This window comes from Osmerus mordax, chromosome 1 (genome assembly GCF_038355195.1).
Source record: "Osmerus mordax isolate fOsmMor3 chromosome 1, fOsmMor3.pri, whole genome shotgun sequence".
Lineage (NCBI taxonomy): Eukaryota > Metazoa > Chordata > Actinopteri > Osmeriformes > Osmeridae > Osmerus > Osmerus mordax.
The window spans coordinates 17,233,083-17,353,296 of NC_090050.1; the positions used below are offsets into that span (position 1 = coordinate 17,233,083).

At 47.4% G+C, this 120,214-nt stretch overlaps 8 protein-coding genes across 22 annotated transcripts; 6 read left to right on the forward strand and 2 right to left on the reverse strand.

Moving 5' to 3' along the window:
• Positions 1-9,309: 9,309 nt before the first annotated feature.
• On the forward strand, positions 9,310-11,546 carry LOC136950115 (carcinoembryonic antigen-related cell adhesion molecule 3-like). Its single transcript, XM_067244223.1, has 5 exons — positions 9,310-9,364; positions 9,485-9,775; positions 10,332-10,649; positions 10,790-11,080; positions 11,358-11,546. Exons 1-5 carry the CDS (start codon positions 9,313-9,315, stop codon positions 11,531-11,533), a joined length of 1,128 nt encoding a protein of 375 aa, XP_067100324.1. The 5' UTR covers positions 9,310-9,312; the 3' UTR covers positions 11,534-11,546.
• A 1,130-nt stretch (positions 11,547-12,676) lies between these two features.
• Positions 12,677-19,747, reverse strand: si:dkey-28n18.9 (sorting nexin-5). Its single transcript, XM_067243748.1, has 14 exons — positions 19,624-19,747; positions 19,174-19,287; positions 18,796-18,903; positions 18,595-18,655; positions 18,319-18,446; positions 14,757-14,840; positions 14,593-14,667; positions 14,439-14,469; positions 14,078-14,165; positions 13,925-13,964; positions 13,758-13,844; positions 13,550-13,639; positions 13,298-13,363; positions 12,677-13,180 (listed from the first exon to the last, which is right to left on the reverse strand). The coding sequence occupies exons 1-14, from the start codon at positions 19,627-19,629 to the stop codon at positions 13,040-13,042; spliced, it is 1,119 nt and encodes a 372-aa protein (XP_067099849.1). The 5' UTR covers positions 19,630-19,747; the 3' UTR covers positions 12,677-13,039.
• Positions 15,108-16,283, forward strand: LOC136945647 (carcinoembryonic antigen-related cell adhesion molecule 3-like). The gene is made up of 3 exons (XM_067239603.1): positions 15,108-15,159; positions 15,391-15,681; positions 15,949-16,283. Exons 1-3 carry the CDS (start codon positions 15,108-15,110, stop codon positions 16,281-16,283), a joined length of 678 nt encoding a protein of 225 aa, XP_067095704.1.
• Positions 19,748-21,616: 1,869 nt separating the features above from the next.
• zc3h10 (zinc finger CCCH-type containing 10) lies at positions 21,617-24,422 on the forward strand. Its single transcript, XM_067242501.1, has 3 exons — positions 21,617-21,756; positions 22,334-23,580; positions 23,686-24,422. The coding sequence occupies exons 2-3, from the start codon at positions 22,462-22,464 to the stop codon at positions 24,196-24,198; spliced, it is 1,632 nt and encodes a 543-aa protein (XP_067098602.1). The 5' UTR covers positions 21,617-21,756; positions 22,334-22,461; the 3' UTR covers positions 24,199-24,422.
• Positions 24,423-25,518: 1,096 nt separating this feature from the next.
• Positions 25,519-40,559, forward strand: esyt1b (extended synaptotagmin-like protein 1b). Its single transcript, XM_067231734.1, has 52 exons — positions 25,519-26,178; positions 26,905-26,946; positions 27,887-28,021; positions 28,156-28,229; positions 28,375-28,447; positions 28,561-28,650; positions 28,797-28,852; positions 28,943-29,063; positions 29,161-29,337; positions 29,559-29,641; positions 29,828-29,876; positions 29,989-30,078; positions 30,293-30,394; positions 30,629-30,700; positions 30,816-30,902; positions 31,032-31,181; positions 31,264-31,389; positions 31,545-31,721; positions 31,970-32,055; positions 32,172-32,220; positions 32,306-32,395; positions 32,487-32,582; positions 32,875-32,946; positions 33,061-33,147; positions 33,258-33,404; positions 33,650-33,756; positions 33,918-34,152; positions 34,240-34,416; positions 34,520-34,602; positions 34,693-34,741; positions 34,831-34,920; positions 35,023-35,118; positions 35,234-35,305; positions 35,432-35,518; positions 35,629-35,775; positions 35,881-36,044; positions 36,156-36,297; positions 36,409-36,488; positions 36,615-36,753; positions 36,847-37,023; positions 37,122-37,204; positions 37,397-37,445; positions 37,644-37,733; positions 37,948-38,043; positions 38,159-38,230; positions 38,316-38,402; positions 38,543-38,689; positions 38,842-38,984; positions 39,120-39,245; positions 39,334-39,442; positions 39,604-39,653; positions 39,782-40,559. Exons 1-52 carry the CDS (start codon positions 25,819-25,821, stop codon positions 39,804-39,806), a joined length of 5,613 nt encoding a protein of 1,870 aa, XP_067087835.1. The 5' UTR covers positions 25,519-25,818; the 3' UTR covers positions 39,807-40,559.
• A 127-nt stretch (positions 40,560-40,686) lies between these two features.
• On the forward strand, positions 40,687-45,917 carry LOC136938855 (E3 ubiquitin-protein ligase DTX3L-like). 15 transcript variants are annotated; one of them, XM_067231802.1, is made up of 10 exons: positions 40,687-40,732; positions 41,230-41,309; positions 41,439-41,459; positions 41,733-41,777; positions 42,056-42,193; positions 42,396-42,687; positions 42,887-43,023; positions 43,155-44,468; positions 44,598-44,815; positions 45,001-45,917. In XM_067231802.1, exons 2-10 carry the CDS (start codon positions 41,274-41,276, stop codon positions 45,068-45,070), a joined length of 2,271 nt encoding a protein of 756 aa, XP_067087903.1. In that variant the 5' UTR covers positions 40,687-40,732; positions 41,230-41,273; the 3' UTR covers positions 45,071-45,917. The 15 variants fall into 15 exon arrangements, with proteins under 15 accessions (XP_067087903.1, XP_067088017.1, XP_067088075.1 ...); XM_067231916.1 differs by having other exon boundaries at positions 42,068-42,193; XM_067231974.1 differs by having other exon boundaries at positions 41,733-41,765.
• Positions 45,813-118,878, reverse strand: LOC136940271 (low-density lipoprotein receptor-related protein 1-like). The gene is made up of 89 exons (XM_067232321.1): positions 118,782-118,878; positions 110,257-110,379; positions 101,915-102,052; positions 97,706-97,825; positions 97,462-97,590; positions 97,006-97,269; positions 92,164-92,326; positions 91,014-91,236; positions 89,816-90,005; positions 89,567-89,710; positions 88,556-88,792; positions 88,242-88,422; positions 86,851-87,073; positions 86,462-86,651; positions 86,231-86,356; positions 85,698-85,838; positions 85,024-85,149; positions 84,666-84,782; positions 84,393-84,473; positions 82,919-83,086; positions 80,835-81,017; positions 80,482-80,679; positions 80,137-80,382; positions 78,603-78,800; positions 77,472-77,676; positions 77,110-77,274; positions 76,726-76,970; positions 76,290-76,421; positions 75,161-75,388; positions 74,099-74,273; positions 72,799-72,893; positions 72,479-72,628; positions 72,167-72,307; positions 71,913-72,038; positions 71,662-71,793; positions 71,426-71,560; positions 70,761-70,890; positions 70,530-70,656; positions 70,256-70,407; positions 69,917-70,041; positions 69,427-69,801; positions 64,597-64,786; positions 64,235-64,439; positions 63,899-64,091; positions 63,221-63,346; positions 62,978-63,106; positions 62,746-62,865; positions 62,495-62,608; positions 61,761-61,916; positions 61,500-61,625; positions 61,183-61,296; positions 60,943-61,071; positions 60,699-60,821; positions 60,418-60,558; positions 60,111-60,298; positions 59,601-59,784; positions 59,392-59,477; positions 59,171-59,290; positions 58,855-59,042; positions 58,538-58,743; positions 58,226-58,420; positions 57,884-58,032; positions 57,658-57,751; positions 57,395-57,511; positions 57,093-57,212; positions 56,822-56,944; positions 56,491-56,616; positions 56,257-56,373; positions 54,621-54,727; positions 54,395-54,527; positions 54,145-54,267; positions 53,911-54,033; positions 53,276-53,416; positions 53,014-53,148; positions 52,782-52,901; positions 52,358-52,623; positions 52,051-52,229; positions 51,835-51,941; positions 51,584-51,703; positions 51,207-51,383; positions 50,909-51,049; positions 50,619-50,792; positions 50,347-50,508; positions 49,960-50,143; positions 49,706-49,807; positions 49,517-49,590; positions 49,290-49,383; positions 47,762-47,906; positions 45,813-47,682 (listed from the first exon to the last, which is right to left on the reverse strand). The coding sequence occupies exons 1-89, from the start codon at positions 118,876-118,878 to the stop codon at positions 47,542-47,544; spliced, it is 13,671 nt and encodes a 4,556-aa protein (XP_067088422.1). The 3' UTR covers positions 45,813-47,541.
• LOC136940218 (galanin receptor type 2-like) lies at positions 66,987-68,285 on the forward strand. Its single transcript, XM_067232305.1, has one exon. The coding sequence runs from the start codon at positions 67,233-67,235 to the stop codon at positions 68,283-68,285; it is 1,053 nt and encodes a 350-aa protein (XP_067088406.1). The 5' UTR covers positions 66,987-67,232.
• Positions 118,879-120,214: the final 1,336 nt, after the last annotated feature.

Genomic DNA, 120,214 nt, shown 5'->3' on the forward strand with positions numbered 1-120,214 from the left:
TGTATTCAGATATTCTCAGATTTTCTTTCTGTTTGTCTCACCTGGATACGAACACAGACACATGCACACAAACACACACACACACACACATGGACAAACACGCACACACTTTCTTTCATTCACACATATACTCTGCTTGATGAAGGACCTGTCCGTCATTCCACAGCTGTATTCTGATTGATTAGTTCCACTCAGTGGCCCCACACCATCACTCAGAAGGAGGAGAGACCGCCCGCATCAATATTCATCATCCTCATCTATATTCACCACTTATTCATATTCATCAGTGGTTACACAGCATATATTAGAAATCTCTGTGTGTATGTCCATATATCATAATTTGATGCGCAGATTATGGAACTCAGGAAGTACATCTAAGTCCGCCCACAGCTTAAGTATTCTCAACTTCTTTTGACCCTTAATGTCAAGCATTTTTACTTTACTAGACACTTCACTGAATAGAACTTGTTGATTACTGTAAGAACAAGGAACATTGTCTATGAAAGACAATGATCCCGTGTGACAATAAGTGTGAGCTAATGCTCTTGTGACTTGAAAGTTCACCATGTTCTTCATGCCAAGAACTATCCTGATGGACCCTGTAAAAGAATGTGCTGGATAAAAATCTGTCCAGATAGCCATGGCACCAATGAATCATCTAAGAAGATCGGTCCTCAATTGTATGACATCTAGTCTCATTTGTAACCCAACAGAGTTTCAGACCTCTGCTTTATATTGGCTATTGATTAGCCTGCTGCAGAGACAAATGTCGTCTCCTCAACATTAGATTAAGCCTGATGAAATAGTTTAGTAATGATTGTGAATAGGTCCCAAATTGCCCATGTCTGCATGTTCTGTGGCCTGGGTTGAGTCCTTCGCACCACAATAAGATTACTCCTAATTATTCCTAGATGTAGGCAACTTTCTGTGCCAACAGCAAGACCCATGAACTTTTTTATTCAAATTACATTTTATATTTTTTAAATAATTGACATCTGATACAGGATTCCTATTTGCTCAATTTCTATTTGCTATAGAATTTCTTCTATTCTTCTTGGTTTGTTGGAGTTTGTGCAGTTTGGTAAAGACTGATATCTCAATGAAGTCAATGAAGAACGTACAGTAAGAGACAACTTTTACTTACAAAGAGTCTTTGTTAAAAGACAAAAAAGAGCAGTCAGTATTGGATGAACCCTTCCACATTCCCAAAAGAGGATGTTACAGCACACATCAACTACCATCTCTTTCAGCAATGATCAAGAATATTTGAACTGTTATCATAAACACCATACATAACAGTCATTTTATGCTATTGTCATTGTATTACTGTAATCCTCCACAGCTCACAGCACCGGTTCCAGAGACAGTGTGAGGGTTAGTCTCGGCAATCCACAGAGGTCTTTCAGACAAGGCAGGATCTCTCTCTCTCTCTCTCTCTCTCTCTCTCTCTCTCTCTCTCTCTCTCTCTCTCTCTCTCTCTCTCTCTCTCTCTCTCTCTCTCTCTCTCTCTCTCTCTCTCTGTCTCTCTCTCTCTCTCTCTCTCTCTGTCTCTCTCTCTCTCTCTCTCTTTCTCTCTCTCTCTCTCTCTCTCTCTCTCTCTCTCTCTCTCTCTCTCTCTCTCTCTCTCTCTCTCTGTCTCTCTCTCTCTCACACACTCTTCATTATCAGCTCCATAGACTCGCTCACTCAGCTTTCTTTCTTTTTTCCTCTCATCACAGTAATAATGCCACTGCCGTGTGGAAAGACAGACCTGGATTCTATGAACCCAATTACTGTAGTTGCACTTTTCATAAAACATAGACTCTGTGTGTGGTAGTGTGTGGGGGGGTGTTTGTGTCTGTGCTTGTGTGTATCCCTCTGCTGTTCTACAATGTGAGTTATGAACCACATTCTCTCCTTGCAGCGTTCCCTTCTCTCCCCAATCAGCCCGTAATTGGCTGTTCCCTGCTGTGCAGGGGACATAGAGAGACAGAGGAGAGAGAGAGAGAAAGAGAGAGAGAGAAAGAGAGAGAAAGAGAGAGAGAGAGAGAGAGAGAGAGAGAGAGAGAGGGGGGGAGAGAGAGAGAGATGGAGTACAGGTTCAATCCTGCTCTAAGTCAAGTACAAACTGTGTGTAGGTCTTTCATCACTTGTTACCAGATACATGTCTGCTGCAAAGAAATGTTGTGTGTTTGTTCCCATATTGTGAAGGATTCTACTGCTAATTATTTCCTCCCCAGTGAGTTTTGTTTTGTCTCATGAACATGAAACACAGCATCATTCTGAATACAAGGATGGTTATCAACAGTACATATTAGTTTTCATTCATCACTTTTCAGGTGTGTGTGTTTGCATGTGTGTGAATGTACGTCAAGGGGTGGTGTTGGCTGAAACTGCCTGATGAGAAGGTCGGCTCTCAGGGCCAATGGACAACGGACAACTCCCTCACCAGGGATGTAGTCAGTGTTGCATAATAACATCAATCGGGATGGGAAAGAGAGTTTCTGGGTGTAACCATGGCCTTTAAATCAGGACAAATTAGACGGCAATTATTCTCTCCTAGACATGAACATCGCGACCCTGACAGCAAATTAAGAGCATGCACGTACGCATACACACACACACAAACACAAACACACACACCTTACAGACCCCAGTTCCTCCACAGACTATGGGGTAAGCAGAAGGAAACACCTAGCTGGTAGTTTTCTTCAGTCGTAAGTCATGTAAGTGGACACAGTGATAAATCACTGTGAAACTTCCTGAGACAGTGCTCCCCTGGACCTCTCAGCCTGGAAAAGACCAAGTGTGTCCTTATGTTCAGTTTACTGTGAACACACACACACACAAACACATACAAGATCTTTTTATGGACATGCACAAACACCAATCTCATAAACGTTTGAGAATGTACGCTAAAACATTTTGATGATAGAAATATTTACATTTATATTACAGCACACTTTTCTACACTATTTGCAAGATGTACAGTAGTTTAGGTACAGTACGGGTATATTATTGTCTAACCATGAAGCATATTTGTAATAGATGGGGTGGCTTTTTTTATTATTCACCCATATCATGTGATGGTCACCTAGATCATGAATTGTGTTAAATGTCCTCAAGCCGTTTCCCAAGCAGGTCTAGTAGCAGTGATATAAAACCTGTCACTCTTTAATGGAACACAGAAGGACAAACATGTCAGCTATGTATTGGAGAAACATGCGTCTGACATGCTTTTAGTCAACACTGATGACAAATGCTACCCCCTGTGACAATATATAGGACAGCATGCTGCTTCAACAGAGGAGGCTTTGACATTCACATGGTGTGTGGGTTGGAGAGATGTGTGGCTCTGCAAGTTCACAGGCTGTGAGTACTGCTCGAGGGTGGTTAGGAACCTTGCAATGTTCTGCATCGTTTTCCAAATGAGATGTGTACTGATAAGAAAACAGATATTATGTTGATGGATTTCTTATTTTCCTAGTCCATTCATTTCTGCGTCGCTCAAATATTTATCGAGGTCCACTTCCCACTTAGCAGTATAAAACGTGAGACAACAATCTTATTTCATATCCGTCCTCCTATACTGAAAACAAAACATACGTTGTTCCATTCTGTCCGCTGAGTTAAAGGAAATGTTGTTGCTTGCTCAGCTTGTTGCCTCTCGCATTTCGTTTCTCCTTTACTTGGGAGGAATCTGATTAAAGCACAATCGCCACAATGGCCAGCCCTGTGCCTTCTAATCAAAATATAATGAGAGTTTAACATGTATTATCTCAGAGTGGGATTTAATGAGACTTTAACATGCCTGATCTCAGAATGAATTTTTATAGCAGCTTCCATCCAGAGCCATTCCATAATAATGACCCCATCTCCTTCTTCACCACCAATGTCAGGGGAGACATGCACCAGAATGTGATGCTGCACAGTGGCTGGACTGGGTTCAGCTTATCTGTTGTTATAGTTGTATTTTTTTTACATCTGGGTTCAAACCATTCTGGTGCTGTTGATACAAAATAAATTCATAAATTCATTCTAACTGTCAATCATCAAATCAGCTAAGAACAATTTTGGAGAGTCATGCTATGGTAATTGTTTGGTTATACATTGTTTTTGTTAAGCATATTTCAACCTGTTCCAACAAGCTACTGCATCAACCTTCTAAATAAGGTGTCTCAGGTTTTATGTGCAGGTTTGATTGTGTGACAAGTCAAATACATCTATCAAATCGACGTCTCAAAAGGACAGGAAATAGCCCAGACAAAGCACCAACACAAGCCAACCACTCTTTGTAGTTCTGCCAGCTGAAATACACCTGTTTATTTTCATTCTTTCTGCTCTCCTGTTTGTTTGCTATTGTCAATGGCTTATCTCTCCCTCTTTGATTTCTTCCTCAGAGGGACATCTGGCTAGTCTTTAGAGAGGGCACACAGAAACAGCATTATGACAGCTACAGAGACCAGGACTTGATCAGGGCCTGAATGTCAGGACCCAGCCACATATAATATAGCACTGGAGATAGAAGCTATGACTGAAGATTAATAACATGTAACTAAGGTATGACAGTTGGATACATGTGCTGTTAGTGTATCAATGTGGTGAGGCAAATACCTTTGGAATAAAACGCTGCTTGAATGACAAGGAATATGTGTGGTGTTAATAGAAGTGACTAGTCACTGCATTGTCTTGGAAGCCAAAAACATGAATTCCATTCATCCATACTGTATGAAGAGCTGTGATGTTGTTGTCCTGCTGCCCAGACAGAAGAGAGGACAGCAGTTGAAACATTGATAAATAACACTTGTCCCTCTTTTCAATGGTTTTCTTTTAGTACTGTACATCAAGTTAAACTGAGCCAGAATGAGTGACAGAAGAAGCAGGGAGACAAACAGAGAGATGGCTGTGGGGGGGGGGGGGGCATTAGCATTTAAACAGTGTGACCTTTCCTATCACTTGGTTATTGTATCTCTCTCTCTCTCTCTGTTTTAATGAGTCATAATTTGTGTACGTCAGTGATTAGACTTAATGAGGACTCAACAACCTTGGACTGACAAAACTCCTGAGCTGCAACTTTACAAGGAACAGAAGGAGCAGGCCAGGAGTCCCCAGGACAGAGGCTCCCCAAGGCTTTAACCTCTCTGCATAACCCTCCTGTCCCATCCCAGGTTAGCATCTGTAATCATATCTGAGGCTTGAGAGGCCTTTGTTGCAGTATTGAAATGAGGAATTACAGGTTCCACAATTCCACTATAAACCTACCATGCAGATGAGCAGGCAGATATTAAATACACAATAAGGTATAGGCTTGCCTATCAAATTAAATCTATATGTGGTCTTATCCTCATAAATATTCATTTGTCCTTGCTTGAGAACCCAAATCAAAACGCGGAACCTTCATCAAGCCGTGTGTGTTGCTGTGGGATGAAAGTCCCTGAGTGTTGGAGGAGGCTGTGGGAAGGAGGGGCCTGTAAATCCCCAGGTGTCGATTTACAACTTCACATCACCAGTGTGAAGGAAACAGACACACATAAACCATCTCCATTGTAAAGACCCTGATTAAAGTGCTGGAGCTCTCAGCTCATCTTCCACACCTCCATCTCATCACACGAGAACACCTCACTGTCTGATACCATGTGCACCAATATATACGCCAGTATGTACAAGAGGATCTTACACGCTTGATAGAATTGAGAACAACTACTCTTTTGTCATATTAAGACTACTTTAATTAATTACTACTAGATGTCCTGCTGCCCTCTCTTGCCTGGCATTACAAGACTAAGCCCAGTTTGAGCTGGTATAGTTGTGGTATCTGGTATTGAGTTCCTTGGTTTGGCTCAGCCCGGTGGGTCTGGTCCGTAAGCTCTGTCAAAACAAGAGCCCTTCATTCCTCTGGGTGTTTAGACAGGTCACTGACTTCATTTAGCAGCTAAACACGCCTGGCCGCAGTGCTGGACCCTGACTGCTGCCTCTCCATCAGTAATAATGAGCCACTTTAGTAAATGAGCCTTAAGAGCATGTTTTCACAAACACACACAAATACATACTGTATGCACATAGGCCAGGAATGTGTGTGATTTGTGCCTCTGCTTGGTCATGCTCTCAGCAATCAAGACCTCATCACTGCCTGGTGTGTGTGTGTGTATGTGCCACACAAGGTGTGAGGTTCTTATTGATACCAGAGTTTAAATTCTCTTGCCACTGTTAAAAAGGAGGGCACCAGCGCTGGGTAACTCGTTTTATTGCTATCTAAAATGTACTAGTAAAATAGTCATGTTTAAAATACACTGTTAAAATATAAGGAGAAAGTCCAAAACGTTTCTAATGTCTTTAAAGCTAGATCCTTGTGAAAATGGTGACTTCAGGGGTAGCGGAAACGTAGGCGTTGAAGGTGGTCTCTGCCGACCAAACACCGGCCAGTTGCGCTCTCCTTCTCTCGCTCTGGAAGACCTGGCGTATCGATCTCACTGCTGCTGCCGCCGCTGGACAGGCAGTCCCTCCCTCCCTCCCTTTTCTCTGTCCTAATGCGCTTAAAGCTTAAAATATATCAAATGCACCATTATTAAATAATAATCAAACACATGGACAGTCGGAATCAATGTCCCACTTTTGACATATGTGCATGTACATGTGTGTCTGTAAGCATTTCCATCATGTTGGTACTGTGGCCTTCAGAATGTTCCATCACGTTGGTACTGTAAAGGCCTTCAGAATGTTCCATCACGTTGGTACTGTAAAGGCCTTCAGAATGTTCCATCATGTTGGTACTGTAAAGGCCTTCAGAATGTTCCATCATGTTGGTACTGTAAAGGCCTTCAGAATGTTCCATCACGTTGGTACTGTAAAGGCCTTCAGAATGTTCCATCATGTTGGTACTGTAAAGGCCTTCAGAATGTTCCATCACGTTGGTACTGTAAAGGCCTTCAGAATGTTCCATCATGTTGGTACTGTAAAGGCCTTCAGAATGTTCCATCATGTTGGTACTGTAAAGGCCTTCAGAAAGGCAACAATACAAACTAGAGAGGGTACAATTTCTGGGGAAATTGTAGGGTGTGCTTGCTTGCATCTCTTGCAGATGGGTCCGTTTATTAACTGTGACATTTACAACTGATATTTCTGTATATTTTATATAAAAATGCGTACTTATTATTCATGAAGATTGCATAGGTTTAAAAGCATACATTTGTTTCTGCTCATTTACTATTCAAAATACAAAAAGTGAAGTGTAGAATGAAACGGTTGTCTTCTCATGTCCCCTGCAAGAGGCAATAGTGAGAAGCTATAGCAGCCTCAGTTGAAAAGTTGGATCAAACGAAGATATTGGGCAATCCGGTGTAAAAATGGTCTTAAGCTCTATGACTTAAACGTCACCTTAAGTTTTTCCCTTCTAGTGATATTTTCAAGAATTTAGCTTACTCATATTGCATTCATTCATTAAGAACCCCCTTTGAAACAAGCTGAACACCCTTTGAAACAAGCTATTCTAACAACGTTGTCACCGGCAGTATTTCAGATGGAATCGCAATTCAAACAGTACCATCTGCTAACTGAAAATATGCCCCCCAAAACGTAAATGCTTGACATTTATTTAGGGGGAAATGGCTAATTAAAAAGAAGTTTGCTGGATGTGAAACATTATTAAATAGTTATCACCCTGGCCTCTTTGCTTGTGGCGTTTCTGCAGCTGTCTGCCGTTTTAGGTAAAGCCTAGCTATCTCCCAGATGTTAACGAGCTGCTAAACTAATGTCAAAGAGTAAGTTCTTTGCTAATGTTGTGCTACAGGTAGGCTAGTCACGCGTGTATTCGTGACGTTCATGACGTTCCTGACGTTCAAACCTAAACCGTGCAACGGAACGTAAATCCCAGTAGAAGCAATGCAATCGTGACCAGGACGAACATTTTGACACCGACGTTGTCTATGTAGTCCAAATATTGAGGGATCCTTAGGGGGTCGAAAATGATACTAGATAATATATATGGGAGAGAATAAAGGTTGTCCTCTTGCCCAAGGCAGGCATACCCAATGAGTCATCAGGGCTTACAAAATCATGTACACAAACCCTCACTTCTTCCTCATTTGCTGGAGTAAATAACAGAATTTGCTTTCACAGTTAACATGAAGCCTCAAACCATAACACAAACTGTAAAAATATTACCTTCATCGAAACATTCAACTTGACATATCAATCAAGCAATACACCATGGCCCAATAAACAAACAACTATCAATATACCTTAACATAGTTCACCTTCTTTTAAATTGATACATTTCAGAGCAGTTTTTCTTACAGAAGTCCAAACCACAGGGTGTTTCCCCTTTGCAATGTAATGACGATAATATCTCATTGCATGGCAACGTTACTTTGCTTTCAGATTAGCCAGACCTAAAACTCACACTATTACTCAACTATCTAGATGTCTAATCTTCTCAGCATCCTGGTAGTGAGACCCAGACTCCAGACCCAGACTCTAGATCCAGACTCCAGACCCAGACTCCAGACACAGACTCCAGACTCCAGACCCAGACTCCAGACCCAGACTCCAGACTCCAGACCCAGACTCCAGACTCCAGACTCCAGACCCAGACTCCACACCCAGACTCCAGACACAGACTCCAGACTCCAGACCCAGACCCAGACTCCAGACTCCAGACTCCAGACTCCAGACCCAGACTCCAGACTCCAGACTCCAGATGTTATAGTACAAGACATACTATACGTTTTTAATTATTGTAACATGCAAAGTTACACCCACATACACACAAATATGCAAACACCAACAAAGATAACTTTGTCTTATTTAAAGAACAATGCAACTTCTGCAAAAACTAAACTCTGAATCACATTTATTGGCCAACAGAGATGTTGAAATAATCTATTTCCTTTCCTGTCTCTATCAACTCCTACACACATACACACTAACTCAGTCCTGCATTGTTTCGATACATGGATCAACATAAGGATACAGCAACCATGTGGTTACAAACCACAGGGTGTTTCCCCTTTGCAATGTAATGACGATAATATCTCATTGCATGGCAACGTTACTTTGCTTTCAGATTAGCCAGACCTAAAACTCACACTATTACTCAACTATCTAGATGTCTAATCTTCTCAGCATCCTGGTAGTGAGACCCAGACTCCAGACCTTGTCTTATTTAAAGAACAATGCAACTTCTGCAAAAACTAAACTCTGAATCACATTTATTGGCCAACAGAGATGTTGAAATAATCTATTTCCTTTCCTGTCTCTATCAACTACTACACACATACACACTAACTCAGTCCTGCATTGTTTCGATACATGGGTCAACATAAGGATACAGCAACCATGTGGTTTTCTGTGTGTCTCTTCAACCTGATCCTGAATACTGGCAATACAGGTAAGCCTAACAATGTCTTCAGTTTTCTGAAGGCATCACTAGGTGTCAATATCCCCAATGGATTATACAGTACATTTATTTGTAACCATTTATTTCGATAATAATTTTGTGTTTCAACAGCATGTAGATTTCCCGGCTCTCTACAGAGCATTGTTAAATCACCGGGTCAGTCTGCCATCCTGCTCTGCTCCTGTACTGACCCTAACACCAGACCAGCCAACGTTATATGGGAGTTCAGTGCATCAGGCTTTGAAACCTGGGAGCCTGTAACTCAGAGTGATCTCTACAGAAACAGAGTGGAGTTTAATGAAACCACACTCCTCCTCTCACATCTCACTAAGAAGGATCAGGGATATTATAGGTGCAACATGCGAAATGCACAGTTCAGAAACTTTTTCCTACGTGTTCAAGGTAATACACTACATCAGTTTAGTGTTTGAGTTAAAACAAACAGAACTATACTATTTATAACAAGTATTTCATGACATATCGTGACACCTATGGAGTAACTCCATATTAATGCCTATGGTTTTTAAATGGGTAAATGTTCATATAGCTGTGATGGTCAGTTGTCCACATTCTCTTGGCCATGTGGTGTACTGTATGTAAGTCATAACTGACAGTAAAACTACCTTGGAGAATATTGGAAAACTATTAAACTATTACTTTATTTATTTTTTCATAGTGTGCCAATATTAATTTGATCATGTATCATGTTATTCCTTTATACAATGGGTTGTACATTTATCTGTAAAGAAGACATGTATGAAACAATATTTTGTCTGTGGATGGTAAAAAACACAGGTTCTAAGATGAGTGTGAAAACATTGTATGCATCCAAACAATAATGCTTGCAACCAATTGCAGTCTTCAGGTAACCATTTATGTCTATGAATGGGAAACTCTTATTATTGCATGCATCCAAACAATATAATATAATGATTGTTACTGCTTTGTTTTACTTCAGGCTGTACTCTGTCTGGGCAGCAGGAGACCCCTATAGAGATCACTGTGTCTTCAGGTCAGTCTGTCCTCCTGCCCTGCTCCTGTACTGACCTTCAGACCAGACCTGCAAGCTTCATATGGGAGTTCCTTGAACAACACACTTCAGCTTGGGTACCAGTAACTCAGAGTGATCTCTACAGAGGCAGAATGGAGCTGTTTAATGAGACCACACCTGGAAACCTCTCTCTCCTCCTATCACACCTCACTGAGAAGGATCAGGGATATTATAGGTGCGAAATCCCGCATTATCAGTTCCGAGATGTTCACCTCACTGTCCGTGGTAAGAGATGCTGCTAGCATCACTGTTTTGTTTTGTGACTGGAGCATTCTTAATGATCATAGCTTTGTAGTTTTGCTTGAAAATCCTACATTTGAGGCATTCCAGCAAGTACCATGAACAATCATTTTGTGTTTCAACAGCATGCACATTGCCCGGCAATCGACAGAACATTGATAAATCACAGGGTCAGTCTGCCATCCTGCTCTGCTCCTGTACTGACCCTAACACCAGACCAGCCAACGTTATATGGGAGTTCAGTGCATCAGGCTTTGAAACCTGGGTGCCTGTAACTCAGAGTGATCTCTACAGAAACAGAGTGGAGTTTAATGAAACCACACTCCTCCTCTCAAATCTCACTAAGAAGGATCAGGGATATTATAGGTGCAACATGCGAAATGCACAGTTCAGAGACTTTTTCCTACATGTTCAAGGTAATACACTACATCAGTTTAGTGTTTGAGTTAAAACAAACAGAACTATACTATTTATAACAAGTATTTCATGACATATCGTGACACCTATGGAGTAACTCCATATTAATGCCTATGGTTTTTAAATGGGTAAATGTTCATATACAAGCTGTGATGGTCAATTGTCCACATACTCTTGGCCATGTGATATACTGTATGTAAGTCATAACTGACAGTAAAACTACCTTGGAGAATCTTGGAAAACTATTAAACTATTACTTTATTTGTTTTTGACCAGGTCCTCCACCACCTCAGTACATCCCCTTTGCTTTGTTGGCAGTGCTGATCTTCCATTTGATGTTCTTAGGTGTGTTCCTGAAAACAAGGGGCACATCCACCAAGCAACAGGGCAACCAGAATGATCTCTCTAAAGCAATCTATGAAAATTACTCTGAGACTGTAGAAATACAATAAAAGGTTTACAGCATTGGTTACGTGATTTTTGTTCATCTTCTTTTCTTTTGCAAGTTACTTAATTACTTTACTTCCATGTCCATATGCTCTCTAAAACCAGTCCTTCTCACTTCTCTGGATGCAGTCCCAGCTAACAAGGAACGTAACAGAGACATTTGTGACTTTCCCCTCAAGTCTTGCTTGTCTAGGAGATGCTATTCAGGAGTACTAACTTTTGTCAGTTGACACCACAGGTATATAACCATGACTTTGTGGAGACTAAAATCATTTTGAGGTCATGTCCTGGAATTGATGAAACAAAAGTTCTGTACGTCTTCAGTCAATTCTCAAGATTTAAAAACAGCACTGGAACTCAGCATGGTCGATGCAAAGTGTTTTATTGGTTCTCAGGTAACAAAGATTCCCAATAGAACGTGAGCGTGATCCCGGGATCAGACTGAAGTTTTCTCCGGACAATTTAACTTATATAGTCTTCTCCCCATTGTATGTTAATATGGTACGATATTTGTTGGTTTCGTAGACATTAGGTAATCTTACAAAGCGGATCCCTTGTCTCAGGGGATTCAAAACAGGTACTTTCCTACATAGACACTTCTTCCAATTAGGCTCTTTCTGACCTTGAACAGCCAGCTGCATTAGGCTTCTGGGCGTAAGGCCACAAATATGTCTCATAAGTTACAGCTATGCGTCCTGGTCCTTTATGAAAGCATACACATGCTCCTCTCCTCCACTCATCCTTTAATTATTTAAACCTTATTTTTGGGCTTCATGTTTCCTACTATTGTTTAGGAATAACAATAATCAGCAAACAGCTTTGCATATGGTTTCCTATAGTATAACTTGTAATAATATGGTTTCCAATAATATAGCATATACCAAAGAGTGATTACAAATATCTTTAAGTCCATAATCATTAACCATCTTCATAATTACAACAGTATGATGTTTTTTCTACATCAGAATGTAATTGTGTTAGCTGGGGTCTGTCTACTAGTTACACTTGACTAATGTTTTATGACATCTAGAGGCTAAATCTAGAAGCAAATTACAGTATAAACGGTAAAAAACCATAACACCAGTGACACACAAAACATAAGCAGAAAACAGTTATTTAATAAACATAGAAAACTTAACAGGGTGAGCATTCAGAATGGATAAAGAGTGAGAAGGAAAGTTTGAGAAACACACACAGGCATGCTGGTTTAACACAATTGCACACGTTATTTTGTGACCCCACTGAAGTGGTTAAGGCTCAAGAGCTTCCCAGGATCTCTGACACTGCAGTAGTGCGGGCAGACATGCTAATGCCCCTGCCTTGTCCTTCTCCTTGGTATGTGTGGGATTCGCATTCTGTAACTGCTTCACATCATCTAAGATACTTGGCAGTGAGGATTCAGTTATATTTATTTTAGCACCTGTTTGTATAAAATCAAGCAGTAAATGGTAACAATTACAGTGTACATTCAGGCTTCATAGTGATCAGAAGTGTGTGTTTGCCTTCTGCAGTCACTCCTCCATGTCTCTGAAAGCCTGCAGGTGCTGGCTGTAGAGGGAGGAGCTTTCCCTGGCTGTATGAAGCTGCTTCTCACACCACAAGGTCAGAGCCCGGCGCAACATCATCACACGAGCGGCCTGGAAGCGGCCAATCTGCAACCACAAGAACACAGAAACACACACACACAACATTGAAGAAATATGGACTGTACACTTGAGCTTATATGGAAAATGTAATGACCAAATCTGGAAATAGAAAGTCCAGGTTACCTCCTGTTTGGCTACACCAGATATGTTATCGAACTCCTTCTCAACTGTGTTCTTCACCTCCTCCATCTGTACCAGGAACACAAACATTCAATCATGCAGTTGTTCGGGTTCATGTTCAGCAAATCCACTGGCAGCATTATTAAGCAACGGCTCCCATTTTGAGCCCATTTAAGTATTGTGCTGGGCTACTGACACCTGTTGGACATCTGAAGAACTGCAACAGTCCATCTCAGTGTCTTGCTCATGACTTACAGTGGCTTTCTTTACAGGTTTGGCTTTTTCTGCATTCCGGCTGGCTGTCTCCAACTCCACCAGTTTACAGGTCCTCCTGAATAGCATCTCCTAGACAAACACAGACACAAACACACAAACATGTCTGTCTGGGTATAAAACTCTGGTCAACTGAGGAGTGATCAGAATCAGAAAGGGATTTATGACGGTTTAGAAGTGACAGTCTAACCTTCTCAGCCTCCTGGTAGCGAGAATCCAGGTCCAGACCCAGACCCAGGGTGCTCATGTCGTTCTCAGCTACATTGTCCAGGTTTTTCTAACCAAACAAACACTCTGAGTTGAAGATACACACCATGGATATGACTGTAAAGGAAATACTAGAATAATACCCTTTACCTTCATTGAATCAATGACCTCAGACAGTTTAACACATATCCTGTGAGGAGAAATAGACTGTCAGTCAGTACATTTCTAAACTGTTATTATGTACATATAAGATGCAAGTTGTGCCATATACTGTAAACCATTATGGTAATCTGAGATTCTCACTTTGAGAAGGCCAGGGCCACGGAGTCATCCTGATGTTCTACACAAAGATGCAGCGAGGCAGAGAAGTGTCCACAGGCTACAGAGATTTCTGAAGACAGTAGAAGTACAGTATGAATGAAGTACAGTGGAACTGGTCAATTAAGACAACACAGAAATACACAATAAATACAGAAGTAAACTGTCTATGTCACAAACAAATTCATTACACAGTCAAAAAGTCAATAAATAGAACAGATATCATTCTTAGGATCTTGCCTCAAATATGCCACATTGAAACTCCTTAAACAAACCTTTTTCTGTCACTTTCTAATTATGTTCTCTGACTCACATTGCATTATGGGAAGCAAAGATGATCTCTTACTTTGTTCAGTCATCACCACATCAAGGAACTTCTGAAGAAAGACAACAAGATCAGCACAAATTTAAATAAGTGACTTTGTGTGTGTGTGTGTGTGTGTTTGTGTGTGTGTGTTTGTGTGTGTGTGTGTGTGTGAGTGTGAGGGCAGAGTACTTGCCTCCATGGCAGACTTGGAGCAGCCAGTGAGGGTCAGGTTGTTATCACGCTCAGTCTGAAAAAACTCATCCACATCCTGGAAAGAGAGAAACAGATGACATTTACAAATCCCTCCAGTGTGGTGTGAGTGTGGTGCAGAGTATGATGATGTTAGAACTGAGGTACCTTGTGGCTTTCTTTCCTTATTCCCTCCATGGCATGGCTGAGACGGTTGAAGATCCCCTTCCTCACCCTCTGACGGCCTGGAGGCTGGAGCACACAGGCTTACCTTATCAGTGTTTTACGGGTTTTGTCGAGGTGTTTGCTGCTTGTCATTACGTCATGTTTGTGAGAAACAACATTATTTTTTGAAAAGGAGAAATGATGAAATTACAGTTGGTCGATGTGGTTTGAGAACTGAAAAACGCAACAGGGATGTTGAAACAAGATCCATAATTTTCTGTCTCTCTTTATAATTCACTACACTAACTTAGTCCAGCAGTGATTCTCCTGGATCAACACAAGCATACAGCTACTATGTGGTTCTCTGTTTGTCTGGTCAACTTGATCCTGCTAACGGGCAGTGAAGGTAAGTCTAACAACAATTTTGTTTAACATTAGATTTACAATTATGAGACTCAGTGATATGGTTTAGCAAGAATCTTCAATGAGGCAGTCGCTTGCCCTTACAAACCCTTACAAACACTACGCCATTAATAAATGTTGTCATGTGATTATGTTATGTTTTATTTATACAATGGATTATACAGTACATTTATTTGTAACCTTTTATGTCTATAATAATGTTGTGTTTCAACAGCATGCAGATTGCCCGGCACTGTACAGACAATTGTTAAATCAGCGGGTCAGTCTGTCCTCCTGCTCTGCTCCTGTACTGACCCTCACACCAGACCAGCCAGCCTCATATGGGAGTTCAGTGCATCAGGCTATGGACCCTGGGTGCCTGTAACTCAGAGTGATCTCTTCAGAAACAGACTGGAGTTTAATAAAACCAAACTACTCCTCTCACATCTCACTGAGAAGGATCGGGGATTTTATAGGTGCAGAATTCTAAATCAACAGTTCAGAGACTTTTTACTAAGTGTTCAAGGTAATACACAACTTCAGTTTAGTGTTTGAGTTAAAACAAACAGAACTATGCTATTTATAACAAGTATTTCATGATATATTGTGACACCTATGGAGCACCTCCATATTAATGCCTATGGTTTTTAAATGGGTAAATGTTCATATACTAGCTGTGATGGTCAATTGTCCACATACTCTTGGCCATGTGATATTCTGAGATGAGTGTGAAAACATTGTATGCATCCAAACAATATAATATAATGATTGTTACTGTTCTGTTTTACTTCAGGCTGTACTCTGTCTGGGCAGCAGGAGACCCCTATAGAGATCACTGTGTCTTCAGGTCAGTCTGTCCTCCTGCCCTGCTCCTGTACTGACCTTCAGACCAGACCTGCAAGCTTCACATGGAGGTTCAATGAAGAAAACACTTCAGTTTTGGTACCAGTAACTCAGAGTGATCTCTACAGAGGCAGAATGGAGCTGTTTAATGAGACCACACCTGGGAACCTCTCTCTCCTCCTATCACACCTCACTGAGAAGGATCAGGGATATTATAGGTGCGGAATCCTGCATAATCAGTTCCGAGATGTTCGCCTCACTGTTCGTGGTAAGAGACGCTGCTAGCATCACTGTTTTGTTGTGTGACTGGAGCATTCTTAATGATCATAGCTTTGTAGTTTTACTTGACAATCCTACATTTGAGGCATTCCAGCACGTACCATGAACAATAATTTTGTGTTTCAACAGCATGCACATTGCCCAGCACTCAACAGAGCATTGTTAACATACAGCACTATACTATTTAAAACAATAAGTATTCCATGAAATATTGTTCCTATTAGATATTTAGATATATAAATACAATTTTCTTCATTAAAATGTATTCCCATAGGAACTCTTGACACAACTAGTAAACATAAGTACAAGTTAAATACATGTTAGTACATACAGTAATGTACAGGTACTTCTAAAGGAACCCCAGTTGTAACTGAACAAGAGGTACTGTATAGTGTACTGCAAATATAGTTGTTCATTCTCTAGTTCCCGTTAACAAATATAAATTAGGCTCATCACAAATCATAAGGGGACTACTTATATCCCACTAAATTGCAAAAAGAGCTCCTCTTAAACACTAATGCCAAGCTGATGGGTACATCGTTTGATATAGTATACCACTCTCTCCAAGAGAAATGCAAAGAACTGATTAATTCATAAATATGTCACAGTCATAGTAAAAATGTCAGTGTCTGTTTGAGCTCTCATATTCAAGTTGTCATCTGTTTGATCCTCTTTAACAGGTGAAAACACAGGAGGCACATCCAAATATACTCCACCTCCATCAAATCTCATCTTTGTGGGCCTTCCTCTAATACTTATTATCACTGGAGTGGCTGTGTGTTTGTACATGAAAAACAAAGGTGTTTACCAAACTTAAGAAATTATATATTGCACATCCATAAGTCCACTAGGATGCCCTGTTTAAAACCGCAGTAATTACTATGTATGCAGCTTCTTGTTGAATTGAATTGTGAATCTCAGGTAGAAAGAAAACAGTGGATGAAGATGGTGTGAGCAAAACAGGAGGAGGAGAGAGAAAAGAGGTAACAAAGCTCCAGAGGATCTGTTGACCCGAGACAGGACCTGATCTCAGAGGCAAAACTATGTTTAAAGAAACAATACATCCTCTATTAGTGATTGTGATTATTGTGTGTGCTGTTCCATCATGTCTGTTTAGGATAATCAATCTGTCAATGACACAACCGCTCACAATGACTCAGATACTAGGATGGCTGCACCCCTCACTGAAAAAGTAAGATAACAATTAAATTAGTTTTGTGTTCAAGAGATAGAAATGGCAAATAGGTAAACACTTAGTTCTCTGACTTTAACATGGTATGCAATTTTGTCTCCCTTGAAAGGAGGAAATTTTGACATATTCCACCATCGTCCACATCGAAGGTGGAAAGAGAGCAGCAGGGAGAATGATGGACCAGAAGGGAGACACAGAGTATGCCACTGTCAAGATGGGCAGAACCTCCTAGAACCAGTGGTCCTGTCAGTCTCACAGCCTCTTCTAGGTACAACATTTCTACCCAGCATGCTTGTAGACTGCATTTCTGACAGCATATTTAGCAACAGAAAAACACACCAAAAAAAAACATGTAATATGTATATATTCCTTCTGCTGTCAGACATCAGGTGTCACATGTCAGTTGTTAAGTGTCAATTTTGTATTGTACCTATTTCTTAATTATATTAATGAAAGTTTTCTGAAGGACTTATACTTTCTATTGAGTGTTGTTGGTTACATTGGTTAAACATTATAAATAGACTATACTTAAAACAAAATAAATGTACTTCTAGAACTAATGTTCTATAAATATATGTAATCATTTTACTTTAGTATTGCCAACACTTTCTGTTGCATTCAGTGTTGTTGAGCAAATACAATTACAAAGGCTTTTTAGGCAACAACTCAGTCCCTTCCTTTTTCTTAAAGTATGCTATGCACGTACATGAAGCACCATTGAAACAAAGTGAACTAGTTAGTTATGAGGAGCCTGATAAGTCGTTGCATACGTAGTCACCCACTGTACTCTGCCAGGGGGTTGGAGTGGACTGGTTTAAACTACCTACCTACAAGCCAACCTCACTGTACCTCTGAGCTGGTGAGGAAGACCTCCAGGTTCGGGTTCTTGTTGAGAGTGGTGTGGGCTGCCACCTGCTGGAGGTAGGTCTCTAGTGCCATGCAGTATATCTGCCAATCCTTCCCCATGGCAAGGAAACCTACAGGGTAAAACTGTTATCAGACACTGCCAGAAGTGCTGGCTTGTTTTTACAGAAGAAGTGCTGGCTTGTTCTTACGTTTATGTTCTAACTATAGTAGGTGGGTTTAGGCGTATGCAAATCTCAGATGTTTTTCAGAAATACATACCAAGTTGTTTTAGTACTTTGGCTGGTGCATTCACCTGTGGCTTTGTTGGAAGAGGAGGAAACTGGAAGAAGAAATCACATGTTTCTTTATATGAGACAGTGTCTTATCTGTTATGTTTCACATTAGACTACTGTGTGGAAGATGGGTGGATGGTTTATAGGTTTATGAGTCCAGTTGTTAAGCCAGGAAAGTCCCACTCACAATAACTCCCTGTATTCCAGGGACACCCTCTGGACAGAACAGGCTCTGCTGCAGCCACTCAAAGTCGTCATATGTTCTGTCCACATGGTACTCCCCAGTACCAGACAACTGGAGGGATGGGGTGAGACAGAGAGAGAGACAGAGACAGAGAGGGGGGCGGGAGAGTGAAATAGAGTGAGAAAAGAAGTCTGAGGAGATTATAAATGTTGAGAAGATAAGTAATAATGAGATGCTTTAAAATGTGAGAAGAATACTGTACGTGTGTGCGTGAGTGTGTGTGTACAACATAGATAGCACAGTTGGCACAGCTTTTACATGATCAGTGGGAAAACAGCAGCTGCAGCTTTGGTAAACTCCAGTATATGATCCCTCACTCACCTTCTGAGATATGACAATGAAGATGACCGTGTCCCCATCTCTCACTGCCTCAGTGACCCTGATGCTGTGGGTGCTCACACTCAACCCAGGTGACCTCGCCTCATTAGCCTCTTCCTGAAACAATTAACATCCCTGAATGTTAGGCACCAAACAAGGTCAGTAAGCAGGCTGATCATCGGGTGCGATGTTGTACTCATAAAGCCATCAAGCTGACTTGAGAGGGAGCTGGTTTTGCATTAATGACTAGATTAATGATAGAAACAATATCTACAGAGAAAATGTTGTATGAGTACACATTGGACACTGTATATTGTAGCCACTCAATTCTGTTAAACCTACAGGCATAGGAGGAATCATGATGTGGCTGAGATTGGCATGCAGCCTATCACATGACATTCAGGAGCAGTAGAACTTCGAAGCCTTATCAGTAGTACACTAAATCCCACTTACCATCATTTTCAGAAGGCAGGCTACCGTGATGTGCAGTCCTTTTCCCTGAATGGTAAAACACTTTGTTTGATAAAAGTATAAAAGCAGGGGTATTTTGTCTCCTATAAGCAGTAGAGAATTCACACAATCCCACTGTGCTGATGAGGCACAGGATATCCTTCAGTTCAAAGTGCACACTGGTCCTGTGAGCGAGTGAGGGAAATAGAGCCCAAACTAAAGTGCTGTTGCAGGCAAAAAAGAGGGCAGTGAATTATGTGTTACTCAGTAACTCCACAGCCACACCCACACAGGAATGAGTACAGAACAGTCCAAATCATTCCTCTGAGACAGCCGCAAAGGCATGTACACTTGCAGTGATTTCATACCAAGCAAAAGCAGTGCCACTATTTTTAGTAGTGAATCCACTGACAGCTCACTTCCACTTGAGATAATATGATAATATGAGATAATATGAGACATTGCAATGAACCTTAGATATAGAGTAAAGAATACGCTATCAGCGGTTACATTGGGTGGGGGATGGGGGGTCTATTACTTAGGGTTAGAGTTCTAGACTTCTGTGACCTTTACCGTTGATCTGGCCCTGCTACCAGACCTCCCCCGATCACTAGTGTAGGGATAAATAAAAAATAAAAACATATATATTAATCTTTCTTAAAAAAAAGGGTTATCTACTTGACCACAGCTATCCAAATATGGGACCTTTTGTGCCAAGACACAGACCCACTGCAAAATGTTACTATGGCCGACATTCATCAGCACCTGGGATCGAACACTCCATTTACATTACATTTAGTCATTTAGCAGACGCTCTTATGCAGAGCGACTTACAGTAAGTACAGGGACATTCCCCCAAGGCAAGTAGGGTGAAGTGCCTTGCCCAAGGACACAACGTCAGTTTGGCATGACCAGGAATCGAACTGTCAACCTTCGGATTACTAGCCCAACTCCCTCACCGCTCAGCCAACTGACTCCACCTTCCACATCTCAAGCACTACCACTATTAGCTACCCTAACTGAAAGCTAGCTGGGTACTGGCCAGGATTTACAGAACAGCAAATTTAGGGGGCGTGCATTTCTGGGCAGGGCTATGTTGGGCCTTGCTAGGAATTGCACCCCCTGCTAAATTTGACTAGGAAAGTGCGAGATGCCTGAAACCTACTGTGGTTACTCATAGTAGTCCTCTCAATATACAGTAAGAATCATTTGATGCTAGGATATACAGAACAGAAATTAATTCCCTCAGCCTGTTTCTCCCCTTCCTCCTCCTCCTTCTCACCTTGACAGATATTGCCCCAGTATGATTGCCCCGCCCCCGTCATGTTATTCCCACAATGGTAGTCCTGTTCCTGCACCCATAAGGAGTCCTCTTCCTCATCTTCATTCTGGAACAGGTCCTCCAACTTGAGATGGAAGAAGTTCATCCACTCTTTGGCCTCAGAGTCAGGGTCCTCTTCGACCTCATTCAGGAATGCCTAAATGACCCAAAGGACCGTTTTCAACTGTTCAACAAAGGCCTATTAATACCTAGGAATTCATAATAATCTTGCTTATTCTCTGTGTCCGCCTTTTCAGAGTTCACCTTAAAAGCTTTCTCCAGAACAGCGTCCTGCGGAGAAAAAACACATATTTTTTCTGCCAAGCAGGGAGAACAGTCAAGTCTGAAACTGGAAAAATATTAAGACTTCTAAAAACTGTAGCCTTCATGCGGATCTATATATTGCACACATTGCAGCATACATCCTGATGCAACATGTTAGCACTTGGCATTCCAATGATGAAAGGACAGTTAGCAGTATTATTAATCACTGATAAGCATCAGTAGGTTGAAGCCATTGATTGTAGATACCATACAATGACCAAGATGTGTAAAAATCTCAAACCAAGTCGTAAATAGGCTACTTGTTACTTGTCAACCAGTAGGAGGCAGCATAACAGCAAAACGGAAGAACTAAGGTTTTCCAAACCAGCAATGTGGTTATGAGACACTTATTTTAGACTATATACCAGGGCCTAGATTAATGATAGTAAAATATTACGCTAATCTCACATTCACAAAATATCTAAAATTCCATAATCATCTACGGAAAGTCATAGTTCTCTCTGCGTGAATGGCTAAATAGCTACGTATTGGTAAGTCTTCTTTGGCTAGAAGGGCTAGTCAAGCTTGTCCGATAGCTAGTGCTAGCTAGTGTGAGCTAACTTAGACTTTGAGATAGCCCAGAGAAAAAGCTAGCACTTGGTAAATTCGCTGCAACTGCTTGCATTACTAAACTTGCAGTTTTAGTTTCGTAAACCTCTTTATTTTACTGCAGTGTAATAATGCCACGAGTCTATAATATTTCCAGCACGTAAAACTTCAGGTACAGTATTGGACAGATATTTATTAGCTAGCTAAGATAGCTAGATAATATTGTGGCTAGTTTGTGATAGCATTTGGGATACAATAGTACAGTATTGGCTAACTAGCTAGGATGGAAGATAACATTGCCCCTGTCATCCGAAATTTTGTTTAGTATCAAGAGGACCCAAGCCTTGTAGCTAGCATGCTAGCTAGCTAGTTTACCTTGCTTCTGAACTTGACATAGCTATGCAAAAAAACTGTGCTGACTGCAGTGCTAAATTAGATTGCTGGTTAAATTATTGTTCATGGTTCTGAAACGCTAAATTGAAAGTTTAGTTTAAAAACTTGTTTTGAATTGTTTTGCAGATGCCTCGATAGAAGATTACAGTGGCCCAATGAATCTTTCTTGTAAACCATATATAAAAGATTTTCAGATGCAGTCCTCTCCCACACACACATGAGTGCTGTGTTTCCCTGGCACTGGGCAGAGTGGCATGCCTGACCGGGACAGCTCCTACCTGTCAGGTGGTGGTGGGAACAGCAGCAGTGTGGGGGAGGAAGGGGGGCCAGGTTTGGGGGGCACAGGAGAGGGCAGAGGGGTATCAGCTGGGGGCAGTGGGTCTGGTGGTATGGGTGGAGGAGGTGCTCTAGGGAATGGGAGTTGTGGGGGGAGCGGAGCTGGGGGTCTGGGTTCAGGAGTTCCCCCTGATGGTGTCTGCAGGGACTTTTTGCGAAATGTGTGCAAGAGGGGCAAACGCTGCCGCTTTAGACATCCAGACTTTAATGAGGTGCCAGACTTGGGGGTGCAGAAGAATGAGTTCATCTTCTGCCACGACCACCAAAATAAGGAATGTGTACGCTCCAACTGCCGTTTTGTCCACGGATCAAAGGAGGATGAGGACTACTATAAGAAGACTGGAGAGCTGCCCCTCAGGCTGAGGGGGAAAGTGGCAGCCGGTCTAGGACTGTCCCCCATGGACCTCCCTCATAGCCGAGGAGAGGTCCCCATCTGCAGAGACTTCTTAAAAGGAGAATGCCAGAGGGGCAACAAATGTAAATTCCGTCATGTTAAAAAGGACTTTGAGTATGAGCCCAGTATGGGAGTGGGGGGAGTGATGGGACCAGGGGCCAGTGGCATGGTAAACACAGGTGGTGGGGTTGGTGGAGCAGGGGGAGGTGCCTGTGGGGGTATGTCTGGACTAGTTGGGAGTGTTGGTGGGGGTAACATGATTGGTATGGGTTGTCCTAGCCTGGGGGGTTGCAGAGACCCTGTCATCTCAGGGGTTGGGGGAGTTGGAGCTGTGGGAATGGGAGGATGCTTGTCCATGGGGCCATCGGGACAGCGTAGATATGACAGGGGTCCTTGCTCAGTGTATGACCCACTGTATGAAAGTGGGCTATTTGAGACGGGGCCACTGGAGGTTCCTGTTGACCATACAGCCCTGCAACTGAAGAGGCGCAGGCTCGAGGGGCTGCGCCTGTCAGACGTCAGTGGAGGGGGGCACTACGAGCTGGGGGTTCAGGCCACGCTGCAGCCTCGGCACATGGACTACCGCTTCCTGGAGGAGGAGAATGCTCTGCTGAGGAGGAGAGTGGAGGAACTCAAGAAGCAGGTAATTGTGCTTGAATTTTGCCTGAATCTATACATAACATTCCTGCTAGATCATGTCATTTGAACTTTTTTCATGTTGATGTTGTATTGTTTATGTCTTTCTCAGGTGTCTAACTTAATAGCCACTAATGAAGTTCTGCTGGACCAGAATGCCCAGTTCAGGAGCCAGACTAAGGTGTTGACCCTGTCTTCTGCTTCTGCACCCCCTGACCAGAGCCTGGTGCCCTCTGTTTGTGCAGTGAGCTCCTACAACCACAGTATTGCCCAGACTCACACAACCCTGAGCAGTGCAGGGCTGCAGCCTCGCCCAGTCAACCAACAGGACATGGTAGCTCCTACCGGAGCCCCTACAGCATCTCAAGCCAACTCTGTCCAGCCCACTGCTCCCCCCCCCCACCTCAACCCTGAGATCACCCCCCTCTCTGCTGCCCTGGTCCAGACTATTGCTCAGGGTATGGCACCACCAGTCTCCATGGCACCCGTGACTGTATCCGTGGCACCTGTGGCTGTATCCATGGCACAGCCTCTGGCGGGCATTACTATGAGCCATGCCACCACCCCCATGGTATCCTACCCCATCGCCAGCCAGAGTATGAGGATCACCACCCTGCCTCACTGACCCAAACTCACCCTCTCTGTTCAGACTCGTCGTTGTTTGTCAGAATGAGCTCAAGCTAGTGTTTGAGACTGGGTGTTCTGTGGCACTTAAAGCAGATAACAGACAGACAGAGACTGAAGTGGCTATGGCTGACCTGTGAAGTTGAAGGTTTGTAGTATGCCAAAGGGACCCTTGAAACAGGCACCAAAAACTGTAACAAACTGTTAAATTATGCCACAAGAATATCATGGTAATCCGAAGGTTGCCAGTTCGATTCCCCGTCAAGCCACCTGACGTTGTGTCCTTGGGCAAGGCACTTCACCCTACTTGCCTCGGGGGAATGTCCCTGTACTTACTGTAAGTCGCTTTGGATAAGAGCGTCTGCTAAATGACTAAATGTAAATGTAAATGTAATCATGGAACTGAACGTTTTTAGAATGTGACGCTGACAGAGAATTTACTTTAAAGGTAGTTTATATTTATGTGATTTGCTCTGGTGAAAAGTAACTTTGGTACTTTCATGAGAATAACAACCACTCAAAAAGACCCCTTTTGGTTGTAGCCTATTCCTTTTCAAATCAAAATAATTGTCATCAGATGTCTCAAACAAATGCAAAAAAATTGTACCATCACTGGTTGGTACTGGAGAATTCATAACTACTAACAATTATTAGTAGCTGTCTAACAAAATGTTGGACACCAGGGGAAGAAGAACGGTGACAATGTAGGCAGTACAACATGTTATGCATAAAACTCAACAGGAAAAGGCTTGGGCTCTTGCTATAGGCTGGAATAAGCTATTCTGTAAATACAACGTAAGTACACGTAGAGCTAACTATGTAAACAATTGAGGATTTTGGTTGGTTACCATAATCAGGTTGTGCAGGGACCAACAGACAAATGCATAGTAATGCACGGATTTAGTGGGGTTAACCAGAATGCACACACTGCAAGTTTAAAATAAACCGGGCTGTTAACTTTAGGGGCTATTGTTTTAAGGTGGTTGTCTAAAGATTACAGTCCCAACAGTGGTTGTACCGTTGCGTTGGTTCATAAACTGGAAGGTTTAGGCCTCAGCCTCATCGGTTCCTTTCTCAAAACGACATTCCTTAATTGTGAAGTTTTTTGTATCAGCCTATAGACGTCTTCTATTTCAGTATAATATTCAATAGTAAGTTACTGTAAATACCACATGCGTAATCACTTTTTATTGCTAAACTTGTAATGACAGGCATGCGTCCAGCAAGGATGCGTCTTTCCTCATCACAGGGCGTGTTTTGATTCTGTTAACCACACTGGTTGAACAGCAGCTCAGCGTGCCAGAGAGATTTTTTTGGGGCACAACGCGTAAGGAGTTGATTCTCTGCGGGCGAAGTGACAAAAAGGCCTAAACGGGAACTTTGTAGTAATACATGACTTTACGAATCGTTTACAAACAATTGCTTAAACTAACTTGCACACCACCAAAGATGACACGGATGGACCTTTAAGTCAATAGTGAGGCGTGCGTTATTACTGGCTACTACAACAAGGGCACTACAACTACGCTATACTACATTCACATTCTTACGTTAGTGTAATAGTGCAGCTTATCACCAACCCGGTCGAGTAACATTGACATTGCGAGAAGACGACGACACGATGCAGGGAGGAAAAGATTCGGAGGCTAGCGGCTTGAAGGGCACAGAGTATTTGTCCCAATCTGTTAAGAATGCTCTGGATAGCGAAGAAACGGAAATCCCCAAAGCCAAAGGGATTGATGCTGTGTCTGTTTTGTGGACTTTCGGAAAATGCCTTGGTGCATTACTCCCTGTGTACCTGGCTGGATACTATCGGGTCAGCACCAGTTTGTTAGTTTTCGGGCTGATGGTCTACACTGGATGGAAACATTCACGCGAAGCGAAGGAGTCTCGCTTGCGGTCCGCCATTCAGTCTCTACACGACGAGCAAGAGTATACTTCCATGAAAGTATTTAAAAACAAACGAGATCTACCTGCTTGGGTAAGGATAACACCAAACGGCTGGTCAATGGTTCAGACTCGGAAACATCAGAACCCCGTGACAGCATTGTCATCTTTACCAATATCTTAAATGGCCTACCTAACGTTTTTGAACGTTAGCTAATAATCTGTCCAAAAAAATGAAAGACACAATGTGAACAATATTATCATTGCAGGCTACTCATTGCTACTCAGGACCCATTTAATTAATATCTGTACTGATTTATTGTCTTTTATGTTTTCATGATGGACCTGCCAATAGCCAGGTGAAATATTTAAGTTCAGCTTTTGGTATGTGGACTATCAGCTGCGTATGTCGGTCTCTCACATTCAGCCTTTGACTTGCAATATCAACCCTACTGCATCTAGTCACTTTAGGCACTATATAGGCACTTTTCAGTATCAACTATCAAGTAATTGCGGACTAAAACAGGAGCAGTGAATGTAGAGGTGAATCAGTGATAACAGATCAAGGGGGCAGAAAATGCCTTTCTAGATTACATACCTTATTTGGTATATGGTTTAGAATGATGTCTGTGAACTACCACATTCTAACACTTCCTGATACTCATATATTCCGTTATAGCATTCATGCAGCCTAAACCACATCCCACCAAACCCAAAGTAACAAGAAATTTTGTCGTAATGCAGAATTGTATGCCCTAACCCTAACTTCTATCCAGGTACCATTTGGAACTAATCTAATATGAGGCTTAATTCCTTACAGGTCAATTTCCCAGATGTGGAGAAGGTGGAGTGGCTAAATAAGGTACTGCTTCACCCATGTGCTCTATTGCATTCTCTTCACCAATACAACAAAGGTGTGCCTCCTCTTTAAGAGACAACTTGAATCCATCGCTGTTCCATTAAGCCCACTGTAAACACACCAGCCTATTTTTCTCAGTGACACAGCTGTTGCGTTGATGGACAGTTGGTAGGGTTTGTTAGGCTAGCGTTGGAATTGCTGCAGCAGCAGCCATGTTGCTGGCCTCCCCCGCCACTATGTCTGGACTGGAGCTAGAGCTGCTCTCTCTTACTGCAGCCTACAACAGGCCCTCCGCCACTCTGTCAGCCTTTCCACTAGATGACTCACAGGAAAGGGGAGGGAATAGCCTAAACTTCCAAAACCAATCAAACTGCAACAAATGGTGTCGTCCTGAGCCTTGTCTTGCTGGCCATGCCCTTTAAAGCTAAGAATAAACTCCTTAGCCGAGAGAAAAAAATATATCAAAATGACTGCTGCAATGTGAACATGAGGTCTGTCTGAGGCCCTGTACTGTCTTGAGACAAAGCTGATATTCGAGCTGTGTTCCTTGAGGGGAGATCACCAGACTGCCTGCTCTCCTACAGGCCACATGCTCCACAGGAGCTCCATGCTGCTGGTGACTCACCCCAGATTGACGAGGCAACAGTCACCCAACCACAAATACCCGCTGCAGAGTAGTCTGCTTTCAGATAAACACAATCCCCCACATAAGAACTTGGTAAAGATCTAATGGGTTACTATGGATACCATATTGAGGAAACAGTAGACGGGGAACATAAACATACTGCGGCAGCCTCCAGAGAAGCCATGTTTTCATGATCCACCAGAGAGCAGGGTAGAGCCACATAATGAAGACATTCACAATGAATAGGGTAAGAGATCCATTTCCTGACTATTGTGTTATAACAGTCTGATGTGCGTATTCCTTGGCCCACCCATGCAGGTGTTGCAGCAGGTGTGGCCCTTTGTGGGCCAGTATCTGGAGAAGCTGCTGGTAGAGACCATTGCTCCTTCCATCCGGAACTCCAGCTCCCACCTGCAGACTCTTAGCTTCACCAAGGTGGACTTTGGAGACAAGGTTTGAGGCTACAGATATCAGACGCGCACACGAAAACACACACAATGTGCTGTACATCATAATGCTTTGATGTCAATGCACACGTATTCACGAAAAGGTTTTTGTGTGGGGTTTTTTCTGTTTCTGTGCTGAAGGCCATGAAGGTTGTGGGGGTGAAAGCTCACACAGAGAACGAGAGAGGGCAGGTGCTGTTGGATCTGTACATCAGGTGACCTTTGATGTTCTGTTTGACTTGGCTCTGCACCTCACTGTCTGCCATTCAGTACTGATTAGCTCACTCCTCCAACTCTGGTATAAAGCAATACATTCTCTTTCCCCTTTCCTCCTCTCTTTGTCCTTCCTTTCCCATGAAGCTATGTCGGCGATGTTGAGATCAATGTCGAGGTGAAGAGGTATTTCTGTAAAGCTGGAGTCAAGGGAATACAGGTACGCAGTGTCAGAAAAGAGACCTAGAAGAAAGGCTAAACCAAACCCTGTAAGGAATTAGATGAGTATGCAGTATGTAGTGTTGGTCTTTGATCCATCTCCTCTCCCCTCAGCTGCATGGGATGATGCGGGTGATTCTGGAGCCTCTCATTGGTGACGTCCCTATTGTGGGCGCGGTCACCATGTTCTTTATCCGTAGGCCGGTGGGTCCTGGCTTCTGGCCTCCTTGATCTTCCACTCCTCCTTCCATCCTTAGATCTCTCTACCATCCCACCTCACTCCACAATAGCGTAGTCACCTCAGTCATAGTCTGCTGTGTTTTCTCATCTGTGTTTTGGTCTCATCCTAGAAACTGGATATCAATTGGACTGGACTGACTAATCTGTTGGACATTCCTGGCCTGAAGTGAGCATTGTATTGGATGTAAAACGTATTCTGATGTTACCTACTGTATGTACCGGCCAGTTAAAACCTCCCTCCCTCTTGGTGTTGCAGTGTCATGTCTGACAGTATGATCATGGACGCCATCGCCTCCTTCCTGGTCCTGCCCAATCGCCTCACTGTCCCTCTAGTGGCAGACCTGCATGTGGCCCAACTACGCTCCCCTCTGCCCAGGGTGAGACCCTGCCACACACTCTGCTAACACCGCGGCACACACATCTCAACCTCATGGCTTGACCTTCTTTTCAATTCTCTCCCTTCTAACCACCTAGGGTGTGGTGCGTATCCACCTGGTGGAGGCTGAGGACCTTGCAGCCAAGGACAACTACATGAAGGGGGTGATAGCGGGTATGTCCGACCCCTACGCCCTGCTCAGGGTGGGCCCTCAGACCTTCACCTCCCACCACATAGACAACACCCTCTGCCCCAAATGGGGTGAGATGTACGAGGTGAGACGCTGATAGAACAGCACAGAGGTGTTGTTGTTTTTTATGATGCGTTGTTGCGCTGTTGGTAAGGTGTGTGTTGCGCTGTGGCGTTTGGTACCATGGTCCACATGTGTTTCAGTAGAGGGCGGTGGAGGGTGGTGTTTCCCATCATGGTGCAGTGTCGAGACCATAGCCATGTCAGACTCCACACTCATGTCCCGGTGTGTGTCCATGTGTATCAGGTCATTGTCCATGAGGTGCCGGGTCAGGAGTTGGAAGTGGAGGTGTATGACAAAGACACCGACCAGGATGACTTCCTGGGCAGGTACTTGTCTCAGCCCATGTGTGTCTTTAGATGTCGCATCTCATAATGTCCCTTTTCACGTCTTTTATCCCCATCAGACTCATGGGGGAGAATGCCCCACCGTTATTGGGTTGTGCATTTGAGCACTATAGCATTTCTAAACGGCCACATTTGCCTTTCTGTCCATATGCAAACACACACACACAGGACAAAGGTGGATCTGGGGATAGTGAAGAAGTCAACAGCTGTTGATGAAGTGAGTGATTTGAAATACCTTCAAAGTTAATTACAACAAAATATGCCTTAATATAAGCAAAACCGAAACGTACATGGTTTTCGTAAAGTGTCTTGTGTGGTGGTTTTCTCAGTGGTTCCCTCTAAAAGACACTCGTTCTGGCCGAATCCACCTCAAAATGGAGTGGCTGACCTTGCTGCCCAACACAGACCAACTGGACCAGGTCTGCTTTTTTAATGCTCTCCCACACACACACACACACACACACACACACACACACACACACACACACACACACACACTACAGTTAATGATACACAAGCACAATAAGCATTTCTGTATCCTACAACAGTGGTGAGTGTGTTCAGGATATTGGCAGAGAGCCAAAGTGAAAGAATGTGCTAGAACGTTGGTGCTCCTCCACCCCTCTCTCCCAGGTCCTCCAGAGGAACGAGAGTGTGATTGTGTCCAGTAAGACCGCAGACCCCCCTTCGGCAGCCATCTTGGCCGTCTATCTGGATAAAGCTGAGGCTCTTCCTGTGAGTCATTTCTAGAGCTTTCTCTTTCCTCGGATTCCCAATCCTTTCTCCCAACACAGCCCAAGGCTGATTCCTGTCTCTGGATATAATGAGTCTGAAAATATTTGATCCTCATTCACTCCGTTACATGCTCAGGCATGTTAAGGAAAATGTTGACCTATTCATTTTAACAGACACTTTTTCACTTAGCAGATGCTTGTTTTCCTTTTGTGTGTGCGTGTGTGCGTGTTACAGATGAAGAAAGGTAGTAAGGAACCGAGTCCCATGGTGCAGCTGTCCGTGCAGGACATCACAAGAGAAAGCAGGGTACTGTCAACAAGAATCTTCTTAAACAGAACCCCTTCAGCATGTACAATATTGTGTCTCCTACGTGGAAGAAGTGAACTCCCTCCTCCTCCTCCCTCTCTCTGCCTTCACTCAGACGTGTTACACAACCATCAACCCAGAGTGGGAGGACGCCTTCACCTTCTTTATCCAGGATCCACGTCAACAGGACATAGATATCCAGGTGAACTTGACTGAATATCCCAGTTGGGAATGGATCACTTTACTGTCTTAATCTTTCTGTCCAGAAACAGCAGTTGTTATATGACTTTGTATTATTCTAAATACACTGTCATCCCCTGTTCTCCTCCAGGTGAAGGACAACGACCGTGTGCAGACCCTAGGCAGTCTGACTATCCCTCTCTCTAGACTGCTGTCCAGCCCCACCCTTTCTCTGGACCAGTGGTTCCAGCTGAACAACTCGGGGCCTGCCAGCCGAATTTACATCAACATCGTACTCAGGGTAAAATATATCAGTGTATCTCCAATAATTGTTCTGTTTATGTCTTTGTGTGATGGTGACATATTTGCTCTCTCTCTCTCAGGTGCTGTGGCTGGATGAGCTGAAGGTCTCCACATCCCTCCTCTCTACAGAGGCAGCTCTCCTGGCAGCTGGCCGTTCCAAGCCTCGGCCCCAGCACACCACCCCTGACCCCAGCTTTGCCACGGAGGTAATTGTCACAGTACACGATTAAGGACACATAGTAGATATACAGAACATGACCAACAGGATGAAATGCAAAGACTACTATATCAAGTTGTATAGTAACATACCTAGGTATACAAGTTGTACTATACATAGTATAACATACCTTTTTTCTTTAAGGGGGTTTTGAGAATCCATCTTCTGGAAGGTCAAAACCTGGTGCCCAAGGACAACCTGATGGGGGGAATGGTGAAGGGCAAGAGTGACCCCTACGTGGTGATCAACATCGGTGGGGAGACCTTCAGGAGTCAGGTCATCAAGGGGAACCTGAACCCCACCTGGAATGAGATGTATGAGGTATGGCAGGGCACTGGGAGAGGACTGGAGAAGACATCTGATAGGTTTCATAGATTAGGTAAAGGATGTCATTGCTCAACTAATTGGCTGGATTTAATAATGTTATATTTATAGTCTAAATAGGCTGTACTCAGCAGGACAATTGTATTACTGTGGGGACAAAGCAATGTACTGTATCCCAGAATCTGTTTAGACTCTAAGCTTGTTGGAGATGACCTTTAAAGCTGAGCGCTTGTCTTGTGTTTAAGGTGGTTCTGACACAACTTCCTGGTCAGGAGTTGCAGTTGGAGCTGTTTGACAAAGACATGGACATGAAGGATGACTTCATGGGCAGGTAATACCTTCTACTGTTGCAGGTCCAGTATGCTGTTGCTAGATTAGGCCTGTAGTTTCTGTGCTCCTGCTTCTTGTTTGCTCTGTAATCTCAAACAGCTCCATCTGTTGATACAGGTTAAAGGTCAGTCTGAAGGATATAATCAGCTCACAGTACACAGACCAGGTGAGTTCCTCATGTAGGCGTCAATATCAAGGGTCAGCTTGTGTAAGTGCAAACCATGCTTGACTACTGTATTATTGTGTTCCAGTGGTACACTCTGAATGATGTGAAGTCTGGTTGTGTTCACCTGGTACTGGAGTGGGTACCAACAGTATCAGAACCAAGCAGACTGGACCAGGTGAGGATCATCTCAAAGCTGATTGATGTACTAGTTAACAGTGATACAGACTCACTCACTGGTTTGTTTTTGTGTGTGTATGTGTGGTCAGGTGATGCAGTTCCACTCCAAGCAGTCCTTCCAGAACAAAGCTGTTCCCTCTGTGGCCCTGCTGTTTGTGTATGTGGATAGTGCAAACGGTCTGCCAGTGAGTCAACTTCCTCTTTGTGGGACTATTTCCTTGTCTGTGGACTCAGATGGCTGAGTGGTTAGGGTATCGGGCTATTAATCAGAAGGTCCTTGGGAAAGGCACTTCACCCTACTTGCCTCGGGGGGAATGATCCTGTACTGTAAGTCGCTCTGGATAAGAGCGTCTGCTAAATGACTAAATGTAATGTAAATGTCTGTGGTGATGCTTTGGTATACTTCCTAATGGGCAGGCTATTTTGCCACCTAGTGGTTGTGTTGATACAGGGCGTGGTTATTTATTTTTTCTATAGTTGAAGAAGAGTGGGAAGGAGCCAAAGGTGGGTGCTGAGCTCATTCTTGGACACACCTCCCACAAAACGACGGTGAGATACTCAACTTCTATCCACCATAGTTCAGTTTCCAGTCTGGAGCTATAGCACGTTACAATGTAAAGGAGGTGTCTTCATCTGCATTTGACCAGTCATGTCTCCCTGAAGGTGTGTGATCGCTCTACATCGCCTCAGTGGGACGAGGCTTTCTACTTCCTGGTGCGTGATCCCAGAGAGCAGGTCCTGATCGTGAAGGTGAGCTCTTTCAACAGGTCTTCATAATCACCTTATCAACGCTGTATGAACAGTAGAAGTGTTGTGATAGGGGACAGTTCAGGGATTCATTATTTAGTCTCTTCTTCTAGTTGTCTCACAGTTGGAGTCTGCCTATTGGGTCCCTGGTGGTCCCAGTCAGAGAGCTGCTGTCAGAACCTCAACTGGTCCTGGACCAGTGGCTCAGTCTGGATGGAGCCTCACCTGACAGTCAGATCCTGCTGAGGGCCCAGCTCAAGGTGACGAGTCAAATTTCCACACACACAAACAGACCTCCATTAGAGCTTGTATACAGTTTTAAATGTAAAAGTTTGAAAACTTAAGGGGAAAATAAGTTGGTGGAAGTATGCTCAGCAAGAAGGAAGTACTTTGAAGAGAGTATTGATTCCAGATAGTGTATAATTAGATATTTTGAAATGTGGCACTTTGAAGGCTATGAAGTTCCCTGATGATAATGCTATTGATTGTAATGAAACTCCTCCAGGTGCTGAGCCCTAAGATGTGCCAGAGAGGAGCGGACCAGGCAGAGCCCTCCATGGCTCTCTCTAACATGGCCACTAAACAGAGCTTGGAGAGAGACATGGCACAGAAGTAATACACTCTAAGACTACACTAAGAACACGCCTGAATTCAACAATACTCTACGAATACACACGTTTAATAATACTCTACTAGTATACCAGTATACCCTAAAAACTCCCACAATGCACATGTATTCTCATGTCTCAGTGTGCTCCATCTCCCTCCATCAGGTCCAGTGCAAGGGAAACTCCCGCAGCACCAGTCCCCAGTTCCCTGCCTGTGTCTGAGGGAGCTGAGAGGAAAGCGTCCGATAAAGTGGTCCCTAAACCAGTGACAGAAGATAAGGTGGTCCCTAAACCAGTGACAGAAGATAAGGTGGTCCCTAAAGCAGTGACACCAGACATCCACCCTCCCGCTACCCCCCTTCCTCCACACACCACCCCAGGCCCCAGGTTTGGTGCTGAGGTGAGATCATAGTGAGAGTAGGTGCTGTTGTAGCTGAAGCCATACTGTTGTTTTAGGTTTCCAGCAGTTACAGTCTTTGTCCTGTAGGGGGTGCTGAGGATCCACCTGCTGGAGGCCCAAAACCTGGTTGCCAAGGACAACCTGATGGGGGGCATGGTGAAGGGCAAGAGTGACCCCTACGTCAAGATCCATATTGGAGACGCCAACTTTAAGAGTCATGTGATCAAAGAGAATCTTAACCCCACCTGGAATGAGATGTACGAGGTATGGAAGGAAGTTTAGGTTTCAGCGTGCCCCCCGCCTCACACGCACACTCCCAGACACAAGCAAAGATCATAATCATAATACCGTTCCCCCCCACCCCTAGGCAATATTGGTCCCTACGGCTGGCTTGGAGGTACAGATTGAGCTTTATGACAAAGACATGGACAAAGATGACTTCCTGGGCAGGTAAGAGGAACCTAGGTGATCAGTGTTGTGCTTAATTAAAGGTATACAATCCCTCATTGTGTTGGGGGAAATTCTTCTGTCTGTGAACAGGTTTAAAGTCAGTATGAGCGACATCATCCAGTCCCAGTACACAGACCAGGTGAGGATCATCTTCCTCTCTATTCAGTCCACCAAGTGCATGCCTTCATCCATGGTGACTCACTACTACTGTATATGACTGTGTTCCAGTGGTACACTCTGAACGATACAAAGTCTGGTCGTGTTCACCTGGTCCTGGAGTGGGTACCAACAGTATCAGAACCCAGCAGACTGGACAAGGTCGGTAAATCTATTCTTATTTTGTAAGTGTAGATCATATAATATGTCATATCATAGGACTTAAACATATCATATCACTTGAATGGTTTGATTCCCTCCCAGGTTCTGCAGCTGCAGTCTCTGCAGTCCTTCCACAACAAGGCTGTTCCCTCTGCTGCTCTGCTGTTTGTCTACATGGACAGAGCCCACTCACTGCCTGTGAGTCCCCTTGAAACGGTTCTCTCAAACACAGAACCATCATTCACCACTCCCAGCTATGGATTGAGTGTATTCCTGCGGGCTGTTTTATATGTGTTACTATGTGTGTTTACAGTTAAAGAAAAGTGGGAAGGAGCCTAAAGCTGCAGCTGAACTTGTTGTTGGGAAATCCACCCACAGAACCAAGGTGAGAAACATGAAATGATGTTTCCTTTGGCAACCAAGATCTCACTGCTTAGGATAGGAATCAGGAAAATACTAGTGGACCACATGAACAACTCTTTCTGTATCTCTTCTTTCTGTCTTCCTGAAGGTGTGTGATCGCTCCACATCACCCCAGTGGGATGAATATTTCTACTTCCAGGTTTATGATCCCAGAGAAGACATGCTCATAGTAAAGGTGAGTGTGCGGCTAGCCTCAGCAAGGCACCAGTACACACAGAACAAAATATGGTGTCACTGTACTTCACTGCCATGCTCTATCGTTCTGCTTCTCCTCTCTTTGACCAGCTGTCCAGTGATTGGGAGCAGGCGCTGGGGTCCCTGGTGGTCCCAGTCAGAGAGCTGCTGTCACAACCTCAGCTGCTCCTGGACCAGTGGCTCAGTCTGGATGGAGCCTCAGCTGACAGTCAGATCCTGCTGAGGGCCCAGCTCAAGGTGAGAGGACACCTTTGGACACAATATCATATATACATGTGTAAATGAAGGTATATACTGTACACACAATAGACACACTGTTTACAACATGTTTGTTATTCACAGATTCTGAACTCCAAGATGACAGATGAAGTAGCCAAACCCCAGGTGTCTGTTATTGGTCCAGACACCTTCGCTGAGGCAGAGGAAGAGGAGCCTGTCACTGCCATTGAACAGTCAGTCACAGCAGCCAATGAGGAGGAGCCACACTGTCAGGTGCAATCTGAAAAGTGAGTCATCATTTTGTATGACTGCATACTTTTCAGTCAGTTGCATGTAAAGCTTAAATGATGATCATTGAATGGAAATAATGAATAAAATGTGTGTGTTTGTATTCTCAGACCTGCTGCACTCTTCAGTCATCCCTCTGTCCCTCAACCTGAGACAAGGGAAGCAGAGCCTGATGTCACTAAAAGAGACCCCAGTCCTGCTGACATGGCCGTCCACAGACACGCACATCCTGATCCCAGCGCCAGCGTCCAGGTTATACAATACTGTCTTGGAAGACAAGAACTATTGTGTCATGTATTGGGATATTCAAGTACAACAGCACACTCGGGTACAATGTCATGCCTTATGTGTTTTTTTTAACAGGTAGAAGAACCAGGGTGTACTGAGGTGGTAAAACCAGAAGCCACAGCCCAAGAATCTCTCCCCACAGCTAAGCCCAAGGAGTGAGTTCCATTATGTTTGCACTGCACTGTAGCCCAGACGTATGCAGGCTGTGAAGCAACCCAACGTTGATCTCCTGTCATGGTGTTGTCTTGTGTTTTTGTGCATCCCTGTGTGTATGTGTACAGGTCTGGCATTGGAGGATTAATTCAGGCTACAGTGACTACACTCCCTTCCATTACAGTCCCTGTGGTGGTCAAATCTGATCCCCACCCTGCTGTAACAAGACCATCACATACCACCCCCGATCCTGGCTTTGGCAGAGAGGTTGGTGGGGTTCACTGGTAGAAGTTTATGCACAGATACGGATTCAAAATATACTGTAGTTGCTTTCCAGCAGTTACAGTCTTTGTCCTGTAGGGGGTGCTGAGGATCCACCTGCTGGAGGCCCAAAACCTGGTTGCCAAGGACAACCTGATGGGGGGCATGGTGAAGGGCAAGAGTGACCCCTACGTCAAGATCCATATCGGAGATACCAAGTTTAAGAGTCATGTGATCAAGGAAAATCTCAACCCAATCTGGAATGAGATGTATGAGGTCAGAAAATAGTTTTACTTTCAACAAATTGTGGTTCAGTGCCATTGGTTTGGATTTTTGCTGTGTCCACTGTTTCTGACTGCTGTGTTTCTTCACAGGTGGTTCTGAGTGTGCAGGCTGGCCAGCAGATTCAGTTTGAACTCTATGATAAAGACCTGGACTCTGATGACTTCCTTGGCAGGTGAGTTTGTGTGCCAAGTATACTATACACTCCTTGATGCTTGACCAGGAACTTTGGAATTATTACATTGGCTGAAGTGCACCTTGGTCCATCGTGGAAAAGGCCATTTACAGACTCACCTTTTTTCTTTTTGTCTGATAATTTATAGTTCAGGGATAAGTTGACAGAGAGAGCTTCTATGTGTGTTTACAGGTTTACCATCAGACTGAGTGATGTCATCAGCTCCCACTATATTGACCAGGTGAGTGTGTGAATCATCCAAGCAATCTTGGCAAGGGTTTTCCTGTAACAACTACTGAAAATCACACCCACATTACGGCAACGTCCTTGAATTGCAAGTGGTTCTAATAGTTCAATTGAAATGTTAGGGATTTTTAGGGGTTAGGTTATGTTAGGGGTGTTTTGGTGTCCCAATGATACACTCTATGATCTTTTTCAGTGGTACACTCTGAATGATGTGAAGTCTGGTCGTGTTCACCTGGTCCTGGAGTGGGTACCAACAGTATCAGAACCAAGCAAACTGGACCAGGTCAGAACTTTCTGATGACCCTCTTTTAACCTATTTCATCCTCTTATCCTTGATTATTCCTCTCCAGTCTACCTATTCTTCTCACTGTGTACTGTAGGCTGTATCTGAAGGAAGTAATTAATTCATACTAGAATCCTGTTGAACCAGATGTCTGTTGTCTGTCACAGGGCATAATAACTGTAGAATGTGTGATCTCTGAACATGCCCCTCCCAGGTGCTGCAGCTGCAGTCTCTGCAGTCCTTCCACAACAAGGCTGTTCCCTCTGCTGCTCTGCTGTTTGTCTACATGGACAGAGCCCACTCACTGCCTGTGAGTCCCCTTGAAACGGTTCTCTCAAACACAGAACCATCAGTCACCACTCCCAGCTATGGATTGAGTGTATTCCTGCAGGCTGTTTTATATGTGTTACTATGTGTGTTTACAGTTAAAGAAAAGTGGGAAGGAGCCTAAAGCTGGAGCTGAACTTGTTGTCGGGGACACCACCCACAGAACCAAGGTGAGATCGTCATCAGACTTGTATATGTCCTACTAAAAAAGACATGTCTCAGGAAATAACCCCCCACTCACATGTCTCTTTGAAGGTGTGTGATCGCTCCACTTCTCCTCACTGGAATGAATCTTTCCACTTCGTGGTTCATGACCCTAAACACGAAATGCTTATTGTCAAGGTGAGGCATTGTTTGTGTTTTTGATGACACCATGATTAAGTCTATGAAATCCACAAAAGCATGTAATGTTACATAAAAGATAATAAATATGATAATATCACAAAAGCACATACTACAGGAATGTGTGTATTCACATGCAGCTGTCCAGTGGTTGGGAGCAGGCGCTGGGGTCCCTGGTGGTCCCAGTCAAAGAACTGCTGTCAGAACCTCAACTGGTCCTGGACCAGTGGCTCAGTCTGGATGGAGCCTCACCTGACAGTCAGATCCTGCTGAGGGCCCAGCTCAAGGTGAGAGGCTACATTTTGTATGTGTATCACAATTCTTGAATGGTTTATATTATTTTAACTTCTCGTTAGGGCTTCGACATTACGGCAATACGGTTTATATTGTCTGTGGCACAATGATCAAGGACTAAAAGCTTGACTCTCCCCATGTACAGATCCTAGAGTCCAAGATGGTGGAGATGATAAGCCAAGGGACTGTGCCATGCTCTGCTTATGGTGGCGGCAGTGGGCAGGTGAAGCTGTCTCTGTCCTATGCTTCCAAGGAGAGAAAACTTGTTGCCATTGTACACGCCTGCAGGTACAGGCCTAGTCATTTTTATGTCTTCTCACTAGTTATTTATTTTATTTCCTATTTTGTATATCTTCAAATACCATTTGTAAGAGGAGCTTTGTCCAACTAAACGTGTGTGTGTGTGTGTGCGTGTGTGTGTAGGGGCCTGGTGTCGTCTAGTCCTCCAGACACCTATATTTCCCTCATGCTGTTGCCAGACAAAAGCAAGGCCACAAAGAAGAAGACTGCCACCAAGAAGAAAGATCTAAACCCAGAGTACAATGAGAGGTGTGTGTGCCTCGTGCTTGTGTGTGTGTGTTTAAGTTGTCATGACAGACTTGTAACGTGAGTGCCTTGGTCTGGCCCACCCTGCCAGGTTTGAGTTTGACGTGTCTGTGGAGGAGGCCCGGTTCAGACATCTGAGTGTCTCGGTGAAGAACAGCTCCACCACCTTCAGGAGCCGTGAGAAGGACGTCCTGGGCCAGGTCAGTCTGACGCTCTTTCACTGCTGCTCTGCACAGACACAACCACACTCACCACCACTGGTTTGATTTACCGTAGCTATTGTAATATAATCACCCACCGTTATTGCATTCAACAATTACCTTTCAATTGAATACAAGTTAACTGCAAACATTTCCTTTAGGTTCAAATAGAGCTGGCTCAGATTGACCTGGTCTCTGGGATCACAAAATGGTGAGTCATACAGCCAGTACTGACAGCTTTGCCAAATCCACTGACATCAGATCAGTGGAGAGGTTCTCCGTATGTGTTTAGAAGCTATTTAAGTTGATGATTGACATCCTTCTTTCTTTCTCCCCAAGGTTGAACTTGGAGGAGGCTGAATAGTGTCAATAACAACCTGCTGCGCTTACCATACCTGTCAAAGGTCACCTGTATTATCTCACTCTGAGGCCTTCATCTTGCTACGCACAACACAATCACACCACTATGGCAGCCGACCCCTTTAATCATGTATATTCGTTTGCATGTGAGATTCATATTGCTATAGACTCACTCTCACCAAAGACAAGACTACATGTCAGAACAGTATACAACCTGGAGGGGAACAGGATGGAAAACACACACATATACTGTATGTTGTTTTTGTGTTTATCAGTAATTCAACAGTTACGAAGGTCTTTGTTATGATGGTCAGAAATATTACATAAAGGTTTATGTGTTAATGATTTTAAGATGACTTTTTTTCTTATAACAGTTTGAAAGATTGAAGGATGCAATACTTTTATATTCATTTGCCAAGTTTATTTGGAAACTGTTAGATCTATGCCTTTAAAATATTGTATTTCACAATATGTGCACTTTTATTGGACTGACAACTAATGAAGGAAGGGTCCAGACGGATATTAGAGACATACTAATGAAGCAGGATGTGGATATGAACCAGTAATGTAATGTTTGGAATCTCGGGACTGTAGCCTACTGGATGTGCATTTTCATTGTTGGAATTAAAAGTATTATCTCTAAGACAATATAGCTACATCCTGCATATTCAAGATACTTTAACGGATGCCAAGTAAACAGTTGGTCTTTAACAACATGCCTTCGCAATACATAAATAAAAAGACGTGTCTTGCCATGTTTGCTTGTCTTTGCCGCAACTTTTAGTGTGAAATCCCTGCTTTGCGTCTGTGTGAATGCTCCATAACATAGACCCTCCCCTGACGTTGCTGGCTTTTAAGACAGTGCCTGATTATTACTTTCGTTTCATGAGCCTACCAAGCTGCCCAGAGTAGGACAACGCTGCGCCTCAAGTAAGTTGCTAATGGAACAATTCCAACAAGACTAGTACAGTATTTAAGTCATTCACAATAGTATTTGGACAACAATTAAGGTAAATTTGTCATTCAAATAAATCGTCAATCTAGGTTTTGCGATTGAAGTGAGCTCATGTCGTTGTAGGCTAATTACTTCTTTTTCGAATTTCGATATTTTTTTAAACGTAGTTAGGTCTTTAGTCACGCATGTTATGTACAAATGTGATATATAGCCGACTACTTATGGATTCTTATTGTTAGGTAAAAGTTTAGCATCACTGTTTTCATTTGCCAATAATTCGTGAAATGAAAGTGAAAGTGTTGCCTTCCGTGTTGTGGTGCACCAGTTAACCAGTGGAACCAGGCCCAGGGTTTGAGCTAGTACATTTTTTTATAAAATAAAAAGTCTGAATGTGGCGTCTTGGCTATAGACGCTACGTTCAGTTCAAGCGTGAACGAACCCTACATAAATAACTACGTCATTTTCTATAAAGTCTCTGGAGCTGGACAACTGAACTGATACTTGGTAAAAAGTGAAATGGCTGGCATACCAGACCAGGTGACTCCCATGGAGGTGAGTTCATTGAGCATTCAGAAATAAAACCAGATAAATTGAGTGAAAATCATATATTACAATTTGTATTTTGATTTAATAATCTGTGTCCACATTGATTCCTGCATGGATCCATAATGGCTCTCCTAGGTTGATCCATCAAACACTACAGTAAGTTTCTTGAGTGTAACAGGTCTAAGTTTCAGGAAAGTTAATTACTGTTAGGGAGTTACTTGCCTCATATATTTCTTTTGAAACAACATTAGGCCTACATGATGGTTCTTTACATGACATGTTCAATATTCAAGTAAAGATCCACTACCAATGTTGTTTGTTAATAGAGATAATGTAGGTTCGCTGCATTATCATTTTAAGATGTACAGTATGGTTATCTCATTAGACACCGGAGTTGCTGGTAGCCATTAACCTCTTGTTCTCCTCCAGACAGAGGCTGAAATGATGTCTTCCATGACTGAAGTGACTCCATCAGTAAGAGACATACGTTCTACGTTAGAAATTCATCATGATATTCTCATAGTAACTATAGTAACTCATAGTTACTATAGTAACTATAGATTATAGATTGTTCACAATCAGAAAGTTAAAGTACTGCCATATATGTTTGTTTCATACATGCACCAAACCAACTCCAATATTATTATCAAAAGGATGGTCATCTCAATGGAGTCACAGAGTTGATCTCTGTAAAGTTCTGATGTCTTTTAGCAAGGTAGACATTAAAGTGATAGACTGCTAATCTCCTGAAGGCTCCCCCACAGAACCTTACAGGGCAGCATGCTTCTACTGCCCCGACTGGACTGACAGATGCAACATCAGATCACCACAGGACTACTGACGTAAATCTGCTTTCAGCATCCACCTACTCCACCTCAACCTTGGAAAATGTTAGTCTATCCCTTTTTTGATTACAATGAGAATCTGAGAAACATGTCGGGGGTATAACCCTTTTGGTATCCATTAACTATTAAGAGCTATATTTAAAATGAATCATAGACTATCAAACCTGATTGAAGTTACCCCATTTAAGTAGCTTTATAAGGATTAAATTACATTTTTATTTGACACCTCTTCTTGTTGGTTTTGTAGCCTCAGTCTAGAGCGACACATGTGGATGGTCGGAATGATGTTACTGGTTCCTCAGATATGTCTGCGGAGAAAAAGCCCCAAATTGATTTGGCTACAATCTATGCCAATGTGCAGTGGCATAATCAAACTGTACCACGAAAAGCAGCCCAAAAACTTCAAAAAGCCCTACAGAGATGGTTCAACAAGGACTGTGCTGTGAAGACAATTTCATGTGATTGTTCACCTCTGAACAATGAAGGCAGTTTTTTGTTGAAGATGTCCTCTTCAGTGAAGAATGAAGAATTGTTATATGGTAAACTGGAAAGACAGTCAAGTTTTAGATGTGCTGCTTAATAATCAATTTCATGATTCATTCAACTTAGAGTGTAAATGTAATTATTATAAGACATGCATTTATCTAAACATACAAAAGTACAGGTTTCAGATTTTAGATCTCATTAATATTACAAAAGCAGCACAATAAAATCCATATTCTTTACACATTTTTCAAGCTTTAGATACCCTACCAAAAGAATTGGACCTGTGTGTCGAAGACAGTAAAGGCAAATTTCCAGATTGCAAAGTTCTGTTTCAGAAGACACCACCAGAGACTCAACGATCAGACCGTAACATAAAAACTCCTGAGAATGTATGTATAGTCAAATTCACTGCTCTGTTAATGGGTACGTGTTTAGAAATGTAATGCTTACAATGATTACTGTATATCAAATTGAATGACAACCATCATCTACATTTGAGTTTTGCATTGAAACCCCCCAGATCCCAAAGAAAGAAACATATGCAGCACCAAGTGACCGTTCTAATGGAATGGTGACAAGTGGACGAGCAGGGAGCGAGTGCAGTGTCCCTCTGACCACCTACTGGTACATGACCTCGGCATATCAAAAAGAGCTACAAAGCATAGAGACAAAACATCAAGTCAAAATTCAGGGAAGTGTAAAAGTGACCATCGAAGAGGCCAAGGATACAAGCAACTATCTACATACAAATGAAGCACTTGAAGAGTTCATCGACCTTGTCCAGAAGCATACAGGTGATTTGGACAGCTACGGTATTAATCTGGATCAAGTTGATTCTAAAGACTTAGGTGATGCGCTGAAGAAGGATCCCAGGTTGCTGCTGTCTCGTTCCTCCGATAAGCTCATTATATTTGGGCCTAGCGAGAGCATAAGGCGAGTTCAGAATGTCATGGGCAATAATTCCTCAATACATATGCCGGAATCCTCTGGGGCGTCTGGTTGGCTGTCTAAAGATCAGCCACAGAATATCACTATGGATATCAAGGACCCCCTGGTAACCCGTGGGCTCTCCATGCCCCTGAGCCTCTGGAAGTTGTTGAATGGGGCCTTTGATCAGAACATAAAAGACATCCAAGATAAATTTGGTGTGAAAGTGAAGTGTGAGCACTCTGATGGTAAAGTCCTAGTGAGAGCCGAGCCCAGTGTTGGACAGACCGTTTCTCTAGAGAGCCACGCCCTCGGAGCCCTGATGCACATCTACCAGAGGGTTGCCACGTCAACCATGAGCTGCAGCGTGCTGGCTTCTGATCGGAAGGCGGCTGTAGAGGACATGCTGGATGAAATCCACTCTCTGCACCCTCATGTTTGGCCAGAAGTGAACTCTGGCTCCTTGAGACTGTTGGGCCTACCACAACATTTGGGCCCTGCTGTCACTGAGTTGGAGAGGAAGATGGGAGGGCCTGTTTTCAAGGAAGAGGACAAGCAGAAGATCCTATACTCAGGAGACGACAGGTCCAGAGCTAGAACACCTAGTGACGGAAGGGCAGGAGGCGGAGCTACAGGAAACGATGATGAAGAGTGTTCCATTTGCAAGGACACATTTACAAACAAGAAGAAGTTAATATGCAACCATGAGTTTTGTAGCGATTGCCTAGAGCGATCAGTGGCGTCTCTAGGTCCTACCTGTCCTTTGTGCAAGCATGTGTTTGGGGAGATGAAAGGCAATCAGCCTGAAGGGATGATGCGTGATGGGACAACGGATGAAAAACTACCTGGATTTAATTACTGTGGCACCATAGTCATTGATTATAACATTTATGGAGGAATTCAATCGGTAAAAGTTTATAATTATATCATTATAATGTATAAATACATCAGAACTAGACTATAAGCATGCATTATTGCCGCTTCCTTTCGAAAGAATTCCTTTGTTATGTTTATTTCTGCCTTCTCTTGCATTCAGGAGAGGCACCCCCACCCTGGAAAGCCTTTTATTGGGACTACCAGAACAGCATATCTACCAAACAACAAGGAGGGCCAAGAGGTCTTGAGGCTGCTACGGAAAGCGTTTGACCAGAAGCTAATCTTCACTATTGGGACATCCAGAACTACCGGGGCAGAAGGCATGGTGACCTGGAATGACATCCACCACAAGACCAACACATATGGAGGCCCACAGCAGTATGAGATAATTGATATTTGTGTATATCAGTCAGGATTTCATTATTAATCAGCTCTATTTATTTATTTATTCTTAATAGCTTAGTACCATATATACAGTATTCCAACATTTGACTTTAAACATGAAAAACTATCAACCAATAGACTGCTGCTATACTCAGGCTTGTACCGTTTCATTCCCCCAGGTTTGGATATCCAGATGATGGCTATCTGGCCAGAGTGAAAGAGGAGCTGAAATCCAAAGGCATCGAATGAAGACATTTAGAGAATCAAGCACCTGTGCCTGTAGCCCCCTGCAGCTGGACGATATTCAAGGTGTAGAACAGTCCTATGCCACACCAGGGCTTTCTAATCTTTCTAATCTTGATCCGTATTTTTGTTTTTGATGATTACGGGACAAATCGTGGATATATATCATAAGGCCCTCCTGTAGATTGATTCTAATTGGAAATGTCTATGGAAAGTATAGTATGTAAAGTATGTTTAAATCATAATTTCTTTTGCTTATCATGCACAGTAAGGGAAATCCAGAAAAGCTGGTTGTGCACTTAATGCAGTGACTCCAGGGACTAGTGATGCAGCAACACCCAGGTTCTACTGCCCTGTATGAGGTATACTAGAGAGATAACAAGCATGAACTGTATTACCCTTGCAGTTGTTGCTGCGTGCCAACCATATCATTACATATGAATATACTTCATATATAGAATATGTAACAAGTGGTGCTGATAACCAATTAGATTGCATTCAGATTCATCAACTTGTGTTATCAACATGTACAATGTTCACTTTAATCTGTATTCACTGCAGATTATGTTTTGGGTTGACAAAAATGACAATAAAAACTACAGAGAAGGCTGTGTTTTTTCTTTGCATGTATGTAGAGCCTCCTGGGTCTAAGAGCACTGCATTCTCTAAAGGAACAGGTTGCACCTCTGGTTATCACAATGGTCATTCTATTAGAATACATGTGAAAAGAAAAGACAAAAGCAGCAGGTAGTTTTCTGTACAGTTTTTAAAATTTTATTTATAACAATATCTGTTATTTAGTTTGTAAAGTACTCCAGCAAAAATTAAAACATTATTCTCTTTCCAGAAGAAAGTCTGAGCCTCCATGCATTGTGTACTATAAAAGCTATGTGTAGTTTCTCATTAAAAAACAAAGACTAATCAAAAAACAACCTTTCAAAAAATGCATGTATGATTTAGCAAAAATGCTCTTTAAGTCAAATGATTGTACTCATCTCTTTTCTCAATTAAAAACAAGACAAATGTGACAGCATGAAATCAAAAATAACACTTGCTGACAGGTACAGGAAGCAAAATAAGGATTTGTTATTGGTTATTCTAGATACTTGAAGGTGTGTGTTTGTTGTTTTTACATGCATTAATAACATATGGCTGATCACCCCTTCTGACAGAAGCAGCATTTTGGGACCCAGCGGGGGAGCTTAAGGACACGTCAGGGCGACCGGCAGGGACGGCAGCGTTAGCAGCAGCATGACATGGGGACAGCATGACACGGGGACAGCATGACACGGGGACAGGGGACAGGGATATGAGGAGGAGGAGGGGGGGAGGTCGCAAGGCAAAGAACAAAGGAAACAAATGCACATCAGAGAGAAGTAAAACAACATTTTAAGAGCACGAACCTTCTTCCTCCTGAAGATTGAAGAAGTACTTTGCATCGACAGGGCGAGATGGGCAATCTCACGCCCTTAAAAATCGACTGAAATGATTACTGACGTACACTAGACCAAACTCCTTTCACCCTCCCCCCCATCAGCGCGGTTGTAGAGAAGAGCTGAACTGTCCCCTAAAGGGTGTACATAATATAGGTGACACTAGGCTAGTAAAAGGTGCCATTGTCTGTCTCACACTTGTCTGATCCGTCTCTTTGCTCTGGCCTCCTGCAGCCTAAACACCAACATTCCAGCCATGACAGCATTGACAGGCCTGGAATGGGTAACTCTTCATCAACATACCATTTCTCATCTCTCCCCAAACACCTTGTTGATGGTACCTTGACATCACATGAGCCCTAAACACTTTTAGGTTATATAAACAAACATAAATTGACCTGCTTTACATTTTACGGCTTTTATACACACCATAAAATATGAAGTCTGTGCAAGGAAGAAAACAATCATTTCATGAAAAAAATTCTCTGAGAACATTGTGGAAATACTGAAGTTGCCATCTGGTTTTGACATTTAGCACGTGCTGTACACAAACCGTGCTATGTTAAACCTGCCTCACACACTGCCATCAAGACAACATTGGTACCAACTTACAAAACTTTGAGTTTGCTTTCCCCACTCAAAGACAACATAAACAACAGACAGTTGGCACTGGTGAAATGGAACAATGTTTTTCTCTATACAATTCATACAAAAATAAAAAATTAAAATTGCTCCAATAATGATCCTTTTCATCTAATTTTCATTGTCTTTCCATTTCATTTTGCACAGAGGTAGTGGCTATTTAGGTAAAAGGGAAGGGACAAAAGAGTAAATTAAAAATATCTTATAGAAAATGTTTTGTTCATTTGACCAGAATCTGAAAAGAACAAAATATAATACTGCAATCACATACAAAAGTAGTCCTTCATTTTTGTACATTTTATACAGTGTTCACGCTTTTTTTTGTAGAATTTCTTTCAGTTTTTCTTTAAAAGGCAAAAAGAGGGGTGTGTCTCGAATGGTATAACCCAGGCTATGGACAGTCTATGTCAGCGGGTCAACCAGTGGCTCTTCATCCCCCCGCGACAGCAGCTCCTTCTTTTCGTCCGTGCTGGCCAGAGAGTTGCGGCTGTTGTGGGCTCCCATGTACAGAGTAGCGTACACTGGGTTTGTGAAGTTGGTTGGCTGGTAAGAAACAAGGGTAGAAACTCTTAATTCCCGAATATAAATGAAGGGTGTGTGTGTGTTCTGGTATATGTCCTACCTTGTCTGGGTCGAGTGTGAAGTCTGCATCTAGCAGCTCCCCAGCATCATCATCCGGCTCGCCCTCATAGATCTTGTAGGCCGGGTTACCAATCTCCACGTTCATGGCCCCGTTGGTCATCCTCTGGTGCTGGAAGCCCTTTGCTCTGCGCGCGCGCACACACACACACACACACACACACACACACACACACACACACACACACACACACACACACACACACACACACACACACACACACACACACACACACACACACACACACACACACACACACACACACACACACACACACACACACACACACACACACACACACACACACACACACACACACACACACACACACACACACACACACACACAAGGAAAAGGTCATGGCTGTGGTCTCCTCTGCACTCCTGAGACAAGCTAACATTGGGAACCGGAGACACAAACACAGCACAGGTGAGTGGGGCGTAACTGGTCACATCACTGTCACCCAGGAAGCCTGTAACCAAGCAACAGCACAGGCACCCAACAAACCCAGCATCCAGCTAGACACACACACACAGACACAAGCTGACTTGACACACACAAGCAATACAAAAAAACAAACACAGTAAATCTATAGATACTGTATATAATCAGCATTTACATCCTAGTCAATGTTGGATTTTCATATTGCATTTTCCAAACATGGCTTGGAATAATGCAGGGGGAGCGACTGCCTCCCGGTCTGACAGAAAGCAACATGTGACACGCCACAGCCCTGAGCTCTATGACACTGCAGTACGGCACGGTACAGCATGTTGGTGGACAGGCTGGCTCTGCCGTGCCATAGACAGACAGATCTATGACTATAGATCACCACCCTGGCACCCCCTGAGAGGAGGGTGGGCTGGGGGGGTCCTGCTCAGGGATGCGGGACAGGCTGATCCAGGAGGCGGCTCATTTGAGAGAGAGAGAGAGAGAGAGAGAGAGAGAGAAACAGAGAGAGAGAGAGAGAAACAGAGAGAGAGGGAGAGAGAGAGAAACAGAGAGAGAGGGAGAGAGAGAAACAGAGGGAGAGAGAGAGGGAGAGAGAGAGAGAAACAGAGAGAGAGAGAGAGAGGGAAACAGAGAGAGGGAGAGAGAGAGAGAGAGAAACAGAGAGAGAGAGAGAAACAGAGAGAGAGGGAGAGAGAGAGAGAGAGAGGGGGGGGGAGATCGTAGCGACACTGATCACAAAACACTATACACCGACCAGCAAAATATGTACTGTAGATGGAAATGGAGAGAGATGGAGGAAAGAGGGCCAGAGAGAGAGAATGTGAGAGAAGAGGAGGAGGAAAGGTACATGTTTTGCATGAGAGCATGGAAGGAAACCATAACCCTGGCAACTGTTACCGCGAGTGCCTGGAGCAGGCTTTGCCCGACCTGCTAGACCTGGAGGAGAGAGGAGGCGGGAAGAACGGAAGAGAGAGAAGGAGAGACCGGTAAAGCAAGACAGGCCAACAAGAGAGAGCAGGAAGTCCCACACATGCCCGTGTGTGCCGAGGGAACTCACCCTCTCATCCTCTTCCTGTACCAGAACAAGGCCCCTCCCGCCAGCAGCACCAGCAGCACCAGCAGCACCACTGGGATCACTATGGAGGCCGTGCCTGCATGCGCACACGCGAGACAAAACACACACAGGCGTGTGCGCGCACATATATTACGTTTATGTTTTGGGTTTTTTACGGTATTGTAGGACACCCAATTACTGTTCATGATAAGGCAGAAGAGTCGACTCACGTCCACCACTCTCTGGGGAATCGGAAGTGGAGGCCACCACTTCACAACGATGTCCCTCCCAGCCAGATGAACACCTGGACACAAGCAACGCGCACGGTCACACGAGACACAGGTGGTGGTCTGAGGCTAACGTGATGGGGGGAAAACACACACTACAGCCAAACGTGTGTGTGTGTGGTGTGGACCCACCTGCACTGTGGGAGCTGGGTGCGAGGGTTCACCGAGCACTGGCCATTAGCACAATACTCCTCACAGTTGTAGCAGCTGGGCTGCACCCTGCCACTGGTACAACTATGGGACACACAGGCCATACAGGGCTGAGACAAGCATCGATGGACGGGGTGTTTGTGTGTGTGTGTGTGTCTTCATTAGATAATAAGCCAACACATACAGTATAATGCTGCTGTAAAGAACTGTGTCTGTGTGTGTTTGTATGCACTCACTTGCAGGTGACATCTCCAGTGGGCTGGAAGGTGTTGGTGGGGATGCACTTGCCGTCACGACAGTAGTGACACTTGTCCACCTCACAGTTGTTGCCGATGTACTGAGGCAGACAGCGACACTGTCGAGACCCGTCGGCACTCTGCAGACATGTGCCCCCGTTGAGGCAGTGGCCCTCGCAGCTGCCTGCTCTCACACACACACACACACACACACACACACGTCAGTACTGTACAGGAACATCCAACAGAATACCTATGACAAGCCTGCTTTTCTGTCCAAGAAACACTCAGTTTAAACTGGACAAACCCAGCCAAGTGTAGGATCTGAGCTAGCTAGTAGACCTTCTCGTTTGCGTGTGATGGTGAGAGAGCGACAGGGCAACTCACGGTATTGGCACTGATCTCCCATGAAGTCAGGCGGACAGTGGCAGGTGGGCTGGTTGCCGGGGCTGACGCTGCAGTTGCCGGCATTGTGACAGTAGTTCTTACAGGTGTGCAGGTTACAGTTGGGTCCTGTGAAGCCGGTCAGACAGCGGCAGGTGGGGGCGCCTGGGGACAGACAGACGTGTGGTCAGAGTCTCACGGATGGTGAGTCTAAGGACAGGCGGTGGACAGAAGGTGTGAGGGTAGGTACAAAGGATGAACGCGCTGGGTCTTACCTGTAGGTGACGCACTGCAGGTGCCTCCGTTCTGACAGTAGTCTCTACACTGGTCGATCTCACAGCGGTCGCCTCCATAGTTGGGCTGACAGCGACATTTGGGCTGCTTGCGTGCGTTCAGGAAGCAGCTGCCTCCGTTCAGACACTGGACGTTGCAGGGGCCGCTGGGCGGGGCTAGGGAGGGGCCACGCAACAGAAGATGGTCAGTGGTCAACCCAGGTAGGGGCTCATAGACCAGAGACAGAACTAGACTAGTCTCAACACAACATGTAGAGGGCCAGCTGGCTCACCTATAGGAGACAGTGTGGGTGTAGGGACCTCCACACAGGTGCCGTTGTCCAGAGTGCGACCATTGGGGCAGGTGCAGACTGGACCACTGGGGCTTAGCAGGCACAGCCACTCGCACTTCTTCCTGTCACATGGGTTAGTCACTGAGAGGGGGGGGGAGGGAGAGAGAGAGAGAAAAGTGGGGATGAGAGACATAGGGAAGTAACACAATAGTCTGCTTCAGTCTATCCACTAAACTGTTTATGATCCAAATCCCCATTCCATGAGTCAGTGTTGTGGTGCTCTGCCCCAGGTACTCACTCTCTGGTTGTTTGTTGCGGTGGTAGAGCACAATGTCTGTGGCGTGGTTCATGCCAGTGGTCAGATTCTCCATGGGGCCTTTGCCAAACTTGTTGACCCGAAACACAAAGTTGTTGATGTAGGTGACTCCGTAGATGTAGTCCTCGAACACGTCTATGCTGAAGGGGTGGTGGAGCTCTAGGAGAAAATGAATAACATTAAAAATGAAACATCGATAGTCTACTTTGTAACTAAAACTATCAGCTATGCCAACCGATACCAGGTGCGCAAACCAAAAAGTCTCTTTAAAAATGACTCGTATTTATCCAGAAACAAACATGATTGTGAGGCCACGTATTGTCCTGTAAAAGCCAGATGACCGCAGAGAGCCACTCAACTGTTCTTAATGCTGGACACAGCTATGACAGGGTCACTCCCGTTCAGCCTCACACTGCCAATCACAGACAGCTTGGCATCAGCCCAATACAGACGCTCGTTAAAGTAGTCCACCGCCAGGCCTGGAGAGAGAGAGAGCTTTATTAAAATGACACTCTATGGCTTTAGTTAAAGTCAAACAAATCTTCATCACCCCAACATCAAACGTGTGTATTGAGTTGCCTGTACATCCGAGTGTGTGTGTGTGTGTTACCTGTGGGCCACTGGATGTTTTTGTGTACCAGAGTCTCTCTCATGGTCCCGTCCATGGCAGCAGTCTCAATCTTTGGGTGATTTCCCCAGTCGGCCCAGTACATGGTCCTGACGGGTACAAACACAGGGTGACCACTCAAACACACCACGCAGCATAGCTCCACACTCTGCCATCCCCAGCGACCCCCCTCCCCCTTTCCACCCCAGCCTGACTCACCCTCTCTGGGGGTCCACCACGATGGCGTAGGGCTCGTCGATCATGCCTGAGATGAGGGTCTTGCGGTGGCGCCCGTTCATCTGGGCCACCTCGATGACATCCCTGCCAGAGTCAGTCCAGTAGATGTTCCCCGCCACCCAGTCCACGGCGATGCCGCGCGGCATCTTAAGGCCTGGGATCTGGACACACACGCTCCAGGTCAACAGGCTGGTCAACTGGTCTGTGTGTGTGACACGGAATGACGCACAACGCGGCACACATGCAGGTGCACACACACACAGACACACACACAGACACACACACACACCTCCAAGTTGGTGACTCTGGAGTCGCTCTGGCGGCGGTTGCGGTTGCTGTTGGGCGAGGAGGAGGAGGAGGGCAGCTCGTAGGAGGAGATGCGGCCCGTGTGCCAGTTGGTCCAGAAGACGCGGTTGGTCTTGACGTGCAGGTCCACGGCGTCGATGCGCACGTTGGCGTCGCCCTGGAACGTCTGCTCGTAGCGCCAGTTGGGCATGCCGGGGTCCAGGCTGCGGATCTCGTTGTCGTCGGCGATGTAGAGCACCTGTCTGAGGTCTGGGACGAGAGAGAGAGAGAGAGAGAGAGAGAGAGAGAGAGAGAGAGAGAGAGAGAGAGGATGGGGAGAGGGAGAAACAAGAAGGTGAACCAGACAGAATGACACCTACACACACACTCTTCCATATCCGGATATGTAGCGTGAGAGCTATCCTCACTGTCAGCCTTGCAGGTGCTGTTGATCCTGGTGAAGTACTTGTGACAGCTGCACATGTAGGAGCCCTTGGTGTTGTTGCAGATGTGGGAACACACTCCAAAGTGCTTGCACTCATTCTTGTCTGTGGAGGAGAACCAGAGCACAGGTTAGAGACCCCCACGAAACCTCACAGTCCCGGCAGGAACACAGAGTAGCATGGAGGCTGTTGTGAGCGCGGCTCAGCCGGCCAGTACCTTCACATCGGTTCTGTCCGGTGGCGTGGAAGCCAGGCTTGCAGGAGCAGAAGGCGTCGGTGCCGTTGACCACGCAGTGAGCCTCGTCCCCGTCGCCGCACCCCGTCCTGTTGCTGCGACAGTCCTGTTCAGCATCTGCACACACACACACACACACACACACACGCACGTTAGACAGACTAGTGGACTAAAACACAGACGGACCCATGCAGACACACACACACACCCTAACCTCCGGACGTCTGAGGCACCACACACACACCTTTCTTGTTGCAGCTGATCTCGTCAGAGCCGTGGTCCTTGCAGTCGTTGAAGAAGTTACAGCGCAGGTTGGAGCTGATGCAGCGGCCGTTGGAGCACTGGAACTCATCCTTCTCACACACAGGGCTGGCAGGAGCGCTCTCTGGAGGAACACCAGGGGCATCAGTACTGGGGCCTCAGACTGGGGCCTCAGACTGGGGCATCAGTACTGGGGCATCAGTACTGGGGCATCAGTACTGGGGCCTCAGACTGGGGCCTCAGACTGGGGCCTCAATACTGGGGCCTCAGACTGGGGCATCAGTACTGGGGCATCAGTACTGGGGCCTCGGACTGGGGCCTCGGACTGGGGCCTCGGACTGGGGCCTCGGACTGGGGCCTCGGACTGGGGCCTCGGACGGGGGCCTCGGACTGGGGCCTCGGACTGGGGCCTCGGACTGGGGCCTCGGACTGGGGCCTCGGACTGGGGCCTCGGACTGGGGCCTCGGACTGGGGCCTCGGACTGGGGCCTCAGAGGAACCCTGGTCGTCCTAGTCTGACTCTAGGGAGTGTTTGCGTGACCTAAATGTACTGCTAGGGACTTGACTTCTTAGTTTTAGGGGGTGTACATCTATCTACTGTTCACAGAAGAACACTCACTGCAGTTGAGCTCGTCACTGTTGTCCCCACAGTTGTTGACACCGTCACAGCGCTTGGATGCTGGCAGGCAGACACGGTCGTTATGACAACGGAACTGCCTCATGGGCGGACACTGGAACTTGGCTGAAAGGTGAAAGAGGAGAGAGAGAAAACGGAAATAAGAGATGGTGGATGACGTGTAAGTCAGCCAGCACATGATCCTCACGGACGGATGGAGGATGATGGATGACTTACTGCACTCCTCAGGGTTTTCATCAGAGTTGTCTCCGCAGTCGTCCTCGCCATCACACTTCCAGGCCAGGGGCTTACACAGGGTGTTGTTACACTGAATCTCATCCAGGGGGCAGTGTCTCGCCACTAGGGAACAGGGAGAGGAAACAAAACCAAAAAACAATTATTAGGTGAAACGATTAAACATGACTTTATCCATCTGTGTTTTGTATGCGAGTGTGTAAGTGTGCACGTGTGTGTGTGTGAGCTTCACCTCCACTGTCACACTTCTCCTCGTCGCTGCCGTCCATGCAGTCTGCGTCGGCGTCGCAGCGCCAGCGGATGGGGATGCAGTGTCCGTTCTTACACTGGAACTGATCACTGTCACACTTCACATCACAGCCGTTCTGCAAAACACACACAGCATCCAAATCAACCGTCAACGAACGGTGTGACCTGACCTGGATGTGGTAGAATGACGACTCTTGGTGTAGTTGTACCTCATCTGATCCATCAGCACAGTCATGGTCTCCATCACACTTCCACCTCCCAGCGATACAGCGCCCGTTGGTACAGGAGAACTCGCTCTCCGAACACTGCCTGGGCGCTGGGGGCGAGGAGGGGACACGTCAGACACAGCGGAAAGAAAACTAACGCAGGGGAGGGGTGGGGGGGGGGGGAGAGGGGGAACAGCAAGGAAGAGGGATGTCGCTGAGGGAAAGGACAAACAGATGTCACAGTGTCTGGACAGACAGTGTCACATGGCTGAGCTCACAGTGTCACATGGCTGAGGGACGGGCACGGCACATCAAAAGGCTGAGAGCTGGGGGGGGGGGGGGGGAGACCACCTCAAAGGTGGAGGGATAGAACTGGGAGGGAGGGGATGCAGAGATCAGGGAGGGGGTGGGTCGGTGGTTCGGTACACTAGGAGGATAGGGAGCAAGGGAAGTGGGGAGATGGGTAGTTAGGTAGACAGAGAAGGAGGTAGGTACTGTAAATACAGTAGGCAGGCAGGTGGGTAGGTACAGTAGGCAGGTAGGTGGGTAGGTACAGTAGGCAGGTAGGTAAGGGTGTGGATGGTTGTGCTGATAGTGAAGACACCTACCTCTACCCAACGCCAACAGGCAAGTGTGAAATGCAGAATAAACATGAGATGATGTGAGATGTGCAGATGATCACAGAACAAACCAATGTAAACCTCATTCATGCAGTTGACCATGCTGTAATGTAATGTACATACACATTGTTCACACACGCACACAGCAATCAGTGAGAACTCCACGGTCAAATGTGACTGGCTCTGTCCACATGGAGTCATGCGGTCGAGCTTTATCTGTAGAGAGGGCCGTCTGGGTGTGTGTCAGGGACACCAGAGCACAGAGGGCCGTCTGGGTGTGTGTCAGGGACACCAGAGCACAGAGGGCCGTCTGGGTGTGTGTCAGGGACACCAGAGCACAGAGGGCCGTCTGGGTGTGTGTCAGGGACACCAGAGCACAGAGGGCCGTCTGGGTGTGTGTCAGGGGCACCAGAGCACAGAGGGCCGTCTGGGTGTGTGTCAGGGACACCAGAGCACAGAGGGCCGTCTGGGTGTGTGTCAGGGACACCAGAGCACAGTCTGGGTGTGTGTCAGGGACACCAGAGCACAGAGGGCCGTCTGGGTGTGTGTCAGGGACACCAGAGCACAGAGGGCCGTCTGGGTGTGTGTCAGGGGCACCAGAGCACAGAGGGAAGTCTGGGTGTGTGTCAGGGGCACCAGAGCACAGAGGGCCGTCTGGGTGTGTGTCAGGGGCACCAGAGCACATTCTTGGTGTGTGTCAGGGGCACCAGAGCACAGTCTGGGTGTGTGTCAGGGGCACCAGAGCACAGAGGGCCGTCTGGGTGTGTGTCAGGGGCACCAGAGCACAGAGGGCCGTCTGGGTGTGTGTCAGGGACACCAGAGCACAGAGGGAAGTCTGGGTGTGTGTCAGGGGCACCAGAGCACAGTCTGGGTGTGTGTCAGGGGCACCAGAGCACAGTCTGGGTGTGTGTCAGGGGCACCAGAGCACAGAGGGCCGTCTGGGTGTGTGTCAGGGGCACCAGAGCACAGAGGGCCGTCTGGGTGTGTGTCAGGGGCACCAGAGCACAGAGGGGACTCACCACAGTTGTCCTCGTCAGAGTTGTCCCCACAGTCGTTGTCATAGTCACAGTGCCAGCGGCCAGGGACACAGCGGTTGTTCTTGCAGCGGAACTGGTAGGGCTCACACGTCCTCTCATCTGGTGACACACACACACACACACACACACACAGGGGTTATGCTTCTGCTCAGCCCTTCAAACTGTACCCATCTCCTCATGTTTTCATCCTGTAAGACTCCCTCCCTCCAGCCTCACCACACTCCTCTTTGGGCTCGTCTGAGGCATCGCCGCAGTCGTCCTCCCCGTCACATTTCCATCGAGCGGGGATGCATCGTCCTGAGTCCTTGCAGCGGAACTCATCTACGCCACATGTCATCTGGGCTGCGGAGGAGGAAGATGAGGAGGAGGAGGGGGGGGGTCGAGGAGAGAAAAGAGGAGAAACCAAAGCAAAACAGAGAGGGAATTTAGATATGCAAACCCGAGCATGATGGAAGACAGACAGTAGATAAAGGGAGGACAGAGGGGGGTGGGGGTGGGGGGGGCTAGAGAGAGAGAGAGAGAAGACAAATGTGCTGGCCCTTCTTACTGCAGTTGGCTGGCTCATCAGACCCGTCCACGCAGTCGTTGTCCCGGTCACACACCCACACACGTGGAATGCAGCGCTTGGTGATGGCACACTGGAACTGGTTCGGAGCGCAGGTCACCTCGGCTGTGAAGGAGAAGACGGGCAAAGAGCAAAGCTCAAACACGGGACACAAGCCAGTCTGAGCACCGCCAGCCTGGTGGTTGATGTTAGCCACCAGCTGGATGCAGCTAGCAGCGCCCCCCCAGGGAGGTGAGGGGAGCAGCACACTCACGGCAGTCCTTCTCGTCCTCCCCCTCTCCACAGTTGTCCTGACCGTTACAGCGGAAGATCCCAGGGATACACCGGCTGGGGTGGGTGCACTTGAACTGACTGGGCAGGCACACGTGGATGTCTGCAGTACAGATACACATAGCAGTGGGAGAGAGTGTGTGTGTGTGTGTTGGTGAGAGAGAAAAGAGAGAAAAATTGAGAGAAAAGCTTAAGAAGACGAGACAATGTGTGTTTTAAATACACCTGAGGGAAAGTCATGAGGTGTGTAGGCGAACACGTGTGTGTGTGTGTGTGAGAACATACCACAGTTGGCCTCGTCAGAGTTGTCCTGACAGTCATTGTCTCCGTCACAGATGTAGGCAGGGTTGGTGCAGATGCCTGTGCCACACTGGAACTGCCCAGGTCTGCATTTGAACCCAGCTAGAGAAAGACATGCACACACACGTCACCTCTCATCCCCGGGGTTAGGGGTCAGACACCTACAGGAGAGACTCCTGCTGGACACCCAGCAGAGGAGGAGGAGGGGAGGGGGGGGGGGAGGAAGAGAAGAGAAGAGGAGGACTCACGGCAGTCTGCAGGCTCGTCTGAGCGGTCTCCACAGTCATCCTCTGTGTCACACTTCCACCAGAACGGAATGCATTTATCGTTCTTACACACAAACTGACATGGGAGAGAGAGAGAGAGGCATACAGAGTATTCATTATAAATAAATAGCCAATAGAGCAAAGTGGAAAAACAAAAGCAGGATTAGAGCAGCGTGGGTTCCATCAGGGACCAGCAGAGGGCGCTCACCTGACTGGCAGTGCAGTTGGACATGCACTGTTTCCCATCAGCGGCCAGGTAGAAGTTGGTGGGACAGGCACACTTGTGGCCCCACCCAGGGGACAGCAGACACAGGTTACTGCAGCCCCCGTTGTCGGCCTGGCACGGATGGTCGGCCACTGGGGGATAACCACAACACACACAGGGGCGCCAAGTCAGAGGGGGATAGGTACAGCTCAGCTGTCGAGCATTGGGACTGCAGATCAAGTGGTTACGGGTTCAAATCCTCCCCGAGTACGCTGCTTTGCATAAAAGCCTCTCCTAAATGAACCCATTCTGATGAGAGAGGGGTGTGTCTGCAGGGGGACCTACTCAAGGCCTCGGGCTGGCGGTAGGGGTGGTAGATGTGGATGTCCATGGGCCTGTGCAGGGTGGAGATGAGCTGGGTCTTGTTGGTGCCCAGGGTCTTGTGCGCTCTGTTGATGGACTTGGTCTCCCAGTCTGTCCAGTAGATGTACTCCTCGAACAGCGTCATGGCAAAGATGTGGGGGATGTCCTGGCTGAGGACTGGAGAGGCACACACACACACATACACACACACAAAAGTGAACAAAGTATGTTCAGAGAATGCATGGCTTAGTGTCAAGGGCATAAAAAACCCCTTAGTATCCCACAGCGCTGTACCCGTGTGTCTGTTGGTCCCGTCCAGGCTGGCGAACTGGATGTAGTCCTCCCTGGCGTCGGCCCAGTAGATGCGGTCGTTGATGAAGTCGAGCGTGAGGCCGTTGGGCCAGGTGATCCTGTCCTCCACGATCACGCTGCGGTTGCTGCCGTCCATCCCGATCCTGCCGATGTGGGGGTTGTCTCCCCAGTCAGACCAGTACAGGTACCTGGGGAGGACAAACAGCGCTCAGGATCAGTATAAGTCTATATGTGTATTATCTAGAATGTTCCGTTATCTGCAGTCCTAGTTGGTCAGTGCGTGGTGCTGATGTTCTTACGCGTTGCGGACGTCCACCGCCACAGCCCGCGGCTCCTTCAGCCCCGTGTTGACCAGCACTGTCCTGTAGGCTCCGTTCAGCTTGGACACCTCGATGGTGTCCCGGCCCTTGTCACACCAGTACAGGTTCCCTCCCACCCAATCGACCGCCAGGCCATCAGGGTTGCTGAGCGATGTGCGGTGAAGGACCTGTCCCAGAAACCAACAGAACGTTTCCAGTACGTTCCGTTTCAGTTTCTCAACTTTACAAGGAATTGTAGTGAAGTGCCCTGGTGCCAGACAGGCCACACCCCCTCACACCCCCCCCCCCCTCGTACCTGCACGTCGCTGCCGTTGATGTGCATGCGTCGGATCATGCTGCCCTGGGTGGTCACGTCTGTCCAGTAGATCATCTGCTGCCGGTAGTCAAAGTCCAGAGCCACCGCATTGTTCAGCCCCTGTCAGACACACACACGCGCACACACAGTTCTAGTTTAGAGGGGAGTGTGTTGCGAGGTAGTGTGTTCAGGAGCGTGATGGAACCCCCGGCGCCAGTCACCTGTTTAAGCAGAGTGTAGTTGGTGCCGTCCAGGTTGAGCTTCCTCAGGTAGTAGCGGTTGGCAAAGATCAGGAAGGGCTCCACATCTGGAAAGATGACAACATTACACCCAGGTGGACAGGTCTCACACACACACACACACACACACCCACACACACACACACACACACACACACACACACACGTACACCCACACACGCGGTCTTTACCCGAGGTGGACTTGCAGATGGTGGGGTCGTGGGGGCTGAGCTGGAAGCCCTCCACGCAGAGACAGTGGAAGCTGCCGTGCGTGTTGATGCAGCGCTGGGTGCAGGGGTAGCTGCTCGTGCACTCGTCCACGTCCACGCACGTCTTCCCGTCGTCCTTCAGACGGAAGCCGGGGTGACACCTGCACTGTAGGCGGAGAGAGGGAGGGAGAGAGGTGGGGAAAGAGAGAGAGGGGGACAGCGAGAGAGGATTAGAATGTATAGTTAACATGGCTGTCTGATTGGCTGGTAACTTTAGAAAGTTACCAGCCAAATCGGCTGGTGATCAAAAAAGTTAATTTAGAACCCTGATGACCTCATCACAAAATGAGGCAAACGATCCCTAATAATCCCTGTGTAAACCTCATCCCCTCGTCGCTAATCATCCCTTCGTACCTTCTCCACGGCATGTCGCCGCTGCTCCCCGGTCCCTGGAAGGTGCCGCTAGCAGCAGGCTGTGCAGACGGTGCTTACCTTGAAGCCTATCTTCAGGTCCTCACACAGCTGGGAGCAGCCGCTCAGCTTGCTGTTCAGACACTCGTTGATGAAGCAGTTGAGCTCGTCGGAGCCGTCGCCGCAGTCGTTGTTGCGGTCGCACAGCAGCGTCTCGTTGATGCAGTTGCCGTTGGCGCAGGCGTGCGCCGTGTCGTTACACTTCTTCTCTGTCTCCGGGAAAGGGGGAGGAGAGGGGTTACAGGGTGAATGAGACTGGAGGTGCGGTTGCCTGACGCAACAGGTCGGTGTCGACGGCGGTGGTGTTCGAGCAGAGCGTGTGTCACACCTGGGCTAGAGCAGCGTGGGTTCTTCGGGGCCTCGTCAGAGCGGTCGTGACAGTCGAAGTCTCCGTCGCACTCCAAGTAGCTCTGGACCAGGCAGCGGCCGTTGGCGCAGCGGAACTCGTTAGGACCACAGGTGCGGTACTCTGGAGGAGCGAGGGAGGGAAAGAGAGGGCAGGTGGGAGGGAGGGGAGGGGCAGAGGCACAGAGGGGAGTGAGTTACAGGCGAGGCTCCACCCCAAATCGTACATCCACCAGGGCACGTCAAGGTTCCCGTGCGACTCACCGCACTCCGGAGACTCGTCTGAGCCGTCGCTGCAGTCCTTGTCGTGGTCGCACACAAAGTGCTTGGGGATGCACTCTCGGTTCTGGCACATGAACTCTCTCTCGCTGCACGTGTTGTTGAACACTGAGACACACAGGAAACATGGGATCAGCGCAGGGAAACGCTACAACGGGAACTTCAACTTCAGGAGCGACGGCTTGACGTGAGCGAGCTCTCCCGTCAGGTCATCTCCCGTCCTGCTCACCGCAGCCAGCCTTCACCCCCTCATCAGAGCCGTCCTGGCAGTCCTTGTCCCCGTCACACCTCCAGCGCTGAGGGATACACACGGGAGAGCCAGGACACTGGAAGGCCTCTGGGCTACACGTCTTATTAGCTGTGGACCAGACAGCATGTAGGTGTGCAGAAAGGGAAAGAGTTAGAGAATGACCCTTGCAAAACAGTTACGTGTGTGTGTGTGTGGGGATGCGTGTTCCTGTGTACATACCACATTTGGCCTCGTCAGAATTGTCCTGGCAGTCGTTGGCTCCATCGCACACCCAGTGACTGGGGATGCAGCGGTGGTTGTTACACTCAAACTGGTTGGCCTTGCAGAACTTATCTACCAGGGAGAGAGAGAGAACAAACGTCATCCGTGACACAGGGAAACGCAGGAGAGGGGGTTTACTGTCAAATGAAACGCTTTATGGAACTCTAATGGGCTTCAAAATATAATCCAAGTATGTAGAGTCGACCATAACAAAGCAGAGCAGAGGCGGGTATGAGAGGATGTGAAGCAGACAGCAGTCGAACTTCTGGACTGACCACAGTGAGTCTCATCCGCCCCGTTCTCACAGTCGTTTTCATCGTCACAGGTCCAGCTCAAGGGGATGCATCGACCACTGGGACACGCGAAGAAGGGAGCAGGACACTTGGTGTCACTAGTTCCTGCTAAACACACACACACACACACTCTGAGAAAAGCTGATCCAGATCAATTTTCTTTGGGATACTGGAATGAATCCGACACAGGGAGGTGACGGTGTTGCGTGGTAACAGTGTGCACGCATGCGCTCGTGTGTTTACCTTTGCCAGGGCAGTTCCTCTCGTCTGAGAAGTCTCCACAGTCGTTCGCGCCATCACACACCCAGGTGGGGGCGTAGCAGAGCGTGGTGTACTTGCACTTCTGGAAGCTCACCCCCTTTACCCCCAGGCGGAAGTAACTGGAACAGTCCGTAGCAGCTGGAGGGACACAGTTCACTTGGTCAACATCCTGTCTAGTACAGCTGGAGGGACACAGTTCACTTGGTCAACATCCTGTCTAGTACAGCTGGAGGGACACAGTTCACTTGGTCAACATCCTGTCTAGTACAGCTGGAGGGACACAGTTCACTTGGTCAACATCCTGTCTAGTACAGCTGGAGGGACACAGTTCACTTGGTCAACATCCTGTCTAGTACAGCTGGAGGGACACAGTTCACTTGGTCAACATCCTGTCTAGTACAGCTGGAGGGACACAGTTCACTTGGTCAACATCCTGTCTAGTACAGCTGGAGGGACACAGTTCACTTGGTCAACATCCTGTCTAGTACAGCTGGAGGGACACAGTTCACTTGGTCAACATCCTGTCTAGTACAGCTGGAGGGACACAGTTCACTTGGTCAACATCCTGTCTAGTACAGCTGGAGGGACACAGTTCACTTGGTCAACATCCTGTCTAGTACAGCTGGAGGGACACAGTTCACTTGGTCAACATCCTGTCTAGTACAGCTCCCAGCGTCCCAGCTGGGGCCTGCGTCTGCAGCGTGGCTGGAACTCACAGCAGTTCATCTCATCACTGGCGTCCTCGCAGTCCACCACCTGGTTACACTTGCTGGAGTTGGAGATGCAGCCTCCATCTCTGCACTGGAACTGTTCCGCCGTGCACAGGGTGGCTTAAACACAAACACACACATGGAACATGAACACACACACACACACACACACACACACTAGGAATCCTCCGATCCGCCCAGAGAGCAGGACACCCAGTGGCAGCTCAGTCCAGGCCCACAGCGGGCGTTCTACTCACTGTTGCAGAAGAGTTCGTCTGAGTTGTCTCCACAGTCGTCCTGCCCGTTACACCAAGAGCTGTGTGCCACACAGCGGGCGTTCACACACCGCCTGTAGCCCTTCTTACACACACGGTTACCTGACAACCACAATGGAAATATCAGAATCCATTATTCACAATGTTGTAGTGTACTTAGTAAGATGGATGCAGACACACACACTAGAGCACATGGGCATGCACACACACTAACCGCAGTAGGACTGTTTCTCGTCAGACTTGTCCTTGCAGTGGGCCTTGCCGTCACAAGTCAGGGTGTAGTTGATGCAGTCTCCGTTGCCACACTCAAACTGATCTATACTGCTGCATGTGGTGTTTCCCGCTATGACACACACAAAGAAGGACAGTCTAGTCAACTGCTATCAGTAGGAATACTCTACTCCTCTTCCATGAATGTGCTGACTTCTGTATGTCCTCCATTCCCCTCCCTCCTCACCAACGCAGGAGTTGTCTTCCAGAAGCTTCCTCTCCCCACGGCAGATGCAGTTGACCCTGCCCTCAGAGGAGAGCAGACACAGGTCCTGACAACCTCCATTGTTCACACGGCAAAGGGAGAACTCGCCTACAGAGAAAGACATTTAGACAAGCACGCACGCACACACACACACACACACACAGCTATCCTTCCACCAGTGTCTAATGCAAAGTGACACAATCTAAATGGGATTCGCTGCTCCTTCCACTTGGACTTCATGCAGTCTGTGTGACAACTGAGAGGGGGTGTGGGAGGGAGCTGGAGAGGCATGCAGAAAGAGAACGCTTCTGTCAGAGTGGGTCAGAGTGAGATGGAGAAACCGGAGACATGATGGAAACAGAAAAGCAGGCATGTGGAGCTAGACGAGGGGATATGAAAGAGAGGTGGAAGTAAGGTTGAGGACTAGTGAGCGGAACTGGCATCGCTGTAGACAGAACACCGTGTGTGAGGGTGTCTGTTTGACTAGGAGGGATATTGGAAAACCCTCAGGTGGTCTGACAGCCCAAGGGTGTGGATCTATAATGGTGTAACACTCTTTCTAGTGTCTATTACTTGTGTCACCTCATGTTTGTGCAACTTTATTGGTGAACAATCCTCCGATCACCCCCTCACGCCATGAAGGCCTACGACTCCACTCACAGCTGTTGGTGTCGTTGGCCACGGCGACGATGCCCATGGGCTGCTGGGGGATGTCGGCACGCAGCAGCTTCATGTCTCCGCCGACGTACTTGTCCGCCCGGAGAACGGCCCTGCGGACCCAGTCCGTCCAGAAGATGTAGTCTCCGTACACAGCCAGGCCAAACGGGTGCACTGGCTCACTCTTCAGCACCACCTGCAGGGGGCAGCATACACCACTCACACCATGACTTACAATGGAGCGGGGGGGAATATTCACCGTGTCACATTTGGAAGGCTTTCCAAGTCTAGCGTGCGGGCGTGCGGGAGGGTGGGTGTGCGGGCGTGCGTCTCACTCACATAGCGGCGGCTGCCGTCGTACTCGCAGCGTTCGATTTTGTCCAGCGTGGCATCCGAGAAGTAGATTTTCTCCGAGCGGTGGTCAATGGCGAGGCCGTTGGGGGTCTTGATGTCGCTGCCAATGATGACCAGCACATTGGAACCAGACAGGGTGGCCCGCATGATGCTGGGAAACTGCTCGTTCCAGTTGGTCCAGAACATCAGACTGGACAACAACAAACATCACAATCAGAGAGACAGACAGAGCGCTGGACGCATCAGTACCACATGATCAGAACAGACCCTCTTCAGTACAGGCTTCAGAGGGAGCCTGGTGTGAGTCGTGGGTCTGAGGCTTTAACAAAGCCTGAAGGGACACTCACTCCTGACACTCGTCCAGTACGAAGGCTCGTGGGTGGTCGTCGCCGGACATGGAGACCACGGTCTGGCGGTCCGAGGCCCCCCAGCGACTCTGGTCCACCGTGTGGCGCGTGATGGTGGAGGTGGTGTAGCTCGTCCAGTAGAGAATGTCCCAGCCACGATGGTAGGCCAGACCCTCCACAGAGCCAACGTCTGGGAGAGGAGAGGAGGGTGAGGGTGAGGGAGGGGACAGCAGAGGGATTAGGGTGAGGTGGAGAAGAAGGAAAGGAGGGAAAGAGGGAAGGTGAGGTGGAGAGAGGAAAAAGGCTCACGTCAATCCCAGTGCTCTGTTAAAAGGCCATGAGCGTCGTCTCTGGCAGAGAGAGAAAGCTGGCAGGGGAGAGCTGGACGGCACGCCCAGGCTGGGGACATGACAGCCAAGTGGTAATGATCTAGAACATTCTGTGATTTAAGGCTTTTATCCAACAAACAGCTCACTAAAAGGTCAACACAGACGCTAACAGCTAGCATATTACTTTCCACTGCTTTTTTTTTTTTATCAATGGATTAGACATGGAAAGTTCAGGAAATCTTTTTCTGTTCTGCAGCCTTCAAATGTGTAAGAGCCTCAGAATGCACTTGGCAGCCCTGCCCAGCCCACGAGACCATGCTGCAAAGGGAGTGGGGAAAAAGACAAAGTGGGGAAACAGAGAAACAGATGTATAATGCTCTGTTGAAGCTGACATTCACACACACACACAAAATGGCAAATGCACATGCTCCTCTACCTAGCACACATGACTGTCACAAAGCAGATGAACACACACACAACCAAACACACCGTCATACACACTTCATAGGAGAGACAGAGGCAGAGTGAGAGAAAGAGCGAGTGAGAGAGTGAAAGAGAGAGAAACTGGACAGTTGGAGGCCTGCTCTGATCCTGATCTCGGGACGACCGAACAGCGGGCCAGTCACAAACCCACCCGGGATTCAACACCAGGTGGGACACTTAACACTTCCCCTCGATCTCGCCATTCCAACAGCACAGCCGTGAGTCAACACTTGGCCAGCCGACCGGGAGACTGTCCGAGCACGAGGCTCTTCCTCACTGACCACAGGGCTCGGAGGTGCAACGTTTCAACGGCTCCCCTGGCAGCTCAGGACACACAACGGAGGAAGTGCCACAGTATCGGTTGTATACCTCCCTCTCTTCTGAGTCAGGATGACATCCTACATCTCAGACCTGTGGAGACCCACTCTATCAACACATGTATCGCTGTTTTCCCATGTCTCTCTCTGCTTATTTGTCCATGCTTAAGAAATACTACTGTATTGTACATCCCACTTATTGCCTGCAAGAGTGGAGTGTTAAACTAAAATGGGAGTTATTAGTGTCCGGAGTTCATCCTGTAAACACACACGCACACACATTTATTACACTTATCTTCTGTAGGTGTGATAAAATGCCAAGAGACATCTATGTGTTTGCTCATAGTCCAACGGTCAATAATTAGAGAACCCAGATTTTTTCTTATTTGTGTTTGAGTTTGACTGTGCAACTGGGCGTCAGAGAGCGTATGTGACCGTGTGGGGGCAGACACACATGCGCGTGTCTATTCAGTGTCAACACCTCCAAACAATAAGCTGATTTCTTTTCTCTCTTCTCAAAAGTACATAGAAACCCCGGGTATGGCGTTGGTTGTCCTGAAATGTCCCTCCCACAACACACAGCACGCCTCTCCGGGCCTCCTCCCCGGTCATGTGTGGAGCTTTATAGAGCAGTCCAGAGTTCACCTGCTATGTACACTGATTCATCCTCCCCCCCCCCCCATTCATCCCCTAAGCCATCCACCTGCCTTTCTCTGCATTCATCTCTCCACAGATTCCTTCCCGGGAGCCTTGTCTAGCCGCTCGGAGTGCAAACTTGATTGAGCCGTCATGTGGAGAGAGCTGGTCTGATGTGAAGTGACGGGAGATGACACCATTCACAACATTTAGATCTCAGCTCTCGAAAACCAGCCACCGCTGAGAGCCCGACGGCCCTAGCAGGAGACCAGGGAGAAGCGGAGAGCCCGGAGGCTCGAATCAATACCCAGTCTACCTCCACGTAGGGGGGCAGGCATTCCTCCATATCCCCCCTCTCTCTGGGGGGAAAGGGAACAATGGTGGACGTGATTGCCAGGACTAGAAAAGCTTGATTCGCAAATGCGGGGGGGGGTCCTGCATACGACGTGGCCGAGGAAAATGGCTGTTCAGTCCCACTGGTGTTGAATATGGATGCTTTCTAGGAGGTAAAGATGCAGATTTTGTCATGATGTCGCTCCTCCTGGTGTGTCGGATTGTTTTCTCTATCAGTCACGAGTGAAATATTGAGAAAGGAAATGTTACTTGATCGATGTTGTGAAAGGGAACATTACACCGAGCTAACCAACAGGGAACACTGAAAATCCATGTTCCCTTTACTGTGCCTTTGTGAATCCATCATTCCTACAATCTTGTATTATCAGTAGTTTTACAACAGATGAATATTGACCCAGAGGAGTGCCAATGTTGGGCTATGACAGTTCTCATTAGTCAACATAACTGGAGTACTGCAGAGTTGTGAGCGTAGCAGCCAGGGCCAGGGTCCAGAGCAGGACTACAGGGGCGCTTCTCCATGGCTGGAGAAGGAGGCCTCCTGGGGAACAGCAGCAGCCCAGGAGAGGATGGTCACATGGGGAACAGCAGCGGGTCTGTCTTGGCAGTGGAGCAGGTTCTGGTGCCGGTGCTGGATGTGTTGATCTGGGTTCTGGGGGTGGGGGGCCACTCGCTGGTCATGCTCATCCTGTGTGGCAGGTGTAGGCAGAGGCCCGGGCCCAGGGGCCCGTCCTCCCAGGGGACAGTGACGGGGTCAGCTACTGATGTCCTCCTCCTGGCCCTCAGTGCTACGGACCTCCTCCTCCTCGCCATGCTGCCCTTCCACACCGTGGCCATAGCCACGCAGCACTGGCCCTTCGGCGATGTCATGTGTCGGCTGGTCAGCTTCCTGGGCGCGGCTTGCTCCTCTGCAAGCGCCTTCACCCTCGCCACTCTGGCGGTGACGCGCTACCTGACCGTGGTCCAGCCGGCCAGGGCCTACCGCCTCCTCACCGCGCGCAGGGTTACCGTGGCGACCAGCGCCCTGTGGGTGCCCGCCTGCGTCCTGGCCGCGCCCCAGCTGGTGTTCCGCTCGGTGGGCGCCCCGAGCCCGGCGCGCAGCGGCACGTCCTGCTTCTCCTTCCTGTCGCACCGCGAGCAGACGGCCTACGGCGTGTGCCACTTCCTGATGACCTTCGCCCTGCCCCTGGTGGTCATCAGCATGGCGTACGGCGGGGTCTACCGCTTCCTGTGGCGCCGCCGTCAGGACGGCATGGCTCCTCAGGTGGAGAGGTACCAGAGGAAGGTGACCCGGACGTCGGCCATGCTGGTGCTGGCCTTCACCCTCTGCTGGCTGCCCTCCTACGGCCTCATGTTCTTCCTGCTGGGAGGGGGGAACCCCGGGGCCACAGGCACCTCCCCTCGCTACGGGCCCCTCAGCGTGTGGGCACGCCTCATGGCCACCTCCTCCACGGTGGTCAATCCCATCCTCTACGTGCTCATGTCCCACAAGTTCAGGCAGGACCTGCTGAGGCTGCTGGCAGGGAGGGGGGGCGTGGGGGGGGCTCAGGCGGAGGCTCAGGACACGGCCTGAATCCAGCAGGGCTGCAGGGCGAGTGGTGTCGGACAGAGAGGAGGGTGAGGACAGACTGAAGGACTATTCTCCAAGATCCCTCCTGGCTGAGTCAGATATTTGACAGATATATTCTGATAGACTCAAACGGACGTTCACTGTGAAAGACTAACGGACGTTACACTGATATTTGCTACGATACAATGCAAGTGATTCTCAGCTCGAGTCAGGCCACTGACAGGCACTCCTGGGAACGGCAGACAAACATTCCATCCCATCTAATCATTAAGAGTAGGGTCATTCTCTGGCAGCATTTCTGTGTTCTGTTCTTGTCAGAAACAGTGTGGAGGTCTGTGGTGTATTGGACTCTGCTACCTACTTTCTTTGCACAGTTCGTTATGTACAGATTTATGTAATCCTTCTTTCCTTGTTATGCAGTTTTCATAAAGAATGTATTTGACCACAAAACCATGTTTTGCCCACCGTTTTTCTCTCGTGTTGGCATCCGTTAGAAGCATTAAACAAGATTTGAAGTGCAGCTTTTCCCCAGTCGTCTTTCTTCCCTGGGAAAAACTCACTGAAGGAGCCCCAGTAGAACCAAGAGCATTCCATCTACATCCAACCCTAACCCACATCTACCTCCAACCCTAACCCACATCTACCTCTAACCCTAACCCACATCTACCTCTAACCCTAACCCACATCTACCTCTAACCCTAACCCAAGACAAGACTCCTGTTCCACATGCTGTACTGTAGGTATTTCTGTACAACCTGCCATGTAAGCCACGTACAGTATGAGGGGACATCAGCAGCTTCTAAAGGAATAAGAGCAGGGCTGGGATAGAGGACAACACAATCTGCAATATTGCACTAATTGTAACTTACTTGTCTCAAGGTTAGTATAGTTATAAGGTCAGTATGGGATATTATGTGCATTATAGGGTTAGTATACTGTATTGTTTATTATTTTGTATATTTAGGAGGTTTATTATATTATATGTTAGCTTATCATAGGTGTAACCTATGTTCTGAGTACATATATGTTATGTTATGCCAGGTTGCTTTGCGTGCATGTGCATCTGACAATAAAATACTTGAACTTGAACAGGGAGCTGTAAAGGTAAGAGCAGATGGCCTGGGTTATTGCAGGAAGTGCTTACTCTCCACTACTGTTTTGCGGTCGGAGCCGTCGTCGTTGATGGACTGGATGTTTCCAAAGTGGATGTCGCTGAAGAAGATGCGGTTGGCCCCCTTCCCTCCTCCTCCTCGGTAGTCGAAGGTGAGGGCGATCACGTTCTTCATGTGCTCCGGGTCCTCAAACGGTTTGATGGGAGCGTTGAGGTTGTTCTCGTCCGACAGGTGCACGCTCTTTAGTATGGTCCGCTCCGAGTACAGGAGGTAGCCGTCGTAGTCACGGCAACCCCGCCCGTCCTCCGCCAGCATGCCGTGAGCGCAGGCACAGGTGCGCTGGCCGTTGCCGCGGTAAAGGCAGAGTTGTTGACAGCCACCGTTGTTGTCCTTGCACACATTAGTGCCTACGGAAAGATGAATATAACGCAGGGTTTAAAAACAGGGTTTGGGTATCTGTAGGACTGTAGTCTGTATTATATCTTCCTCCCTGTAACCTTTCTAATGAGGGTTATCAAGCACCTTGCTGGCGGGCTCTGTTGAAGACTTTGATGTCTTTGAGCTGTACTCCGATGCCTGTACGCAGTGACACGGAGTCTGTGGCATTGTCCTTGCTGCCTCGCTTGATGGAGCCGTTGGCATGGGTCCTAAGGGATGGAGAGAGGGAGGAGGCAGAGAGAAAGAGAGACAGAGAGAAAGACAGAGAAAGAAAGAGAGAATGAAAGAGAGAAAGAGAGAGAGATAAATAAGTACAGATTGTTATATAAGGGACACCATTTCATCAGAACAAACCAAAAGAGAAGACGAAAGATTAAATGCATGTCCGATCAAGGTAGAAGTTATGGAGGGCGCGTTCCTAACCTGTCGCTCCAGTAGATGTAGTTTTCGAACACCGAGACAGAGAACATGTCCATGTTGTTGTTGGCCAGCACCACCTCCCTGTTCTCTCCTGTCTCCAGGTTGATGCGCTCAATCTTGTCATTGCGAGCGTCACACCAGTACAGCAGACCCTCCTGCACACACACACAAACACACACGCAGATCACGCCAATGTCACACGTGGGCACACAAACATTATCATGATCAGCCTCCACACACACACACACACTCAAAATGACACAGAAGGAGTCTATACCTGATAGTCAATGGAGATGCCGTTTGGCCAGTTGATGCTGACGTTGACCAGTATGGCCCTCTGGGAGCCATCCAGACGAGACCTCTCAATACGAGGGTCCTGACCCCACTCTGTCCAGAACAGATACCTACACACACACACACACGTCAAGAAGTCCCCAGCTGCTAGGCCTACTACACATGATCATGAAGACGTGATCTTCCTCTCCACCCTCCTCCCTGCCCTCCTCACCCTTTCTCTGGGTGGACGGTGATGGCGCGGGGCTTGTCCAGGCCCTGGGAGATCACCACGTAGCGGAAGGAGCCGTTCAGTCTGGCCACCTCGATTACATCGAAGCCCTGGTCCGTCCAGTAGATGTTCCCTGTGGTGAAGGAAGCAGTTAAACCGTACTGTCAAAATACAGCAATGACTATCCCTGTAATAAAGACCTCAATGTGTAATTGTGGTTGTAAGACTGAACAAAGGCAGAAATTTGACCAAATACTAAAAAGCTGAACTTGTTCTGGGTGTATCTGACACTGCACCAAGCATGACCGGCCACTGCAGTGTGGTGAAGATGGTTCTCCAACTGGAATGTTGGATGGCCAGGATAGCTGACTGGGATTCTGCAGTGTTCTTTATTCCTCCTACAGCTAGTCAGTTTACACCCCAGTCCTGTGATCTACACCCTCTCCCTCTCTCTCTCTCTTTCTCTCTCTCTCTCTGAATGTAAGCAGAATGACTCATCTCAATCTCTAAAGCTGTAAAGTAGGTCAGATGGGCTGTGTGTTTTGAGGGAGAGTACGTGTGAGAGAGTGATCTCTCATCTGCCTCGGTTTAAGATTTGGTCTTTAACATAAATGTGAATTAACATGGTTATACCAGAGTGCGTGTGTGCATGTTTATGTGCCACACACCTGCTATCCAGTCCACAGCGATGCCCTCCACCCTGCCTATCCCATTAGTGACCACGTCCTCCCTCCAGGTCTGGTCTCTCTTGGCCCTGCTGATGGTGCTCAGGCCCATGTCCACCCAGTAGATGGTGTCATTGTCTGGGAGGGGAAGAGGAACCCATCACACCAGGATCTCAACATGCCAAAATACACCACTTATATGCATCTCTAATGTTTATGACGGTTCTTCCACTGTGTACCTGCATGGAAGTCTATGCCCACTGCCAACGAGGTGCCCGACACGGGCACTAAGGCGTCCGACTTATCGGCAGGGTCCAGGGGGATGCCACGGATGCCCTCGTGGACAGAGTACAGGAGGAAGGAGCCCACACCTGCCAACCAAAACCCTTCAGCTGAGTCGACATTTAAAGCACGTACGCCAACAATAGATCGAAAGGAGTGTGCGCGGGCGCACAACGCGTGTGTGCGCATGTGTGCGTGTGTGTGTTACCCTCGCAGGACTGCTGCCCCCTCCGGAGGCTGTACCCTGCGGTGCACATGCAGGCCCGGGTGGTGGGGGAGGTGGGGAGGCACAGCTGGGAACAGTCCCCGTTGTTGGTACTGCACAGGTTGGAGCCTGCAAACAAAACACACCCAAAACGCCACAGAGGTACAGCGACGCAAACAAGTTCAAGAACACTTGCAAACAAATGTGCACCATAGACGGATGTCTAAATGTGGTCATTTCTCCTTCAACGCACACACCTGTCTGCACGGTCTCGTTGTAGATCTTCATGTGCATCATGGGGGACGTGCTGTTCCTGAGGACCTTCCAGTTGCCTCCATCTTTCTTGTCACATGTCCCTATCTGGTCAGTGCCCTGGTCCGCCCACCACAGCTTGTCACCTATGACAACACGCAGCACAGCCAATCACAGCGTCGCCATCTCCAAGAGGGACCAATCAATACCCCTTAATCTGCCCACATACCTGACCACAGTGATTGCAATCACTGCATAGCAAAACTCGGCATGGATTTTTCAAAGTAAAAAACCGACGTGCTAGAAAAACGACGTACCCATTATGGCCAGAGCGGTGGCCTTGGTCAGCTTGCCCTTAACCCCCTCCATGACCTCCAGCCCGGAGCCGTCCAGTTTACAGCGGCTGATGGTGCTGTTCCCTGAGCTGATCCAGTACAGCTGTTCCGTGTCAAAGTCAATGGACAGACCTGGGAGAAATAACATGGATGTAAGGGTATCTTTCAGCCACCGGGTGGGGCTGTCCTCTATGGAGACGAACGCGGTGATTCTAGGTTAACGCGTTCAACAGAGAAACAAAGATCGAGGTCCAGCCGTTCAGTAATCATGTCTAGACGGTGGATCAATCAGGGACACTCACCAACAGGGCCTTTCTGATTGGTGAAGAGGACACTGCGGTTGCTGCCATCTGTGTTGGCAATGCTAATGTTGTCACCATCTGTCCAGTAGAGCTTTCTGGAAGACAGACAGACAGAGACATAGGTTAGTTAAAGGTCCAAACAAACACACACACACACACACACACCCACCCAGTTGTGTGTCAGTGTGATTGCTTTAGCATGTGTCCCTGTTTAGATCAAGGGGGTATTTACTCCCGCCCCCACTTCCTCTTAAAACAGCCACATCCACCGCACCCTCCAACTGCCTTATCCAACTCCTGAAGGAAGTTGCTGGGAACTATTTTAACCTCCTACTCTCCCGTCTTCCATTCTCCTTGCCCCCCCCCCCCCCCTCTCATTCTCTTGTCGGTGTGTTTATGTATGTGTGCGTGTGTCCGCGAGTGTGTGTGTGTTTACGAAAGACAAAGCCGTCCCAGCACACGGAGCCAGCATCTGTTTCTCATTTCCCCCATGCCAACAAGGCTGAAATCGGAAACATTCCTCCACTTTAGTAAGTCTTTCAAAAAACAAAGAGTAACGTTACTGCGAGACAGAAAAGAAGAGTCTTTCTTTCACCAAAATCCACACAGATACCCAATACTACAGCCACCAAAAAAAACGAGATATCTCAAATGTTTCCCTTTTTACTGAGCAGAGAAAGGGCTTGCTGAGCTTCATTCTTCAAAGAGAGAAAAGGAAGAGAGTGAGAGAGGGGGGGGGGGGGGGAGTGTGGCCGAGAGACAATCAGAGAAGAAGCTGAGGCAGAGAGAGGGTGCAGCAGAACGGAGGGGGGGGGGGGGGGGGGGGGGAGTGTGATTGAGGGAAATGAAGACTGAGAGTGGGCCAGTGTGTGGCACTGTTTAAATAATGTATAAGTTCTATCTGGCCCTGAGGAACAGCAGCCATCTGTTGACAAAGAGAGACAGAGATGGAGGGCAGCAAGAGAGAGAGCAACAGGGAGGAAATAGGGAGAGCAAGATAGAAAGAGATGGAGGATGGAAGGAGAGAGAGAGAGAACGAGAGAGAGAATGAGAGAGAGAGAGAGAGAGAGAGAGAGAGAGAGAGAGAGAGAGAGAGAGAGAGAGAGAGAGGGGAGAGAAAGAGAGAGAATTCATCTCATCCTGAATGAGAGAGCAGTTAGAGGTCAGCCACCATCTAAACCAGTCTGCCTGTGATGGCAAGCAATAGGATATATTTTCCAGCCAGCCTGTGCTTATGTATGTGTGTGTATGTGTGTGTATGTGTGTGTATGTGTGTGTATGTGTGTGTGTGTGTACCCACCCCAATATTGGGTGTAGCACCAGACAGTGGGGTTTATCCAGGCCCTGTATAACAGCATTCTTGAAAGATCCATCCAGTCTGGCTACGTTAATCTGTTTCTTGTTGGCATCATAGCTGGTCCAGAACAGGTTCCTGGACACCCAGTCCACCGCCAGGCCGTGAGCGTTAGGCAGGTCTACAGAGGGACATGAACACACATTCAGTACCTGAACACACCACATCGCCAATGTAAACAACTGTGCAAGTTGGTAACACCTCATACTCTATCGTTCAACGGATTCAATCACTGTACCAGCCTCTCTGCAAATTACAAACCATGGGTGGAAGAGCCGTGTCATGCACTGCTTCCAAACTGTGGAACTCACCACCTGTTTCCATCAGAAATGCCTCGTCGCTTGGCTATTTTAAGAATTTGCTTAAAACGTACCTTCGTACCCTGTGTCTACTCTTAACGTTATTGTATATTATGTTTTATGACTAATTCCTACTGTACTGTAACACTTTGAATGCAATAAAGGCGCATTACAGATAACATTTATTATTATTATCACTATTATTAGCAGTGCAGTTCTCATGATGGATCCCAAGTACTGTCTCCAGGAGTCCAGTACTGTCTCCAGGTGTCCAGTACTGTCCCCAGGTGTCCAGTACTGTCTCCAGGAGTCCAGTACTGTCCCCAGGAGTCCAGTACTGTCCCCAGGTGTCCAGTACTGTCCCCAGGAGTCCAGTACTGTCCCCAGGAGTCCAGTACTGTCTCCAGGTGTCCAGTACTGTCCCCAGGAGTCCAGTACTGTCCCCAGGTGTCCAGTACTGTCCCCAGGTGTCCAGTACTGTCCCCAGGAGTCCAGTACTGTCCCCAGGTGTCCAGTACTGTCTCCAGGTGTCCAGTACTGTCCCCAGGAGTCCAGTACTGTCCCCAGGAGTCCAGTACTGTCCCCAGGTGTCCAGTACTGTCTCCAGGTGTCCAGTACTGTCTCCAGGTGTCCAGTACTGTCTCCAGGTGTCCAGTACTGTCCCCAGATACAGGACTCACTGAGCATCGTGCCAGGTGATCCTTCTCACCTGCAGACACCACCGTCTCCACCCCCGTCCCGTTGATGAAGGCTCTCTTGATGGTCTGAGTTCGGACGTCTGACCAGTAGATGCGGTGCTCCTGGGAGTCGTAGTCCACGGCAGTCACGTTGTCGATGTCCGGCACGGTGAAGGAGATTATGTAGTTGTAGTAGGGGTTGTCTATGTCCACGCCACGGATCTCGATCTGACGGGCGTACAGCAGGAACTGACGAGACTCTGCAGAGAGGAGCGAAGATGAGACATGCTTTTTTGTAGGACTGTGTGTGTGTGTGTGTGTGTGTGTGTGTGTGTGTGTGTGTCGTGAAACACTGGCCGGTTAACACAATGACATTACTCCTCGTATGATGGTGTTTGGCGTACTCCCAGACACATGACTGTGTTTCAAATCAGTTCAGACAGCATTGAAGCACTGTCTTTATTAGACAGAACAGTACCATTAGTGTGTGCATGTGTGTGTATATGCGTGTGTGTATAATGAGAACACTCAGGCTGGCTTAGACAGGCTCGACTGGGTCGCTAGTGTGGAGGCTGATGCCTGGATGACAAAGAGGTTCCCCATTCTATTACCCCATAGAAAATAGAAAAGGCTTTCCTGAATACTAAATATTCTCTCTCTCTCACACACTCACACACACACAAAATGTCACATTTTGTTACAGTTCATCTCGACACTGTCACTAAATGAGATGTTTAATCCTGCTAATGTGAATGTAGCCATGTGTTAGTGTGTTTGAGTGTGTTCATGTGCGTGTGTGTGTTTATGTGCGTGTGTGTATATGCATTTGTGTGTCTGTGTGTGTTTGTCTGTGTTCAGCCAGGACCCCCTACTGTGAGGATAAGCCACTGTACGTAGGCACTGGAACTAAAACCTGTCTCTGAATCACACTCTCTCTCTTTCTTTCTCTCTTTCTCTCTCTTTCTCTCTTTCTCTCTTTCTCTCTTTCTCTCTTTCTCTCTTTCTCTCTCTCTTTCTCTCTTTCTCTCACACACACACCTGCAGGAATAGGAATCCCACTGAGACATGTAACTACAGCTCAGTTGAGACAAGCCTGGTCCGGCTCACGGAAGGCAGGTAGCAGGTGTGACTGTAGGTGTGCGCGTGGGTGTTATTTCTCACCATAGCAGGTGTGTTTGTCTGTGCCCAGCTTCATGAGGTGAGGGCAGGAGCAGGAAAAGGTCTGGTTGTAGTTGATCAGACACAGGTGAGAACACGGCCCTGTTCCATTGTTAGCAGCACACGGGTTTGGAGCTGAGGACAAAGGGAGAGCGAGAGAGGTAAAAGGGAGAGAGAGAGAGAGAGAGAGAGAGAGAGAGACAGACAGACAGACAGACAGAGAAAGGAGAAGGAAGGAGGAAAAGGGGTATTCAAATACATTGGAGAATGGAGGACCTTCAGTAAAAGCTTACAATAGCCCCTGCTGGGGGAGTCGAATGTGTCTGTGGTGTGCTTGCTCAGGGCCAGAACATGGGATCAGCAGAGCTTTCAGAGAGCTTCCATCTCTCTCCCCACACACATGGTTCAGTCCAGAGGAGTGTGTGTGTGTGTGTCTTACCCTGGGGCTGTCTAGAAGGGTGGTACACCTGCAGGTCAAAAGGCTGTGTGTTGGTTCTCTGGACCACTGTCACATTGTTGCCGGTCCACTTGTTGGCCTTGGCCAGTGTGTTGGTCCTCCAGTCTGTCCAGTACACCTCGCCCCCGTACATGGTGACAGCGAAGGGGTGCGACAGGTATTCATGTCCCCTCAGCACCTCTATCAGGCCGGAACCATCATATTTTGCAGAGTAAATAGCATCAGACCTGGAGGACAACAAAGTGGAAATATACTGAAACTGTGGTTTTTGTTGTTGTTGCAGTATATTGTGTGTGCACATATACTGTATATACATACAAACGTGTTCGTGTGTGTGTGTGTGTGTGTGTGCGTGCCCTGTCCGACCTAGCATCGATCCAGAGGATGCGTAACTCCAGGTAGTCCACAGTGAGTCCGTTAGGCCAGCCTCCGTTCCCCGTCTCCTTGTGGATGGTCCTCCTGCCCTCGCCACTCATAGAAGCTGCCTCAATCCTAGGCATGCTGGCATCCCAGTCTGTCCAGAACAGAATACTACACAGAGAGAGAGAGAGAGGGAGAGAGAGAGATGGGGAGAGAGACAGACGGGGAGAGAGAGAGAGAGATGGGGAGAGAGAGAGATGGGGAGGGGGTTATTGATCAATGAACAGAGAGGGAGAGCGCACCCCCACCCTTCCAGTAGCCAGTGGTGGAGCTACCATCCTGGGAGAAGCAGGAGGTAGAGGTCTTACCCATAGCGGGGGTCCAGAGCGATGGCGCGGGGGTGCTCCACCTCCCCAGCCAGCAGGGTGGTCCGCATGGTGCCGTCCAGCTTGGCCACCTCGATCTGGTCCAGGTTGCTCTCCACCCAGTAGATGTTCCCTGCGATCCAGTCCACCGCCAGGCCCTCAGGGGTTGCCAGCCCGTACTGGATCACCACGTCGAAACTGGTCAGCGCTGGAACCAAAGGGGAGAGGAACCTGTTTCTACACGGCTCTTTATGTCTGCCTACCGCCCCCCCTCTCCTATCTGTCATTGTGTTTGTGTCTGCTCAGGCGTCAGGCAAACGGCTCCATGCGCCAATGTGACGGCAGCTTATCTAACGATTCCCAATAACAGGACTTGAGCGACCCCAGCATGGGTGTACTGTAGGTAAACACAGGAGATGAAGGGCCTTGGCAAGACAAGACAAGGAGAAACGCGTGCTCCTCCTTCTCATCTCTGGAACTGGCCTATTCATTTATCCATTCTAGGTCCATAATCAGGGAGAAGTGTCTAATCATATGAGACTACTCATTATCCTAACTGGAGCAGGGAGCATGGAAACACACACACACACAATGTCTCTCTCAACACACACATATCAGGTTTCCATGCATGTAATTAGCAGGCCTGGTCTGCTCTCTATATGTTTTGATTGATTGGTTTTGCCTGTTTGAAGGTAGCTGTTTAGTTTTGATTGATTGGTGTTCCCTGTTTGAAAGTGGCAGTGTGGTTGTGATTGATTACTTTTGTTTTTCGGCAGAAGCCAGACCATCTGCTTTGTTGTTTACTAGCCTCCCCAAAACAGCAGGTAGGCCTACAGCACTATATAAGCACTATTCCCAGAATTCTTCACTGAAGACCTTTGGGAGATGAGTCATGTTAGTTTGAATGTCCTCTCAGGCACAAAGAAATGTGCTGTTTTTCAGATGAACCATGTTATGGTGGTCTACGCTTGAAATGCTATAGACAGCTGGAAAACAGAGCTCCAAAAAAGTTCTTAGCCAAGAATCTGCTTCCATATTCATTGTTCGATATTCAGTGTTCCTTTCACCTCATTCAAGGAACCCTTCACAGGTCAGACATCAGCTCGAGCTCCTGGTTGAGTCACGGCCGCTCACCTCCATTCTCCGACAGCTTGCCGCGGTAGATCTTGTCCTCCACCACATCTGTCCAATAGAGGGCGTTCTGGCTGAGGTGGAAGTCCAGGGCGATAGTGTTCCTCAAGCCAGGCACCAGGACGCTGAACTCCCCCTTGTTGAGGTCAATACGCCGGATCTCATGACGATTGGAGAAGATGATAAACGGCTTGAAGGGATCTGAGAAAGAGGACAGAGATGATCAAGACATGGTGGAGCCCACATCCAGGACTAGGACCAGGAGCCAGGCCCTCAATCCCTTTACAGACACGTCTGGTGCAGTATACCATATTACATCCATGCCACCATGTGAATAAGGACACCAGAATGCTCTACTGTAGAAATGCTTGCTTCAGTGTTGCGCGTCCATGAAAGAGAAGCAGAACTAGGAAGAAATCCACTATAAATCCAGCTTAATTAAAAGTATGTGTGTGTAAAATGGAGGAAAGTTATCTCTGGCAAGCAGACATTGTGATGAATGACTGTGTGCTACAGCTACAGCACTAGCTAGCTCTTTCAGACTGGGTGCCAGTAATGTAGCCAACTCCCTCTGTGTAACACTAGTTCCACTCCTACAAGGTTGTACATCATCTGCAGGCCTAGTTTGCCTACAATTGGACTTTGTTTTGCTAGTAAAGGCATTTTCAAACCTATTTAACATTGCTCTGTTGTGATTGTTGATAATGTCCCTCAAGGTACTCTTCGTAAAGGTACTCTGTTTTCAGTTTCTAGTGAGTAAGCCTGAATGTCTATTTCAGAATGTCCACAATTGTGCTGTGTTCTGTCCAGGTGTGTTCTCATGTGAACACAGCCTCTTGGAACACTGTCTTCTCTGCTCTAGAGAGGAGGATGAGGACAGGAGAACGCTAACAGTGCAGCAGACTGGGATCTAGTCAAACCACACAGCATCCTGCTCGCATCCTGCCAGCTCAGCCCAGTTCTTGGACTCTTCAACCCCAAACCACAACACTTCTTGGCTATGTACACGCTGCTGTACTCCCCAGACTCCTGCCATCATCAGCTCTCCCCTCCCTCTCCCCATCTTGGTCTTCCCCTCTATATCTCGGTCTCCTTGTCTCGGTCTTCCCTCCCTCCTTCTCCCGGTCTTCCCCCCCTCGTTCTCCGTCTCTCCCTCCCTCCCTATCTGTCTCCCCTCACACCCACACCCACCATTCATCATAGCCTGTCTAGCTCACCCTTACTTTGTAACGGGTTCTTGTCACGGTTCTTATTCCACTTCAAACCACTAAAACCTCTCATACTGGCTCTCCCTCTTTAACGCCCACCTAGTCACCGTGCTCTCATCTCTTCGCGGCTCTTGTTCCTCTAACATGGTCCCTCTCTACTTCCCTGCACTCCCGCCCGCCCGCCCGCCCGCCCTCCCGCCCGCCCGCCCTCCCTCCCTCCCTCCCTCCCTCCCTCCCTCCCTCCCTCCCGCCCTCCATCCCGCCCTCCATCTCTCCCTCCCTCTCGCCCTCCCTCTCGCCCTCCCTCTCGCCCTCCCCTTCATCCTCACCAGTGCTCTTGCAGTTCTCCATGTCGGGCTCCAGTTCCCAGCCTTCGTAACACGAACATTTGACACTGAACTTGTCCTGTTCACAGCGCTGGCTGCACTTCAGGTGCTTTGCACAGAAGCTCTGGATCTGGCACGTCTTGTTGTCAGCGCCCAGCTCCATGCCCAGCGGGCATGAACACACCACACCCTCACCAGGCGCAACCGTGCAGTTATGGCTGCAGTCTCCGTTGTTCATTGAACACAAGTCTGGAAAAAGAAGGAAAGAGAGAGAAAGTCAGGGCCAAGCTGTGGCTTGTGATGACGGCGTCGATGCGCGTTTGTTCAGCACGCGTAGTGCGACCTCACCGCAGAGCTTCTCGTCGGAGCCGTCGGGGCAGTCGTCGGTGCCGTCGCACAGCTTCTCAGCAGGCAGGCAGATGGTGGAGTCGTTGGCACACACGTGGTGGGAGAGCTTACACACCAGCGCCTCACAGTTGTCCTCGTCGGAGTTGTCCTCGCAGTCGCTGTCCCCGTCACACACCCAGGCCTTGCTGATGCAGCGGGCTGGGGGGGGGGGGGGGGGGGTCAAAGCTCAAAGGTCAAACCTGTGTCCATCCAGGCCAACAAAGCACAGAACGGCAGCGCCCGAGGAACTGTACTTTGTATCTGAAATGACAACCGCTCGCCTGGTCTACGGTGTGATGCAGGGTCATCCTCACCCGAATCCCTGCAGCCAAACTTGACGGCCGGGTCACACATGTGCGTTACTCCCTCGCAGGTCTTCTCGTCACTCAGGTCCATGCAGTCCGTGTCTCCATCACAGCGCCAGCGCATAGGGATGCACAGGCCGTCCATCCGACACTGGAACTCATCTGTGTGACAGCCGCCTGGTGGTCGTGTGGCTGGACAACAACGAGAGACAAGGAGAGAGAGAGAGATTCAGAAACTTGTTGTCTAAACACAACCAGTCCACTCTATTTAAGCGTTAGATATACCAGGATTTAGACCAATGGGTGTCAAAAACATCAATATTTGACAGCAAATAGGATGTACAGTATTGTAAGCGTCACTGTGAATTACAAATTCCCTGTACCAGTTAGACGAAATGGTGCAGGGTGAGAAGAGAGGCCGAGAGAATGAGGTAAACCATACGTTCCATCACCAGACGCTCCTGTGAGAGCGACACCTCACAGCAGTCGTTTCCCCTCGTCTCACCATGGGGTCTGGGAGACACAGTGTCCCAGACCCCACTTGGACGTTCACTTGGACGTCACGCACCAGCTCTGGACTTTATACAATCAAGCAATCATGAAGGACCTCGCCCAAACACTAATGAGCACCTGGCACAGTCTGGCTCACGCATGGCGTCAGGTGCTGGCAACTGTCAGCAGACCGCCCACCCAGAAGAGAGGACGGACTCTAATGGTTCATTCATAAACACATGGCGTGGATTTCTTCATTACCAGGCGGCTCCCATTCACTACTAACCTGGCATGCCTGAATGAAAGCAACCGAATGCCCAGGAGGCACCCACTAATGGAACGCTGGCATTGGAACAATGGAGGGAAGAGGCAGGACCTGGCTTCTCTGCCCTACACCCATCCGTGGCATCACCAATTAAGATGGTCAATGGAGGATTGGGGAATACTGCGAAAGGTTGATGGCTGGCGCAAGGGAAGAAAAGCCATGTGTGTCACAGTTTGGGCATGTGTGTGGCTGTGTGGAGGCTCATGTCACGTGTGTGATACAGATGAACCCTAGTTGAAGAGAGTGTGTGAGAGCTTGTGTGTTTGTGGATGAGAACACACGCGCACACATTTTGGTGCACAAGGACCCACATATTTGTCCATATTACACACACACACACACACACACAGCAGCTCCCTAACCAGCCTGCCCTCCTGTGACCTTCATTAAAACCTCAGGCTGCCTCAGCCTGTTCGACTTTGTGTAGTGTGGTGGTGGAGGGGGTGGAGGGGGCGGTGGGGGTGGAGGGGGTGGTGGGGGCGGTGGGGGTGGAGGGGGAGGTGGGGGCGGAGGGGGAGGTGGGGGCGGAGGGGGAGGTGGGGGCGGTGGGGGTGGAGGGGGCGGTGGGTGCAGTCTGTCTGGCTGCGACTCCAATTCTCTGGTTCCAGCCCATAGTGACGGAGGCTGAGAAAAATCTGTTGACTCAAGCTCCCTCCGTCTATCTATTTTGAGCAAATGTTACCTTTCCTGGTTAGGGTGGATATACACACAGAACCACACATGCACACAGCCCCACGATGTTGACGTGTGGTTTGTCCCACCACGAGAGGCTGGTCTCATATGTTTATCAGGCAAGGCATGTTTGGAGTCGTTACTGGGGTCTCCAACATGCAGTACCCTGGGGTGTGAACAGGTAGGGGGGCTATGGGGTGACGAGCATGTTGTGATGTTCCCAACGACATGGTGAACTGAGACGGTCCCTAAGGAGACCGCTGGGGGGGGGGGATTAGGATGGAATGACATGACTGGACATGTTGAACTGCAGGGGATGGGAAATATGGAGTCTTTACATCGTCAACAACTATCCATCACACCACTGTGATGGATAGGGAACAGCCCTGTTTATGGGAACAGCCCTGTTTATGCTCCATAATTAAAGGAATGTGGCATTCACATAGACCTCCTGCCCCTTCTGGGAGCTTTGCGTCTCTTGATTGGGAAATGAAGGGTTGAGAAAACCACGATTGGTTGTGTTGACACTTAAGCTGTCACTCGCTTGATTAGCTGTGGGTCTGAGACTTCCCTCTGATTGGTTGGTCCCTGTGCCGGAACTCACCCTGGTTGGTGCAGTTGGCGTGGGTCTCGTCGCTGTAGTCGCCACAGTCGTTGTCGCCGTCGCAGGTCCAGTAGTCTGGGATGCAGCGCCCGCTGTTACACTTGAACTGGGCGCTAGAGCAGGAGTGGCTGCAGCCCGCCTCGTCGCTGTTGTCCCCGCAGTCGTTGTCTGGAACACACGCACACACAGTCAGACCTCTCACACACGTGACGCTCCCTTGAGAAATGCTGAGATATTCGCCCAGGTCGTGGACCCGATTGAATCTTTTTCTTACACATAGCTTTACAGGCTAGATAGTACACGTCACGTTACTTTTACCACCAAATAGAACTTCAACCAAACTGATTATCAGGAAAGAGAGAGAGAAGACAGAGTATAAAATAAATCACAGAAATTGCATAGATCAGACCATGCACCATGAGTGAATGTACCCAGCACTGATACATTGAGCTTGGCAGCAGAGGCAGAACGTCCTCCCTGGTCTACAGGGGTGAAAGCAGCCCTACACTGAAGGATCACAAGGAAGGTCTTTTCTTTTTTTGTCCCCCTCATTTCTCGAAAGCACCTCCGATAATATGCTTCAGTTTTGTATGCTCAGATTTACAGTTATAGCATCGATCTCTGTCCCTGGATTAAGCGCATAAGAAGCAGCTGTGGTGAGTTTTACTGAAATAAATAATAGTTTACTAGTAAAGATATCATTAGTAGAGAAGCAGGCCGGCTCCTAACCTATCTATCCCTATAGGCCTTGAGGGAGGCCGTGGCCTAGCAGAGTCTAGTCAAGGTTTCCCTGCTCCGCCACAGCGAGGCTTAAGCCTGCAGCGTCATGGCGATGGTGCATGTTGATCTATGCACTAACCGGTTGGGTTCGGACAATTCAACTCATCAGAGCCATCCCCACAATCCTTTTCTGAAAGACAGAACCAACGGGAGACAGCAGAGTGGGCGCACAGCACAACACCAGACAACACGCATGGAACAACAACAGTAACCGACACCTGATTGACAGTGGGAGACCAGGCAAGCACAGACACACAAACATCCTCACAGGACAAGAAGACAGCTGGCGCTTATGGGGTGGCAGGTGAACATTACCCAGCATGCTGAGCTACAGGCCAGCGTGACAGCGTGACAGCGGGGCACTAAGGAGCACACAGAGCAGCTGGAGGAGGAGGAGGGGGGGGGGGGCGAAGGAGAGGAGGCGAGGAGGAGGGGGAGGAGGAGGGGGGGGGGCGAAGGAGAGGAGGCGAGGAGGAGGGGGAGGAGGAGGGGGGGGGGGCGAAGGAGAGGAGGCGAGGAGGAGGAGGAGGAGGGGGGGGGGGGCGAAGGAGAGGAGGCGAGGAGGAGGGGGAGGAGGAGGGGGGGGGGCGAAGGAGAGGAGGCGAGGAGGAGGGGGAGGAGGAGGGGGGGGGGGGGGCGAAGGAGAGGAGGCGAGGAGGAGGGGGAGGAGGAGGGGGGAGACGGAGACTCTTACCATTGTCACAGCGCCAGTTGATGTTGATGCAGCGGCCGTTGTTGCAGGTGAACTGGGTCAGGGGGAAGCAGGTGGGGTACGCTGGGGACAAAGTGACACTGGCGTCAGCCAGGAGAAACTACACACAGCATGAATGACCAGATGGGATCAGGAAGTCTGAAGTATCTGCCTTGAGAAGGCTGTAAATGCCCCCCTGAGCCACAGTCATGTGACCTCTCAGGAAAAGAGCTTAATGACCGCAGGATAATGGTTCTAGGTTAAGAGGTGACTCACCACAGGAGCCGGGCTCGTCTGAGCGGTCCCCACAGTCGTCGTCCAGGTCACATGTCCATGACAGGGGGATGCAGCGCCCGCTAGCACACGAGTACTGGTTAGGCGGGCACGTGCGCGCTGGAGCAGAAGAGGACGGTTGTCATGGGGGAGTTGGCATAGAGATAGCCCACCTCTTCTGTGGAAGTGCCTCTACTAACAAGCCCCACGTTGCCCTTTGAAATGCTACAACATAGGTCCGAATCGGAGAAGAGGAATGGCTACATTTTTAGGCCCTTATAGCTTTCTGAATAAATGTTTTTAGGAAAGCAGGTATCCAGTGCCTGTCTACGGTGGGCTTGTGTGTGTGTGTGCATCCTACCAGAGCAAGTGGTGTTGGACTCATCCTCATCATTTCCACAGTCGTTGTCTCCGTCACACAGCCAGCGGAGGGAAATACAGCGGTTATTCTGGCACTTAAACCTGTCGGCAGGGCAGGTGTGCTGGTCTGGGGAGCGGGAAGTGGAGGAGTAGATTGAGCGAGGGGTCAAGGTAGAGGAGTGGGGGAGGTGGGGCACAGGGATACAGTGTAAGCACGAGCATATAGTGTGTTTTGGACAAGGTCTTGTTTTGTCTGAAAATGGAGCCTGTCTGCACTCTGGCCACAGACAGACAGACAGACTGGCTAAGAGCTTTTCCAGACCCACCAACATTCCCGCATACCTACACACACACGCACACACGCACACACAGGTCTGGCCTTTCTCAATTCATTCTGGCATCAACAGACTGTCAAAGTGAAAGTGCTGGAGGCCATGTGACCCCAGTGGTCCAGAGATGGGAGGAGAGGAGATGAGAGAAGGCAGCTGGTCTATTACCAGCAGGGTGGCTGTTGACAGGTGCCCTTTATACTCAAATTCTGGATTATTACTGTACTCTGGAGTCTGTGTGTGTGTGTGTGTGTGTGTGTGTGTGTGTGTGTGTGTGTGTGTGTGTGTGTGTGTGTGTGTGTGTGTGTGTGTGTGTGTGTGTGTGTGTGTGCGTGTGCAGACTCACGGCACAGCTCTGGGGCCTCATCGCTGTTGTCCAGACAGTCGTTATCTCCGTCACACTTCCATCTCTCCTGGATACAGCGGTTGTTTTTACATGCAAACTCTCCTGGCTGGCACTGAGGAGGGGGGATGTACGAGGGGTTGGCTGGGTGGAGGGGTAACAACAGGGAAAAGGGAGTGGAAGAAAAACGTTCAAGATCTCAACTTGAATTAAAACGGCCTGAATTGGGAGTCCATGTTGAATTTCAACACAGCATCTCAGTGGAGGGATTCAGGGAGACAAGAGTGGAACTGTGTACCTCACACTCTGCCCAAACAAAATCTAGCAGTCCATAATCCAAGCCTAAACTGGGCTGCTGCTTCACACATGAGAAGGATTTCGGCTTGCAAGCGACACACACACGGTTAAACTTGGAGATACGGTTTTATCCTTGCTTAATCTGCGTAATCCTACTTCCCCTAGTCCCCTACTTTGATCATGGTTCTAGAGAAAGACAGACATGTGACCGACACACACACACACACACACACCCCTACCTTTGCAGCTGACGTTGTCATGGTCGTCCAGTAGTTGGTCCTCTGCACAGGCACACTGTCTCCCTTCAGGGATGGCCAGACAAAGGCTGCTGCAGCCACCATTGTTGACACGACAGGCGTTCGACCCTGTAGACACGCACACACACACACACACACACTCTTGGTTGACAGAGAGGAGCAGGTGTAATGACAAACAGAAGGATGGAGTTGTAGGAGGACTGGGGGGGTTACCTTGCTGCTCCTGGGCATCGTACATGCGGATCTCAAAGATGGGCGGTCTCTCGTTGCGGAGCAGCGTGGCGTGGTTGGTGGTGGTGTCCAACTTAAAGATGCTGCCACTGCGGTACTCATTCCAGAACAGGAAGTGCTTGTAGTGGCACAGGCCGAAGGCGTGGTTCAGCTCCTGGCCCTCGTACACAGTCTTACCACACAAACAGTAGGAGGGAGACATACAGTCAACCCAGAAACAGTCGACCAATAGCCCCAGATGTTGGTCAAAACTAAACTAAACGCCTTTATAATCTAATGAACCACAGTGGTTACGGTGGACCACGTCAGGCCCGTCAAATCCATTTTGAAAAACTAAAACAACCTTCTCCACCCGCTCCCGTGTAGCTGACCTTGCGTTCGGTGCTGTTGAGGTAGACCATCTCGATGCGGTCGTAGTAGGCGTCCACCCAGTACAGCAGGCCCTGGGGGATGTCCAGGCTCAGGCCGTTGGGCCACAGCACCGTCTTACTGGTCAGGAACACGTTCCTGTTGGAGCCGTCCATCCAGGCCCGCTCAATCTTCCCTCTCTTACTCTCCTTTGGGTCCTCCTCCCAATCGGTCCAGTACATCCACCTAGGGAGGCCACCCAAGTCAGTCAGTCAGTCTGTGTGTGTGATAATGTCAGCCCCTTCCTCCTCCCCTAAAACACAGGCAGTTCATGTGCAAGCAGAGGCATAGCCTACTGTAAATGGGACATGTCAATCAAGACCTTGAGGAATCAGTTTAGTTTCAGGTCTAGTTCTGCGCTCATCCATCACCAGGAGGCTCCGTCCCCAATTTCTTTCTCTCTCTCACACACACACACACACACTCACATCTCTATTGCACTGACATGAGAAACTATCCCCCCCCCCCGTGGTCTGAGGCTGACTGATGACAAGCCTTACAGCCAGGGAGTGGATTTCTCTAGGTAAGCGTAAAGAAACAAATCTCCCTGTCCTTGTCGATCTGAAGAGTTTAAAGACACTACACACATATACACACACACACACACAAATAGATTAAGACATAGGAAGTATGTATTAAAGCCTTTGTTTGGCCAGTGAACAGACAGTCATCTGTGGATGAACACAGTGAAGAGAGAAATAAAACAGCGGGTGCATAAACCTGAAGACTCAATCTGAGCCAGAGCTGGGATGATTGAGACTGAAGACAAAGTAGCAATAAGAAGGTCAAAAAAGACCATCAGAGAACAGGTGGGAAAGAAGTGATGAAATTGGTGAACTATATTATATTTATATTTAGTCATTTAGCAGACGCTCTTCTCCAGAGCGACTTACAGTAAGTACAGGGACATTCCCCCGAGGCAAGTAGGGTGAAGTGCCTTGCCCAAGGACACAACGTCAGTTGGCACGGCCAGGAATCGAACTGGCAACCTTCGGATTACTAGCCCGATTCCCTCACCGCTCAGCTACCTGACTCCCTACTACTGAAGGGAGACCAGGCTTTCAGTCACTGGAATCTAAGTAGACAAGCATCCAACTGATTGGAGCTGACCACCACCCTCTCCGACTCCCTACCTCTCTCACTCTTGCGCACACACACCCAAACTTAATTTCCCAGCCAACTCTCCATTCATTTCAAAGCCACAAACATGCTGGGAAGAGACATTGATTTCTAAGCCAAAATCATTTATATTCAGTAGCCTTCCTCTCCCACCGCACGCATATTAAAGCCCTAGGTGTACCATGTCTCAACCACATCTCAGCCCCAGACCACAACAACCCCCTCCACAACTCACCCATGCAGTGGGTCCACAACGATGGCTCGTGGGTGGGTCATCTTGCCCTCAATGAGGGTTTTGCGAGTCTGTGAGGCCTTCTCCAGCCGGGCCACACTGATGCTCTTCTTGGGCCCGTCGTCTGTCCAGTACAGGTTATCAGCCATCCAGTCCACTGCTATACCCTCCACGGTGTGGATCCCTGAGCACGGCCACCAGACATGGCCCACAGAAGACATGAGAACAAACATTTTGGATCAGTCTTCAACAACCAAAAAAAGCTGTTCGACCCCAAATATTCCAGATGTTCTAAAATGACGGCGGTGGTACAGTACCTTCCTTGAGGATGGTGTCCCTCTCCGTGCCATCGATCTTCTGCCGGCCGATGAGGAAGCTGGTGGCATCGGCGAAGTAGATGAACTCGCTCTCGGCGTGGAAGTCCAGCGCCCGTGGGTTCATCAGGTTCTCTATGGGGATCATGTACTCGTCGGGCACCTTGGCATTCATGTCCATGCCCCGGATAACCCCTGGACGACCTTTACCGTAGACCAGGAAGAGCTCGTGCTCTGGTTCTGAAGGGGGGACAGGAGAGAGAACCCTTCACTTGGCTTGACTAAGGACGTTTACTGGACCACAGTAAGATGGATGAGGCGGCTGGAATGGTCCTGGCATCACAGAATCCTCATCATCCAATCACCTCGTAACATACAACAGAAGCAATGAGTTAAACACTGACTCATTAATAGCACGGTCAATTACATTCCATCGATCAAGACAGGAAGTGACATGCAGGAGCAACAGTCCTTAATAAAAGTCTAATAGATTTTTCACTAATTGGTGTTGGTGTCACTGCATGGTGGTGGAAATGAGAGGAGAAGATTGCCACTCTGAGTGCCGTCTTCAAAGCCAAAACCAATCACTACATCTGAGATGAAGTATCAGACTGTTAATACACCCCCACTGAGTCAAGATAATGAGAGACAGAGACATTATTCTAGTCAAATATGGGAGTAAGCAATTGAGAAAGGCCTGTCTGTCCATGACTGTTCCCAGTGCGAGGAGCTTCTCATATTAGGCTCAAATACCAGAATGAGGAATCAGAATCAGAATGGGTTTTATTCGCCATGAAAGTTTGCACAGACAAGGAATTTGCTTTGGAGGACTTTTTCTCTCAGTTACATATACAGCGGTACTATACAGTGCATCTGACAGTGGATTGGCTGGTTGGTACAGTCTCTAACAGTGGATTGGCTGGTTGGTACAGTCTAACAGTGGATTGGCTGGTTGGTCCAGTCTCTGACAGTGGATTGGCTGGCTGGTCCAGTCTTAGACTGGGCACTACTCACTCTTGCAGGATTTGCCATCACTGCCCAGGCTGAAGCCGGAGCGACAGCGGCAGGTGCGGGTCTTGTGGCTGTTGCCCAGGAGACAGATGTCAGAGCAACCTCCAGCCTTCCCGAACTGGTCTGGAGCACAGGCATGACTCCGCACTGCACACACACACACACACACACACAGGGGGGCATCAACTGGATGTCACACTGCTGAGCGGGAGGTCTCCAGGCGATGTGTTTGTGTGCAGGCGTGAGTGTTACCTGGAGGCTGGCGCCTCTGGTGGTAGACATGCAGCGCTCCGCCCTTGTCCACGCGGGTGACCACCTGGTAGTCAGAGCTGTTGAAGCGGTTGACTCTGATCACGCTGGTCTTGGGCTGCATGTTGGCGTTGTCCGAGTTGGTGGCATACAGGTAGTTCTCAAACACTGTCAGACCATACAGGTGCTCAATCTGAAAGTGGATGGGGGTGCGGTGGGGGGGGTGGAATCAAGAGATAAATACTTTGAATAAAATAACACATGGCTACTGTTAAAGTATTCTCCCAGAACGGTCATGACCAGGCCCAAACGTAATACGCGGGCGCAGAATTCCGACAAAAATCTGCAGATTTTCAAATAGAACGCATTGGTCTGAGGCAAAATGTAAATAAACTTCTCAACTCATATTACGTCTCTGTTATTAAAACCTAAAATGCTAAGAATTAAAAAGGAAGCACTTATCGACCCAAATGACAGCAAGAGACAGGGCCATGGAGTTTCCAGGCCATCTTTATGAGGATGGATCAATACTTTTTTGTAAAGTCTGTCAACATTCAATCGACCATATTCGGCGTCAAACTGTTGTGGAACATCTTCGGTCGCTCCGACATAAGAACAGGAAGGCTAGCATAATTTTGCAGATCTCTGCAGATTTTCAGTCTGAATAACCGCAGAAAATGTGGAACAACCTCCGCGTATTCCGTTTGGGCCTGGTCATGACTTCAGTGTGTTAATCATCATGATGCATCGGCTTCAAAATTCGGGAGCCCTTGTAGACCTCACTTCCCATAACTATAAAACACACAGAAAAGTGTGTGTATGTCTGCCTCTGGTCTGGTCAGTAAATGAAGACCATTACTCTGGAGCACAGACAGGTCTGAAAGGGCAGCTAACACATAAAAGGCATCTCCTCAAAGCCTGGCTCAATCAACAGCCTTTTCTCAGACACCATCAATCAGCCTTCCTAATGAAAAGGCTCATGTCCAGTCCTGCTCTATACACACAGCTCACCAGTCAGCCCAGGGACTGCGTAACACACACACACACACACACACAGCATGTATGTCCCCCTTGAAAGGTTAGTTTTAATCTAAGCTAGTTTGTCTAAATAGAATGGCATCTCTCTACAAAATGATAAGTGTTTTGCCACAGCTTATAAGGCCAGAGCTGGAAGTGTGGTGGCGCATGTTGATGACCTCACCAGCAGGCCTTGGATGATGGTGTGTCGGTTCTTGCCCTCATAGTCCACAACCTCGATGTAGTCCAGGTAGGCATCGGCCCAGTAGACCAGCTTGTTGACCAGGTCCAGGGTGACACCGTGGGGGAACACGATCTTACTGTCCACCAGCTTGGTCCTGTTCTGACCATCCATGTCACAGCGCTCCACCTTGGGGATCTGACCATAGTCTGTGAAGAACACCTTCCTGTACAGAGGGAAGAAGACACTCATCGATTCTGTCATGAATACATCTCCATACCGACCGATAAACTGATGAATCAATCTCTTTCTCATTTCCTTCCAAGTGATTCTTTGATGGATTTCTCCTATATTGGCTGGATGCTAAGCAGTGTTTCCCTGGGGGTGACCAATGCCTCCACAGCCAGATACAGGACTTTGCCAATACAACACAGCACAGAGATGCTCTCTCTGTCTCTCTGGTATCAAACCAGTTTGATGTTCATGTCTTTTACACATGTTAGCTTGGGTCATGTTTTCTCTATAGAGAGTCTATTTCCTAAAGCAGTTTACTTCTCCAATTCCAAAAAATCTGAGTACTTAAAAGTTTCTTTATGCTTCCACAGTAGAAGCTAAACTGATGTTCCCCTCATCCTCCAACAATGTAGCTGACCACAAAAAGGGATACTGGAGCAAACGTACCAAAGCAGATGACTGGAGGAAGCAATTATTACTGTGGAAATTGGCTGGAATGAACAACAAATATGCTCACACACAAAAACACACAGACATACACAAACTGAAACAAACACAATAAAGTCCTTCAGGAATTAAGAGTTTGAGACCTCTGTCATTGGTGGTGGGCCTGAAATAAAAACATGACTTTACTAAGAAAATGGAATGGTGGATTTGGAAGGCCCAGGGCACAGAAATACAAATGAAACATCTGCAGTCTATTATTCCAAACCAAACTTTCAGTCCAGCAGCTCTCCGTCTAAGAGTTCCAATAAGTCCAAAAGTTTAGAAGAACTACCACCCCTGCATCTTGATGTATGCCCCAAACAACCCCATCAATCCATACCTCCATCCATCCTTACTTCCAAAGAAGCTCCCTGAAATCATTATTTTAATGGACTATCGCCCTACTATTGTGTGTGTGTTTGTGTCAGCTCACCCCATGGAGGGGTCTAGGGCGATGCCTTTGGGGTTGTAGAGCTCCTGGTCCAGCAGGGTGACACACGTCTGGCCGTCCTTGTCACAAACAAAGATCCGGTCGTCCACGTCATCAACAAAGTAGAAGTTTCCTGTCAGCCAGTCTATGGCCATCTGCTCCACATCTGGAGAGAGGGGGAGGGAGACAGAGAGGGAGAGGGAGAGAGGGGGAGAGAGGGGGAGGGAGACAGAGAGGGAGACAGAGAAGGAGAGAAGGGGAGAGAGACAGAGAGGGAAGGAGAGTGGGAGAGGGACATTTGAGAGTTGTCTTAACCTTTGTCTTGGTAACAAAGTGCTAGAGTGCAGAGTCCCGGTAGGGGGAAGACTGCGTAGTTAGTACAGACACACATACACACAGGAGTTTCTAACGGTGAGGTAAGGGTAGAGGTCTCCATCAAGGTAGACGGAGCATGTCCATGAGCTGTAAGCTGAAAATCCTGCCAAGCTAACTCTTCAGTGTATAGTAAACTAACCTCAAGGTAAACATCTGACTACAATATGTGCTCTCATTCCTCACGAATCTGAGGCACACACTACTGGCATCAAACCGAAAAATGTGTGTGTGCGGGCCGAGTGTGCTGTATGTACATATGTGCGGCAGAGGGGTGAGAAGTCTGACTCATAGTCATAAGATGGAGGAGGAATCCAAATTAGGCAGCAATCCATTGTAGGCAGTGGCAGAACCCCACAGAAAACCCTCCAGGAAAACATCTAGAACACAGATACGTGCAGACACAATCTGCTCTCGTTTTGTGGAGGTCTCAACCTGGTTTATTTGACTCATCATGGCTCAAATCCCCATACTGAGGCAAGATCCCAGCCCCACCACAGCAGGAAGGTGAAAGGTTTGAACACACACAAACACACACAGTCACTACCTCCAAGCTTTCAACCTCACCCGAGAGGCAACCCTTCAGACTGAAAGCGAACACACACCCACAGATGGAGAAGGCAAGGAGGGGTTGTGAGGAAGAGAGAAAACATACACACTTGCTATTCGTACTATCACACACACACACACACACCATAGATGAGCTGTAGCTAGGGATCACAGAAAGAGGCTCATTGTTGGAGCTGAAGGAAAGAGAACCTTGGGGATCTGAGCAATACAGGCCTTTCAAATAGTAATATTATCAGTGAGATTCAAGTGTGTTTGTGTGGTGTGTGTAAATGGGGAAGTGGGAGAACGACAGACACAAAAAGAGAGAGGGAGAAGCAGGGGGCCACGCTACCCACAAGTCCTTGTAGCTCTGTATTTTCACAGCTGCAGCAAGTTTTGCTCGCCCTCCAAGTGTGCAAAGCAGATACCACAAGAACCCATCGACTTTCTGCAAGACACGCATGCACGTGCACACGCGCGCCTCTGAAATCAAGCTAATGTCTTGACCCGACTTAACAGATGTATGAGGAGGAGACAGTGGTGTTCTCTGGTGTGTGTGCGGGGGTGACGGGGTCTCTCCGCTGATTTAGAGGGGCTGGGGGGATCACTTTCTAAAACCAGGAAGAGTCTCGTGGGGAGAGGGAAATGACGAGGCAAATTCCAAGGCCTAAGAGGGTAATAAAACTGAGCAAGAGTGAAAGCTTACCAGCTCCTGCCCTATAAATCCAACTGGAATTCAAAAGCTGCTTTAATTGTAGAAACATTTTCAAATGGATACGGTAGGATGGTGTAGAATAGAGTGTAAGAGAGACAGGCAGTGATAGTAGCCCCTTTCATACGGAGATCCAGCAATATTGTCTTAAGTAAGAAGACCCCTCATTATGCCAGCTTTGCTATTTTGACAGAACCAAACAAAGCTGGCATAATGCCGCCCCATGTTTGATTTTAGATAGCACGCCGAGGTTCCAGAATTAGAGGTGCAGCGTCAGCGTCTAGAGTGTTGTCCCTCCTGCCAGCTCTCGCTTTTACACAGACGTCCATCCGGCTCTGTGACTACCTCTGCTGCCGACTTAATGCCCGTACAACAATAACCCCCCATTCTGTATTCATATCTTCTATATAGAACTGCGACGCAGCATAACGGTCCAACATTCTTGCCTTGAACAGGCTGTGTAAAAGGGACTACAAAGAGAGAGAGACAGAGAGAGAAAGATTAGATTTCCACAAGGGAAACTTGGCCATTGTGCAGTACCGGCTCTGAGGTTTATGGGAATCAGGGACCACATTCCCAAAGGTGCTTTTAATTTGAACACAGAGTTCTGCTTAAACCCTTCCAGCTGCCTTGCCCTTCCCCCACATACACTGATTAAACTACGGATAAAGAAATGGGAAAGAGAGAAGAGGGTTGTGCAACACTCTAAAAGTACCCTGCTGCTCCCGAAAACAGAACACTGGAAAAAAACCTCCATCCCCTGTTCCTCGTCTGGTAAACAGAACACCTCCATCCCCTGTTCCTCGTCTGGTAAACAGAACACCTCCATCCCCTGTTCCTCGTCTGGTAAACAGAAAAACCTCTCTTCCCCTTTCCTCCCAACTTCTCTAACCTCCTCATCCTCCATGGATCATCCCCCCGGACCCGCCCGACTTCTCTGCCTGTTTCCTGGAGGAAGGGAAAGACAGTCTGGACTCATTAACTGGAGTTCAGTCTGCCTGAAATTGCACTATAAAAACAACATAATTGGAAAAGCAGGCAGTTCTTTTTCTATTTTCACTCCAAAATAACATAACAGGGGTAGACAGTTCCAAAGCCCTGTACAGTGTGGAGTTGGTGCACTGTCTGCAGGGTCCATCATAGTTCAGTCAATCTGATTTTCAAAGTCGTTTTCATACGATAATGTGCTTTTTTGACACTATCCAAAAATGTGAATGCATTCAGCTGCCCCTCCCATAACCTCCACCCCTCCCTCTCCGTCTCCACAACCCCCCTTGCTAGTCTCCTTGCACGTTCAAAACTCTCCCCTCTGCCATCTGGAGAAAGCATCACAACCAGAACACTCACTAAAGAAGAATGAAAATAAATTTAATGAAGGAAAAAAAGTATAGAATGCTCACAAACGTGGTACTTGTTAAGACCAGCCGGGGGCATGCTAGGCGAGAGAGAGAGAGAGAGAGAGAGAGAGAGAGAGAGAGAGAGAGAGAGAGAGAGAGAGAGAGAGAGAGAGAGAGAGAGAGAGAGAGAGAGAGAGAGAGAGAGAGAGAGAGAGGATGGAGGAGAGAAGACCAGACCCTGTCAATATTATTCAGGCATCGACGAGAGTCAAAGAGCAGAGAGAAAGAGTAATGGAGGGGAGGGAGTGAGAGCAGAAAAGGGAAAAATTGAAAAAGGGAAAAAAGGAGGGAGATGAGAGCATTCAATATGGAGTCGGAAGCGTCCTGCTCGCCTCAACACAGCACACGGCCTGCTGTGGGGATCGTACAACTTGGACCTGACACACACAAACATATAAAACCAGCCGTATAATATTTTTTGTCTATAAATAAGTGTTTTCCAGAGCAGCAGAGGACCAGAGTCTGCTCTGAAGTAGCACCTTTCCATGCTCTTTGCTTGACTGGACGGCAGCAAGCATGCTCCCTCATAACCTCCGATTAGACCCTACAAGTCCTTACCTCGGGTCCCAGACAGTAAACCTCAGCTGGTATTGTGCAAAAGGGTTGATTTCAGGAAGCTTATTATTTCAGATCAGTTAAAGGGCTTAAGATTGTATTCTGTGAAGTTGGCTAATGTTGCTAAATGCTGGTAAGATGAGGTAAGACAGGAGGAAGTGGAGGTTCTGGTCAGCAGTGTGGGTGACTAGTAGTTGAGACTGGGCCGTAGCACAGAAAAGTACAGCATGAGAAGGACAAGGCAGGGTGGAGATCAAAACAAAAAAGGAAGTGAGAGAAACAGCCTGTGTGTGAGAGGGATAAAAAGAGAAGCGAGCACATCTGGACAGTTCATCTGTGGCATGCTGAGGTCATGAATCACTGTGAAGGCAAACGCATCATTTCCTGTGTGTCAATTCCAGTCATTGGATGCCTGCTGGTCCGGGGTTGTGTCAAGTGAACGTCCCTGCTCCCCTGCTGTCACACCAACACGCCAAGCGCCGCCGCAAACTAGCAGGACAGTCTGAGGGCTGTGCCTGGATTACTTTACCATATACATGCTCACACAAACATACATACACACACACACACACAGAAACGGCTACTATAACCTCAGAAGACTCAATATTAGATTTAGGGCCTAGTTCAGATTTAAGACTGATAATGTAGAAAATAAACTACTACTACTACTACTACTACTACTACAACAACATACACACACGCAGACAGAAATACATACACTCTCCTACTTTCGAAGATCTCTAGGAAGCAGGAAGTAGGAAGTGGACTACCCTTCTATCGTTTCCTTTTATCTGCAATAAAGTCCCGGTCCTTTAACCACTCTCTGACATGCAGACACAACAGTGCATGCACGCACGCATAAAGAATGTCATTTTACTTTAGGATTATACAGTCCAGAGTTCTATTCCCATTAGCAGATGTAGTTCTCATACACTGCTTTGTATGTTGGTGTATGTGTGTCTTGAAGTAAAGCTGATGAATCCAGCAGAAACTGTTGGAATTTCCTGCACATACTTTTGGTCCACAATGGTCCAACACACCCTGCCAGTTGAGGGAGTCAAGTGCTCAATTAGCCGGGGCCAGGGGGTGAGGAAAGGGAAGGTCAGGGAGGGTGAGCGAAGCAAGCAATTGTGAGTGCATGCGTCCAAAAAGGTGTACTACTTCCCTTTTAGTGTACTCAAGATGGAGGCTAAGGGAGATGTTGAGTGTACTACGTAGAATGGTGTACTACAGTGTAGCACACTACTGCAGTGTACTCACGGTGAAGGCTGAGAGAGATGTTGATGATCCTCTCATCTGTGAAGCTCTTCAGGTTGGGGATCTTGGCACACTTGAGGTGTGTGGAGACCGGCGAGTCTCCCACATGGATCCAGCAGACTGTTTCCTGTGCGTACAGGAAGTCCATGGCGGTGGTCTGCTTGGTGCTGGTTGACAGCAGGCTGTGGACCGTGGTGCCGCTCAGAGTGGTGGCCTGGATGTTCTGGGAGTTGGCGATGAGCAGCATGGGCAGACGATCCACTGGGACTGAGAAAGGCCAAGCAGAGCAAGGTCAACCACACAGGAAGCCACGCAAGAAGCCACTGGCAAAGGCTGACGAGCGCACATGGAGATGCCTAATAGGCTACAGTTAATGGAGCCATGTCAAGAAGAAATTCAAAAGGCATTTATCCTTCGATGTGGTCAGCAGAGCTGGGGTAGCAGTTACAGTAGCAGTACCGTTTTTGGCTTTGCAGGAGCGGTTGTCGGGCTGCGGCAGGTAACCTTCCACACAGCTGCAGCTGTACGAGCCCTCAGTGTTGGTACAGGACTGACTGCAGGTCCCATACACACCGCACTCATCAAAGTCTGAAACGTCACCGGACACACACACACACACACACAGTTCAGCTCAGTTCCATTGTTAGTGTCAGTAATGTTTTACAGTAGTTCGTAAGGAATGGCAGTTGCCAAACAAGCTCACCTTTGCACGTCTTGCCATCTACGCCGATCTCATAGCCACTTTTACAGTAACAGGCAGGCCCAGAGTGGGTGACCGAACAGTTGTCCTGGCAACCCGAGAGCGTGCAGTTGGAGGCAAACTCTGGAGGAACAAGGAGGGAGGGGAGGGAGGGAGGGGGGGTAAGTTGGGGTCATTTGGAGGAACACAGAGGAGGTAGTGTCTGTAGCAGTTTCCAGGGGTTGCAGAGGGAGAGGGGGCACTGGGTGGGGGCAGTATCCAGGGAACACACAAAACAAGAGGATTTAGAGAACTATAAAACCTTACATAGGAGAGTTAGTTAGGCATTAGATAATGTCTCATAGGTGTCTACATGTCCATGGTGTATAACAGTCCTAGAGAATGACCAAAGGAAGTTTCCTGGGTCAATAACTTTGGCTGAGTCACTGATCAATAAAAAACATGTTAAAGTTACAGCTAGTTTATCATGGTGGAGGAAGCCTTTTGGAAACAGCACCTTGTAGTTCTGGCTCTGGCTGTCCTGTTACACAGCAGCAGACTCAGAGCCAAGGCCATGCCTGGAGGCACTGGGAACAGGACGGCCCAGGGTTGCAGGGAAGGCCTAGCTTTGGATAGCCTGTAGCTGAGGGCAATCAATATGCTCCACATGCAGCCCAGTGAGCTGACCCAGCAGACAGGCAGTGTGTGTGGGAGCTCGTCATGGAGATGGTGGTTTGGGAGGGGCTCTACAGTAGGGGGCAGTATGTGTTGTACATGGGGTGGTGTGAGGTGGTAGGACTGTGATGGTCAGTGCTTGGTGCTGGTGTTTAGTGGAGGGTACTGAGAATGAGTTCTAAACCAAAGCACAGCGGGCATAAACACACACACACACACACAATGGGGTCTTTGTGTGATCGGCCAGGGAGAGAAATCCACAGGCAAACACTGCAGCCTGAATGAATACATCCCTCCCAGTCAGCTCGAGCCAAGGCAGTCTGCACACACACACACAAACAAGTGTCAAAACTTCACACCAACAGCAACAACAACCACACACATGCATTCACTAATGCTGCATACCTCTTATACACGACAACTTTGTCTGAAGTTCAAACCTGACCAAGGTAGAAGTCACAGCAGAGACCAACAGTAGCAGACACATCAGAGACCAACAGTAGCAGACACATCAGAGCGCCATGACTACTATCACTCATCAACGACTCACCACCTGGAGACCAAACTAGGCCATCACCCTGTCACAACACTTCACACACACACAGAAAGAGTGAGAGAGAGTGAGAGAGTGAGAGAGAGTGAGAGAGAGTGAGAGAGAGTGAGAGAGTGAGAGAGAGTAAGAGAGAGTGAGAGAGAGTGAGAGAGAGTGAGAGGGCAGAGAAGGAAAAAGTGCAGAGGGAGGTAGACATATCAAAATATATACTTTGACATTTGAGTTCTTAAAGATAACAGAAGGAGCTCCATGACGTTGGTCTGCTGGAACAGACAGACTTATCTTCATATCTGCTCCTGGCACGTGGCATTCCAAAGCTGCAAAGCTTGGTGGCATATCTACAGTAGCTGCCCCACATTACTGCAGCTTCCCCTTAACACACCTTCTCCACATCTCTCTCTACGAAGAGGACTGATGCTGACAGAAATAAAACCATGTTCAACTTTGCTGTGGACTGGCAATATCAGCAGGGGACCATGTCTATGAAAATAGAAAATCAAAGTTTAACCAAAACTTGCTTTTCCACATAACCATATCGTGTAACCATATTTCAGGGAAGGTTACTCAAATGTTTCAACTACGTATCTACAAACTAGCTACAATGGCAAACAAACTTGGTCACATGTGAACCATATATTGCCAAGTGTTTCCACAGTGAGAGATTATTTTAGGTGGATGTGAATGGAATCATAAACTGTGTTCCAAACACAGCCTCCACTTCCCTGGGACACAAGTCCTCTAGCTGCACTGAGACAGAGACACAGTGGAAGATACAGTACATCAAACGGGGCTCAGATTACAGGGTTGGCAAAACAATTCCATGACAAGTCTGGGCACATGTGCATCCATAGTAAAACCAAGCAAACACAGTTGTCTATAATACAGACAAAGAATTTGTATTAGAACAAATACTGCAATGTGTAGTATTTGCACATAACACAAATATCGCTCATCTGGGAGTTGTGTGTCCTCCTGTCAATGCATTAGACCCCCTTAAAGATCAAAGGATGTCTAAGGAGATGGAAACACACACAGACTATATCCGTGTTACTCTGTTAAATATTTCATTCCTCCCTCGCCTTCTCTCAGAGGAGATGGAGAGAGAGAGAGAGAGAGAGCGAGTTAGAGTGAAGGAGATGTAGAATGTCCACCCCATTCAGACAGGGGAAATGACAGCCGTCCTTATGAGACTCTCCTGTAGGATCTGAAGAGAAGGCAGTGTGGCAAGGGCAGTCTGGGGCTTCGAGTCTGGCAGTCTGGGGCTTTGAGTCTGGCAGTCTGGGGCTTCGAGTCTGGCAGTCTGGGGCTTTGAGTCTGGCAGTCTGGGGCTTCGAGTCTGGCAGTCTGGGGCTTCGAGTCTGGCAGTCTGGGGCTTCGAGTCTGGCAGTCTGGGGCTTCGAGTCTGGCAGTCTGGGGCTTCGAGTCTGGCAGTCTGGGGCTTCGAGTCTGGCAGTCTGGGGCTTCGAGTCTGGCAGTCTGGGGCTTCGAGTCTGGCAGTCTGGGGCTTCGAGTCTGGCAGTCTGGGGCTTTGAGTCTGGCAGTCTGGGGCTTCGAGTCTGGCAGTCTGGGGCTTCGAGTCTGGCAGTCTGGGGCTTCGAGTCTGGCAGTCTGGGGCTTCGAGTCTGGCAGTCTGGGGCTTCGAGTCTGGCAGTCTGGGGCTTCGAGTCTGGCAGTCTGGGGCTTCGAGTCTGGCAGTCTGGGGCTTCGAGTCTGGCAGTCTGGGGCTTCGAGTCTGGCAGTCTGGGGCTTCGAGTCTGGCAGTCTGGGGCTTCGAGTCTGGCAGTCTGGGGCTTCGAGTCTGAGCCTTAGAACAACTAGAGACTTGAAGCAGCAAAACAGCCAGACTCACCTAGAGAGAGTCCTACAATACGTTCAAAAGAACAATATTTAGGTTATGTAAAATACATAAACACATCATTTAAAACCATTGAAAACGTGGATGAAACCTTACACTTGAGTCAGTGTCAGGCAGACAGGCAGGCAGGCCCATCCCTGCTGGAGGCTCTGGTGAGGCACACAGCTGGATCCCTTGAGATTCCCAGCCTCAACATCACAGGGACAGGATATACCATGAACAGGTGCACACAGAGGACCAGTGTGTGTGTGTGTGTGCACATGTGTGTGTGCACATGTGTGTGTGTGTGTGCACGTGTGTATACGAGTGTGTATGTGCCTGTGCCTGCATGGTTTCCTAATCCATGAAGTAGAGCAGATCCACACCTCCACACCCTTTGTGCCCCTCTGACTTTATCCGTTGGCCAACCATGACTTGTGCCAGCCAGCTGTATCAGAAACACTGGTGTTGTTCACCTCTCAACCATGTCCTCTGGTTCCCCCTCTGTTAAAGATGCCCAGGTGGTTCACATGACAATGTTGTCCTTTTACTTCCTCTACTCAACCACATCACCACGTGTTCCTGGTTAAGAACTCGAATGTGAATCGTTGGCACAGCTAATCCATAAACAGCTAATCCAGGTTGATAAGCATGACTCAAGCACACTCCCCGGTTTCTGGAATTTCATGACACACACACACGCCAGTTTCAACATCCACTCTGATCCATCTGTACCCAGACATGACATCGCACAAACAAGGAAGAAAGGTGAAATCTAAAATGTTTTTTTCCTGCCTTATATAAAAATAAACGTGCATAGACTCAAGTGTGGGGCCATGGGATAAACCTCCTACATGGCCATGTCTGAAGCTATGTGCTATGGTCATGACTGTTCTGGAGAAGGCAGAGAATGGAGGTCCATCCTACACAGAGCTGCAGTTAGCACCGTGGAGAGCAGGAAGGACAAAGAGGTAGAAAGATGATTCTCCCACAGACTCCCACTCTTTACTCACTTTATACACACACACACACAAATGTGTATTTACAGAAAAACTCAAATACTGCACAAGCGACACTGACTAACTGTGCAGTATCAGAATAACAAATTAGGTCATTTTTGGCTCATGAGTATGTTGGAGTGTTGTAAGGATGGTGTTGTGGGCGGGCCTACCTCTGCAGTGAGGCCCCTCATCCCAGCCATCGATGCAGTCAGGGACTCCGTTGCACAGTTTGCTCATGTGGATACACACCTCCGTACCCCCACACCTGAACTCATTAGGGGGGCAGCGCGACACACGACTGTGTGGACCTGAAACACACAAAAACAAACCATCATCAACAACATAACAACTGCACAGATGGGTCAAATAAAAAGAATATATATATATATATATATAAATTAATAACACTGGGGCTCTCTCTCCTGCCCTCCCCTCAATTTTCTTGCACAAGAAATTATTTCACAATAATTGATTTGTCGTCTACCATCTCATCTTCCATTTTCTTGTAGTCTTCCCTTTCCCTTAGTACTGAGTCTATTTACAGACCTGCTGTATGCAGCAAATTTAAGAAGAACCACAGGCCAGAATAGAACATCTTGCGGAATTAAAACGGAACCGCTGTTTAGGTAGGAGATATAAGGAGAACATACAATCCCACCATTACCTTAGTTACAGCCCAAATGACTACCTTTCATCACTCACACACAGACCAGAGACCAACCCACCGCTCTACTCAGCCTCTGGTGGACACTGATGCTGAGCCAATGAAGAGGAGACGTGGAAGAGAGATCAGGTGTGAAGGTTGGGAAGCTCCGCCCTGCCCAGGGCACTGCACTACCACAGCTTCATTCAACACCCATCTGTTTACATTCACATCACTGCATGCCATGAGATTGTGCTCTCCGTATCCAATTATTATGACAGTGCTTAGGGCATCACACCTGGTCGGGACTGGCATTGCCCTGGGCTTTGCCCACAAGAGGGACTCAGTGAAGTGAGTCAGCAAATTATATGAGAAGGACCAGCCTTTAACCTGCCAACCCCTCCAGTCTGTCTGGTGCCCAAAGCATCACGTTCCAAATCACCCACAGCCTTCCAGCTGCCCAGGTCTATTTGTTAAGGTTTAATAGAGGATCAAATCAGATTTCACTGTAGTGCAATTACTGTCCCAAGAGTTCATGGTTTTCTTACACATTTGTACAGCAACTGAATAGGCCACCCCCAGGGTCGAGAAGTCCACCATGCTGACACTAACATCAGCTAACTATCCAGTAGTGGTTGTACTCTTGTGGCTCAGACAACTGAGATTTCACTGCAGTAACTATGCGATCTGTATGAAATCCTGACTTAGGCGGGAATGTACTGTACAAGACGCTATCATGGACAGAGTGTACTTTTAACTCAAACAGCCAAACAATCTTGGGTTCTCTTGTGGCATCATGTGTTTGTGTCTGAGTCATCCCAGACAGCCGGCTTCAGGCTGTCCGTCCTTCTGTCCGTCCTTCTGTCCGTCCCTTTGACTCAGAGCACCGACACGACACGCTGTCTCGTCTGAGACACATTGTCAGAACACGGTCCTGAAGAGGAGCTTACCAATCCAGAACAAACAAAGTATGACTGCGGAATATAAGGGAACTGTATGGATAATTATAGGTCATTGGTCTAGCTGCTACTTAGCCTGTTTGCTAAAACTGTAAGTGATGCAATCACATACTCTGTGCTAATTAGCATCAACAGGAGCCTTCACAATGCCTTAATACCAGTCTTCTGTGTCTTAAACGTAGCATCCAAAAGTAGCAAGTTATCATTAGTAGCTAACACATTCATGCGTGAGACAAGCCCTGCTGAGAAAACACATTTTCAAAATAATACGAATGTAAACAAGATCCAGCAGAGGTCCAGGAAAAGACTCTTCTCTTCTGGTCGCAGCTAACTTTCTCTGCCCACAAAGAAAACCAAACTGTTAGTCTTGGCAATCTGTCCCTCATCCCTCTCCCTTTCCTTCCATACCTCCATGTCTGGGGTGACTCAGCCAACATCTGCTGACCCATTTAGGAAGAAGAAAAGACAGGGAGACAGCAACACCGATATTACCCAAGACCTGGACAGAGAATTCGATCCAACACTAAGAGTCTTCCATCACCTTTTGACTTGTCAGTGCTCTACACATGCTACAGGGGCTTCTAATGTCTATTTGTTTCCTGGACTGGATCTCCCTGCACAAATTCCAGCGTTCTGCTGCTACACCAAGGTGTGAAGGAGGGAGCAGGGTGTCAAGGCGTTCTGGATTCTATATCCTCACTACTGACACTGTGATGGTATCAAACAAGGAAAAGTGAGTCTCAAAGCTACGAAACGTGGGCATAGTTGACCCTAGAGCACCATACTGTCCATGGTCTGTGGTAAGTTCCTGAAAGGAACAGCCATACATGTCCCTCGCAGACAGCAGAGTGGCTGCCGACGCTTCCTCCACAGGTCTGTCTGGCTCCCAGGAGGGCTGGCTGGTCACACAAGACACCCTGTGTCCAATAACCAAGCACATCCATACACAAACAGACGCTCCCCTCTGCCTATACAGTACTTCCTCCACACACACACACACACACACACACACACACACACACAGAGAGTTGTCCCAAGCATTTGCCCCTGCTAATCATTTCAGTCCTTCCTAGTTGGGAATATTACATAACCAGGTGGCGAACTCAGAAGAAATGTTTCAATGTACAATTTTCCCCAGCAAAGCAATACAGATGAGGAGGCAATACCTACAAAACGATTCTTCTAGCAAGACTAGTCTTTCTTTAGATAAGCTGTGATGGCTTTTTCCAGTGACTTTCTACTCAGGAATTCGTTTCTTCTTTAAGCATATACCAAAACAAGACTGCGGACTGTGGTGGATTTCAGACAGCTTGCACGAGTGCTTCTCGAGTCCTTAAGCCTCTGATCACATGGAGCATTTCAGTGAAACGAAAAGGTGGGGGGGTTTGTGTGTGTGTGTGTGTACGTGTGTGTAGGGGTTAGGAGGTGACCAGAGAAGTAAGGCCATTGTTTGGGTCACACAAATCGGCCTGTACAGTCTTTCAAGTGATCCTCCTCCTCCTTACGCTTTCGGTGATGTCGGTGTCAAGCACCATCACATGTAGAACACGATGGAAGCCAGCAGGAGCAGGGTGACAGTGAAGGAACCTTCTAGAGACTTCAGAACTTCAGTGTTGAGTGGTCTCCAGCACTGGAGCTGTGCCAGAGTGGGGCAGCATTGGGGACTGGGCTTGGAGGGGTGGACTGGGTCTGGCTCCGATTGACACTAAGCCCAAAGCTTGTTAGGCTGCTGGGGATTTTCCATTCACTGCAGAATTCTCCATTGTCCATCTACTTTACAACACAGTTGTTATTCAACCAAACATAAACAAACAAACAACAAATGTTGATTTGAGAGGAAAAAGAAATATACTTTCTCCTGGTCTACTGTAGCAGGCAAGAAGCAGACCATGTCTATCTACAAGCATACACTGAGACCATGTCTATCTACAAGCATACACTGAGACCATGTCTATCTACAAGCATACACTGAGACCATGTCTATCTACAAGCATACACTGAGACCATGTCTATCTACAAGCATACACTGAGACCATGTCTATCTACAAGCATACACTGAGACCATGTCTATCTACAAGCATACACTGAGACCATGTCTATCTACAAGCATACACTGAGACCATGTCTATCTACAAGCATACACTGAGACCATGTCTATCTACAAGCATACACTGAGACCATGTCTATCTACAAGCATACACTGAGACCATGTCTATCTACAAGCATACACTGAGACCATGTCTATCTACAAGCATACACTGAGACCATGTCTATCTACAAGCATACACTGAGACCATGTCTATCTACAAGCATACACTGAGACCATGTCTATCTACAAGCATACACTGAGACCATGTCTATCTACAAGCATACACTGAGACCATGTCTATCTACAAGCATACACTGAGACCATGTCTATCTACAAGCATACACTGAGACCATGTCTATCTACAAGCATACACTGAGACCATGTCTATCTACAAGCATACACTGAGACCATGTCTATCTACAAGCATACACTGAGACCATGGCTGACACACCCTGGAAACCCAGTGTCTTCGCTATGACAAATACTCATATTATCACAGGAACTTAAAATGAGAAATTGCACCCTCCCCCATAACTTCCTATGTTACCTAATAACTACATCATTCTGTGAGTAGCAAGTTTCACATAATCAACACGTCCAACATATTTGAGAAAATTGACCAAATAGGAAATCGTCTGGGCTTGTACAGAGAATCACTGTGATTTCTGAGGGCAATTGTCCCCCATAAACTAGCCTGTTTCAATATGCAACTGGATAAATCTAAAAGAGCATAAATAAATACGATATGTTGGCATGCCATGGGCCCCTAATGAGGAGGTGCCAGTAGGCAGGGTCTCTAACCACTAATGAGCATCTCCTGTCAGGCCAGCTCTTCCTGTGACCCCCCCAGCCGGACGAGCTGTGGCGTCAGGGTGGGGGGAGAGGAGGGGGGCTGACACTTTCTTGGCCTGAGGACAATCCCTGACCCAGCAGCCCAGCAGCACCTCATAGCTGCCCCCTAGCCTACTAAACCTCCTGCAAAGCTGTGAAGCAACCAATCCTAGGGCACTTATCTCATTTTCAGAGGTGTGGAAAATGCACAAATCACACTGGTCAGGGCACCCGTACAACAGACATGGCTGATAATCAAACCAAACCACTACTACTGTAAAGCAAACCCCTTACTTGAACGTGTTAAGAGATGAAGAACATTTGTATTGTGTAAATAATAGCACCCACTCGCAATACAGATAATCTGCAGTCATGCAAACAGACACTTTCCGTACTTTCTTGTTCCCGAAAAAGAGCTACTTGAAGTTCATAGCCATCTTCTCATTCCCTTTCATGTCTCTACAATAGAAAGAAGATTTTTAAACCCGAGGCAATTGCGTAACATTTAATGGAGAAAAAAAAATGCTACAAGAATGATGTGGCCTGAGGTGACCCACTAACTGGAAGCAACTTCTTAGGACGGATGAGAGAAAAACAACAGCTCTTTCTTTCATAAGTCAAATACGGAGAGGGAACCGCTCAGATCCATGTTCATTGGATTACACAGTGTTTCGCTATCTGATACAAAAAGAGAGAAGACTAATTATCCCACACAAGACACAGATATGCTAATGAGCGAGACAAGAAAGGCTTGAGGAGGGAGGAGAAGAAGGTATGAAGGAGAGAGAAGAAAGAAAAGCAAAAGCCTGAGACGAGAGCAGTTAGACGCCTACAGAGGGAGCCAATCTGTCTGTTGAATAATGGATGGCGCTCATCACCGGATACAGCTGTTTGTACTACCACCTCCTTATCAAACACTAGGTGGCTTAGTCAGCACGTTCGAATAGGTGGAGGGGAGGTGGAGAGACGAGGGGAGGGGGAGAAATAGAAAGAGAGAGATTGTTGTTTCTCCCTCCCTCCCTCCCTCCCTCCCGCCCTGCTGAGATTACATAATAGCCATTTCAAAGTCTAAGCCCCTGACACGCTTTTCTCAGCTGAACAAAGGCTCTTGGCCTCTATGGTCCTTCCACGGATGGGGGATTGGGGGGGTGGGGGGGTGGGGGGAGGGCAGGGGGGGTGGCCTCTCCCAGGCCCCATCGCTCGCATCAAAACTGCTGTCACCCCATAATGAATGTTCCACTGGTCACATATTGGAACATTCGGATCTATTCATGTTTGTTTTTGCGGGTGCGTGTGGGTGCGTCATGCCCGCTTCATCTCAAACACACGGAGAGTCGGTTTCAGAAACAGACAAAAAAAAAAAATGTACAGCCAATGTGAATCCTTTTGAGATCTGAGCTAGGGTTAAGTACACATCCTCCAAGGTTGTGTGGAAACAGAGTATCCACTAATAACCCGAGCACTGTCTGCTTACTGCTGAAGACTCTCCACCCCCCAGATCGGAGCATCCACAACAGAGCCTTCCAAGCAGAGTCAGAACCCCCCTGGCCTCACACCTGCAGCAGGCTCTTGTAGGGACAAGGTGCTGCGCCGCGATCGCCTCTTTCATGTCGAGTGCTGCTGGGCGCTGCTGACATGTTGACGACTATCTGGATTGTATTACTGGCTACTCTGCGAGTGGCCACACCTCTGGGAGAGAGGGGCAAAGCTTAAAGCCACCAGCTCCAGTCACGTGTGACTCACCAACGCAGAGCAACTTAACAGCAGACTAACCCTCCATTATAAACATAATTTGTTTCTTCTACTGTGGCACGTGTTCTAGCCTTGTCTGAAGACAGAAGGGACAGTAGCCAAGTCTGGAGCTCCATATCCTCATGATAAAAGACTACAGCTGCTTCATGTCCAAACAGGCTCTCAGACATGTCATAAAGAGTATTTCACCTCCTAAAGGGCTAATTGTACCTTGGGTTGAGAGATGTCTGCAGAGCGGCCTTGTTAAAGGCCAGGGCTGGGGGCGTTACTGTCGTGTTCCACATGGTCCTGTCCTTCCACTTTTATGGGGCAGTCAGACTGAAAGGCACGTTTTGTTCATGCTCATTATTTTCAAAATGTGTCTATTTGTTTGAAAGTATGGTGTTCATCTCATATATACGAGCTGTCTACATATTGTGGAGCAAAACAATATATTTGTTTAGTCTGTATTCCTCTCTCTTCCTTCTCTGCCTGTGTAAGCCACCCAACCAGCAGGCTTGACACAAAGATGCCCATTGTGGGGGGTGTTCACAGGAGGGCCAAAGCAGCTGAGCTGGACAGTGGCTGGCTTCACAGGCCAGGGCTACCAACTCAAACCCCAACAAAAGACAAAAAAAAACCTCAACATGAATAAACACACAAACAAGCCCCAATCATGGATCTTTCATGGGTCCAAGAGCATTTGCAAGCCACACACCACCACGGCCCATGATGAGACACAACCCTCAGTGTTACGGAACCTGACGAAATTCTAGCAGTCCACCAGGACTAGTCGAAAGCGTGATACTATGTCAGATACACCACTTCATTTTCTTGTTCTCCTGCCATGTCACTACTTCCTGCTTCTCAACTGAGGAACCCCAGCTCCTGCCCCTTCCCCTCTGACTCACGGTGTGTGGGGCTCGTTCTGTTTAAGGAGAGCTGGAGTCGTGCGCTTCCTCATCTGCTGCTTCTGCCAGACAGAGACAGGAGATGAAGGTACTTCTTATTCTTTTATCCCAGTGCTGGCCCAACCCTCCGGAACCTTTACAGTACATTAGGTTGTGAAACATAATAATTGTTTCTTCATGGCTATATGTGACTCTGATGACTTTCAGCTCCCTCCCTCGTCTAGACCAACTCGACTTTTCTTTCTCACTAGCTCATTTTCTCCTCTTTCCACCTATTTATTCTCCCCTCTCTTTCTTTTGCTCTCTCTCTGCCTCCATCCATTCCTGGCCTTGGTTCCTCTTGGAAAACTGCAGGCGTTTTGGAGCAAGTAGCTGACCGACCTGACAGCGCTGCTTTGATTCTCACCCCGGGGAGACTCCTTCCACCAGCGTCTGATCTCTAATGAAGACACTGAGTCAGGGAAAATTGACGGCAGTCTTTTTATAACACTGTCCCCTCCCCCCTTTCTCTCTGGGTTTGTCTCCTGACTGCCACCTCTGTGGCTGTGAATGTAAAAAGAAAAGAAGAAAAAAACACATCTTTTAGAGAAAGACAAACTTTGCAAATCTCCTAATTGAGCCTGACTGAACAGCCTGATGGCTCATGTGAGCTCCTGCCAGGCTTATGAAGAACACCTCTGTTTCCTGAACCCAGACAGGGTTAAGATGTGTTTAGTGTAATGACACATCCATTTCTGAATGCTGACCAATGGTTACTCCTATATTTATACTGTGTCCTATCCCGTAGTGTTCATATTAATGATAAGTGTGAAATTGGCCCACAGTCATCCATTTATTCACACAAGCCAAAGGAGCTGTCCACAAGGATAGATGTGGTGTAACCCCGCCTAACAGCTATCAGGGGATACATAAACAACCATCAACAAGTCCAGCTGATTAAGGAACAGACTTGGAGTCATTCACTTATGTACAGCCATTACCCACTTAATACAAATGTACACAAAAGCATTAAGAGTATGAATGATTTAACAGACTGCTGGATTAGCAGTATGGAATAGACTTGACATCCTAAAGAACTCTAAGTGGAATACAATGTACCTCTACAGATTTCGATAAACGATGTGTAGGGGCCAGCTCCAAAGTGGAGCTGGAGTTTGAGATGGAGATGATGTCCTCTGTCCCTGACGATCATCTGCTCAGTAGTTGAATGTCAGCCAGAGTTCATCATGCCAGCCAGCCAGCCAACCAGGGCCAGATTATAGTAATCAGGGTATAGGAGGGCCAACACACAGTAGGAGGATTGACAACATACACACACACACACACACGTTCAGCGTGTTGGACTTACAGACATCAGGCTCCTCATCCGAGCCATCCGGACAGTCCTTCTCCCCGTCACAGCGCCAGCCCTTGGAGATGCAGGTCACCTGGTCCTTGCACACAAACTGCTTGGGGCTGCAGGTCTTCGGGGCTGAAAACCAGGAAACAGGAAGACATCAATATTCGGTTTCCAATAGAGGACAGACAAAGCTGAGAAATATGATCAAGATACGTTTTTCAAGTCCCATCACCAGCCCACACACACACACACACCTAATGAGCTTTTGCATCTAGGCCTGTTCACCCCCCCCAAACTATTCAGGTCAGTGTTCCCAGACCGGCAGCAGTGATGCAACACGTCTACCAGCAATCAAAGGACATCTTGTTCTGTATGCACCCCTCCTCCTCCTCCTCCTCCTCTCCCCCCTCCCAAACACAAGCCACACACCACCCCCACGAGTCCCTATCCTAAACCAAAAAGGGGGAAAGTATTCCAAGACATCACCTCAAATCCTAACACACCTCCCAGTGTATGACAGAGGGTGGAGGGTGTGCAGGTTTAACATGCTGCTTGCTGGGCCCAGGAGATTTGGGGGCTCATAAAGGAAGCATTAGGAATGCTGACCTAAAATCCAGTCAGGAAAAATAGGAAACCAGAATACTTTTGAGGAGACCTTGAGGACTTTTGTTTTCCCTTTAAATTCACAGGAATTTTCCAGCATCGGTGGTTATGGAGAAACATGAACAATGCCCCATTACTGTCAGCTGGGTTTCATCAATAGATTCAGCTCTCATTCACAACATCATGACACGAGAAGCACAACATTTGGGATTGTGAACTTCACTGGCAAGATTTCTCGTGTTTCCCAAGAAGAGCCATTTCTAAATCTTTTCACACATGGATCCACTTTTCATGGAAAACATTATACTAATCGAGAGACCAAATTCCCCTACAGAGAGAGAATACTACAGCAATGACACAGCATATCGGAAGGACCTTGCCCATGGAATGCATTCACTTTGAAGCAGCAGTACTGTAACATACATTAACACTCAAAAATAGGCATGCACACAGACAGGCACACAATGCTACACACATTCATGCCCACATCTCAGATCTTTTGTTTATTGATGCCAGTAGTGGATCAGATGGGCACAATGCCTGAGTACATGAACATACTTCTCCCTCTCTCTTCTTGCCAGTGTCATTCTCGACCTCCCTCTATCCCCTAGAAGTTGTGATAACCGTAAACATTCTCTAACTCTATTGTAGCATCTCCTCTAAAAGAGCCCTTCATTTTGTGCTTCTGTCGTTTGGTCAGGATGTAGCCACCACTGAGACTTGCTGTCAGCCACAGGGCTGTTTTCCTCATGTTCTTGTGTGCTGGTGCTAGTGTGTGAGCCACACACACCTTTCACACCTCTCCCAGTGTAGGCTGGTTTAGTGAACCTCCTCACACAGCCTTAGACACAACCCAACAAGCAGCCCGACAGGAAGCCCCCAGGGAGGACAGGAAGTGGGTCAGGAGGTTATTACAAGTACAGTGTACCAGGACAGACAAGGGGCATTAGACTGTAAGAACCACACTTATGTCATGTTAGGGACTCTTGGAACCAAAAAGAAAATATCACAAACGGTAATTTGTCATCTGGTTGAGTTGGCACACAGAGGCAAGAGAAAGAAGAGAGGAGTGTATGAAAGATAGATATCTACAACTAGAGAACCCATCTACCATTCCCAGGGCAGCTTGGGACAAGGAGGGTAAGAGGGCTAGGAAGAGGGGGGGTAGGAGGTGTGGGGGGAAGTGTGATGAGACAGGGGAATGTCACACATGCTATCAATAAGCCGCCTGCTGCTTCGACTTGTTTACCCAAGTGGAGGTGCTTAAAAACGCTCCTGGGTCAACGCCATTTGGACTGGATTACAACATATGCCCCCCGCCCCACCCCCCCCCCCCCCCCTTCGCCTTCCCCCCTCCGGGGAAACCACGCAATAACAACAATTAAACAGTCTTTGATTGTAAAGATGTGTGGAATGTGTTCATTAATGCCAACCCAATATCTGCAGAGCTCATCTCCTCTAGGGCTTTAAGTAATAAAGGTTCAACTTCTGCTGTAAACCTCAACAACATTCCTGGTCTTCAGAGCTTGACATGGACCAAGCGCTTGATTGGACTGACCATGCAGGTATGATGGTATACCGTACAGACTCAGACTCACAGATAGTTGGTCATGTCTGTACCAGTGTGGTAGGTGGAGGTATATGACATGAGCTGTGATTACCTGGTGGTGAGCTTCCATAGTCTACAGTAGTCTCACCTATTTAGCCCCAGCATGTAATCAGACAGGAGGCTGTGGATGCAGGTGGGACTGGGGTTGTTCTGTGTGTTATGTGTGGAAGTGTGTTCTCTTTATAGCCTGTCTGTACAGGCCATAACACATGGACAGCTGCTTTCTCAAAGGACATGCAATGCTGCCTGGATAAACCTCCTGAGATGGTGAGACAACAGTATGGTTCAGATCCCTTCTAATCTGAAGACTCAATCTTCTCTTGGCTATGAGCGATTGTTGCCTGCATGGACTCATTGCATTAAGAGTACAGACAAACACAAAGACACCAGGTGCATGCTGCTTGAAGAGAGAGCATGAGTTAACTATTGGAACCGTTAAACTTGGCTACTGCCAGTCGACTTTGTGATGTTCATATCACGTCAGAAAACACAAAGATTAACAACTTGAGTAATATTTATTTATTTATGGTCTCTCTCTGGGTTAGGCAATCGAAATACTTTCGTCTACAACTCTGACCCGAGATACCAGACAGTTCTGCTAAAGATTTCTTTTAGATCCTAAGGATGTTTTTTTCCAGCAAAACTGAAGAACAAAACAGAAAGTAAATAAAGAATTCAGCACCACTGGACTGTCCATGACATGCGACACAGCTACAACATCTAAACTATGTGCAGAATGTACTAGAGACTGCAACAGATACAAATAAAGAAGAAACAAAGAGAAGTGTTGAAATGCTCCAGTTTAGTTCTCCGAACACTGAATCAGTGGTCAGTGACCACTGAATTCTTAATCTTGTTTTTTTCACTGACAAGCCCATGTTTCACCAGTAATGAGAAAGCAAACAGCTGCAACAAAGACTGAGGCACAGGAAGAAAAGGAGGGAGGACAAGACAAGGATGGGAAGGGGGGTGCAGAATATTTTCAGCCCCCCTGTCTTGTCTTAGAAGTCCTCTCAGTTGACCTCAGTGTTGACCTGAGGAGGCTCCTCTGTGCATCTGAGGGCCAGGAGAGGAGGGGCTCAAGGCCTCGGAAAGAGTTCAATAAAAACGGTGGGTCCCCCTCCTCCTCTTCCTCCTCCTTCTCCCTCCCTCCTTCCTTTAACCAACCACACACGAGCAATGTTTTTTTTATGGAGAGTGAAAAGAGGGCAGCATAAAAAGTTTGTCACGTTACAAAACTGAAAAAAGTCTCCAGGCCCCAGCTGCGTCTCTAAAATAAGAGCTCAGGCAGAGGTTTGAGGGACTGCAAAAATCAGAGCAAACTCAAACCGACTCCGGTAAACAAACAATAACGAAGAGAAAAACAACAGAAAATTCACACTGACTCTGGAACTGGTAAATGTTTTATGAAAACACTAGGGTTTCTGATTGATCTTTTAAGATTGGGAGTCGTTTTTCTTGTCGAGTTCCTTTAAGTTGGGATATTTTTAATGATCTGTCCTCTAGATATCCCTGTAAATGACACAGCCCTTCATCCCCATCACGTCAGAGCAGATACTGCTGTGTGTTGGTGCAGTGTTTTTCAGTGTGGCTGTAGTGTATTTCCTGTGTGTGTTCCTTGTGTGTGTTCAAGCGTGTGTATAGGTGTTTAAATGTATACGCAATAGTGCGTACGAGTGCGTGAGCCTTCTGAGAAGTGCAGAATTAACAGCAGGAATGTGCTCATGTCTGGGGAGGGCTGCCAAGTCAAATGGGGCTCACCGTGAGGGACAGCACAGGCCTCCCTCTGACTTGGGATTTTACAGGTCAAACGTGAGCAGACACCATCAATCCACAAACGGTTTTGTGGTATGGAGAGGCAGAAAGCCATTTAGAAGAAAGAGAGAAGTCAAATGTGATCTTATTAAAGTGCTGCTTGGATGTCTGACTGGGTTTATACAGCATATGAACCCCAGGGCAGTAATCGAGCATGACCGTCGTGTGTTCTGTTCTGAATGTTTGAGCCCAGTGGGTGGAGACCAAACCTCCTCCACTTTAACATAAGGATTAACTCAACTGCAGCAGAGAGGGGAAAACCCATATAGGGGCATGTTTCCCATTGAGCCAGCTCAGTTACCTTACCATGAGGGAAACCGTTGCATTTCACTAAGATACAGGGTCAACCCTGTGCCACAGGACAAGGGCACAATACGTGCCTGCAAGTAGTGAAGGAGTGACAGTTAAAGCTACTTAGACTACTGTTGAGGGAAACGTTTTCGAGGAGATTAGGCAAAATCCTTTAGTGCCTTCTCACGAGACCGGCACAAGCTAGCAGACTGTGTGATGCACAAGCTCCTGAGACAGGCCGTGGTTCACCACAACCCCTCAACTAGTCCCACCTTCCCACAGACAGAGAAGGTTACCCACAGGCTTCAGCCGTGGAGAAGTGAAAGGATGAGATGATGATCTGGGATGATGTGCCTGAACCTAGACCACCGCAATTGCAGTATCTGTGATCCATGCAATTTTATTGTCTGTAGTCATGCACCTGTTGCACAAGGCAAATTCAACCTCAACCAAAAATCGCAGCAATTAAAAGTTGCTGACATTGAGATGATAGACCATCAAGCCGATGCAAGGCTTGTGGTTGAGATCATCTGCTATTTTCATTTTCCACACACAGACTTGTTTAAGAATGTCACATTTAATGAACAGTGAGTAAATGTCGAAACACTACAGGCTGTATGCAGCAAGGAAAGATTGTGTGTCAATAAGTGTGAAAATTGCTCAAACTTTCATTTCTGTTACATCACCAAGGTTCATAAACAACATCCTTCTCCATCTACCTGCATCCTTGGTCTGTCAGGTGTAGAGGCAGTATAAGACTCACAAGCCACAACACCACCTGTGATAGTTGGTTGTATCAGGTACTAAAGTCAGTCAGGTTAGTTGACTACCATATTGATCAATGTAAATGCCAGTCTTCCCTTACCGGGAAAGATGTACTGGAACCAAGTATTGAACACTGGCGATGGGTTTTAACACATACTGTCTGTCCCAGATTTGTATCTTACATATGCAATGGTGTGCCCATAAGTCATTCCTGGCTAGACATTGAGCCAAAGAGAATTCAGGATCTGGCCCATCACACCACACTATCAGAGGGTAAGAGGTTAGGGGTCAAACGGCTGGTCAGACAGGGTTACAGCCCCAGGGAGTAGGTAGGGGTCGGTCAGTCAGTCAGTCAGTAATGGAACAACACAGTACCCATCGCCCCTTTGCCAGGGGTTATACCACCTATCTGGGTGTCAGTGTCAAGTGAGCTCTATGAGCAGTTTGAGACTGTCATTCATCACCTACAAAGACAGTCCTGCCAGTTTGAGACTGTTATCCATTAACCACAAAGAGAGTCCCGTCATCATCCCGCCAAGTGCTTCATTTTCTATTCAAAATCAGATACAGATCAAAACTCCTCCATTAAATCAGCTTGGTTCCTGTAATAACATCAGTCCTGTTTGAGACCAACACAGGTAACAATGACATGACTGTCAAGGGTGGTCTGAAACTGACAACAACCTGTGAGGAGATTTGTTTGGACAATGCATGTCCTAATGCATTTGGGCTGTGAAAGTGAAGTTAAACTGAAAGCTTAAGTGTAGGGCACAGATAACAGAAATGGCCTCCTTGGTTCTTGGATGACAATGACATGTGATGAAAACCTCACAAGCTAAAACTGTCCTCACCAGTGGTTGATACCCTACACTTATGGTGAGGAAGCAATTACGGAAAGTTTACCAATAGTGAAATGAGGTCTGCCAGGGGTCCGTTTAGGTAAACTGTCTTTGTCTACAACTTTGGGGCAAAAGTAAATCAATGGGTTTGTCCCTTTCCCAACTTCTTCTTCCTCCATCTTAATTCATTGGACTGCCTTCCACCCTTCTCCTTGGCCTTTTCTCTTCCAGTGTGTTAAATGACTCATGTCAGAGCTATGGTCATCTGATGTAAGCGTTTCCATCACCACTATCCAAGACTTAGCAGCGTCTTGGGACAAACGTCTAGTTCTTACTCAATTCTGTCAGCTGGCCAGCCAATAAGAGGACCTGCCTGGGAATCCAGTTTACAGAGCACCAAGCATGATGGCTGACTGTGGGGCTGATTTTCCAGAACAGCCTGGAACCTTCTTTAATTCTAATTGTGTCACACTGACATTGAAAATGGAGACAGATTTTATTCAGTATGGTGCAATGTGTACATTCCCCCAATCTCCTAATTGCTGTGCCCACTTTAGTCAAGTTTGCCATTTAGTTCCATATAGCTGATCTCTGGAGCCAACTCTCTGAACTTGTTTCAGTATGATTGAAGCAATGTGCGTCTGTAGATGGAGTGGTGGAGCATGTCAACTGATGGTTGACTGCACTAGGCTGCCTATGACTACAGCATTTGGGAGAACACCAGAGAAAAGCAAGACGGTGAGAGTACTGCACTTCTGTCTCCTCACAGCACTTCTCATCTTGCTTGTGTAACAACGCTCAACCTTTTCCCTCTCAGAGCACCCGTCTTTAGTAAATCCTTCCTATCTGCTTGTGTTTAAGCACAAAAGATCTGAGGATTCCATCTGGAGAGAGGTGGAGAGCAACTGTCTCTTTCCCCTACCCAGTAACACAAGACACTCCACATACCATAACATCAATGACCTTTCTTCATCCAGATGTTACTCGCTAAAGTGAGGGATATCTAAAGGACTAGTTGTCCCATGATGTTTGAGAGCTGGTTTCCTCAAGCTCCCTGTAGTGGGCTCTGCGGTTCCCCAACTCATCTAAGCAAACACATTTAGGCTCTTTTGGGGATGTCAACAATAAGAATATCTCTTAGATGTATCATATCTACAGTGCCAGTGAGCCTTATGTTTGTTTTTTTATCAAACAAAAACTTCGGACTAAAAGTTCAATTTTTGGTATTTTTGAAAGGTAGCAGTTTTACAGTTCATGTCTCCCTGGGCCACTGACAGAAGTCCTTTCCTCTGACGATAGAAGTAATTGTTCTCTTGTTGCATTGACATTGCTTACATAGCAGGGAATGACAGTTAATTTTTTCATGAGGGCCTTTTCTTCCATTCTCCAATTAATGGCCCTGAATGAGCAATTTCAGACCGTTAGTGGAGATTTCCTTTTGAGCACCAGCCAGTTAAGGTCCAATTAAACTCTTGGTCTGATGGTGTCCAAAGTCCTTTGTCCTGGCTACCATAGAATGACAAGCATTGGACAGCCATGATGCAAATCTGTATAAAGGGGTCATTTAGACATAAAATGTTGGACTACTGTCCTCTCTAAAGAACTTCAAAAACCCACTAAATGCATCTATTTACAAGAGAAGGTTCAGTAGAGGTTATAAATTATAGAAGATAATAATCAGTAGAATAAAAGTCATGGCAACAGCCCATAAATGTGGCATGTGAAGACGGATACTTTTCAGAAGCTTATACTTTCAAAATATTGGCTGGTATTATCTGACACCTCTTTGAAAACGCCCTTTCCCATTATTACAAAACACAGTAGGCGCGCTTGCATTGGTAGGATAATTATTTCCAGAAGTTCCGGATTTAGTGGGACTGAATTTAATGTTGGAGATTTTTGTTGGAGTCCAGTAAAGGTGGTGGACTTGGAGGTGCGAGTAAAGTTGGCCTTGAAACTCGAGGGTTGAAATGCTTGTGAAATATACATTAATATACCTACTAATTACGTAAACAATTTACTTATTTAAAGAGCACAACACGCTAATTGACAATCGGACGTATTCTGACCTAATCAACTAGGCCAATCTGTTCATGTCAAATTGTTTTGTACAATAGATTCAAGTCATTCAGGGTTACGAGGGGAATACATGAGGTGCAAGTGTGTTTGATAGTCAGTGCTTATCATCGGGTGATAATGTAATGGCTATACTGTCATTAAACATTTCTGTGCTGTACAGGCCTACCGCTACATTGACCGCTTCGTGCGCATGTAACAACGTTAGATACAGTGAGGTTCGCAAAAACAATATCAAATGACCAACCAGATATGCTACATTGTCGATTACATTGTCAAAACAACAAAAAAATGTCAACGAAACTAACGTCTAATTGGTGGACTACTCTACATCACACCTATAGTGTGCATGTACTGATATATTGAGTAGTCACATCTCTTGATTGACTTGAGACTCAAAGCCTACAACAGTAGAATATAACCAAAATGCAGCGAGGCATCTAGAAACGTGATGCGAAAGAAACACTTCTTTCTAAAGTCTTACATATGTTTATCATACGTGAAAATTTTTATCTTTGAATGTGAATGCATCTTACCGTCAATGGCTCGAGCTGGAACGATTACCTCCGAACTGTGCAAAAATCCAACGAAAAGCAGCCCTATTGCCAACATGTTGACTGTGGCGCGCAACATCTTGTAAGATAAGAAACAAGACTAAATAATATTCATCAATCGTTTTTAGATCCTGTCAAGCGGGGAAGCTGCGATGTTGCCGTGCCCCGGCGATGCTCCTCTGTATGCGCTTTCTGCTATGCGCAATCAAGCTGCAAGAGATTGTGCACACTACGAGAATAAAAAAACGATGTATTCTCTCAAAGCAAAAACCAAGGCTTTGCCAGCCTTGGATTTGCTACGAGTTCTTTTGATACATGGATAACAGGCTAGCAAACGGAATTGATCATCTGTTAGCTATCCTTGCTTCACATGCAGAGATGAAGAAACGGGGAGTCTGTGTGCCCAAAACCATGCGGGGTGGCCGTTTCTTTGTCCGCCCTCACAGCCGTCGATACAGTTCGAAGTCAAAGAAGAAAACAAAAAAGTATGGGGGGAAAATGGTCTCTTCGCCCCACCACCTCTGTTGCTGGTGGTCATTCAGATTGAGTCGAAGACGAGCATCAACCCCTCAACTCCGTGGACTGATGTTCGTGACGTCATCATCACCAATGGCTGGCCTAGGCTTTGTCCATCGAGCTCTCAGCGCAGCTCGCAACCATTGGCCAATTTCTTTCAGCTTTCCACTTTGCCAAATCAACCTCTACTTCGCTGTGTTCATGGATAATTTCTTTCTTCATTTTAAGGTAGACACATTTGGACGAATGTAGCTTTGATTTTTATAATGATTAATTTCAAGCCCTATTCACAATCATGACATGTTTCACCCCATTATGTTAAATAGGTTATTATTTAAATTGTCGGCGATTTTCATTCAAACAATTTGGCGGCATCGACTCAATCATAGGGATTTTAATTCTCGTGACTTTTTTTGTTGATATTTATATATAAGTCAATACAATAAAACAATATATCAGGAATTAAAAAAGAACAATTAAAAAGGAAGTAAAAAAATAAATAAAAAGTATTTCTTTACGCTGGCTAATTATGAACAGAGTTATTAACACTAGTCTGAGTCATGAAGGCTTTTCATTTTGAAGGGCAGAAGCCTCTCTAACAGCCGAAGTAGGGCTATGTTTAAAATTCCCAGTCCCATTTTTGGAGAAAACCTTTCCTTCCTGGTCCCCTGCCCATCTCCAAGCAGGGGCTCAGTGAGGGCCAGCATAAATCACCGTAAAGCAACAAGAGAGTCTAGCTGTGTTTCACTTTCTAATGTCTGCAGGGCTGAGTCTGCCTAGGGCAACATGGAGTGCTAGGCCCTTCTGGACTGCATAAAAACACTAGTTTGGGGAAGAACACTAAGACATCAAAATAGTTACTTGGTTACATCTTAGTACTATTTTAATATGTGTAGCCT

Bases quoted from the DNA above. Each gene is read 5' to 3' on its own strand.
- LOC136950115 (XM_067244223.1), top strand. From the start codon at position 9,313: ATGTGGTTTTCTGTGTGTCTCTTCAACCTGATCCTGAATACTGGCAAT. The intron at 9,365-9,484 runs GTAAGCCTAACA...GTGTTTCAACAG, and splicing joins CCTGAATACTGGCAATACAG to CATGTAGATTTCCCGGCTCT. The intron at 11,081-11,357 runs GTAATACACTAC...GTTTTTGACCAG, and splicing joins CTTTTTCCTACATGTTCAAG to GTCCTCCACCACCTCAGTAC.
- LOC136945647 (XM_067239603.1), top strand. From the start codon at position 15,108: ATGTGGTTCTCTGTTTGTCTGGTCAACTTGATCCTGCTAACGGGCAGT. The intron at 15,160-15,390 runs GTAAGTCTAACA...GTGTTTCAACAG, and splicing joins CCTGCTAACGGGCAGTGAAG to CATGCAGATTGCCCGGCACT. The intron at 15,682-15,948 runs GTAATACACAAC...GTTTTACTTCAG, and splicing joins CTTTTTACTAAGTGTTCAAG to GCTGTACTCTGTCTGGGCAG.
- si:dkey-28n18.9 (XM_067243748.1), bottom strand. The intron at 18,447-18,594 runs GTATGTATTTCT...TTTACCCTGTAG, and splicing joins CAAAGTACTAAAACAACTTG to GTTTCCTTGCCATGGGGAAG. The intron at 13,181-13,297 runs GTAACCTGGACT...TTGTGGTTGCAG, and splicing joins CTGGTGTAGCCAAACAGGAG to ATTGGCCGCTTCCAGGCCGC.
- zc3h10 (XM_067242501.1), top strand. From the start codon at position 22,462: ATGCCTGACCGGGACAGCTCCTACCTGTCAGGTGGTGGTGGGAACAGC. The intron at 23,581-23,685 runs GTAATTGTGCTT...TGTCTTTCTCAG, and splicing joins TGGAGGAACTCAAGAAGCAG to GTGTCTAACTTAATAGCCAC.
- esyt1b (XM_067231734.1), top strand. From the start codon at position 25,819: ATGCAGGGAGGAAAAGATTCGGAGGCTAGCGGCTTGAAGGGCACAGAG. The intron at 35,776-35,880 runs GTGAGAGGACAC...TGTTATTCACAG, and splicing joins TGCTGAGGGCCCAGCTCAAG to ATTCTGAACTCCAAGATGAC. The intron at 39,443-39,603 runs GTCAGTCTGACG...CATTTCCTTTAG, and splicing joins AGAAGGACGTCCTGGGCCAG to GTTCAAATAGAGCTGGCTCA.
- LOC136938855 (XM_067231802.1), top strand. From the start codon at position 41,274: ATGGCTGGCATACCAGACCAGGTGACTCCCATGGAG. The intron at 41,310-41,438 runs GTGAGTTCATTG...TGGCTCTCCTAG, and splicing joins ACCAGGTGACTCCCATGGAG to GTTGATCCATCAAACACTAC. The intron at 44,816-45,000 runs GTATGAGATAAT...TCATTCCCCCAG, and splicing joins ACATATGGAGGCCCACAGCA to GTTTGGATATCCAGATGATG.
- LOC136940218 (XM_067232305.1), top strand. From the start codon at position 67,233: ATGGCTGGAGAAGGAGGCCTCCTGGGGAACAGCAGCAGCCCAGGAGAG.
- LOC136940271 (XM_067232321.1), bottom strand. From the start codon at position 118,878: ATGTTGCGCGCCACAGTCAACATGTTGGCAATAGGGCTGCTTTTCGTT. The intron at 72,308-72,478 runs GTACGTCGTTTT...GTGTTGTCATAG, and splicing joins CACCGCTCTGGCCATAATGG to GTGACAAGCTGTGGTGGGCG. The intron at 56,945-57,092 runs GTGAGTGTGCTG...TCTCCTTCACAG, and splicing joins GGAGGACGAGAAGGACTGCC to CCGAGGTGACCTGCGCTCCG.